This window comes from Lagenorhynchus albirostris, chromosome 13 (genome assembly GCF_949774975.1).
Source record: "Lagenorhynchus albirostris chromosome 13, mLagAlb1.1, whole genome shotgun sequence".
Taxonomy (NCBI): domain Eukaryota; kingdom Metazoa; phylum Chordata; class Mammalia; order Artiodactyla; family Delphinidae; genus Lagenorhynchus; species Lagenorhynchus albirostris.
In genome coordinates, this window is record NC_083107.1 from 24576172 (window position 1) to 24695738 (window position 119567).

General features: G+C 40.4%; 1 protein-coding gene across 5 annotated transcripts; it reads left to right on the forward strand.

Moving 5' to 3' along the window:
* Positions 1–26122: 26122 nt before the first annotated feature.
* On the forward strand, positions 26123–96564 carry EVA1A (eva-1 homolog A, regulator of programmed cell death). Of its 5 annotated transcripts, XM_060168756.1 has the most exons (6): positions 26123–26364; positions 28632–28693; positions 66835–66957; positions 74989–75107; positions 76298–76469; positions 95287–96564. In XM_060168756.1, exons 5-6 carry the CDS (start codon positions 76424–76426, stop codon positions 95658–95660), a joined length of 420 nt encoding a protein of 139 aa, XP_060024739.1. In that variant the 5' UTR covers positions 26123–26364; positions 28632–28693; positions 66835–66957; positions 74989–75107; positions 76298–76423; the 3' UTR covers positions 95661–96564. The 5 variants fall into 5 exon arrangements, with proteins under 5 accessions (XP_060024739.1, XP_060024740.1, XP_060024741.1 ...); XM_060168757.1 differs by lacking the exon at positions 74989–75107; XM_060168758.1 differs by lacking the exon at positions 28632–28693.
* The last annotated feature ends 23003 nt before the right edge of the window (positions 96565–119567 follow it).

Consider the following 119567-nt stretch of genomic DNA (forward strand, 5'->3'; position numbering starts at 1 on the left):
AAGCCCTAAAGGCAATTTTAAAGTGAAAAAAAAGGACAAAGTGCTTAAAATATTTCTATGACTCATTGGGCCCTCAGGTTAAAGTCCACTCTCTTTAATGGACTCACAAGGACCCTGGAATCTGATGTCTGCCTACAGCACCAGCCTTTTTCCCCTTTATTCTGCTCTTTCTCCTCTGTTCTCCAGCTGTGCAGGACCAGGAGCATTCTTGGCAGCATATTCCCTCCTACACACCTGGATCTCACTTCCCATGGGAATCCCTGAGACTGGGCAAAGTACCCACCTTACAGGTCCTATAGCTCCTTGCACCTATGTCCCTGATGGTATTGCTGTATTGCCTGTTTACTTAGTTTTATCCCCACTAGATGGTAAGTACCAAGAATGGAGGAATAGCTTTTATCATGGTGTCCCCAGTGCCTTGTCTAGCTCATTGTAGGTACTAAACACAATAAATATTTGTTGAATAAATATAGGAAAGAAGAACAAAATGAATGAATGTCAGGCACTAGAGATACAAAGAAGAAAACATAGTCTGTGCTCTTAAAATTGCATGATGGAGAGACAGGCATGTAAACAGCCCATTTATAAAAGAAAGAGATGATTATTGTTATAGGACAGAGGGGACATAAGCTACCTAAAGTTACCTGGAGAAAGTCTGGAAGATTTCATAAGTGAAGAAACATTTAACCAGAGATTTGAAGGATAAATAGACATTTACCAGGAAAATAAGAGGATGGAGTGATGTTTCTGGCCCAAGAACCAGCCCCTTCAAGAGCACAGAGGCATGAAAGAGCAAAACATATTCTGAAAAACTTCAATAGATTTGGTGTTGCTTGAGTGTAAAGTTCAGGTTGGGAAAAGGAGTATAAGAAAGATCATAAATGGAAGCAGCTATATTGATGAAGGTCTCTGCTTGGCCATGCACATGAGTTTAAAGTTTACATGGGGAACTACTGAGGAAGATTTTAAGCAGGAGTGTGATATGAGAGGTTTTAGATCATACTGACAGATACGAAGTTTGGGGCAGGAGATAATCATCAGATAAGGGGAGATTGGCCAGGAGTGCAACAGAAAGGAGGTTACTACAACCTTCTATTGGAGAAGTAATCTGGGCTGAACCACAGCAGAGACTAGCCTTCAAAGGGGATGGATTGGTGAAGTACTAAGGAGGTCAAGTTGACATGACTCAGTGTTTGATGGGCTGGAGTGGTCAAAAGTCAAAGTGACCCCTCAAATTTCTGATTTGGCAACTTCAGAAATATCTCAACAAGAAATATCAGAGGAGAAGCAAGTCTGAGAAAGGTAGAAAACAAACTCAGTTTGGATCATGCTGAGAGTATTCATTTCCTAGGGCTTAAGTTCAAAAACTGCATGGCTCAAATCAACAGAAATTTACTCTCTCACAGTTCTGGAGGCTGGAAGACCAAAATCAAGATGGTCAGCAGGGCCATGCTCCCTCCAAAGGCTGTAGAGGAGGATCCTTCTTTTCTTGCCTCTTCTTAGTTTCCGGGTGGTTGCTCTCAATCTTCAGTGTTCCTGGGCTTGCAGCTCCAATCTCTGCCTCTGCCATCAAATGAACTTCTCCCTGTGTGTCTCTATCTCCATATGGATTTTTCCTCTTCTTATAAGGACTAGTCATATTTGATTAGGACCCCCCCCCCCCACCAACCTCATCTTAACCTGATTATATGTGCAAAGACCCTATTTCCAAATAAGGTCACATACACAGGTACTGGGCATTAGGACTTCAAAACATATTTTTGGGAGACTCAATTCAACCCATTACACTGAATTTAAAGTGTGGTGGGACCTTTGGTGGAGGTGTCCAGGAGGCACCTCAATAGAGGGTTCAGGGGAGAGTTTTGGTCTACATATCTTTAATTAGAATATAACAGCAAAGAGACAGCATGAAGTAATCACAGCAAATACGTAAGTGGCCTGAGAAGAGAAACCTTGGGAAAGTCAAGGTTATGGAGCTGCAAGGGCCAGAGGATCCCATGCAAGAGATGACTAAGAAGGAAGGGTCAGAGTGTAAGTGTCTGCAAGGGACTCTTGTGCTGACCATCTTGACTCATGTTAGGGGTGTTTGAACCCAGGCTGTCTGGAACTAGAGTCTACTCATTGAAGCCCTTCATCGTTCTCGTGAGCTTTGCCAATTTCTTGTTGAAATTTCTTGTCTACTCAGCAAGTTTAGACCAAGAGAGGGGACAAGAATGATGTGGACAGTTAGAAAGCCCTCAGGGGGCCTGCTGTCATGTTCCAGGAATTAGGATACAACTTTGGCTTTGGGGAGAAAAATAACTGTGAATTTAACGAGGAATGCAGCAGAGCCTGGGTACCCAGTGTCATCACTACCCTGTGAGCTCTACATGTCTTCTGGGCTGAGTTCAGCTGTCACCACGTGCAGGTCTACAAAGGACATGGACTCACAGACTGAGCCCCTTTTTTCAATTAGTGAATTATGCATCAGAACATAACTCATAACCTATGGGGATTGACAGGGCCCCCAAAGATAATCCAGTTTGACTCTGATTTCACAGGTGAGAAGCCAGAGGCCGAAAAGGCAGAGCAAGGAATATGGCAGATTAAAGATAACTACAAATTCTTTGACACTTCTCCCATTGTGAGTGAGAACTATATCCTTCCCCATGAATCTGGACAGGCTCTATGACTGCTTAGCTAATAGAAAGCTGCCTAAGTGACACTGTGCCATTTTCTGGATTCAGGTCTTAAGAGGCTAGCAGCTTCCACTTCCTGCTCTGTGAACATGGACACTTTGAACACAGATGCCATGCTTTGAGGAAGCCCAAATAACCCCGTAGAGACACATAGGAGAGGAATTGAGGTCCCTGGTCAACCGTGCCTGGTGACAGTCAGCATTTTGTGCCAACTTGGAAGTGGATCCTCTAGCTCCAGTCAAGTGTCTTCTGCTGAAAACTCATGGAACAAGAACAGCCATCTCTGCATAGCCTTGCCCCAAATGCAGATTTATGAGCAAATTAAATGCTTGTTGCTATTTTAAGGCACTAAGTTTGCGATGGTTTGTTATGTAGCAATAGATAATCAGAAGAAGGTGCTCTGACCCTCAGCCAATGTTTCTTTCACAGTAGTGCTCACTGTCTCCCTTTGGGTCATGCAGGCCACTCACCAGTCTCAGTGGTCTGTGAAGCTGGAAAAACTGGTGCATTACCCTGCATGAGGAATGCTCGATGATTGCAGGTCTTCAGCAAAAGTCACCAAACCTAATGATCATGAGAATCCCTGGGATCTGGGGCTTAAGTATATAGATTCTTGAGGCCCATCCCAGTTGTATACTGAATTACAATCCTTAAGTGTGTGACATTTCTATTTTTTAAAGCTTCCCAGGTGATTCTGATGATCAGCCAGCTTTGGAAACCATCAATCATGATTTATGCATGAGCAATTTGGAGAAATGTCCCAGCATCACTGACATGCACAGATTATCCTAAACTAGACATTTCTGGAATTTTTCTATTTGTATTAAGATTCCTGGGCAGAATGAGTTATTCCTACTTCCTGGTTAAGCCAATCTGAGGCCAAGTTCTTAGCATAGTTACCCTTCATTTAACTTGGTGTTGGCCTAGGATCCTCAGTGTAGATGTTTCTGATGACCCTGGACCAGGCTAATGTGTGTAAATAAAAGGAAGGGACTAATTAGTCATTAGTGTTGTTTGCCAAATATTTATTTGAAGAGGCTCTCTCCTTTTCTTGGCATATAATAGGATTGCATTTCCTGGCCCCTGCAACTGAATAGAACCAAATAAATAACTCTGGCAAATGAACAGAAGGTGTGTGTCACTCTTGGGCCAGCACATTTTATTACAAGTCCAAGACCCTCCAGAATTCTCTTTTCATCTGCATTATGAGTTGCAATGTTCCGGACGGTGGTTGTTCTATCAACACGGGCTCCTGAGTGACAATGATGTACAGAGCCTCCTTGTTTATCCTACAAGGTTTGTTGATGTTTTTTATTGTAGCATAACCCAGACTAGTCTGATTGGTGTAGCCAGAAATGGTAGGCTTATCACTCTGAAGCCTCCTCTCTCTTATGTTTACTGGTTAGAAGCATACTCTATAACCAATTTGAATTTTTATGTTTTTCCACTTTAAAGACATTAATTACAAAGTTCTATTCCCGTTCTTGCATGAACGAACACTTTTCCTCCCAGAAAACTTGTCAGGGACCTGTCTATTCTCAGAACAGACAGTAGGTACTGAGAACATGATGTTACCTGTTGAAAGGTTATGGCTTTTGTTTGCCTATTCCATGGGTCTCTGATAATTATGAATGCTGGGGCATAAACTAAATCATAGAAGATTCAACTTAAATGTTTCAAATACTATGTGAAATATTGTCTTTTTAAAAGGCTGTCTTACAAGGCATGTTTCCTGATTTTTCTGAAAAGCTGCTGGTGTGAGATAATGTCTCTGTCAGTGAATGAGTGTAGGTTTTCTACACCCAGCAATAGTGTGCTCTATATTAAGACTATTTTCAGACATCATTTTTCTCTCACATTGTGGTAGAGAAGTTGAGAGCCCTGATATTCAAAGGGAGGAAGTGTTACTTTGTCTCCTGAGCCAGCATGTGGGGCTGCATCTATGCAGCTGTGACTTGTTATTGATTATTATTCTTTTCCTTAGAAAAAGAACATAAAATGAGGGGATGCTTTCTTTCATCTTGTTTGCAAAAATAGTCACCAATGCTTTCTGTATCCTGGGTAGTAGGTTTTCTTTATTATTTAACAAGTAATTAAGTCTCTCCCTACTTGATCTATACTTGAATTTGGCTTCTGAATTTAGAAGTTTTAACAATTTATTCAAGAAACGTGTATCTATTCTGTTAATAATTCAAATATTGCAAATAATGTTGAAATCCCTCTTTGCCACATCCCATTTCCCATTCTCCTTCCCAGGGTGGATTGCTGTTACTAATTTTATGTGCATGTCTTTAAATTTTTATACACATATTTATACATAATAAATGTACCTTCAAAATTATATAGCATTTTTGTGTGTTTTAATTTACTTTACATACATGGAATTTGTTGTACATACTGTCTGCAAATTGCTTTCTTCACTTAACATATCTTAGAGAGTTATTCAAGTCAGTATAAATAGAGAAATCTCATTGCTTTCAATAATGTGGATGTGACATAGTACATTTAATAATTTCCCTATTTAAAACACTAAGGTTATTTCTCAGATTTTGTATTATATATAGTGTGACCACAAACATCTTCATATATGTGACTTTGTGCACATATGTGAATGTTGACTTAGAGTCGACACAGGAAAATGTAATAGTTTTGTCAAAGCTTTCATTTTATTTTATTAAAAAATATTATTTTAAAAATGTGGTAAAATATACACACATTACAATTTTAACCATTTTCAGTAGCATTAAGTTCATTCACATACTGTGTAACCATCACCACAATCTATCCACGGAAATTTTTTCATCTTGGAAAATTGAAACTCTGTATCTATTACACATTAAACCCATTTCCCCCTACCCTAATCCCCAGACCATGACCATTCTACTTTCTGATTCTGAATTTGACTACTCTAAGTACCTCGTTTGGGTGGAATCATACATTATTTGTCCTTTTGTTATTGGCTTATCTCACTTGTCATATGTCTTCAGTGTTCATCTATGTTGAAGTGTTTGTCAGAATTTCCTTCCTTTTCAAGGCTGAATAATATTTTATTGTATGTATGTACCTCATTTTGTTTTGGAACTTTCATTTTAATGGATTCTCCTCAATCTCCCTCCAAGTGGCTGCATCATTACATAAGAGCAGCCATTTCCCCCTATTTTTGCCAAAATTCTACATTAAGAAACTTCTTGAAGACAAAAGTGATCTTTCATTTTAATTTCCATTTCTCCAATTAATAGTGAGATTAAACTGTTTTTATATTTTTATTTCTGTAAATTACTTCTTTACAATCTTTTCTCACTTTCCTATTGGATTATCTTTTTCTCATTGATTTATTGCAGTTCTTTATATACTCTGCATACTCTCCTTTGTCGGTCATATTCATTGCAATTATTTTCTCTGAGTATGTCTCTTTTAACTTTGTGGCTGTTTTCCTGCTTGCCCCATTACCTCTGTTTTCCATTAGTCAAGTTCTTCTATTCCTTGAGTTTGGCACCTCTTTTTAATGGTGTTAGCTTTCCTCAAATGTTTAATGATTTGTGATTGTGAACGATTCTTTGTATTTTTTTCCCCTTTTAACGTCTATGCATGCATTCTTGTTTGCAAGCCTGCATAGGATAGGTGAGAGGAAGGAGAGAGGGGCATTGCATGCTGCTGTGCTTGTAGTCTAGTGTGCATAAAGTGAGCCTAGGCAGAAGCAAATTGCTGCCAGGTATGTTACTCTGATAGACTCTTAGGCAGGAGAGCTCCTCATATTTGCAAGGGGCTGTGAGTTGCCCAAGGCAAGTCTGTTTTTCTGTCCAAGCACACATGCTCATTGCTCATCTCTGAGTGCAGACAGCTCTGTCATCCGCTGCTTGATCCAAGTAGATCAGTCCAAGTAAGACGAATGGGTGGGAAGATGCGAAGGTGGAAGGAGAGGAAGGATTCCACAAACCTGATGGCTCTTAGTGTGGAACCTTAGATACTAACCCAGTTAGTGATTCCTGGATCGCTCCTTCTCTACCTACTCCTCCTGGTAGGCTGTGCCTTGTCTTTGCTTCACCATTCGTAGCTGCCTGTATGCATTTTGGTTGTGGTTTTCTTCTTCAATCCAATCCTATCTGTATCCCAGGTTTTAATAATTTTTTTCCTGATTTCTGGTCTGCTGAGCAGGATTGTGGGCCTTGGCAAACAGCTCTTAATTTTTCCTTTCTGTCTCCCTCACTTTCAGGAACCCAGGCTCTCTATGAGAGCCAAGGGACCTATAAGAATGGGAAAGGATCAGAAAGATTAATCATCTCAGTGAGTTTCAGTCAGTGTGTTATTTGATCCTGGTGTGACACCTACTGCATTTTGCTCTTTACCAATATACACAATACCTTGGAAAAATTTAGTTCTCATGGGCCATTACAATGAAAAGTAGAACTGGCATCTACATTTATGTTAACAGAGAATGTGGTTGTCCCCAGCTTTCATTAATCTTCTATCAGGAAATTTTCTCCTATGAGTGTTTGTATCAGTTTTCTTACATGATAAGAAAAAGTGAGCAAGGCTGAATTTTCTTTAAGACTAAACATTGAGAGATACTTAAATAAGTTGAAACAGAGAATAGAAGTTTATGTTATTTAATATAATCAGAGGAGTTTTACTGGACTTTGTTCTTGGATCCAGAATTTTGAAAAAAGAATATTACCCCTAAGAGACCCTATTTATCCATCTTTCAATGGCTGGGAGAATTTTTCATCCTTGGTGAAATGACATGACATTCAAACACATTAACCTTTAAACTGCAAGGGGAAAAAGTCAAGAGTAGCTCTCATTTGTTGAAGGAAGTGAAGGTATTTAGATTCAAACTAGACATATTTTCTTTTATCAAACTGCCCTGAGTTCAGTAAGAATACAGATGCATGGAAATTAAAAATATTTGATGGAAATGAATTCACTGTGTTAGTCCCAGATTTTTTTTATGGATTCTCTCATTTCATCCTCACAGGAGTTTATTTATTTTTAAATATGCTGTATTCTTTTTTAAAAAATTCTTTATTTTCTTTCTTTCTTTCTTTCTTTCTTTTGGCTGCATCTGGTCTTAGTTGGCATCTTTGTTGAGGCATGCAGGGTCTTTGTTGAGGCATGCAGGATCTTTCATTGTGGACGTGGGCTTCTCTCTAGTTGTGGTGTGTGGGTTTTCTCTCTCTAGCTGTGGTGTGCAGGCTCCAGGGCACGTGGGCTCTGTAGTTTGTGGCATGCGGGCTCTCTCATTGAGGTGAGCAAGCTCAGAATTTGTGGCACATGGGCTTGGTTGCCCTGTGGCATGTGGGATATTAGGTCCCCAACCAGGGTTCGAACCTGCATACCCTGCATTGGAAGGCGGATTCTTTACCACTGGACGACCAGGGAAGTCCCAGTCCCAGACTTTTTTAGTGCATACAAGTCATTCTTTAAGTTTCTGTAGCAGTTCTTAGAATGGAAGTATCAGGATCTTCAGAAATGATGAAGATTAGCTCTAACAGTTTGACTGTTAAAAGTACGTTGTATCCACTGGGAAGAAGTCATAATCCTGGAGTTTTGGAGAAAAGGATATGCATACTAGACTAAACTATGAATATATTCCAAAGGCTTGATAACAACTTAGGCTCTTGGTACCAGTTCTATAATTAACAGGGACAAAATTGAAATGAGACCAGTAACAGGCCTATAAATGTTTTATAGAAACAACATTTATCAAAATGTGTTTTGATTTGCTTTGGTATTAAAACTAAAAAGCCCAAATTTGGGGCTAGCAACAGACAGCAAACAGACTATGAAATTTATAAACAGTTCACACATATAAGTGGCCCATCATTGGAAAAATGAAATGCCCAGCTGGACGGGGTGCCTTTGGAGGGTTACTGACTTATGGCTAGTGTCTGCAACAGTTTCTGGATTCCTAAATACCCAAGGATAGTTGTGCTAGATGGGCACAGGCACTGGTATCACCTGGCCAGACTACTTTTTTTCCCATGTAAAAGGGATGATACTCTCTTTCATCCTTCTGCATGAATTTGTTTTCATCAGCGTTCTGTGAGGGACCCTCATAGAGAGTGGTTGACTGGCTCATCCAAGCAAAAGCTCTCCACAACACAATGCAATCCCTGTATACTTTGTGTTCAGAGTTTTGTCTGTGGCATTTCAGCTCCCTGACTTGGATTTTCTGTGCTGTGTATTTGACGGTTGCATGAAGCATTTTTGATAATGAGACCTAAATCTTTGTTCCGGATAAATGTCATCTGTAAGTATATGCTTTTTAGCTTGGATTATTGCCTTATTTATTTTACGAACATTGTGTACACTAAGATATAATTTTGGGGTTTTTTTTTGTCCAGGGTCTGTGACAGATTCTAACTCCTCTCTCTCTAGCTTTGTTTTCTTTCTTTATATGTGGAACACTCATCTCCAGTTGAGATATCTTTGGCACACATTTCTATCTTGCTGGCCCTCCTGCCTCTAAGCCATTTGTGACTGCTTAGAAGCATGTAGACAATTTTTTTCCAGCTCTAATGGATTAAGCCATCGTTCATGTTCTTAAAAAAATCCTTATAACTTATTTTATGCTGGGCAATTTTAAGACTTTCATTCTCAGTCCTTTAACATTCTATAGTCAGGCAAAGCCTGGAGGAGTGAGAAGAGAAGTTGACTTCTAAACTGTTATATATAATGGAACTAGTTCAAATCTTTTTATGAATTTTTTATTACAAGAGTATTATACATCTATTAGACAAAGCTAGAAAATAGAGAAAAAACCCACAATATCCAGAGAAGATGTGCATTAGTTTTGAGAGGGTTTTTTTTCCTAATTTTTTCTATTCACTTAAATTGTGTAGTAGTTAGGGCTACAACTCAGATTTGTATCCACATTTCAAATTTCATATTACAATATAAACATTTCCTCATGTTAATACAAACTTCATAAACATTTGTAATGGCTTCAAGACATTTAATAATAGAGATGTACCATAATTTAACAACTCCTATATTGTTGAACATTTTGTTTCCAAATGCTCATGAGTGCACATAATGATGTAATGAACATCTTTGTGCATATGGATTTTTAAAATTATTTTCTTAGGTTGGTAGTTTGCTGCCTAGAACTAGACTCAAAATTCCAGAAGTCTCTCCAACATAAATTTCAAATGTTTAAAGGAGAAAAACAGGGAAATCTGAATAAACCTCTTACATAACCATGGTACATTTAACAAAACTAAGAAATTGACATAGGTGCCATACATTAACTAAAATATAGACTTTTTCAGTATTTCCCCATTTTTCACTCATGTCTTTTTTCTGTTCTAGGACACAATCCAGGATACCATATTGTTTTTAGGGTTCAGATTTTAGAAAATGGTGACAGTAGCTTATTCAGAAAGGGAGCTGAGTTATGTGTTTTCTGGATCCTTGCTTAGCTCACAATGTCTTCCTCTTACTGAGTCATAAATGACAACCTTGTTGTGGGTGGGATTCTTGAGTCTTAGTTTTCCTCCTTTAAATATTTGAATATATTATCATGTTCCTTACACATTTTTTTTTCTTCAGTCTAGTCATTAAAAGCCCCTTGAGTTTTCCTTCTATGATCTGGTTCCTCATATGATCTGGTCCCTTATATGATATTTGGCAAGGTTTCATAGCTCTGACGGCTTGTAGCTTGTCAGAACTTCACTGGTCATTTGCTGTCTCGAACTGGATCAACACTCAAGAAGTCTCACCAAGGGCTTCCCTGGTGGCACAGTGGTTAAGAATCCACCTGCCAGTGCAGGGGACATGGGTTCAAGGCCTGGTCTGAGAAGATCCCAAATGCGGTGGAGCAACTAAGCCTGTGCGCCACAACTACTGAGCCTGCGCTCTAGACCACAGGAGCCACAACTACTGAAGCTCGCGTGCCTAAAGCCCGTGCTCCGCAACAAGAGAAGCCACTGCAATGAGAAGCCCGCGCAACCGCAGTGTAAAAGTAGCCTCCCAGCACCCCCCTCCCTCCAAGGGGCAAAGAAACAAAGACCCAATGCAGCCAAAAATAAATAATAAATTAATAAATTTTTAAAAATGTCTCACCAACAGAAAGTACCTTCCATCTTCAACACTTGGCTTTTGACACAGCCCATGATTCTCATACATCCTTAGGCAGGTGTATCTTTCTTGACTGAATGTCTATTCAAATAAATTGTTAATACCAAATAAAAATTTGGTTTTAATATGAGGAAATGCTTATGACATAAATAATAGAATTTGAATATTCCCTATTCAAATGAAATAAAATGCATGGATTATTTACCCTAGTCTTAACCCATGCATTCTCAATGGGAGTAAACAGTGAGAAAAAATCTGTATGTTACAATGGCTGTGGTTCTCCAAAGCTCAGCCTTACCTAATAAAATCTTATTCTTTGGTATTTAATTTCTCTCAGGGAGAGATTAAGTCAAAGTAAAATGTTCTCCTAACCGGGGGGGGGGGGGGTGATAATGAAAGTCATACAGTTATTATCTTCAACAAAATACGGATTTCCCAATCTGTCAAGATGATCTCAATTCTTTGGAGGGTTAAAAGTATAAATGTCTTTATTATGAATTGATACAAACCATCAATAAACAAAGCAGCACTTTGATCATAAACACTCTGGCTACCCTCAAGACTGACCCAAATTTAGGGGCTTGGTATGATTGCTCACAGACAAAAGATTCCTCCTCATAGATAACATGATATTATTTTGAATACAAACATTATGATATAATGAAAGACTCTGCCAAACATTATGATATAATCAAAGACTCTGCTTAAGAAACTGAAGACAGATTAGGGTTAATGGTATTTCCTTGGTTTATCAGCTTAATAACCCAAATTAAATAGTACATGAAATTAGTCTGGAACAACTATTAATAAATATTTCACAGTCCCTAATGATCATTGCATTCTCCCTCAATGCTTAAAAATCACCACCATCACCATCATCATCATAATCATTATCATTATCATCATCACTACTTTTCACTGAGCAAGTGGTATGTGCAGGTTTGATGCTAAATGCCCTACTTTCATTACCACTTTAGATACTGTTATTTTTTCAATCAATCTGGAATTTATTTTTTTAATGCTGTTAGGTAGATATTCAATGGCATTTTCCAGATTTGGAAAGTTCCATATGGAAATCAAGTTGTCTCAGTTCCACTTATTAAATAGCCCATCTTTCCCCCAATGATTTATAATGCCCCCTCTACTTTATACCAAGGACTCATTTATACTTGGGTCTATTTCTGGGCTCTTTATTCTATCCAATTGGTCTATTTGTCCATTTATAGGCTGTTATTGTCTTAGTAATTTGTTTTTGCTGTCTTACTTTTCAGTAAACCTATATAGCTTGTGGAGTAGGTTCTTCATTTCAGAATTATCTTGGCTACATCTTGACCTCTTTGTGTGCTCTTGGTGAGTGAATTCTGTTCTTTCTGTCTCTTCTTGTAAGGACACTAGTCTCATCATGAGGACTCCACCCTCATGGTCTTATCTAAACCTAATTACCTCCCAAAGGTTCTACCTCCTAATGCCATCACATTGGTGATTAGGGCTTCAACATATGAGTTTTGGGGGACATAAACATGCAGTCCATAACATGTCTAAAGGAGTAGAATTCTAACCCTCTTTGCCAATTTTTGGATCCATAGATTCATGGCTTCCGCTCCTGTTCATTACTATCTTGTTCACAGAAATGTTTATCTTGTTTGTGAGCATACTTTATGTTACTTAAAAAATTTTTTTAACTGTTTTTTACTATCTTTGGGAAAGATGGGAGAAATTCAAGCCAAAATGCTTGAAACAGAACTATGCGTGTTTCGTTGACTGAAAACTTCCCAAAGTCTCAGCTGGATTTTCTGTGGTCAGCTCAGCAATACTACCACCTGCTTTCCTGCATTAAGAAGGAGAAGCTAGAAATGACATTCCCCAGAATTCCCTTTTCTCTATGATTCCAGGGTAGCATCAGTCAATGCGAGGCATTTGCATAAGATTGGAAGGCAGAGGAGTAGGAAGGGCCACACTCTCTGGAAGCAGATGTGAGGCTCTCAGCAACTTCAGGGTATTCTTCTGAATGAACTTCTTGGGTACTATACTGTAGGCAGTTGAGACAGCCAGCAGTAGCCTCTAGAGAATCTCTCACTGCATAGTTTCTGGCTAAGATGCATGGTAGGAATTTCTCAAGGTTTTCTGATATTTGAAGCAGTGTCCAAGTAAGCTCTTTAGAACCTCTTATGATGGTGATGCAGGCTGAGATTGTCACAAATAGCCTGCTTGACCTTTGCTCCCTAGTCCTGCAAACAGATACGAAACCCTCAAATATCCCATTTTAAAACTTTAGTACTTGGAGTAGATCAAGGAGTGTGGTAGTCAGCCTCCAAGATGGCCCCCAAAGATTGCTTGTGAACCTCCCTTCCAGACTGAATCAGGGATGGCTCTGTGTAACCCATAGAATCAGGTGGAAGGGCTGGTGTGTGACTTCTGAAGCTAGGTCAGAAAAGGTGTTGTGGCTTGCATCTTGACCTTTGGAAAGTTTGCTCTAGGAGAAGCCAGTTTTCAATTCATAAGGAGACTCAAACAGCCCTGTGGAGAGACCCACTTGATGAGGAACTGAGGTCTTCTACTAAAAACCAGCACAAACCTGTCAGCCATGCGAGTGAGTTGCTTTGAATGGACCCTCTAGTTCCAAGCAAGTCTTCAGATGACTTAAACCCCAGTCAACCTCATGAGAGACAGCAAGCTAGTACTTCCCAGTTGAGCCACGTGCAAATACCTGGCCCATGGATACAGATAATAATTGATTATTGTTATTATAAGCAACTAAGTTTTTTGGGGAAAGGTGATTATGCAGAAATAGATAACTAATACAAGTGGCTTCCATTTTCCTGAACAAAAGCTTATGAAAAAAACTTTTCATTTTAATTCTTCTCAATTTGTCTTATGTACCTATACAGTCCCTGTGCAGTGAGTCAGGTCCATTGTCATTTTCTTGCCTGGAATTATTTAAGTCAAGCCATCTTGTGTTTTTCAAACTGGTTGCCAATTCCCAGCTGGAAGAGTTGTTTGCATCTCCCAAGATTATCAGCATGTCCACTGCTTATTCTTCCTGCAGAAAGAAGATGGCAGGTTCGAGAGCTGTCAGAATGTAACTGGTTGAATCCCACCTCTACTATTTTCTGGCTGTATAATCTTGAGCAAATTTCTAAAGATTTCTAAATTTTAGTTTTCTGACTATTAAGTAAGAATAATAGTACCTACCACACAAGTTTATAAACAGGTTAAATTTTAAAAGTATATTAAAAATTTACAATGTAGTGTCTGGCACATAGTGATCATTTACTAATGGTTTCTATGATGATGATGGTGATAATCATGAGGTAATGATAAAGTGTGAGCTTTGGTGTTTGTCATTCAATGCCTCCCTCAAATCCCTTCCTGTTTTGAATATCTATTATTGTATAACATACCACTTCTAAAATGTGTATCTAACAACAAGACCATTTTATTATCTCTTGCAATTCTGTGAGTTGACTGGGATCAATTGAGTAGACCTGTTCCATGTGGTATTGACTGCAGTCATCTGGGGGCTTTTTTGGGTTGGAATATGCAAGATGGCTCATTCACTTGGCTGTTCTTAATATTGTCTGTTGGCTGGGAGCTCAGTTGGGGCTTTGATCAAAAAGCCTACAAATGGCTTTTCAATATGACTTGAACTTCTCACAGCATGGTGGCTGGATTCAAAGAGTCAGCGTCTCAAAAGCAAAAGTTCCAAGAAGGAGGAAGTGAAAACTACTTATTCTCTTAAAGACTAGGCCCAGAACTGGCAAGGCATTATTTCTGCTACATTCTGTTTGTTAATCAGTCACAGAACCAGCCCAGACTCAAAATTAGGAGCAGCAAAGTCTCCCTTAGATAGGGATAGAGACAAAGAATTTGCCCTCATATTTAAGCTACCACATTTCCCAATTTCCATTCCAAATACCTCCCAAAATCACTCAAGAAGATCCTATGAAGCAAGGTAAGTCTACGAGCTTTCCAAAATATGTCTGATTCTTTCTTACCTCTCTGTCTAGAGCAAGCCTATCCCTCTTCATAAAGTTTTCCCTCAGATACCTCTACCCTCTGGGGGATCCTAGGACTGACTGTCAGGATTGGCCATTGATCAGTGTCTGCTGTGAAGTTTTATGACCACACAACCATACATTGGTGTCCGCAGGGGACTGGTTCCCCTCACAGATACCAAAATCTTTGGAGGCTCAAGTGCCTTATATAAAATGGCATAGTATTTGCATATGACCATTACATAGTCTTCTGTGTAATTTCTAGATTAATTATAATACCTAATACAATGTAAATGCTATGTAAATAGTTGCTGGAGTGTGCAGCAAATTCAGATTTTGCTTTTTGGAACATTGTGGAATTTTTTTTTTTTTTAGTATTTTCAATCTGCAGTTGGTTGAATCCACAGATACGGAACTTGTGGATGTGGAAGGCTGAGTGTACCTGTTACTTGACACTTTCCAGATCTGAATACTCATTTTGTATGTAATTTCCCACTGAGTGGGATTTATATGTCTTGGCTTTGAGCGTTGATCAGTGCTTAGTAAGTATTTTCTGATTTGAATGTTATGTTGTGGGGAGGAGTGATGGAAGGGAATTGGTATTTATTGAACACTTAGAGCCAACCACAATGCTAAGTTTACATATATCATTTCATATATTTTTGATGACCATTCTATAAGTATTATTATTCCCATCTGACAAGGAAACCAAGTACTTAATTTGCTTTATTTTACAACCAGTAAGTAGAAAAACCAGAACTGAATGCAGATCTATTTGAGGCCAAGGCCCTTATCTTTCACTGGTAACATCCTGCCTACAACCCCCTTGAAATGAAGCTGTCTGGGAAAAAAGGGGAAAACTATGTAACTAGGGACTGTGGTTTCTAGAGTATTTGAATCATAAACTCCCACGGTGAGGGTATACTCTAGTCAGCTTATCTGCGTGTAGACATTTACTGCTGCCTAGGACTAAAGCTAAACATTAACCCACTTGAGATCTGCTTTTTCTTTTTGTTTTTCAAACTCCCATGACTTTCAGTGGCCTTGGTCATAGACCCTTTCCATTATTATTCCCTTTTAAACAGCTTCTCGGTATCATGACAGCATGTTTGGAAACACAGTGGCATATTTGTGGTGATTAAACTTCACTAAAATGTCTGGATCCTAGGCTTCCATAGGCCTCTTGGCTCCAGCATTGCCTGGGAGCCCCTATTTATGTCTCCATTTGAGGAATCTCAAGAGAGGGTTTGTGGCTCCTTCTCTCCAGCCTCAGAGGGGAGAAAAATTTCTGGGTCAGCAGTTCCAGAGGGCTTCAAGGGGATCAAAGAGAGAAAAGCAAACACTGAGGAAAAAATGTGCTATTTATTCTTAGAACAAAGTTACATTGGCAGCTTTCTCCTCTCCAGTAATACTTGTTTTCCTGAAAGGATTATACACGTGTTTGCTTTCTTCCATAGGATTTAACCACCACTCAGCTTATGACCTGCAACTTCTATCTCCCATCCCCTCTCAACTATGCTTTCAGTTTTCTCACTGGCTGGGCAAAATTTAAAAAGATTAAAATCAACCATGAGAGAAAGTAGGTTAATACAGCTGTTACAAATGCCCATGTCAGCAATCCAAGTCAGCAGCTTAAATTAACTCAGCCATGTGAGCGGTGTCCCTGTGCCATAGATGCGGGGATCCAGAGATTTTAGGCCTCCATCCCCAGGGAAGCAATGAAGAGGCTTAGGCTAAGTGAGGAGGCCTGTTAAGTGGAGGTGTCTTTCTTTGGGAGAGCAATTTCATTCATGTTTTCTTCATGGACATTTCTGCTTTTAATTAATTGAACAAATTCATTGAGTGTTATGTGGCATGATAATTTATTGAGAAATTTTTTCGTGTCTTCTTCTCTTTGTTGTCAGTGCTCTTCTCTCCTCTGCCTCAAGAAGGTAGGAAGACCCTTGTCTTTGGGGGCTTTTTTGTTGCTGGTTGCAAACAGACTTTCTAGTAGAAGAAGAAGCCCATGTTTTTTGGTTTTGCTTTGGTCACCTATGCTGATTGAGGGGAATTGCGCTGGGGCTGGAGTGGGAGCTTTGGGTTTCTGAGGGTACACATCCTGACTGGAGGCTAAGGAAGTCCCTGTAAAGGAAAGAAAGAACAAGATTACAGAGGGTGTTCATCAAGTATGAATGCCTGGACCCTGCTTTCCCACAGCACTCACAACAAGGGCTGCTGAAGGGCAGGAGGGGAGAGGGGTAGTGTAGAAACAACCAAACATTAGAGGCTGTGGCCTTGAGAACCCCTGTGAAAAAAATCTCAAGTCCCAGGCCTCAGAAGTACCTGTCTCCTTGTTCCATGCAGGCTTGGAAAATAAGCCTGGATGTGGTAATCAGTATAGACAGAAGAGGCCCCTCTTTGCATGTTCTGCATGGTACAAGTCACCAGGGACCTACCCCTGACCCTGGGAAGTACCTAATAATGACTGAGATTAAATTTCCCTATGGAGGGAGTAAAGCGCTCAGGGAAAATTAAATTCAATTTAGAGAAATAAGAGAAGTGTGATAGTTCTTGCATCCTAATCATGTAGTAGCACCTACTAGGTGCTAGGCACTGTGAAAACTCTGGAGACAAAGAGATGAACAAGCACCTGTTGCCCTCACGGGTGAGGAAACACATTGCAGAGTTCACAATGAAGACATGTCACAGATGCCAGGGAATCAGGAGGAAGCACTGCCTCTATTTGGAGGCAAGGAAGTGTTTCCAGAATTGCTCATCTTTATTCTGAGTCTTAAAAGATGAGCTGGAATTCCTCGGTGGAGGATGGGGGTGGAGTTGAGAACACTCTGTACAAAGGTACAGAAGTGTGAAATAGCATGACATGTTTGGGAGACGGTAAAGAGGTTGATACAGCTGAAGCATGATAGACTGTTATAGAATGGGTGGAGGCTGACCCTGAAGGGCTTGGAATCCCATGCTAAGAAGTCTAGACTCTATCCTGTAAGAGGTGGGCAACCCCCAAACGATGCTAGTAATGTGAATATGTGCATTTATTATGAATCAAAGCCAGTTAAGGAAGGTCACAAAGGAGGAATGACCACAAAGGTAGGAAGGACTCTAGGAGATGGGAACGTGCAGAAGTGAAGGGAGAAGAGTTTGTGAAGAAGAAAGTAGCCAACGGTGGACAATACTGCAGAGAGGTACCAACACAAGCTCAGGGACAGCCACTGGATTTTGAAATTTGGAGGCTATTTTTGTCTCGAATGAGGGCAATTTCAGTGGTGTGTTGGGGGTCAGAAACCAGACTACAGTGAGTTGACAACTGAATGGAGGTTGAGAAAGTGATAATAAATACACCTATGTGTTTGAGAAATTTTGAAAAGAAATAAAGATATGGAAAAATATCTATAAATGGGTGATTTATTTATGTATTTCAAATGATGAGGAGGGCTTAAGCATCTTCAAGATTTAGGGGAAGGAGGGAATGGGAAGATCAGAGATGAGGGAAGAGAAATGAGAGCAAGGAAAGAAGTCTGGCAAGCAGAGGCTTGAAGCACAGAGAAGACCCCCCTGACTGACCAAACCTCCCATGTGCCCAAGGGGTTGAGGTCATACATCTGTGTGGAAGCTGTTACTCTGCACATCTCAGTACAACTAAACTCTATGCTTCTGAGAAGTATAGTAAACCATTTAAACATAAATCAAATGGATCATATTTTAAATGCATTAATCAAACTTGCTAATTTAAAGGATTCCTAGTATGGACCTTCTGTTGAAACAAATGAATCAGCTTTTCATTTATTATCTCTTCTTCTGTTAGGACCATAATCTTAGACTCTTTGTTCACATCCAAAGTAGTTGTTCACATCAACTCCATTAGCTGTGTCCAGACACAGGAGGCTGAGTGGTTGCTGGATACTGGCATCAGTTTAAGAATGGAAATCACTCCAATTTGGGCACTGGGGTAATGAACAGAGTGTCATCCATTTGATTTGATTAGATCTAGCACACCCGTGCATAAGGACACCATGTTCCAGAACTTGCTACTATGAAATTTATGAATCAGAGAGCTGATTAAATGAATGTACTGTAGGGTTTTAAGAAGTTCAGGGTTACCTCAACCATCTGCTCTGGTTAGTGCACAGTCTTCAAAGAAATGTATAGTTTGGTATGTTTTGTCATCTGTCCTGTGTTTGCCTATTTATCTTTCAGACCAAATCACTCTACTAATTTCTCAAGCTCACACCTTTCACAGAGTTACAGGAGACAAGTCTTTGAGAAATTTGGAAGAGTTGTAGGCAGTCTCGTAAAGGAGTACTGAATAAGGCTCAGAGTTTAGTTCAGTTATGCTGTTAGATTGAGCTACTGTAACACAAACTTTATACTTTATTTTGAGCTCTACTGTTTTTTATTCCTCTAAAAATGACTTTTAGTAGTTTGCTACATATGAAGTGTACTTTTTAATAGGTTGTGGGACTAAAATTACTTATAGCAGAATGTCTTAATTTTATAATGAGTCAATGGTATTTTCAATATAAAAAAGACATTTATATTATAGACAATTGTTTAGGGTCATATAAGTTGTGGATAGAGACATAACTTGCTTTTTCTTAAAGCACAACTATTAGCAACTTTACTAGCCATGTTTCATGATTCCATTGTCTCATTTTTTATAATTAAAACCTCTCAGTTTTACAGCGACTTCCTGTAGGTTAGAAAGAGAGTGTTTTGTATGAATGATTTAGTAAAGTTATACTCAGACTTATTTAACCTTGTTAACCAAGATGAAAAAAGTAAAGGAGGTTTCAGCAAAAGGATGAGAATCTCCCTATGGAAAACAGAGGGAATAAAAGAAGCAAAATTTGCACTCAGCTATGTTTATGGTTTAACTGGTGAATATGTTTTGATTCAAAACCTATCATTATTTCTGCCTGGCAAACTGGTTCATCTGTACCATTTTTCTAGATTCCACATATATGTATTAATATATGATATTTGTTTTTCTCTGTCTGACTTACTTCACTCTAGGATTAACATATATACACTAATATATATAAAATAGATAACTAATGAGAACCTGCTGGATAGCACAGGGGACTCTACTTCACTTTGCTGTACAGTAGAAACCAACACAACATCACAAAACAACTTTACCTCAATTAAAAAAAAAAACCTATCACTAATCACACGTAATGTTGTATTGGGCAGGAAACTGGCGAGAGAAATATTTTGATTTCTACTCTGTTGCCTCAAGCAAGGTAAAGTGGTTGAGCCAAAAGGATTTAGATTTCTACTCTTCTGACTGGGCCCATGAGGAATTAATTCAATGAGAGATAAGCTTCCACTTCGCAATAGAATAAAGACATGCTTAGTTGATGCTTTTTCCTCATTATTTCATCCCTTTTGGACACATAACATTTTAAGAAAGGTGGGGGAGGTGATTAGAACACTGGGGGGCCAGTTGGGGGGGTGCTCAGCTGTGTGGCTCAAGTTCCCTGTGCTTTCTGGTTTTATTAAAAATTATTTTGACTAGTGTGTCCAGCACCCCCTTATATTCCTCTGTACAGGAAAAACTTCGCTTTTTGAAAAGGAAGAGAAGGCCTGGGAACGTTAATTTTATTATCTACCTCTGGAAACTAAGGAGAGCATAACCGTCAATCCTGATTTATTTGGTGATTAAAGGCATCCATTAGACCTTGTAAAAAGTTGGTGAAAGGTCTGGCTGTAAATGTATGGTGCTGCATTCTTCAACCTTTGGTGTCTAGGAGGTGTTAGTAGCTAATACTATCTTACGACTAGTGTCATTTCAACAGGTAGTTGTGAAGTGAATGAATTTAAATGCCACGTGGTTAATGAAAGGAAGGAAGAAACAAAGAAGCAAAGAGAGAGAGAAATTGTCCTGCTTCCCCTAATATTTTAAACAATATTTTCAGGCTCACTTTTGTTAAGATGAATAAATATGAAATGACTGTAAGATAGAACATTTTAAAAAAAACTCAGCCTCCTGATTTTCCTAAAGTGACATCATTAATGGTGACACGTTGATGTCTCTGTCTGCGCATCCGTTAGCCTCTCATCAGGCCATGAGGCAATTTCCTTTGTCTTTCATTATTTGGTTTACATGAGTGCCTTGCTCTGAGCTCCTAGAGATCATTTACTACTTCTGGAATCCATAAGTGATTGATGTTTGAATTGCTTCTTGTAAATAGCAGTGCTATAAGAGAAGGGACAAGAATTCTGGTTTCAATCATTTGTACTTTCTTGGGACAGAACCAGATTTCCTACTCTTGACCATGTGATGATGACATTATCCGCTCAAGGCTGAGATAAATCCAGGGATTTTTGTTAGTTTGGTATTATCTTAACATGCTTTGGTCAAGAGAGAGATTTTGATATTTTCCTTTTCCTGATGACTTTTGGCGATCATCCATTACTAAACTGAGCGCCTTACTTACTTTGCAAACTCCTCATCTGTTAGGACCTAGGCTTTGTCTCTGCATTTCCTACGGAAGTGGTTCTTAATCCTGACTGTACATTTTAATTATCTGCAGAGGTTAAAAAAAATGGGCTCCACACCTAGAGATTATGATTCAATTGATCTGGTCTAGAGCCCAGCTTGTAATTTCAAAATATTCCCCAGGTTAGGATTGAGTGTAACATGCAGCAAGGTCACCTACAACGTCTAGGACAATTCCTTGTGAAGGGCAGGTGGTCTCCAGGAAATGGCAGTTAAACTGAACTGCATTGATAAACAGGCTACACAGGGCCATAAGATTTTGGGTGAGGACATATCTGGACATATTCCGCTGCAGGAATTGTGTAGTACCTTAAGTGGCTCATAATTTTGGGGTAAAACCACAGGGGCCTGAAGGTCTTACCTTGGTTGAGTTGTAGATCAGTTTTGTTTTGTTGTCCCCCTTTTGGGTGCTGTGCCTTAGTTTCGTCATCTGTAAAATGGAAATAACCAAAGTTTGGGGTCATATTTTTGTTTGAGGCCAAAACCAGTACCAGTAAAAATTCGCCACAATGAGCTTTGTGTAAAATCATCAAATTGCTGTCATGCAAACACAAATGGGAGTTTAGGAAGTGGAAGCAGCAGAAATGTGTCTGGGGTACTTGTCAAAGTTGATCGATAGGGTTCAGCAATGATGTGGACTTAGGGATTCTCCTACCAAATCCCAGCATCATGACATTAGTGCTGCTGAAGAAATGCCACTGAGGGTTAAAACTACCACTTCTCTTTTGTGTTAAATGAAGGGGCTCTGGGGACTAGACCTCTTCCATTAGTCAGAGGTCCTGCTGCTGGCCAGGACACCAGTGTGCAGGACGGTGGAGCCCTGCTCTTACCACCAGCGCCGTGGGAGCCCTGCACACTCTGCAGGGAGGCCCAAGCCTGCTGACACATCAGCAAGAATGCTTACACTGAGAGCTTAGTTCACAGCCCTGGGCCTGGACCCAGGCATGAAGTAGTTACTTCAGATCCTGGTTTCCTGGGATGAGCACTCTTCCACTTCTAATTCCCCACCCCTGCCTATAACTGGAGCTGAGGCTGTTCCTGTGCACACAGACTCCCTCCTGCCTCTGTTCCTGCCTGGCTTATCCTGTGGATCTCAATCCCAGATTGTGTTCCTATCCACTTCAGCCGTAAGGCCAGCCAGCTCTCCCATAGCCAGGGGAAACTTCACAAGATAGCCCCTGAGCATCTGCCACGGTCTAGCAGAGGGACTTAATGCTCCTCCTTACATCTGATCTAAAGTCTGAAATGCTATGTAATGCTATGCTTTAGTTATATCCCCCTAGAGATGGAAAATAGAGGATTCCCTCTTTTATGATAGTTGTGCTATTAGTGAAGTACTGGCCCCTCTCATTTTGGGATAAATCTCCCCCCTACATTTGGTTTCTCGTAATAGTCTATGGTTTACCTCTTGTCATCTCATCTCAGGCTATGGAGGATCAAAGCACACATAGTGTCTTATTAAAAGGGCAATCAAGGACAACTTATTTTACAGGTGGGAAAATGGGTCACAGAGAGTTTTGATGATGTGTAACTGTAATAAGTGAATGGGACCTGAAATGAGGACTCTCCTTTCTATCAAAGTAGCAGGGTGGCGGCAAAACGGTGGTGGTAAATGCAGACAGTGGTGGTAGCAAAGTGTACCACTTGAGAAACTTGGATTGCAGGGACAAACAGATTTTCACTTCATGACATCTCAGTTTTCTCATTTATAAAAAATGAAAACAAGAGTACTTAACATGTCAGGATGCTGTGAGGGTTAAGAGAAATATACATGAAAAGGACTGGTGCCGGGTTTGGCTCTTATAAGTAAGTAAGGCAGTAAATGCACACACATGCAACCATGAAGTGGGTAGCTTTGAAGAGTTCCTGTCCAAGGCTTAAATAGTCCACAGGTCCCCTTAGATAGCTTCTGGGAGCACTGGTTTCTATAGGACCCTGGAGCAGTCACTCCAAAGCCCTTCCCTCAGGTTGATGTCTCTGGAGAATGACCCCAAAGACCCCCAAGAGGGCTCTCTGGCCACTTATGCCCAGTTGCAGAACCAGAGGCAGAGGCTGTCCTAGATGGCAGCTCTCATCCTGTTATATCTGTGATTCCTGAAACCAGTTGGACAGCAGAGGTTCAACAGTATCTTCTTCATTATAATGAAATGAGGTTATCCTAAGCAGAGCATTTAGCCCAATGCCTGGTGTGTACTAGGCATTCAACAAATGTTAGTAGTTATTAATAGTAGTAGTTTTAAACCCAAAGCTAGGTTCATGGGTCAGAGTGCTTCCAAATTTCAGACTCCTTCCTCTAGATTAGGAAGCAAGTGAATATGTTCTGGGTTAGGGCCAATCCATGGAAAGTCTATGCCACCGACTGTTATTTATTCATTCATGTATTTATTTATATACTTAGTACACATTTACCGAGCATCACTTATGTGTGTTGCCCTTGCTCAGCACACAATTCTCTGATCTCTGGTGTTTATGCATGACAGTTGCACCAGGCTGGTACGAATAGTGTTACACCAGGAAAACCCACTTCTCAATATCACTTTTCCATCTGCCTTCTGATAAAGCTAGAGAGTTAGGAGGAGCTCTGATCATGGCACCTTGTGGGTGAAATCTGGAGTTGGTCATGAGTGCATTTTACATATAAGAAAACTGAGGCCTGAGAGGGGAGTACTTGCCCCAAGTTCAGACAGTACTTTAGTGGGCATCTGAGGCTAGAATCTGGTTCTAATTAGTTTAGGAAAAAAGGGCCCTTTCCAGCAGACCACTTGCCTCTGTATGAGAGGGAGATAACTAGTCTTTACATTTTCACTTACACATAGGTGTTCTTTTTCTTTCTGAAGAGGTGCATTTTAAGGTTAAATGAAATAGCATTTGAATAAGCCTAGAACAGTGGTTCTTAACTGTAATTGCATTAGATCATCTGAACATCATTTTGAGAATACTGATTTTGGAGCCCTACCCCAGACCAATTAAATATGCATTTGTGGGACCAGGGGGCTCATATTGGTTTTTTTTTTTTTTTTCCTTTTTTGCGGTACGCGGGCCTCTCACTGTTGTGGCCTCTCCCATTGCGGAGCCCAGGCTCCGGACGCGCAGGCTCAGCGGCCATGGTTCACGGGCCCAGCCGCTCCGCAGCACGTGGGATCTTCCCAGACCAAGGCACGAACCCGTGTCCACTGCATCGGCAGGCGGACTCTCAACCACTGTGCCACCAGGGAAGCCCACTCATATTGGTTTTTAAAGCTCTCCACGTGTTTCTAAAGTATGGTCAGGGCTCCACAGTCTAATATCCAGTCATTCTAATACACAGTCAGTGGTCCAGAGATCAGTGCTTCCAAAACTCTAATGCACATTTGAATTATCTGGGGATCTTGTTAAAATTCAGATTCTGATTCAGTAGGTTAAGTGGGGCTGGAAAGTTCCCACTTCTATCAAGCTCCAAGTTCATGTTAATACTGCCAGTCCTGGGCTTCCCTGGTGGCACAGTGGTTGGGAGTCTGCCTGCTGATGCAGGGGAAACAGGTCCGGGAACATCCCACATGCCGCGGAGCGGCTGGGCCCGTGAGCCATGGCCGCTGAGCCTGCGCGTCCGGAGCCTGTGCTCCGCAACGGGAGAGGCCACAACAGTGAGAGGCCCGCATACTGCAAAAAAAAAAAAAAAAAAATACTGCCAGTCCCCAGACCACACTTGGAATAGTATCTCCAGAAGATGCTCTGGATTCTGGTTATCCACTGGTCACTCACTAGGTACTCCAGCCAGAGGCCTGGAAATTACCTCTTTCCTTCATCCACTCATCTGCACCCTACCAGCTCTTGGTCACTATTTCTTGTCAACTCCACCCCACTGTTCTCTGCAGCTCCTATCCTTTCTTGGTAGACTGGTCAACATTCTCTTCCATGTTCACCCACCATCACTCCCCATCCTGGCTGTGTTCCCTGCTAGACCACCTCCTGATGGGGCTTTCCCATTCCTCCTTGGCTCTGTGCATGCCGTTTTTACTCTGTGGAAACCTCTTCCAGTCCTTGACCTATCCCTTAAGAGACCACAGAATCCCTGGACCTCTTCTCTGCCTGCACTAGTTACATATGACGATTGTCTAGGAGCAACATGCCCTATTGGTTCTTTTCTAAGTTCCCAGAGCCCAGCTCAGCACCTATCAGGCTCTTAAATAAAGTAGGTGTTCAATTTAAGAAAGAAAACCCCAATTCTGAATGAGTAAGGCCAAAGACCTCAGCTGCTCTCCTTCGGATCAAAATGAACATTCCTTCGAAATTATGTTTTAGGTTTTAAATTCTCCAGTTGGAGAAAAAAAAAGTCGATCAAATTCAACAAAGTAAGTATTATTTCCTGTAGCTTAATAAAGGCAGGCTCAGGGACTTCCCGGCGGTCCAGTGGTTAAGACTCCAAGCTTCCACTGCAGGGGGCACTGGTTTCCATCCCTCCTGGGAGGAACTAAGATACCGCATGCTCTGCAGCACGGCCAAAACAAAACAAAAACCAAAAAAACAAACAACAAAAAAAGGGCTCGGAGCAGGTGATGGGACAGGAAGGAGAGGATGGATGCTGGAAGCAGCTTGGAGGTCTGCTTTCAAATGTGGGCTCGTCCCCGCAGCGGAAAAGGCAAGAGCCCGCGGACAGCCGATGGAGAAACTTCCATAGAAGTGCGCGGGTCAGGCTGGAGTTCCGGAGCTAGAACTAACTTGACGCGGAGGGAGGCGCCGCTTGCGGCAGCCATTGAAGTTTCGTGTCTTTCCAGAGCCCACATGGGCCACTGGCTGGGGGAGGGGGGAGGGGGGAGGGGGGAGGGGGGAGGGAGGGCAGGTCCGGAGCGGAGTGGGTGGAGTGGAGGGGGAAGACCGAAGGAAATGAGACAAGCTTTTCCTCCCACTGACTCGTGCTTCTCCAGCGTCTGCGGGGCTCACTACCGCTGCCCGTGAGCGCCCAGGCCGAGACCCAGCGCCCCGCGCCCGCCTCAGCGTGTCTCCCGTGGGATTTCTTTCCGAGGCGCCAGTGCCGGTCCAAAGCCTGGCCACAGCTTTGTTGCGTGCTCGCCTTAGTGATCGGCTCCTGGTCCCAGAGCAAGGACCCCGGAAGTGCGCGTCGGTGGCTCTGGCGAAGGTAAGCGGCGCCGGTGAGAGCGCTAAGGGCGTAGGCGCTCCTGGCATCCCCAGCGCGCCCTGGTCTGCCCGGAACACCCCTTCTTCGGAAACACCCAGAGCACTTCTGACCTGAAGCCTCTGCTTTGTTCCTGACCCCCTGCCAGGTGTTGTAGCCTGGGTCCCCCAGGGAACTTTGCTTCCCAGCGCTTGTTTTTACTCTCTCTTCCTCTTACTTTCCTGTTGCTTCCCCCGCCCCCTCGCCCCCCCCCCCACCCCCGCCCCGGCTCCTTTTTCTGGACCCAACAACTCTGCTCCTTGCTAATGCAGCCTGGCTTCCGAGAGCGAGTCCTTCCCTAATCTCAGCGCCTCTCTCCTCCTCCGCCCCTGGGACCAGGGGCTGAGCGTGCGGGCCCGCGACAGTGACTGGCTTTGACCCCGGGCCTGCCGGAGGCGGATCTGTCCGAAATTACCATGGCTCTCTTCAATCTCATTCACCTTTCGAGGCACTCAGCTGGCCGCGTGCTTTTGGCGACCCCCGGGACCCCGAAATCAAAGCGGATTGGGGAGTGACAAAGTCGTTGGCGCCCCTTAAATCCTCAGGGGGACGCGCTGCTCGTGGAGAGGGACGCGGTCAGCTTCTTGCAGCTCTGACTGGGCTTCCCAAGGATTGGGGTGTGGGGGTGGGTAGGAGCGCTGGATAGGGGACTCGCGTGACGGTAATGAGGCTGGCTTGGAAGGATAGGCGAGGAAACTTCGTGCTAGCTTGCCATTTTGCTCTTATTAACTGCCTGAGTGCTCACATTAAGGCTCTGAATAGGGACTCCTATCCCTACTTTACTCTGTGCCCCTCTGAGTAGGGGCAAAATGAGGCGCACAGAGGTTAAATAACGCTACCGGGGTCACATACCTGGGAAGGGGCCCAGCCAGGATTTGTGAATCAGCTGGTTTGTACCGTACAACCCACACCCAGCCCTACAGAGAGTTCCTCTATGCAGTCTGAGCAGAATCCCAACACCTACCGCTGGGTCATACCATGAGGAACCAGGCTTTTTCCATTTTGAGCAAATACATCTTGGTTCTATTCAAATCCGAATATTTATTTAGTACCTACTATCCTCACAATTCAGTGACAAGCACTGAAGTTTCACCTTGGAGCCTTACTCTTTCATCCTCTACCCATCATCCAGTCTGTCAGCAAATATGTAATTCTTCCCCAGAAGCCTGGCTTGAGTCTTTCTCCCCAAAAGGCTATTAGGCTTGTTGGCTAACCCGGACCCTGGAGTGGGACCTCCAGCATTTGAATCCTGGATGAGGACTTTCTGTAGTTTTCTGTGGCTGGATTTCCTCATCTGTAAAGTAGGGATGGGAGAAGTGGCTCTTAACTGGGGTTTTGATTTTGCCTCCCAAATGACATCTGGCAATGTCTGGAAACATTTTTGACTGTTAACATGTAAGTGTTGCCCCTACCCCCCAACAGAAGGGATGGGAATCTGCACATGTGAACATGTTTTACAAGCACCAGAGGTAGATCCTGTGCATATTAAAGTTTGAGAATCACTGTCTTACAGAATAAAATCTAACCACAGACATTGGCCTACATGCCTGTTCACACTGGCCTCAACTTACCTTCCCAGCCTCACCTTATGACACTTCCTGTATGCACTTTCCATTCCACCCAACTCACTATTCTTCTGGTATTCTAGGTGTTGACTTTTTGAAATGCCCTTCTTCCTCCATGGCTGACAAATTGCTTATTATTCTTTGAGACTAGAGCTCAAGTCCCCTGCTGGATGAAGCATTATTCAGTTCCTGCAGATGGTTCGGTTCTGTCCCTCCCTGCTACCCTAGCACCAGCCATCCTCCCCCATTTTTTCTTTCAGTGTATCTTTCTTACAGTGTTTACTGTTCTGTATAGGGATCTCTTGTTCATCCCCTGACTTGTTTCTTTGTACCTGGACCTAGCACAGTGCTGTCCTCATGCTGGTGGTTAAGCTTGCTGACTTTGGAGTCAGTCTGCCTGCATTCAAATCCTAGTTCTGCCACTTAACTCTGTGACCTTGAGCACATTGACTCAGTCTCTCAAAGCCTTATTAACAAAATAGGAAGAAATAGTCTGCCTTCTCTGCAGAGAAGTGTGATTAACTAATAGGATAATGATTGTTCATCTTAGTACTGAGTGGCTACTCTGTGCCAAGACATGGCTCAATTTTAGCATTTTATATTTTTAGTCATTTAACTTTTATGAGGACCTTATTAAGTTAGTACTGGTATTACCCTATTTTCCAGGCAAAGAAATGGAGGCACAGAGAGACTAAGCAGTTTGCCCAAAGTCACACAGCTAATGAGTGGTAAGCCAGTATTCACACAGACATCTGAACTGCAAAACACACACTCTTCACACTATGCAGGTAAAGGGCTTAAACCAGTGCCCCACATAAAGTAAGTGCTCCATAAATATGAGCTGGAGTTTGTTGTGTACATTGATAAAAGCCAAAGTCCCTTGGGTTTTTCAACTGCGTCACACTTGTGATCTAAGACTGTGCCATTATTTTTACAATCCTGTTCCTTCCCTCTCCTTCTTGCCCCTAACCCAGTCTCAGAGGGACAGGACATTGGGGTCAGTCTCCTGTCACAGTTCTAGGTCTGCACCAATGAACTTGATGCTAAATGGAGCTTTATGTGTGCCAGGTCAGTCAGAATGGCATTAACTCTTTGGGGGTGGGCCTATGGAATCAACACACCTGCTTGAGGTTAGAGGTGCAGACGAGGGGTCAGGAGCTACCTGACTCCAGCTTTGTCCTTTCTAAGCATGTGCCCTTTGCAGTGTGCACCTAGCACAGAAATACTGAGTTAAATCAATCAACGAATGTGGGATGGATGGATGAATGGCACCAGGTGGGTCTCTTGCCTTATACTTGATGATGCAGAGTATGTTTTCTCTCCAAGTGTTATATGGCAGGGGTCCCCAACCCCTGGGCCACAGAATGGTACTGGTCCATGGCCTGTTAGGAACAGGGCCACATAGCAAGAGGTGAACAGCAGGCGAGCGAGCTAAGCTTCATCTGTATTTACAGCCTCTCCCCATCACTTGCATTACCGCCTGAGCTCCGCCTCATGTCAGATCAACAGTGGCATTAGAGTCTCATATGAGTGCAAACCCTACCGTGAACTGCACACGTGAGGGATCTAGGTTGTGCACTTCTTATGAGAATCTAATGCCTGATGATCTGAGGTGGAGCTGAGGTGGTGATGCTAGCACTGGGGAGTGGCTGCAAATACAGATTATCATTAGCAGAGAGGTTTGACTGCACAGAGACCATAATAAATCAGTTGCTTGCAGACTCATATCAAAGCCCTATCACTGAGTGGCAAGTGACAATTAAGCTGCATCTGGTGGCAGGCTTTATAGGGGCAAGTGAGTTGATGTACTTCAATAGTACAACTGCATCTGGTGGCAGGCTTTAAGTCAGAATCCGACACTTATTTTAGTCTGCGTGTTGCCCATTATTTTATTTACCACTAACATCCACAGCTCTTTCCCACACTGCACACTTGTCTCAGTCACAGTTTTGGTAAGTCCACAAGCTAACCCTAGCCAAACGTGGAGACCAAGCACCATGCATTAAAAGACAAGCCTTTGGAGTTTTTCAAAAGAAACAAACGTGAACACAAAGAACAGAAGCGATTATTGAAAGCCACCACTTCATCAAATGTGTCGGCACTGAGAGCATCATTCTTAGTGACTAACTGCATTGCTAAAGCTAAGAAGCCCTTTACTATTGGTGAAAAGTTGATCCTGCCTGCTGCTAAGGACATTTGTTGTGAACTTTTAGGAGAGGCTGCAGTTCAAAAGGTGGCATGTGTTCCTCTTTCGGCCAACACCATAAGTAGACAAATTGATGAAATAGCAGAGGATATTGAGGCACAACTGTTAGAGAGAATTAATGAGTCACCATGGTATGCAATCCAGGTTGACGAGTCTACCGACGTTGACAACAAGGCAACAATTGTTTGGTTTTGTGCGATATATTTTCCAGGAGGATGTGCATGAGAATATGTTATGTGCACTTTTGTTGCCAACCAATACCACAGCTGCAGAACTATTCAAGTCTTTGAATTATTACATATAAGGAAAACTGAATTGGTCCTTTTGTGTTGGTATATGCACAGACAGAGTGGCTGCCACGACTGGAGATCTTTCTTGTTTCACTACTCAGGTCAAAGAAGTTGCCTCTGAATGTGAATCTATGCACTGTGTCATCCATAGAGAAATGCTGGCTAGCCAAAAAATGTCACCTGAACTTAACAACGTTTTGCAGGATGTGATTAAAATTATCAACCACATTAAAGTACATGTCCCTTATGGTCATCTCAATAGATGCAGAAAAAGCTTTTGACAAAATTCAACACCACTTATGATAAAAGCTCTCCAGAAAGTTGGCATAGAGGGAACATACCTCAACATAATAAAGGCCATATATGACAAACCCACAGCAAACATCATTCTCAGTGGTGAAAAACTGAAAGCATTTCCTCTAAGATCAGGAAGAAGACAAGGATGTCCACTCTCGCCACTGTTATTCAACATAGTTTTGGAAGTCCTAGCCACGGCAATCAGAGAAGAAAAAGAAATAAAAGGAATATAAATTGGAAAAGAAGAAGTTAAACTCTCACTGTTTGCAGATGACATGATACTGTACATAGAGAATCCTAAAGTTGTCATCAGAAAACTACTAGAGCTTATCAATGAATTTGGTAAAGTTGCAGGATACAAGATTAATGCACAGAATTCTCTTGCATTCCTATACAATAACTACAAAAGATCAGAAAGAGAAATTAAGGAAACAATCCCATTTACCATTGCAACAAAAAGAATAAAATACCTAGGAATAAACCCAGCTAAGGAGGTAAAAGACCAGTACTCAAAAAACTATAAGACACTGATGAAAGAAATCAAAGATGTCACAAACAGATGGAGAGATGTACCATGTTCTTGGATTGGAAGAATCAATATTGTGAAAAGGACTATACTACCCAAAGCAATCTACAGATTCAATGCAATCCCTATCAAACTACCACTGACATTTTTAACAGAACTAGAACCAAAAATCTGAAAATTTGTATGGAGACACAAAAGACCCCGAATAGCCAAAGCAATCTTGAGGGAAAAAAACGGAGCTGGAGGAATCAGACTCCCTGACTTCAGATTATACTACAAAGCTACAGTAATCAAGACAATATGGTACTGGCACAAAAACAGAAATATAGATCAATGGAACAGGATAGAAAGCCCAGAGATAAACCCACGCACCTATGGCCAACTAATCTATGACAAAGGAGGCAAGGGTATACAATGGAGAAAAGACATTCTCTCCAATAAGTGGTGCTGGGAAAACTGGACAGCTACATGTAAAAGAATGAAATTAGAACACTCCTTAACACCATACACAAAAATAAACTCAAAATGGATTAAAGACCTAAATGTAAGACCAGACACTATAAAGCTCTTAAGAGGAAAACATAGGAAGAACACTCTTTGACATAAATCACAGCAAGATCTTATTTTACCCACCTCCCAGAGTAATGGAAATAAAAACAAAAATAAACAAATGGCACCTAATGAAACTTAAAATCTTTTGCACAGCAAAGGAAACTATATGCAAGATGAAAAGATAACCCTCAGAAAATATTTGCAGATGAATCAACGGACAAAGGATTAATCTCCAGAATATATAAACAGATCATGCAGCTCAATATTAAAAAAACAAGCAACCCAATCCAAAAATGTGCAGAAGACCTGAATAGACATTTCTCCAAAGAAGACATACAGATGGCCAAGAGGCACATGAAAAGCTGCTCAACATCACTAATTATTAGAGAAATGCAAATCAAAACTACAATGAGGTATCACCTCATGCCAGTTAGAATAGGCATCATCAGAAAATCTACAAACAACAAATGCTGGAGAGGGTATGATGAAAAGGGAACCCTCTTGCACTGTTGGTGGGAATGTAAATTGATCCAGCCACTATGGAGAACAGTATGGAGGTTCCTTAAAAAACTACAAATAGAACTACCATATGACCCAGCAATCCCACTACTGGGCATACACCCAGAGAAAACCATAATTCAAAAAGACACATGCACCCCAATGTTCATTGCAGCACTATTTACAATAGCCAGGTCATGGAAGCAACCTAAATGCCCATTGAGAGATGAATGGATAAAGAAAATGTGGTATATACATATGATGGAATATCACTCAGCCGTAAAAAGGAACAAAACTGGGTCATTTGTAGAGATGTGGATGGACCTAGAGACTGTCCTACAGAGCGAGGTAAGTCAGAAAGAGAAAAACAAATGTCGTATATTAATGCATATATGTGGAATCCAGAAAAATGGTACAGATGAATCGGTTTGCAAGGCAGAAACAGTGACACAGATATAGAGAACAAACGCATGGACATAAAGGGGGGAAGTGGGTTGGTGGGGGGTGGGATGAATTGGGATACTGGGATTGACATATATACACTAATATGTATAAAATATATAACTAATAAGAACCTGCTGTATACAAAAATAAAATAAAAATTAAAAAAAAATTAGACCTCATTCTCAAAATAAATAAATAAGTAAAGTACATGCTCTTAACTCATGTCTGTTCATGCAGCTTTGTGAGGAGATGGACGCAGAGCGCACACGTCTTCTCTTATACACAGAAGTCAGATGGCTTTCTAAAGGTAGATCACTGGCCAGAGTTTTTGAGTTATAAGAGCTGCTCCAGAGATTTCTTTTAGAAAAAGAGTCACCACTGACAGCACATTTCAGTGACACAGAATGGGTTGCAAAACTTGCTTACCTGTGTGACATATTCAACCTCCTCAATGAACTCAATCTGTCACTTCAAGGGAGGACGACAGCTGTGTTCAAGTCGGCAGATAAAGTGGCTGCATTCAAAGCCAAACTGGAATTATGGGGGCGATGAGTGAACACTGGGATGTTTAACATGTTTCAAACATTAGCAGAGATTTTGAAAGAGGCTGAGCCAGGGCCTTCTTTCTCCCAGCTGGTGCATGATCACCAATCTCATCTTTCAAAAGAGTTTGAGCATTACTTCCCAATCACAAAAGACCCCTGACCTAGGAAGGAATGGATCCGTGACCCATTTGTGAATAAACCAGGTGAATCAGCTTTGTCCGTGCTAGAAGAGGAGCAACTTCTTGAGATCGCAAATGATGGTGACCTTAAAAGTATGTTTGAGGCAACTTCAAATCTCCATACGTTCTGGGTTAAAGTCAAGGCAGAATATCCTGAGTTTGCCACAAAAGCACTGAAAAACCTGCTTTCATTTCCAACATCCTATCCTTGTGAAGCAGGCTTTTATGTAGTGATAGAAACCAAGACAAGATTACAGAGTAGACTGGACATAAGCAACACACTTTGGGTGTCACTGTCTCGCATCACCCCCAGATGGAACCATCTAGTTGCAGGAAAACAACTTCAGGGCTCCACTGATTCTGCATTATGGTGAGTTGTATAATTATTTCATTATATATTAAAATGTAATAATAATAGAAAAAAAGTGCACAATAAATGTAATGCACTTGAATCATCCAGAAACTGGTCATCCCCCTTCCCCAGTCTGTGGAAGAATTGTCTTCCACGAAACCAGTCCCTGGTGCCAAAAATTTGGGGACTGCTGTTATATATTAAAGGTAAAACTTGTTAAGAGAATTTAATGACTCATATGGAGTTTTCGAGAACCAGGTTTGGAACCTGTCACTGACCCCCTATCTGAGTTATGCATGACACTGGATACTAGGTTACAGGTGATCACTTCACTAACTTGAAATCTTTTTCCCTGAATGCAGCCCTGCCTTTGAAAGCCGAACCCCTTCCTTGCTGGTCCATTGGCCACTTGCTGTATAGGCCAGACTACCTTGCACAAACACCTGCACATTTGTGTACTCTGGCTTCTTCCACAGCTGACTCACACAGTTGTAATCCCCCTGAGTTTGCTTGTTTTGGCAAGTTGTCTCCCAAATTTTAGTGGAATGAGGTTAGCTGGGTGTGCAAGACCTTGAGGTTTTGTTGGGGGGGGTCACAGAAATACTCTAGTAAGTCTGCTTTTGAGGATGGAGCAGAGTGAGAACTTCCCTGTCCATCAACACATCAGAGACCACTCAGATCCCCTGTCGCACTGCCTTCCCCCTTCAGATACCAGACTCTTACTGCCTCTGGCATTATCCTCTCTCCTGGGTCACCAGATGGCTGATCTGAGAAACAGATTCTCCTAGGGTATTAATGACTGGAGTAAAAGTCTGACTCAAGATTTTGGGGGCATCACTTGCATTTTCACTGAGGTATTTAAAGCCTGATCCAGAAGATAAACTAGCCCAGGAGAGGAATGTCAGACCCAGCACTAGGTTTTCAGGCCTCTGATGTCATGGTTTGGCTGCCTCTTAACTGACCAGCAGGCAGATTCCTAATGAAGCTGGTTCTGCTTGTGTGTCTGGTTCTAAGGAGAGACATCTCACCCTATTCAGGTCTTGAGCTGTGTTCTGTGAAATGTACCTCGATTATTTGACTCTATGTGAAATCCTGTTTGGTTCTGAAAGGGTCATTTAATCTAGATTAGACTAGACTAGACTGGTGATGGTATCTTGAGGAATTAGGGTGAGTTTGGAATACACGTGGTGTAAGTAGCTCTGTGCTGGGCGCCAGAGAGACAAACACGAGGAAGATAATACCCTGGCTGATGAACTGTACGGATGGCTCCTCCCGATTCTGGGCTTTTGAACATTATCTTTAGAGCAGCCAAAAGTCTGTATGAATTGGTAAGTAATTGCTAAGTTTCTCTGGACTTAGAGAGGGAGGAAGAAAGCAGGGGCAGAGAGACAGAGACAGAGACAGAGACAGACAGTGAGAGTGTACTTGATCATTTGGGTCTGTTTTACATAAAATCCAGCATGTGACCTAGCAGATCAACTGTCATGACTGATACATTTCCTGGGAATCACGTTCACAGTTGCAGTCCTTTTCTTTGATCCCAAAGTCTTTTGCCAAAGCTCACCACAGGTGATAGGTACATATGCTTGTTGACTGGACAATTTATATAGGTGATTCTATAGGTCATTCCCAGACTTCAGTAATTTATTTACCACTTAGTGACCCCCATGTCATGTAGGAAACACTTAGTAAGTGATAAACAAGTGAATGAATGCCCTAGCATGAAAGTCACATCTTGACCCTCAAGATGCTCATGGCCTGAATGGGGAGATAGACAAGAAAACCAGCACAAAACAGAGGAGTAGTTCTGTGACAGAGAAGATACAGATGCAGAGGAAGACTCAGTCCAGTCAGGGGTCAGGGAATAGAGGCAGTGAGAAGGGAGGTCTCTTTTGAGGAACATCCTTCCTCCACAGAAAGTGGTCCCATAGGTGGTTTCCAGTGGCCAGTTACAATAGGAGCACCTGGGGTGGGTGCCAGAACCCATGGTAAGGGTTTTGTATGCCTTTATTGCATTGATCCTCACAACCATCCTCTGAGGTCAGTATCAGAGGAGGAATCAGGATCCCACCCTCAGCTAAAAGACAGACCTGGGATCAGATCCAGGCCACCAGACTCTAAGCCCTTCACCATTGCTTCAGACAGTGTCGGGATGGTCATATTATCATCAGAGACACTTTTAGAAAATCTAGCTTTCACAAAGGAAAGTACAGGTGTGTGGGTTGCTGTGGTCCAGGTGGGAGTGGCCTTTTCCTCCATGTTTTTCCTCTTTCCCTCTCCTCTGCCTGATGTCTGAGGTCTTGCCTTGTCAGAACTTAGAAGCAGTTAGAAGCTGTCTGCTCTGGGGGTCAGCAACTCTCTCTTCCTCCTCTTGCTCCCTCTTTGATCTCCGAGACAGCTTGTACCTTGTCCTCCAAGGTGAGAGGAGGCAGAAATGCTGCTCAGCAGAGAAGTAACCATAAGCTTTTGAAGGAAAGAAGTCTTTTTTACAAAAAAACCTGCCGTAGTCTAAGCCTTTTCCCTTTGCCCTGTGCCCTCCTGCCTGTGTCACTCAGATGGTCAGTAGCCGGAGGGAACTGACTTCAGGGGGTCTTGTTTCTACACAGGGACCCCCCACTTCAGAAGAGCTGCCCAAACCTGTCTTACCCTAAGGACCTACACAAATATGGCTGACTTGTCCTTTTACTCACTTATCTTGGCAAGATAGGCCATAGCAGCCCACGAGAAGGGGCTGGAAGGGCCTCTTATTGGGAGACACATACAATACTTTACTGAAGCGCCTATCCTGTGTTCCACTTGGCTGAACAACCTCTGACATTAGTTTCCTTCCTCGCTGGAGTGAACTTTGAGGACCTCGTGAAAATCAGAAAACAATGACTTGGACATATTAGAGTCTGGAAAAGATACACATGAAAGTGAAGATGGTGCCTGTAGATGGCATTGTGTGTTCACAGAGATAGCTTGGTGGCCTTGGTTTGTCTCTTTAGCTCAAGCTGTTAGTGTTTACCGACTCCCTTGTGTGCCAGGCATAGTTCTAGGCCCTGGAAACACAGAGATGAACAAGTTACTCTTCCTGCCCAAGAATCTCTGAAATCCAGTGTGCAGACAGGGGAATCAAAGATAGTAATGAGACATTTTGCTATCCATCTCTCTCATTAAAGTGAGTTCTCTGAAAGCAAGACATGTCTTATTGATTCCTAAATCACTAGAGTCCACCATGAATTCTTACATATTGTAGACATTCAATCAATGACTGTTGCATCACTCTAAAATTCAGCACTAGAGGCAAGACAGAGTGCTTTGTGTGTCCAGAGGAGGCACAGCTAAACTCAGCTTAGACAGCAGGTGGGTCCAAGAGCATCTAGGAGGCTGAGATGGAGGCATCTAGGCTGATGAGAAGAGAATCACAGGCAGAGGGGCCAGCGAGAAATACAGCATGGCCAGGTGAGCAGGCAAGGTGTGCTCCAGGAAGGGAAGAGAGGTAGGCGTGGTTGGAGAGGAGGGAGGCGGATCTCTAAATGGGCAAAGTGGCACACCAGGAAAAGCCTTGCTAAAGGGTTTGAATTTTACTCTGAAGGCACGGGGGAGCTACTACAGGATTTCACACAGAGGAGAGACTAGGTCAGAGTTTCATTGTAGAAATAGACCCCTCTGGCAGTAGATGTTGGAGAAGAATGAGACAGGTGGCAGGAAGACCATGTCAGGACACCACTGTAGTTTAGAGAGTAGAAAAGACCTGGGGTTTGGAGTCAGACTGACCTCAGTCCACATAGCAGCTCCATAACATCTTTGTGGAACTTAGGCTATTTATTAAGTGCCTCTGAGCTTCTGTCTCTCTCAGTCTGAAAACAGGGATGGATGATCCCCTCCCTCATGGAGAGATGACTGTCGAGACTATGGACGATGAAGTATGTGAAGTGTCTACTGCAGTAATTGATCCATAATGGGCGTGAGAAAATAGTGGTGAATATTATTGTTACTTATCATCTAGGTGAAAAAAAAATGAGGCTCTATCTAAGACACTGGTAATAGGAGTGGAGAATTGGGCACAGACTCAAGAAATATTTTGGCAATAAAGTTGACACAAGTTGGTGACTGTGCGGTGGAGTTTGGGGGCAGGGGCGGGAGTCTAGGACTGTCTGGGATTTTGGCCTGGGCAACCAAGAGTAAGTATAGTGGAGCTATTCATTAGGAGAGGTTATGGAGGAGGAGAAGCATTTGCAGGAAAAGATGATGAGCTCAGTTGCAGGCAAACTGAATTTGAAGAATTTTAGGGACAGCCAGAGGGACATGTCTAGTGGGCAAATGGTTTAGCAGATTTGGCATCCAGGAGAGAAGTCTTAAAGAAGATACAAGGGCAAACTTTTAACAAGAGGTAATGAAGTCATGGTGTTCCAGGAGAGTATAAAGCATGGGAAGAGGAATTATGATGGCCAGTGCTTATTGAGTGTGTACTATGTGTTTGTTCTAAATATTTTAAGTGTATTAATGCCCTGAATAACCATTGCCAGAGAAGACTATTATACCTACCTTACAAATGAATAAACTGACGCACAGGGATAGTAAGTAACTTGCCCAAGGTCATACAACTATAGTAATGGACCTAGGATTTTAGGCAAGGCAGTCAGGATTCGGAGCCTGTGCTATTTATGGCTTTGCCAGACTGCCTCTGAGAGTGGGGGGACTAGGGCGCAACATTGACCTCTGAGGGAGGGCAAGGAGAGGCTCTAGTGAAGGCAACAGGAGTAGGACCTGGGCAGAAAAGTAGGAGGAAATGGGAGACTGGAATACAGGAGAGTTTCCAGGAAGGAGGGATCAGTAGCATCAAATTATCTGGAAATCCATTAAGAAAAGAAAAGAAATATCCATGGATTTGGGAATAAGGAAGTTATTGATGACTTGGTGAGGGGAATTTGAAAGATGAGGTGGGTTGAGGAACAAATGTGAGGTGAGTAGGTAGAGATACCAAACATAGGCAGTTCTTTCCAGATGCTTGGCTGTGGAAGCAACAAGAAAGGGAAGATGATAAGTAAAGGTATTAGGTAGAGGGAACATTTTAGAGATGGAAAAGACCTGTCAATATCTATGGGGAGGGACAGAACCAGAGGAGGCCTCACAGAGTGGCCACAAATGCACTATGCACACTGGGGAAAGCATCTCTATGTTCACTTTTCTTTTTTATACAGATTTTTAATATCTCTCCCCATGTTCTGGACAGTTTCCATGTAGATGGTTAGGACTCAATAAATAAGCCCCTGAAATGTGTTTCAGATCTTCAGCTTTTATTAGGTGGAGTAGAGAAAATTTCTTTCATAGTACCCAATGGTGAATCATTATCACATGTTGTTAAATCCAGACCACATCAAATTTATGTACAGTACATCATCTACTGAATTTATCTTTGAAATATTCCAAGAGAGCACAGTGTGCTAGAGCTCCCTGTCAATCATGTGGAATTGGGGTGTCTGCTCTATAGATACGAGGGTAGTAAGAATGATGGGTGGCAGAAAGCCTTGAGAGGAAGGAAAGTGACTCACAGCACAGTGGGTGGAAGGGAGGGGACACTGATCTTTGTGTATGTGTGTGTGAGTTAAGTTTTATTTGGGTCAAAATGAGGACTGCAGCCCGGGAGAGGGGGACACTGATTTTGAACTGGACATGAGACATGTGATCCTGTGAGCAGAGGGAAAAGTGATTGGAGATTAAGATAAATCTATAGAAGGAAACAGAGATTTGCTTGGATTTTATAGGAAATGGAAGGCATATTTTGTAAGGAGGCTTGCTAGGGCAACAACCCTATGCTTAAAATGAATCTAGATAATTTGGCTGCTGCAATTTCAGTTCTTAATAATGGGAAAGACTGACATTTCCTTATGAATGGTTTGTTACCAGGCTTAAAGGACAAGTCCAGCAAGCTCTGAGAAGAAGTGTTTATCTAGATCCAAAGACAATCTCTGTGTTTTAATACATAGGATTCTTTTGTCATTCAGACCAGAGGTAGATGCCACAGAGGGTTAAAAGTTTGACTTAAACATGAAATTCAGCTTTTTCTTCGTTCATGGAACTGACATCCCTGAGGCTGCAGGCAGGAAATAGGGTTTGGCTGCCAACTTCATAAAGTTGCCTTGGTTGGAATGGTTGGAATCTTCTTGGAAACATCTCAGTGAAATGCACACACACCTCCACAGAAGGCCTTTATGGATAGGGCTGTCTCTCAGAGAGACACTGTCAAAAATCAGAAAGGCCACACAGGAAATGGCCTTGGGATTTTTTTTTCCACATGAAGCAGCAACTCAGCTGAATTATTTGCTTGATCTTGAGCTTCAGGTATTAGGAAAAATGAACAGTAAAACTTTCAAGAGTCACATTTTGAGCTTGAAGATTCCCTCTGTATGAGTCAAGGAAGAATCATTCCAGCCTAACTCCCTCCTCAAACTTTCCCACGCCGGTCTTTCATCTGGATGTAGGCATAGTGTGGAGTGCCTTTGGCTGGGTATGGGTGTGATGCACAGACAGGACACTGTCCTTAGGGACAGAGGGAAGAAGTTGTAGTAGTCTTGCCCACCTTTTCCTAGTAGAAAGGAGTAGAGGATGTCCTTCTCCAGGAGGGCATAGTCAGGACACTGTATGCTTCAGTGAAAATGTGGACTCAATGATATAAATGTACATGTGGCTTTATTCTAGTTTCATGGGGTCTGAATTTGATCTCATGGAAAGGGCTATGTAAATGTTCCACACATATCCCAAGAATGAGTGAATAGGGCTGTATACATGCTCCAAACATCCATATCAAAGCTATTAGTGGCGCTTATGCCCAACCTTGTGGACCATGGGAGTACCAGAAGGGTCTGAGGGGCAGTATCTGGTGTGCTCAGAAAGCAACAGCACTTTCTGATTCCTTAGGTTATTTCATTGATATTTGATTCATTAGTAAAATCTCTCTCTCTGTCTTTTTTTTTCATTCATCCAATCATTCGTTCATTCAACAGACTGAACAACTACTATGTGGCTGGCTCCAGGATATGTGATGGTAATGTGGTGGTGAATCCAACAGTCTTAGTTCCTGTCTTCTTGGAGCTCACTTTATTAGGGGACAGACATTAAAGAAATAATTACACAAAGAAATACATGATTACAAACTATGGTAAGCGCTATGTTGGAAAAGAACAGGGTGCTCCAGGAGGGAAAGAGAGGAGACAGTTTAGCTTGGGGGTGTCTAGTGAGGAGGACAGATATGTAGACCCATATCTACTGTATATGACATGCCATTTATTGGTAGGATACTGTTTCCAAGGAAGGAGTGCCTGACCCTTGTATAGGTCTGAGGGGGCAGTTCTAGAAAGCTTCATAAAGGAAGGGATATTTAAGAAGAATCTTGAAGAATAGATGGAAGATTTTTTTTTTTCTTTTTATGTGGAAAGGGAGTAGTGTTGTTCTACGTGAAGAGAACCTGGTGTGTTTATAGGACCCTCATTCAGCAAGGAGTTTGGGCTTCAAGTAGGGGAATAGTGAGCGATGCATCAGGAAAGATTGGTAAGGGCCAACTAACACAGATTAGACTTTATCTTGGAGGTAAGTCACTGGAGGGAGTGATGAGTTACCAAGGGGAGTGTTCTAGAACAATTACCAAGGGTGCAGCAAACTTTTTCGGTGAAGGATCAGATAGTAAATATTTTAAGCTTTGCAGGCCATACAGTTTCTGTTGCAACTACTCACCTCTGCCCCTATAGTGTGAAAGCAGTTATAGATGATACATGAACAAATGAGCATGGCTCTGTTCCAATAAAATTTTATTGACACAAACAGGCAGTGGGCTTGATTTACCTGTGAGCTTACCAATCCCTGTTCTAGAATGATAATTCTAGGGGCTCACTGGAGATTGGACTGGAGCATGGGGAGAGAATGGAGGCAGGGAGGCCACTTAGGAGCCATTGTTTTAATTCGGGGGAACTAAGAAGGAGGGAACATGAAGAGAAATGGTTTGTGACATGCTCCAAGGTAAAAATGACAGGACTACATAACCAATTTGATGGGAACATGTCTAGTTGTTTCTTTGTTGCTCAGTGGAGTGATTCTTCCAGTGAAGAAAAAAAATTGTAGACATTCTGTATTTGGGACTCAGAATCATGTGCACATCCTGGGAGGTCACCTGTTGGTCACAAGACACTATGCTGGGTGCATAGATATAGATTATTAAGCATAATTCTTAAGAATTCTTAAGAATATTAAGTTTCATTTCCTATTTTTCAAACTGAGGTTTGGAAATGCTAAGTTGTTTGTCCAAAGTCATCTAGCTGGTAAATGGTGGAGCTGAGATTGAACCTGGATATGGCATCAAAGCCTGTGCCATTCCTAAAATGTAGAGTCTTCTCCCCACCTCTCAGGGTATGTCATGAAGCCCCACTCCATAAGCCTATGCGACTCCCTCCTCTCTCTTCTCTCAGTCCCTGCTAAGACCCTCCCAGCCCTTTAAGTTTCTCAATCAGCTTCTGGCATAACAAGGACTACAGCTGTGTTTTAGCTGAAAAAAACTGTTAGGTATGAGATTATTCTTCTGTGTTTGACAAAGGACATGAATCAAAACTCAGACCCCATCTTGAGGTTCTAACCTGATGATTTTTGCATGTTACAATTTGGAGAAGATAGTGTGGTATTAGGTTGTGGATTAGGGAATCCCTGAATTTAAGTGTCTAGATTAGAACGTTGTCCTATTCCCTACCTAATCACCCAGGAGATAACTGTCAAATTCAGGTAATAATATCTGATAAGGGAGAACTTGTTGATTTAAACCCTGGAGGTCAAGATTAGCTTCTGAAACGGCAAACTTGACAATTGTGGTCAAGGAAGTCAATTCAGTTACCATTCTCCCTCAGGTTGTCTAGTAACACCACTGATCATTACTTTAGTGCCTTGGCCAGGTTCAGTAAGAGACAGTCTCTACATCAAATATTTCAAACAGGACAGAGAAATACCCTAGAACAACTGAATTATATGATGGATACAGCAGTCCTTTTAGTGATACCTATTGGACAGCATTGGGTCACGTGGTACACGGAATGGCAAAGAGACCTCTGTGATTGAAGTGAATCCGTTGCATGACCCATACCTTGGGCCAGGGAGGATGGACACACAAACAAAGTGGGGCTCTTCCAGCAAGGGGTAAGGAGGAATGCATGCTGGAGTTAAACACCAGTGCCTGCCACAGTTGCTGATGTGTTTTGACCACCAGCCTGTATTAGTTTCATAGGGCTGCCATAGCAAAGTATTACAAACTGGATGTCTTATAACAACAGAAATGTATTGTCTCACAGTTGGGGTGGCTAGAAAAGATATCAGCAGGGTCATGCTCCCTCTGAAGGTACTAGGGAAGTATCTGTGCCAGGTTTCTCCCCTGGCATCTGGTAGCCTTAGACATTTTTGTTTTCTCCCTGTGTCTCTCCACATTGCCCTCCCACTGTGTATGTCTGCATTTAAATTTCCCCTTTTTATAAGGACACTAGTCATCTGGAAGGGCCCACCGTGATGACCTCATTTTAACCTGGTTACATCTGTAAAGATCCTACTTCCAAATAAGGTCACATTCTGAGACTTCACCATATCTTTTCTGAGGGACACAATTCAACCTATAACATAGCCCTTTCTCAGGGAGAGTTTAGGACTCCTTCCACTTACCAAGGTGATTGAGTGCATCTACTCTAAGTTATCTTCATCTGTGGTCATTTTGCTGTTCACTTTCTCTATATGCTGCTTAGGACATAGGGATTCTGTTTCTGTTTATTCCTAGTTTATTATATTTCAGATGGCTTCTCAGCCTTTGCGCTTGTCAGTGTTCTTTAGGCCACACTCACTGCATTTGTCCTTCCAGCCTCTCCTTTCCTTACTTTGAACTTTGTTCATTTAACAGTAAGTGTTCATATAACACTAAGTGTTGGGTTCCTGTTGCATTCCAGGAACTATGCTAAGCTCCAAGGATGTAAGGATGAAAAACGTGAAAAAGACAGTTTCTGCTCTCGGAGTTCTCATGGGAGGCTACACAAGCAAATAGTGTGAAACTGTTGAAGAGGGAAGTGTGTGTGTGGATTCTGAATACTGTGCTATCCCCAGCATAGCGTCTGCCTTGTCTCCTTAGTGCTGACAAGAGCACCCCAGGTCACTTCAACAGCTTCATCTGCTTGCTGTTCCTTTCCGTTCACTTTGTCCTTCACCCATTTTGATCCACATGCTTTTCTCCAACTATATAGTTTTCCATCTCAAATCTTGTCTTTCTGCGTGAATGCTGTCTCTGTTTAATGTGTTTCCCTCCCCCATCCTCAGCCATTATCCAGTTGATTAACTCATGTTTCTTCTTTCAGACTCATCTCTGGGGCTTCCTCTTCCAGGGAGCCGACTATGCCCCCCTACCATCCTCTCTTCGCTCCCTGTGCTTACCTTTGGAAACAGTACTCCTTTCCCCCAAAGAGACACTGACCAAGGCTTGTTTGTCTTCATATCCCCAGTACTAGTACCATGCCTCTGTTAATAGGTGCTTTATTGATAAACAAGTGAATGAATGAATGATTCCTAGACTGGACTTTTCTTCTGCTTTCCAGGCTGTACTTTTCCTTTGGCATCCTTCCCTCAAAATCATGTCTAGTCACCACTTTTTTTCTACCACATGTCCAGAGCAGTAGCTCATGGCATTCTTTCCAATATGCTGACACCTCAGCTATGCTGGCCTTTATGGTTAGTAGATACATTTGGCTACCCATTGACCACCATCTCTTTGGTCTGTCCTGCTTCACACAAAGCAAGTCCTACTTACTTGCATGCAGGAAGATGGTTCTCATAGGAAAAGCAGAACTTCTTCCATGGTCTTCTCTGTTTCTTCATTTCCAAAGTTTCCCCCTCTCTCAATTCTAGAAGCAAGGGACATAGCATTTCTGCTACAGTGATTATTTCAACAAGTATTTCTTTGAGCCCCAAGTTTATACCTGAGTTATGCTTGAAGCACATTAACTCTTACCTAGTTTCTGCCGTTCTGATAAAAAAGACCTGCTTCTTTTACTCCTTCCTGCTTAGTATATTGGGTTTCTCCTATGTATTGAGTAACACGGTGATTTTCAGTTTTTTTTAGCATTAATACTCTTCAAATGGAATCTTATATGGAATATCAATGAGTAAAAGAAGCCAAAATTTTATTGTATATATGTAATTCTTTTATATGATAATTTTAGTTTATAACATATAGTTATACATATTTTGTATTGGCTGTACAGCCTTGAGAAAATTATGGCAGCCAGACATTCAAAGTGATAACGTTTTTAAACAGGATACCTTGCAGATGTGGGTTATTCTGATTAAAATGATCCAGAAACTGGAAAGAAGAATATAGGAAAATTTGGTTTTAATGTTGACTCATTAATACTATGTAACAGCTGTTGGCATTCTTTAATGATAAGGAATCTAATTGAAAGGAATAGATGAACAAGTTCTTCAACGAATTTTTGTCTTCCTTTGATAGAAAATTCTTCCGTGAAATATATAGTGCCATTATGAGATGTTAATTATGTTATTAAAACTATTGTGAGAAACTCCAGTGCCTGTTTCTCTTTAGTAATCACTTAAAGCCTTTAACACAGCAAAAAATATTTAATTTGGCATGTTGAGTCCAAACTTCAGTTGTCATTTTCATCACTGGCACTCTGGCCCTGCATTGCTGAGTTGGTCTTATTTGGATTTATAAAAACCTTCCAAGCACTCTAAGAATAAAACAAACAGTAATAATACCAATAATGCCACAATGCAACAGGTAATGTGGTCACTTATTATTGTATAGTTTACTATTATATCTTTATGTGAGCATGCACTCAGTGGATATCCCTGAGTCTTGCCTGACGTTTAATTGAACATGGCATGCTTGAGCCAGAGTTTTATAGCATAAGACTTGCATTGATCTGAATCATTTAATGACATCTTCAGAACTACAGCTTTCCTAATTAATGACATATCTAATGTGTTCAAACATATTCATGGTTTTGGCAAGAGAACCTTTATTCTATGATTGTTCACATTTGGCATATCACACACTGAATATATCTGTTTATGGTTTAAAAAATACTTAAAAAATGTAATCTGAATCAAACATTTGTAGAACCCTTGAAACAAATAGATTGAACTCCAGTATATTGGAGTATGGTGTAAGACAATGGTGGTTTCAAGGAAGCTGCAGAACTGACTTGAGAGGCCCTCCCTGTTAGCATCAGATAAATGTCTGCCCAACTCATGGCTTTTCAGCTCCCAGGTGCTCAGCAGTTTATCTGCTTTGCATTGAATTGAATTGGCACAAAGCAGGTCCTGTGTGGCTACGGACTAGCTCCCCCTGGTGAGGAACCATCAGGAAGGTCTCAGGTGGAAGCTATCCATCTTCTCAAGGATCTACACAGCTCCTGCCAAGGAAGGCTGGCACACCCCTACCTAGAATTTCCATTTTCTCTGGCTCCCTGAGGGACATCCCTGGGTTTCCAGACTCCACCTTGTTTTTGAGCTACTCTTTCTGATTTCCTCAGTGTCCCTGTGCTTATGCTCTGGTTTTAATAATTATAATGGATTTAGAAGTCGGCTTGGGACTGGGAGGCCAAAATGGGAAAGAGTCAGATGACCAGGAATGCTTCTTGTTCCCATTTGCGTGTTCCTCGGTAGGGCATTATGTTTGTGAGTTCTTCACATTTGCAGATGCCTCAGATATACTGGTCTTGGGAGGCCCCACTAGTGACAGACTGAAGCAGTTGCTTGAGGAATACTGGTTAAGAATAAAATGGCAAGTGGGTCACCTTTTTTAATGTCCTGGATTAAGAATCCACAAGTTTGCCGTCATGTCCTGCCCTACTTGCAATTCTAGAGAGAAAATCACACCGGATTTGTTCAGAATTATTCAAGCACATGTTGGTTGTTGACCGTTAGGGCTGAAATTCTTTTCATGCCCAGTGTGGTATGAATGCTGTGATTTGTTTGACTACTTCCTGCCAGTCTCCATGACAGTTTCTTCTTTCTCCATCTGACACTGGCAGGCTAGGGTTCAGCCATGAACTTTTTCCTCTACCTTTGGTATACTTTGTCAGGGTTACCTCATCTATTTTTATACTTCAGCTGATGACTCTCAGATGCCTCTAATTATCACTCCAGGATCACAATATGACTCCAGACTTCCTTTAGAATGTTATTCCCCCAAACCTCTTTACATTTCTTACAAGCTGGCCAAATTCAATGTTCTTGAGTCTCCCTACACTTCCTTCATGAAGGAGAATCTGATGTGAGGCCCCTAATTTTGAAGAAATCATAGTGTAATGCAAAAATGTAGAAAACACATACTCTTACCATATGCAAAAGATTGGCACACAGGGTTACAGGGCTGCAGAAGAGGGAGTAATTATGTATGGAGGGGAGAATCAGAGAACGTTCTTACAGGAGGTGATGTGACATGGATCTTGAAGGGTGGGTAGGACTCAGAAATGCATTAATATGAAGAAGTACATTCAGCAGAGCAAAACACAGAGGTAGAACTGGGTGGGAAGTATATGAAGAAGAACATGATTCCATTTGCTTGGACTTTGGCTGTGTTGGAAAGGTAGGTTGGGAAGAACATATGAAGAGCCTTTTTTTTTTTTTTTTTTTTTTTTTGCTGTACACGGGCCTCTCACTGTTGTGGCCTCTCCGATTGCGGAGCACAGGCTCCGGACGCGCAGGCTCAACGGCCATGGCTCACGGGCCCAGCCGCTCTGCGGCATGTGGGATCTTCCCGGACCAGGGCACGAACCCGTGTCCCCTGCATCGGCAGGCAGACTCTCAACCACTGCACCACCAGGGAAGCCCTGAAGGGCCTTTATTTACAGGCTCACACTTGAATTTTAGTCTGTAGGTGATGATTTTAGAACAGAGGAGTGGCATTATTAGAACATTGTTTCTGAATGCTCAGTCTGGCACCAATATATGATCTTGGGGTAGGGGAAGAAGAAAAGGGAAGCACTCTTAAGTTAGGTGAGTGACAATGGGCACAAAATAGTTCGAAGGGATATGAGGTAGAATCTTCAGGGCAAGGGAGAGGAAGAGCCTAAGATGACTCCCAAGTTTAAGTGTGAGTGATTGGGAGGCTCAGGATATTGTGAACACTGTAGAGAAAATTGGAAGTAGTTAGGTGGGGTAATGAACTTAGGACACATTGGGCTGGAGAGATCTCTGGGAAATCCAAGTGGAGACTCCCATCCCACCTCATCCATCCTCAGTACTCTAGACTCCCTTTCAGGTTAAAATGGTCTGGCTTCCTGCCCCGCTCCTCCCAGCTAGGATCAGCCCCACCTTGGTATGCCCAGGCCTATCTGACTTGAGGCAGTAAATACTTAAGAGGGTCCTCTGATCCCCTGGGCATATATATTGGGGCATCAATCCTAATAGGTCAACCTAGAGCTGATCATGAGAACTTTGCAGCCCATCTTCAACCCGTGTGCTCTGCTTCACAGGACCAGTTTTTGTTTGTCTCCTTTTCAAATTCTTGTCCCCTTTCTTATGTTCTCACTCATGTAGGCCCTCCTGGGACAGAAACCCCTGCTCCCAGGCTATTGCCAGAGTTCTGATATCCAGGGACAGAACCGAGAGACTGAAAGCTAGTTTTTAAAGGTAACTTCCTGGATTTTGACCATTTTTAAGGCCCATAGGGCTGACTCAGTTCTTCTCTCTGCAAGGTCAAATCTTCAGTGCCTGTATCATCCTTAGGGATGGGCCCTGGTTCTCTCCCCACTCTCAGGTGCTACTTCGAATCCAGCACCACATCTCACCAGTGACTTCTAGGAAATGTGAGGTGTCCAACATGTGCATGGCACACTCTGCATCTTGTACCTATCTGGGACCTTTTATGAAAGCATCTTGCATCCCGCCTCCCAAGTTTTGAACATTCCTTTAGATTATCACTCCTCTCTCCTACCCTGGTTGTCCTTCCACACAACTGGACACCTGACCTTCATGGTACACTGGGTCTTTAGATTGCTGGTCCTGATATTTCCTATATTGATTGTTTTTGCTGCTGGTTGCACCTTGGTTCTGACAGTGTCATCATCCAATTCCATGGGCACTTCCTTTGTGTTTATGGTTTGGGGACTTCAGAAATGAACTGAAACTGGGGAGGGATCTGGGAGTATCCAGAGCCTCTGTGACTGACTTCGTCAAACATCTTCAGTTACTTTCTTCTCATTCTGAAGACTTCACATAAGTAAAACCATTCCCAGCCAACACCAAATAAATGTTGCACATGCTGCTTGAATTACTATGCATTTACCCCAGTGTGACTTTCTCACAAATTAATATTTCACTGAAACTATTCCTCTGGATAGGCTGACGCCAGCAGCTGTGGAAATTCAACATTTGCTTTGTACAATGAAACTTTAGGACAGGAGTTTCTTTTTTTTACATTTCTCAGCTATGTAGCTCATTTGGAAAAAAATAAGCATTCTTGGCAGAATCAATGTGGCATGAGCCAAATATCCCAGCTTGTGTTTCTGTATACTCAGATATAAAGCGATGAGAAAATGCAGTTTCTAAATGCCCATTGTATAGCATTGGCATATAAAAGTTAGGATTACCATTTACTGAGTACCTGCTATGTGCCAGACATTTTACCATGCTCTGCATCCTCAAAAACACCCTGTGAGTGTGCCAAACCCGGGCCTGTTGGCCTTCTGATCCATACTCTGCCCTGGGTAGGAGGGACTAAATGGAGGCTGTCTTTCTCAGGCTTAAGGATGCTCTGGATTCCTGCTAGGTTTGGCCAAATAGAGTCACCTGTGAGGTTGGAGGGTGAGGAAAGGAGGAAGGCGGATTATTTCCTTCCTCTCTCTTATCCTCAAGCATCTCCTCCAGTAGTGGCTGCATCTCCATGGTTCCAGCTTCCACTATTTGAGTCCTCCATGGTTCCAGATTCTTTCTGGTGACCCTGGCTCCTCCCTTTGCCCCTTCAGTTGCCTTCTGCTTGTTGTTGCTAATCTCTGGTTTACCTCATGGTCCCATCTCATACAATCTTACTCCAACTAATTTCCTCTTTTTAAAGTTCATACCAATTTGAAAAGATCTTTAAATTCTTGACTTCGTCATCTATTGTAGCAGTCTTCAAATCTCAGCTTCTCTGTCACTTTCAACCTGTATTTCTATATTTATCACATGCAACCAGTTCCCTGCATTAAATTTCTTTAGTTGTAAATACTTGAAGGAGTTTCTGTTTCTCTGGTTAGAAGCTGGTTGATGGATTGAGGCTGGAATCATTAGCCTCATTTTAAGGATGAGGAAACAGAGGATCAGAGAGGTAAACTAACTTGCTCAGTCTTAAAGACAGGAAAGAGTAGAGCTTTGGTTTAAACTCAGGCCTGATCAGTCCTGAAGCTTGTGTCCTTTCCCCTACATACTCATGTGTTCTGTTTCCTGCTGCCACATGAATGGAGTCTAATTTCTCCTGTATAATCCCTTCATATTCTGGAAAAAGAAAACTCTCATAACCACCTTCTCCAAGATTTCCCCAGATGAAATGTTCTATGTCTCTTCAACTGTTCCTCATGAAAAAGAATTTTGAATTTCCCTAACATTTTGGTTGAGTCCTCTGGATTAGTGCTTCTTAAACTTTAATGTGAAGATTATTATTCAGGACAACTCTGGAGATCATGCATTAAAATTTTTTTAAATTAGACTTTTTTTGTATATAATTTTATATTTAGATGCAGTTGCAAGAAATAATGCAGAGATCGCATGTTCCATTTACCCAGTTTCCCCAATGATAAATTCTTGCAAAACTATAGTACAATATCACAACCAGGATGTTGACATGATACACTCAAAACACAGAACATTTCCATCATCAGAAGAATCCCACTGTTGCCCTTTTATTGCTATACTCACTTCCTTTCTGACTCTAATCCCTCCTTAATCCCTGAAACCGTTTATTTAATTTATTCACCATTTCTATAATTTTGGCATTTTAAGAATGTTATATAAATAAAGCCATAAAATATGCAACATTTTTGGATTGAGTTTTTCACTCAGTATAATTTTCTGGAGACTTATACCAGTTGTTGTGTACATTAAAAGTCTGTTCCTTTTTTCTTGCTGAGTAGTGTTCTATGGCATGAAAATACCACAGTTGTTTGAACCTTCTCCCTTTGAAGGAAATTTGGGTTGTTAACAGTTTTTAGATATTACAAATAAAACTGCTTTAAATACTTGTATGGGTTTTTGTGTGAATATAAGTCTTCATTTATTTGGAAATAAGTGCCCAGGATTAGTGCAATTGCTGGGTTTTGTGATAGTTGCAACATCCAGTTTTTTGAGAAACTATCAAAGTGTTTTCCAGAGTAGTTGCTTCATTTTACATTCCCATTAGCAGTGTATGAGTGATCCAGTTTCTCCATATCTTTGTCAACAATTGGTGTTGTCTCTATTTTTCAGTTTAGCCATTCTGGTAGATGAGTAGTGGTATCTCATTGTTTTAAATTTGCATTTTCCTAGTGACTAATGATGTTGAATATCTTTTCATGTGCTTATTTGCTACTTCAGTATCTTCCTTGGTGAAATGTCTCTTCATGACTTTATCCCTGTTCTAAATGGATTCTTTGCTTTTTTTTACTGTTGAGTTTTGAGGATTCTTTATCTATTCTAGATACTAGTCCCTTTGGCAGATATATGATTTGCACATTTTTTCCCACTCTCTAGCTTGTCTTTTCATCCTCTTAACCCAGAAAAAATGTTTTTAATTTTGATGAAGTCCAGGTTATCAATTTGCCCTGTTATGCATTGTGATTTTGGTGTCAAGTCTAAGAATTCTTTGCCTAGTGCTAGATCCCAAAGATTTTCTTTTTTTTTTCTAAAAGTTTTGTAGTTTTATGTTTTACATTTGGTTTCTGATCTACTCTGAGTAAATTTTTATATAAGATGTAAGGCTTAGGTCAAGGTTCACTTTCTTTCCTATGGCTGTCCAGTTTCTCCAGCACCATTTGTTGAAAAGCCATTTTCCTCCAATGAATTGCAAAGCACCTTTGTCAAAATCAGTTGGGCATATTTGCATGGGTCTATTTCTGGGTTATCTGTTCTGCTCCATAGATCTATGTTTCTGTCTTTCAGAAGTAACACACAGTCTTGACTGATGTAGCTGTATACTAGTAAGTTTTGAAATTAGGAGGACTTATTCCTCCCACTTTATTCTTTTTAAACTTATTTTAACCATTCTAGTTCCATTGCATTTTTATATCAATTTTAGCATAATCTTATTTATATCTACCAGAAATCTTGCTGGTTTTTTCCTTTTGTTTTGTTGGTTTTGGGTTTTTTTTTGGCTGGGGTTTCAATGAGAATTGCATTATACTTGTATATCACTTTGGGGAAAATTAGTATCTACACTATGTTGAGTCTTTCAATCCACAGCCATGGTCCCCTTTCATTTATTTAGATCTTTGATTTCTCTCCATAGGATTATGTAGTTTTCAGCATTCAAGTTCTGATTATGTTATGTTACATTTATATCTGAGTGTTTCATTTTTTGAGCAATTGTAAATGGTATTGTATTTTTAATTTCAGTGTCCACATGTTCATTACTAGCATATAGAAATAAACTTGATTTTTGTATATTTTCTCTGTTTATCTTGCCTGTGACCTTGCTGAACTCACTTATTAGTTTTAGGGGTTTGTTGCTGTTGTTTGATTTTTTGTTTTTGTTTTGGGTTTTTAGATTCCTTGGTATGGTCTATGTAGACCATCATGTCATCTGCAAACAGGGACAGTTCTCTTTCTTCTTTCTGACCTGTATCTGATCTATACCTAAGGATCTATAGCTATAGCTCAGTCTGCTTTCAAGATTTCTTTCTTTGTTTTTAATTTTCAGAAGTTTAATTAAAATGTGTTTTGGGATGACTTTCTCTTTTTTTTGATAATAGCTATATTTATTGATTGATGTTTAAAATTTTTTTAGAGTATAGTTGATTTACAATGTTGTGTTAGTTTCAGTGGTACTGCAATGTGAATCAGTTATATATATACATATGTCCACTCTTTTTTAGATTCCTTTCCCATATAGACCATTACACAGTATTGAGTAGAGTTCCCTATAATATACAGTAGGTCCTTATTAGTTATCTGTTTTATATATAGTCGTGTGCATATGTCAATCCCAATCTCTCAATTTTTCCCTTCCACCCCTTTCCCCCTGGTAAGTTTGTTTTCTACATCTGTGAGTCTATTTCTGTTTTGTAAATAAGGTCATTTGTACCATTTTTTTTTTTAGATTCCACATATATGTGATATCAAGTGATATCTGTCTTTCTCTGTCTGACTAACTTCACTCAGTATGACAATATCTAAGCCCATCCGTGTTGCTGCAAGTGGCATTAGTTTGTTCTTTTTATGGCTGAGTAATATTCCATGCTATATATGTACACATCTTCTTTATCCATTCCTCTGTTGATGGATATTTAGGTTGCTTCCATGTCCTGGCTACTGTAAATAGTGCCGCAGTGAACGTTGGGATGCATGTATCTTTTTGAATTATGGTTTTCTCTGGATATATGCTCAGGAGTGGGATCACTGGATCATATGGTAGCTCTGCTTTTCATTTTTTAAGGAACCTCCATACTGTTCTCCATAGTGACTGTACCAATTTACATTACCACCAACAGTGTAGGAGGGTTCTCTTTTCTCCACACCCTCTCCAGCATTTATTGGTTGTAGATTTTTTGATGATAGGCATTCCGACCAGTGTTAGGTATAGTTCTGATTTGCATTTCTCTAATCATTAGTGATGTTGAGCATCTTTTCCTGTGCTTTTTGGACATCTGTATGTCTTCTTCTGAGAAATGTCTATTTAGATCTTCTCCCCAATTTTTAATTGGGTTGTTTGTATTTGATATGGAGCTGTATTACCTGTTTGTATATTTTGAGATTAATCCCATGTTGGTTGCTTCATTTGAAAATATTTTCTCCTATTCTGAGGGTTGTCTTCATTTTGCTTATGGATCCCTTTGCAGTGCAAAAGCTTTTAAGTTTAATTAGGTCCATTGGTTTATTTTTGTTTTTATTTTCATTACTCTGGGAGGTGGATCAAAAAAGATCTTGCTGCAACTTATGTCATAGAGTGTTCTACCTATGTTTTCCTCCAAGAGTTTTATAATATCTGGCCTTGCATTTAGGTCTTTAATCCATTTTGAGCTTATTTTTGTGTATGGTATTAGGGAGTATTCTAATTTCATTCTTTTCCATGTAGCTGTCCTGTTTTCTCAGCACCACTTATTGAAGAGACTGTCTTTTCTCCATTGTATATTCTGGCCTCCTTTGTCATAGATTAGGTAACCATAGGTGCGTGGGTTTATCTCTGGGCTTTCTATCCTGTTCCATTGATCTGTATTTCTGTTTTTGTGCCAGACCTTACAGTTTTGATGACTGTAGCTTTGTAGTACAGTCTGAAGTCAGGGAGCCTGATTCCTCAGCTCCGTTTTTCTTTCTCAAGATTGCTTTGGCTACTTGGCATCTTTTGTGTTTCCATACAAATTGTAAAAATTTTTGTTCTAATTCTGTGAAAAATACCATTGGCCATTTGATAGGGATTGCATTGAGTCTGTAGATTGCATTGGGTAGAATAGTCATTTTGACAATATTGATTCTTCCAATCTAAGAACATGGTATATCTCTCCATCTGTTTGCATCATCTTTGATTTCTTTCATCAGTATCTTATAGTTTTCTAAGTATAGGTATTTTGCCTTCTCAGGTAGATTTATTCCTAGGTATTTTATCCTTTTTGATGCAATGGTAAATGGGATTGTTTCCTTAATTTCTCTTTCTGATCTTTTGTTGTGGTGTATAGGAATGCTAGAGATTTCTGTGTATTAATTTTTTATCCTGCGACTTTACCAAATTCACTGACAAGCTCTAGTAGTTTTCTAGTAGCATCTTTAGGATTTTCTATATATAGTATCATGTCATCTGCAAACAGTGACAGTTTTACTTCTTCTTTTCCAGTTTGTATTCCTTTTATTTCTTTTTCTTCTCTGATTGCCATGGAAAGGACTTCCAAAACTATGTTGAATAAAAGTGGCGAGAGTGGACATCCTTGTCTTATTCCTGATCTTAGAGGAAATGCTTTCAGTTTTTCACCATTGAGAATGATGTTTGCTGTGGGTTTACCATATATGGCCTTTATTATTTTGAGGTAAGTTCCCTCTGTGCCCACTTTCTGGAGAGTTTTTTTTTTTAACATAAATGGATGTTGAATTTTGTGTAAAGCTTTTTCTGCATCTATTGAGATGATCATATGGTTTTTATTCTTCAGTTTGTTCATGTGAGGTATCACATTGATTGATTTGCATATACTGAAGAATCCTTGCATCCCTGGGATAAATTCCACTTGATCATCCTGTATTATCCTTTTAATGTGTGGTTAGATTTGGTTTGCTAGTATTTTGTTGAGCATTTTTACATCTATGTTCATCAGTGATATTGGCGTGTAATTTTCTTCTTTTGTGATATCTCTGTCTGGTTTTAGTAACAGCGTAATGGTGGCCTCATATATTAGCTTGGGAGTGTTCCTTCCTCTGCAATTTCTTTGGAAGAGTTTCAGAAGGATAGGTGTTAGCTCTTCTCTAAATGTTTGATAGAATTCACCTGCGAAGCCATCTGGTCCTGGATTTTTGTTTGTTGGAAGTTGTTTTAATAACAGTTTCAGTTTCAGTACTTGTGGTTGATCTGTTCATATCTTCTATTTCTTCTTGGTTCAGTGTTGGAAGGTTGTACTTTTCTAAGAATTTGTCCATTTCTTCTAGGTTGTCCATTTTATTGGCATATAGTTGCTTGTATATAGTAGTCTCTTATGGTCCTTTGTATTTCTGTGGTGTTAGTTGTAACTTTTCCTTTTTATTTCTAATTTTATTTATTTGAGTCCTCTTTTTTTCTTGATAAGTCTGGCTAAAGGTTAACAATTTTGTTTATCTTCTGAAAGAACCACCTTTTATTTTCATTGATCTTTTGTCTTGTTTTCTTTGTCTCTGTTTCATTTATTTCTGCACTGATTTTTATGATTTAATTCCTTCTACCAACTTTGGGTTTTGTTCTTTTTCTTTGCTTTAGGTGTAGGGTTAGGTTATTTGAGATTTTTCTTGTTTCTTGAGGTAAAATTGTATTGCTATAAACTTCCCTCTTAGAACTGCTTTTGCCGTGGTGTCCCATAGGTTCTGTTTATTTTTTAAAAGGAATTGGTTAATTCATTTTTGGCTGTGTTGGGTCTTTGTTGCTGACTTTCTCTGGTTGTGGCGAGCAGGGGCTATTCTTCATTGCAGTGTGTGAGCTTCTCATTGTGGTGGCTTCTCTTGTTGTGGAGCATGGGCTCTAGGCACGCAGGCTTCAGTAGTTGCAGCACGTGGGCTCAGTAGTTGTGGCTTGCAGACTCTAGTGTGCAGGCTCAGTAGTTGTGGCGCATGGGCTTAGTTGCTCCATGGTACATGGGATCTTCCCAGACCAGGGATCGAGCCCATATCCCCTGCATTGGCAAGCAGATTCTTAACCACTGTACTACCAGGGAAGTCCCATGTCCCATAGGTTTTTAATTATTGTGTTTTCATTGTCATTTTTCTCTAGGTAATTTTGGATTTTCTCTTTGATTTCTTCAGCAATTCATTGGTTGTTTAGTAACATATTGTTTAGCCTCCATGTGTTTCTGTTTTTTACAGTTTTTTCCTGTAATTGATTTCTAATCTCATAGCATTGTGGTCAGAAAAGATGCTTGATCTGATTTCAATTTTCTTAAATTTACCAAGGCTTGATTTGTGACCCAAGATGTGATCTGTCCTGGAGAATGTTTCGTGTGCACTTGAGAAAAAAGTGTATTCTGCTGCTTTTGGATGGAATGTCTTATAAATATCAATTAAGTCCATCTGGTCTAATGTGTCAATTAAGGGTTGTGTTTCCTTCTTCATTTTCTGTCTGGATGATCTGTCCTTTGGTGTAAGTGAGGGGTGAAAGTCCCCCACTGTTACTGTGTTACTGTTGACTTCCCCTTTTATGGCTGTTAGCAATTGCCTTGTATATTCAGGTGATCCTATGTTTGGTGCATATATATTAGAATTGCTATGTCTTTTTCTTGCATTGAATTGCTATGCCTTTTTCTTGCATTGAACGCTTTTTCTTGCATTGAACCCATTCAACCCTTGCATTGATCATTATGTCATGTCCTTCCTTGTCTCCTGTAACAGTCTTTATTTTAAAGTCTATTTTGTCTGAAATGAGTATTGCTACTCCAGCTTTCTTTTGATTTCCATTTGCATGGAATATCTTTTTCCATCCCCTCACTTTCAGTCTGCATGTGTCCTTAGGTCTGAAGTGGGTCTCTTGTAGACAGCATATATATGGTTCTTATTGTTGTATCCATTCAGTGAGTCTGTGTCTTTTGGTTTGAGAATTTAATCCATTTACACTTAAGGTAATTATTGATATGCATATTACTATTGCCATTTTCTTAATTGTTTTAGGTTTGTTTTTGCAGGTCTTTTTTCTTCCCTTCCTCTTTTGTTCTTTGCTCTCTTCTCTTTTGGTTTGATGACCATCTTTAATGCTGTGTTTGGGTTGCTTTTTCTTTTGTGTGTGTGTATCTGTTGTAGTTTTTTGGTTTGCATTTCCCATGATTTTTTAAAAAATTAATTAATTAATTTATTTTTGGCTGTGTTGGGTCTTTGTTGCTGTGCATGGGCTTTCTCTAGTTGCAGTGAGCAGGGGCTACTCTTCATTGCAGTGCATGGGTTTCTCATTGTGGTGGCTTCTCTTATTGCAGAGCACGGGCTTTAGGCACACGGGCTTCAGTAGTTGTGGCATGCAAGCTAAGTAGTTGTGGCTCATGGGCTGTAGAGCACAGGCTCAGTAGTTGTGGCACATAGGCTTAGTTGCTCTGTGGCATGTGGTATCTTCCCAGACCAGGACTCAAACCCATGTCCCCTCCATTGGCAGGCAGATTCTTAACCACTGTGCCACAAGGGAAGTCCCTCCCATGAGGTTTTGATATAGCAGTCTTTATTTATACAAGGTTGTTTTAAGTTGCTGGTCTCTTAGTTTCAAATGCAGTTCCCATTTCCTGCATTTGTACTCTTGTCTTCTTACTGTTGCTGGTTTTCATGTCATATTTGTGTATGGATGATTTCCTGTTGTTAATGTGTGTTTGCTTTTACCAGTGAGCTTTCCCATTTGTGATTTTATTGTTTCTAGTTGTGGCCTCTTTTTTTTTTCTTTGCCTAGAGAAGTTACTGTATCATCGTCATAAAGCTGGTTTGGTGGTCCTGAAGTCTCTTAGCTTTTACTTGTCTGTAAAGCTTTTGATTTCTCTGTTGAATCTGAATGAGAGCCTTGCTGGGTAGAGTATTCTTGGTTGTATTTTTTCCCTTTCATCACTTTAAATAAATTATGGCACTCCCTTCTGGCCTGCAGAGTTTCTGCTGAAAAGTCAGCTGATAACCTTATGGGGATTCCCTTATATGTTATTTGTTGATTTTCCCTTGTTGCTTTTAATGTTTTGTCTTTAATTTTTGTTAGTTTGATTACTATGTGTCTCACCATGTTTATCCTTGGGTTTATCCTGTATGGGACTGCCTACGCTTCCTGGACTTGGGTGATTATTTCCTTTCCTATGTTAAAGTTTTCGGCTATAATCTCTTCAAATATTTTCTCAGGCCCTTCTTTTTCTCTTCTTCCTTGGGACCCCTATAATTCGAATGTTGATGTATTTAATGTTGTCCCAGAGGTCTCTGAGACAGTCCTCATTTCTTTTCATTCTTTTTTCTTCATTCTGCTCTGTGGCAGTGATTTCCACCATTGTATCTTCCTGCTCACTTATCCATTCTTCTGCCTCATTCTGCTATTGATTCCTTTAGTGTATTCTTCATTTTAGTTATTGTATTGTTCCTCTCTGTTTGTTCTTTAGTTCTTCTAGGTCTTTCTTAAACATTTCTTGTATCTTCTTGATCCATGCCTCCATTCTTTTTCTGAGATATTGGATATCTTTACTATCATTACTCTGAATTCTTTTTCAGGTAGATTGCCTATCTTCTCTTCATTTAGTTGTTCTTGTAGGTTTTTACCTAGCTCCTTCGTCTGCAACATATTCCTCTGTCATCTCATTTTCTCTAACTTATGGTGTTGTGGTCTCCTTTCCACAGGTGGTAGGATCGTATTTCCTCTTGCTTCTGGTGTCTGCCTCCTGGTGGGTGAGTTTGGTCCAGGGGCTTGTGCAGGCTTTCTGGTGGGAGGGCCAGGTTCCTGCCTCTGTTGGGTGGAGCTGGGTCTTGTCCCTCTGGTGGGCTGGGCCATGTCAAGCAGTGTGTTTTGGTGTGTCTGTGAGCTTATTATGACTTTAGGCAGCCTGTCTGCTGATGGGTGGTGCTATGTTCCTGTCCTGCTGGTTGTTTGGCCTGAGCTGTTCCAGCACTGGAGCCTGCAGGCTGTTGGGTGGAGCCGGGTGTTGGTGTCGAAATGGGGACCTCCAGGAGAGCACATGCCAATTCATATTCCCTGGGGCCTCTGCTACCAGCCCCCTTGCCACACATTGAGCTACTGCCAATGCCTGGTTCCCCAGGAGGCCCTCCAAGACCCCTAGGTAGGTGTATCCCAGGTTCCTATGGAGGTACTGCTTTGTGCTGACACCTTGTGTGTGCCCTCCAAGAGTGGAGTCTCTGTTTCCCCCAGCCCTGTGGAGCTCCTGCACTCAAGCCCTGCTGGCCTTCAAGGCTAAATGCTCTGGGGGTTCTCCCTCCTGATGCCAGACTGTCAGACTGTCTTGGAGAGCTATTTTTATCTGGGAAGGTCCTTATGTAGACTTCGTTGGTTAAATATATATATTTTTTTTTTTTCTTTTTTTGGTCCAAGGTCTGGTTTTAGTATGGATGACTGCCACCTCTTTCCTCAGTGTATGCTGGCTGTTATCCCCCTGAATAAGGGGTTTGACTGGTATTTTCATGGCCAGAGCCTGCCCTGGATATGGAGTGCAGCCTCCCTTTTGCTCTGTGATGGTCACTGCCCTGTCAGGGGTGTGTTCTGCTCCCTACTTGTTGGAGTAGAGGACCCCAGATCTGTTTCTTAGCTGCGATTCTGATCTGTGGTGTGAGTTAGGTGGGATTGGAGCACTCCCACTGGGAGAGAATCCACTGAATATTCCTCCTCTGTAGCTGTTTACCTGTGAGTGTGCTCTGTTGTGTCCCCTTTCATTCATTGTGTGGGCACACAAGGTACACTGTTGTTGGCACTGCTCTCTGTCCTACCTTAACTGTGGGTATGCTGTCAATTGGCCCTGGTGACTCTCACGTGTTGTTTTCACCAGGCCACCATCGCAGATCCACTGAGGTCATGTCTCAGGACTGCAGTAACTGTGTACCTGGACCTGCTATGGAGGCAGCTCAGACTCTGGCCTTGCCCATCCCCTGTATGTGCCCATAAAGCCCACAGGTCCTAAAGCCAGACCCGTCTCAGCTGCAGGAGCACTTGTCCATTTGGATGTTCTGCAGACACTGAATTTAGGAAGCTGTCTGTGGAGGTCTAATTCCGCAATTTGCACAGCCACAAGGAGAGATTTCAGCTCTTCTTTCTTAGTCACAGAACCCCTGGGGCTCAGCTGTTGTTTCAGCCCCACCTCTGAGTGTGGGCCACCCACCAGCCTCTGCTCCTGAGGCTGCCAGAGCACACTGAGCCTGTCAGGTGGGAGGGAGCCGAGGCAGCAATCCGGGTGAGTGGGCCGCCCAGGTGATTGGGGCGAGCAAGTTACCCAGGCGGGGTGGGTGCAGAGGAGGCAATGACCGGAGATGTGTGAGCCTGCTCTGGCGGGAGCCCCCCCTAGTGCCTGTGGAGGCAGGGCCGGCATGTGAGGAGAGAGACTGCAATGGCGGCCCTGCCCTCTGCACGTCACTCAACGATGGTGCTTTTCTTCTATCATGGTCCGGGCTTCCTCCAGGAGCATTCCAGGTTGCAGAGCTCCTCACTCCCGTCCCCGCAGGCTGTCTCCTCACGGCCAACAGCAGTCCCCTTCCCGGGTCTGCTCCCCAAACCCCACGGTTTAGCACCCAGCCCTCATCCACCCTGATGAACACATGTCTCAGGCTGGGGCATGCAGGGCTGTGGCATGGACCATTTGGGTAGGTTTCAGTCTGTCCTTCCTGCCACAGACCGGTTGCTATGCTCTCCTCCAAGACTCCGAAGCTCCCCTTCTGTCCCAGGTGATCTCCCCACTGGTGAGGGGGCTTCCCCAGATGCATGAAGCTCTCCTCATCTTCAGCTCCCTTCTAGGGGTGCAGGTCCCATCCTGCTTCCTCTCCTCTTCCTTTTCCCTTCTTCTTTCTTTCATCCTACCTGGTTACATGGGGATTCTTCTTGCCCTTTTAGGTGTCTGAGGTGCTCTGCTAGTGTTCAGCAGGTGCTCTGTGAGAACTATTTCATTAGTAGATGTTTTCTTGATGCATTTGTGGGAGAGATGAACTCCACGTCCTTCTATTCCTCCGCCATCTTGATCCTTCGGATTGGCATGGATTTCTTTGAGTCTGTCCTTTTGAGATTTGGTCAGCTTCTCATATCTGTAGATTTTTATCTCTTCCTAAATAGGGGGATTTTACAGCCATTATTTCTTTATTTTTTGAAACACTTTTTCATTTCTGCCTGTTTTTTCCTCTCCTTTGATTCTAATGACCCGAATGTTAGATCTTTTGTTATAGTCTCACAGGTCTCTAAGGCTCTGTTCAATTTTTTTTAATCTATTTTCTCCCTATTGCCCAACTGTGTAGGTTCTATTGTACTACCTTCCAGTTCACTGATTCTTTCCTTTGTCCTTTCCACTCTACTGTTGATCTCATTTACTTAGTTTTTAATTTTGGTTATATTTTTCAATCCTAAAATTTTCATTTTTTTCTTTATATCTTCCATTTCTTTGCTAAGGCTTTCTATTTCTTTGCTGAGGCATTCCATTTTTTTTTTTTTTTTTTTTTTTTTTTTTTGCGGTACGCGGACCTCTCACTGTTGTGGCCTCTCCCGTTGTGGAGCACAGGCTCCGGACGCACAGGCTCAGTGGCCATGGCTCACGGGCCTAGCCACTCCGCGGCATGTGGGATCTTCCCAGACCGGGGCACGAACCCGTGTCCCCTACATCGGCAGGCGGACTCTCAACCACTGCACCACCAGGGAAGCCCGAGGCATTCCATTTTTTAAAATTCATTTCAAGCATATTCATCATTGCTATTAGAAGTGTTTTTTTTATCATGGCTGCTTTAGAATCCTTGTCAGATAATTATAACATCTCTGTCATCTTGGTGTTGGCATCTATTGACTGGCTTCTTATTACTGCTGGGTGAGAATGAGAGTTCCAGATCCCATGTGGCCTCCACTGACATGATGTTGGTCATGGTGGGGCTTCTAACCACAGTGGTTGGTGAAAGTCCTGACCCTTCACTAGGCCTCCTATTACATTAGTCCAGCAAGGAGGGAGAGGAGCTGGGTGGGGGTGAAGTCCAGGCTTCCTGTGTGTTCTCCACTGATACTGCCAGGAAGAGTGGCTCATTACCAGCTCTCTGGGATGAAAGTCCCCTTTCCCCACTTGGTCTTCTCTAATGCCACTCTGATGCGGACGTTGGGGTGTCTTCTTTTAGTCTCTCGAGGGTGGAAGTCTATGCTCCCCACTCAGCCTTTGCTGTTATGGGTGTAAGCTGGGGCCACAGTTTTTCCTATGGTGTTTGGCTGGGGTAGAGTAGTTATTGTCTAAGAGTTTTCTGTCTTGTAGACTGTCCCTTAACTGGTCTTTTGACTAGAGAACATGCATTTGGTGGTTTTTTCTTTGTTTTTGTTTGTTTTGGTCTACACCTGTTAGTTTTGGTTTCTGGGTTGCCGACTTCTTCAGCAGCTTCATCCCCATTTTATTTCAGCCATCTTGGTTTCAGGTACTTTCATCCTTTACCTGGACTATTGAGTTAACCCCTAGTGAGTCTTTCAGACTGTAACCTATAATCTCTGACTTCTCCAACATAGCCTCCGCTTCTGCCAGTGTTTTCTTCCTAGGAAGCAGAACTGACCATGTCACCCTTCTGTTAATACCATTGTTCATAAAATAAAATTCCATCTCCTTTGTAAGGCACTGCAGATCCTCCAAGGTCCAATTCCAACTTTGCCTTTCCATCTTTAATTTCTAGTAAATCCTTCTGCCTACCTTCTTGCTCTAGACATGCCATATACCTTCCCTCACATTATTCCTTTGTCTCTAGTACATTTCTTTACTCTGGGAAGTATGGTTTAGAAGTTAAAAGCACTAGAGATAGGCTGCCTGAGTTTAAATTCCATCTCCAATATTTTCTAGCTGAGTGATCTTGTATAGCACTACCTCTCTGTGCCTCAATTTTCCCATCTGAAAAATGGGAATAATAATAGCACAGGATTGTTATAAATTAATATTCTTAAATTAAATATTCTTAAATATTCTACATAAAGCATTGCCTGGTTACAGAGGAAGGTCCCCATAAATATGAGTTATTAGTATAATTTGTATTAAATTAATACTCAGTGCTTCAATTTAAATCTTACCTCTCTATGAAGTTTTTATGAGTTCTGCCCACTGCTCTCCCATTATTGGAATTAATTACTCTTTCCCATCTGCACCCACGCCACTTAACTTACATTGCTTTTATACTTCATTCTGTTTGCTTAGCTAGGTTGCAGATCTCTCTCACTAACCATGTTTGTTCATTTTTAGATTCATTCAGTCAATGGAAGCATTCACTATGAGTCAAACACTAGATCACAGAGGTGTCTAAGACATTGACTCATATCCATGACAGAATTTATTTTAAAGAACTTATGTGCTCAGGCACTGTGCTAGGCAGCATAAATGGAGAAGGATGGGACATTAGATCCCTAAGGATTGAATGATGGTAAAAAAAAAAAAATGGAGAGAGGAAGTATAAGTTTAGCAGGGAGGCTGAATAAAGGGAAGGTCATTTAAGGGTGAGGGCAGGACTTCCCTGTTGGTACAGTGGTTAAGAATCCACCTGCCACTGCAGGGGACACGGGTTTGATCCCTGATCTAGGAAGATCCCACATGTGGCAGAGCAACTAAGCCCATGTGCCACAACTACTGAGCCTGTGCTCTAGAGCCTGCAAGCCACAACTACTGAGCCTGCATGCTGCAACTACTGAAGCCTGTGCACCTAGAGCCCATGCTCCACAACAAGAGAAGCCACTGCAATGAGAAGCCTGTGCACCACAATGAAGAGTAGCCCCCACTCACCAGAACCAGAGAAAGCTTGCACACAGCAACGAAGACACAACTCAGCCAAAAAAAAAAAAATTTTTTTTTTGGAAAGGGTGAGGGCAATTAAGCAAGTTTATTGTGGATAAGACCAGCAAATTGAAAGAGAGAGATTTTGACAGTGATTAGGAAAGAATGAGAAAATGTTTGAAGGAGAAAGACATGTGTGTGTGTATACATACATGTATGTGCACATATATGCATGTTTTTTGCATAAACACATCTTGTGTGTATATATGTAAATATATGACATATATACATACCTCTCTCTCTCTCACATACACACACACACACACACACACACACACACACACGGAGGAGGTGGGGGAGAGAAGGGAAGGAGAAAGGGAGAAACTGCAAGCTTGAGAGAGAATTATACACATATATAATCTCTCTTTCTCTCCTTCTCTCTCTGTCTTTCTGTGTGAATAATATATAGTAAAGTATATCTTTCTATCTGCCTACCTCTGTATAGATAGAGATGGAGATCAGTCAAACAAGAAAGGTAAAAGAAGGATGAATCACTGATGGAATGAAATCTTATAGGAAGAAGGAGGAAAAGATTTGATCAAAAGCACAGGTAAAACTCCCTTAGAGAAATGAGGGAGGAAGGTCAGGATCAGATGGAAGAGAAGGGAGTTACAGTTCATGTAAGTTGGCTGCTGTTTCCTCTGGGAAGATGGGAAGCACAAGAAGGGTGAGGATGGAGAAGGGGGCTGAAAGAAAGGGGTAGTGGTTTGGTACATTTTCTCTTGGAAATGAGAAAGGACAATGCAAGGGACTTAGAAGTTTTCCTAGCAATATAAGGGCCTCACTGAGGGTGTAAACCAAACATTTACAATGGTGCTAATATGAATGGTTTTTTTTTTTCAGAAACACTTAGCCTTTGGGCAAGAAAGCTGGCAGGTGAGGGTTACAGTGGTCTTGGGGTTAGGCCTGGGGATGGTGGGAGGGCAGCAGAAAGGTCCTGGTAAGAGCCAAGTGTAGTGTAGTTATAGTAGCCAGGCTGTGTAGAGAAAAGTGAATGGAGGATGAGACTTAACTGGGTGAGCTGGAGAGTATAAGAAGCTTGAGGAACCAGAGAGGTTGGAGAGCACATTTACTTTGATTCTAGGGATGAGGGTAGTAGGAAGACAGAAAGATCTGGTTGAAGAGTGGGATTTCTGAGTGTGAGTCATTCATCCAACAGTCACTGAACATCGGCTTTGTCCATTTACTGTGGGAGGCTCTAGGAACAAAGAGAAGAATGGAGACCAGGTGGTTCCTGCCCTTAAGGAGCTCACAGCCCAGACTTCAGAGGTGGTGCCTTTCTAAGTGAAAACTAAAGTCCAGGATATGCTCTTGGAAGTGGTTTACTGCAGTAGGTTGGAGGGGAGGGTTGGTGGAGCAAAGGAAGCCACGCAGCTGGTAGGCTAGCGTGTTGGATGTGTCATCCACAGGAGTTTATCAGTCCTGTAGAGAAAGTCGGGGTTTCTCTCTGCTCAGTCATTTCTCCAGGGCCATGTGTATCCTCTTACCATCCTCTGAGGTGGGAGCTATTTTTCTTTTTTTTTCTTTTTTGGCCATGCTTCGTGGCTTGTGGTATCTTAGTTCCCCGACCAGGGATCAAACCCGTGCCCCCACAGTGGAAGCACGAAGTCCTAACCGCTGGGGAAGGGAAGTCCCCAGGGAAGTCCCTGGGAGTTATTTTTCCTTTCAAGCTTTTGCATCTCAGACTCCATGTGACCACAATGAGGTCAGTCCTTGCATGGTTTTCTTTAGTGTAGAGTGGAGAGCGAGTGGGACTCAAAGAACTGATTCCATGCTTTGGTGCATGAGTCTCTAAAGAACTACTGATCTTGTGCTTTTTTGCCCTTACCAGTAAAATGGAGATAGGAAGATGCCACAAATCCTTTGTGAGGCAGAGGCAGCTGGGATAAGTAAAGATGTAAATAAATAAGCAAAAGTCGGATGCTGCAGGAGCTGGTAGGAAGCAGTGATAATGAATGAGTGTGTATGCATGGAGCAAGGGGACTGCTTAGGGCTCCGGGACCTCTGTGACTGATTTCATTTTTTTCCTACACAATTCTAAATGAAACTGGCAACCTAAAGGAGCTGTGTATAATCTAGGTCTTTCAGAGACCCCTGGTGGGTTCTCTAGCTGGGTTGAACAGAGGCCTTGAGATTTCTCCATGGAAGATACAGGCTGTGGGAATCCACTTGGCAGCATGTCCAGGTTTTTTGTGCCCACAGAGCTGCATGAGACTTCATTTCATGGCCCATCTGGGCATTACTCTCTGGAAACTAAATTTCCTCCCTTCCTCTTCCAGAGAGGCTGGCTTGCAAACTTCACTGATGAGGAGCCACACAGGAGCCACTGTAGCTATTTTGTGGGTTTTGGCTGACAGAAGGGAAGAGGAAGCATACATCTTTTGATTTTTTACCCTTAGCTTCCCTTTTTGCTCTGACCTTGGGAGATTGGTTTCTCTGGCTGTCTGGTTCAAATTCCAGATTAAGCTCTGGCAGTGGGCTTTATCCTTTCAGGGAATGCTATTTCATATCTTCAGGGGTCCAGACAAAGACCACCAAGGCTTCTCTGCTAAGCAGTTCATAACAACACCAGGTCTAAGGCATGATGTGATCTCTCAGCCATGTGATGGCTCTCTGATATTTTTTATGCCATTTTTCTTTTCTTTCAGAGCCTGAGAAGCCAACTGAGGCCAACCAAGTTTCAGAACCTCTACTGTCTGATACTAGCATCTCCAAGGATGAACCATTCTAACCAGATACTCCTCTACTCTTAAGAGTACACTTCTCCACAGGTAGCTAAGGGGATAATAAGATTTTTTTGTTTTGTTTTTTGTTTTGTGTTTTAAGCTGTGCTGCGTGGCATGTGGGATCTTAGTTCCCCGACCATTGATTGAACTGGCTCCCCCTGCATTGGAAGTGCAGAATATTAACCCATGGACTACCAGGGAAGTCCTGATAATAAGACTTTTTTATGACCCTTTGCACACCGTGTGATGAGATAGTCATCTGCATGGTGGCTTATATACCAGGGATGTGCACTGCTGCTACTGAAATATAAGATGAAATGTACTATCACCAGGCATACTTCATTTTGTATATCCAGTGGTTACACTCAGTATAGGTGGGTAGACTCAAGGTTCCAGAGAATATGAATTTGCAGCACTGGGAAATAGGTTATCTCTAATATGGAAACCAGTGAAAATGGCATGCAATGCATGCAATTAGTCATTCAGTTTAAGAGATGGTGCTTATAAGCCAGCTTGTCATCTTCATCAGGAGGCCAGCATGTGTACAGGAAGACAAAATTCTGAGAGGTAGGTGATGGAAAGAAGCTGTCTCCTCAATTGTGCCACAGATTTTCAGTAATTAGGTGAAGGAGCTTTGGGTCATAGATGAAAAAAAGCTGTCAAAGAGTAAGAAGTATAAGAATTAGTAGGTGCTGTCCAAAGAAAGTATGCTGCAATTCTTGTTTACTGGCCCTAGAGTGTTCTTTAGACATCATTTTCCCCTAGAACGGTGTGGGGTTAATCCAATGGATAATCACAGGGAGAAAACCCTAGCGTTGAAAATATATGGCTGCTTAGTTGTAATTCTACCCTAGCCAAGATAATCCCCAGGGTCAACTTGTCTAGAAGAGAATCTGATCTAGATCTTATGCCAGGTGGCTCTCCAGTTATGAATTAATAAACTGGTATTGGTTGATGTTGTATTTTCTTTTTTCTTTCTTTTTTGAAAATAAATTTATTTATTTTATTTTTGCATTGGGTCTTCATTGCTGCACGTGGGGTTTCTCTAGTTGCAGCAAGAGGGGGCTACTCTTCATTGCGGTGCATGGGCTTCTCATTGCAGTGGCTTCTCTTGTTATGGTGGCTTCTCTGTTGCGGTGCCTTCTCTGTTGCAGAGCACGGGCTCTAGGCATATGGGCTTCAGTAGTTGTGGCGCACGGGCTTAGTTGCTCCACGGCATGTGAGATCTTCCCGGACCAGGGCTTGAACCCGTGTCCCCTGCATTGGCAGGCGGATTCTTAACCACTGCACCACCAGGGAAGTCCCCTGATGTTGTATTTTCTTGAGGGCTTGGTTGATGTGATTTGTTCTCCCAGAGTCTATTTACTTCTGGTCATGGAACATTGAATTGGTGGCCCAGGGCTTGGACCTGTGGTGTTCTGAGCAAGGCCGCTAGGAGCTGCCAAGCAGACCTCTCTCTGACACCTTTCTTGCTGTAATGGTGATGTGCATGAGGTTCACAAACACCGAGAGTTTCTTAGGTTGATCAATGAGGTAATGATATTTGTTCTAGAGCAGGGTTTCTCAACCTCAATGCATTAACATTTGGGGCCAGATAGTTCTTTGTTGTGGGGGTGCTGTTCTATACATTGTAGGATTATAGCAGTATCCTTGCCTCCTACTAGATGCCAATATCAACCTCCACTGGAGTTGTGACAACCAACTGTACCCTGGGGAGCACACTGCCCAAGGTTGAGGATCACTATTTTAGGAACTAACCAGTGATAAGGGATTTCCTTGAGGACTAGAGCATAAAATTTCACTTGTAGGTGGATGAGTTCTTCATGCCTCTTACCTTCATATTGGTTAAGTGTATTAGGGTTCTCCAGAGAAACAGAAACAGAAACATATATATTTTTTACATAAATATATAATAATAGATTATTATTATTATGAAGAATCAGCTCACATAATCATAGAGGTTGAGAAGTCCCATGATTTGCCATACACAACCTTGCAATATGGAGACACAGGAAAGCCAGTGGTGTAGTTCAGTCCAAGTCCAAAAGCCTGAAAACCAGGAGAGCGAATGGTGTAAATCTCAGTCTGAGGCCAGAGAAGACAAGATGAGATGTGATGCTCCAACTCAGCAGTGAGGCAGGAAAAAAGAGGCAAGTTCGTCCTTCCTCTGCCTTTTGTTCTATTCAAGCTCTCAATGGATTGGGTAATGCCCATTTGTATTGGGGAGGGCAATCTACTTTAGTTAGTCTACCTATTGCTAATCTAATCTGGAAACACCTTCATAGACACACCCAGACATAATGTTTAATCTGGACATCCCATGGCCAGTCAAGTTGACTCATAAAATTAAGCATCATAGTAGGAGATGCAGAAATGTTTTAATTACAGGGCAAATCACCAGTGGAGAGTGTCTAGAACTACCTGGAGTAGTTTCATCACTATTAATGGAGGGCTCAGGGAGTTTGGCTCTGGGAGTCATCACGTATCTAACTTCTGCAGACCTTGTCTCATTGGCAGCTGCCCTGAACAGAATCTCCTATGCTGAGTCCTGCCCTCTGTATCAGTGTCCTCATGAAGGACTTGCCCTCCTACCCTAGATCAGATTTATAAAGGATGCATTAAGTGAAACTCCTCCTAAGCCTATGCTGTTATAATATCTGAGTGCTCAGGCTGAAGGGGATCACAGAAGTCAGGCAGAGCATTTTGCAAACTCTATTGGGCATCTTACAAAATGAGAGTCTGATTCCAAAGGTCTGGGTGCCCAGGATTATGCAGATCTAACAAGCTCCTAAGTGATGTCAATCCTGCTGGTCCTTGTACCATAATTTGAATAGTAAGAATCTAGGCCAGAGGGCTGCAGACTATGTATGGTCCGTGGGCCAATCTGGGTCCACCACCTACTTTTGAAAATAAGGTTTTATTGTAACACAGCCACACTCATTCTTTTGTGGTTGTTTGTGGTGGTTTTGACACCATGATGGCAAAAGCTGAGTAGTTGAGACAGAGAGCATATAGCTCTCAGAGCCCTTTCATAGTAAAGTTATAAATGTGTACTGACCCCCGCTTTACGTTGACTTGTGCTACATGGACCATAGGGGGTTTTCCTGTTCACTCTATAGGATGGCCCAGCAGCAGTGGTTTTTCCTGACCATCAGCCTGCCTTCTTTGTCCCCCTTTCTTTTACCTCTGGCTCCTGCAACCCTCTCCATTAGTGCCTGGGGCATGGAGAGACTTGCAGGAAGAATTTCTGTGCCATGGTTAAGCTTCCATCTTGCATGTGGTCCTTTCATAGTCCTGAAGAAGTACCCTGCTTGGCACCCCACTCAGAGCCAGTCAGCCCTGGTGTCCTTTTAGTCTTCAAAGTGGCTCACTCTAAGACCTGTTCAGAAATACTCTCTGGGACTTCCTCATGCATACAAAGCTCATGCCTAATTGCTCTTTCTGTTTTTCAGCCAGCCAGAATTGACTGAGAACCTCCTTTCATCAGGCACCATGCTAGGTACCAGGGTAATAAGGACTTGTAAGAAGTCTCTTCAGTAAACCAATAATTCCAATTGCAATATCATAGGTGCAATATCAGAAAAATATTCTAATACTTTGATAGACAAAAAAAGAATCTGGAGGATTTGGAGCTTTACTGCATTAGACCTTTCTTTTTAAATAAAACATGAATTTTTATTAATTTTTACACAAACCCATTTTTGCATCCATTGACATGATATGTTTTTCCTCTTAATCTATAAATGTGATAGATTACAATTATTTACATTCAATGTTTTTATAAGTGAGATAATAACATCTTTTACTTAAAATTAAGCAATATCCGTAATTTGATATAAATTAGAATTTTGTTGACTTCAATTTTTTAAATCAAAGTGTAGTTGATGTACAATATTCTGTAAATTACAGTTGTATAATATAGTGATTCACAGTTTGTTTTTTTTTTAATGGAGAGCCAAGAGGTGTTAGTCTTTTCTTTTTTTTCTTTATTTTTTTAGACTTGATTTCTCTAGGCGTGCGGGCTTCAGTAGTTGTGGCTCACGGGCTCTCGAGAGCAGGCTCAGTAGTTGTGGCTCATGGGCTTAGTTGCTCCATGGCACGTGGGATCTTCCTGGACCAGGGATTGAACCTGTGTCCTCTGAATTGGCAGGCGGATTCTTAACCACACTGCCACCAGGGAAGTCCCCACAGTTTTTAAAGGTTATACTCCATTTTTAATTATTATAAAATATCGGCTATATTCCCTGCATTGTACAAGATATCCGTGTAGCTTATTTTATACATAATAGTTTATGTATACTTCTGAATCCCCTACTCTATATTGCCCCTCCCCGCTTCCTCTCTCCACTGATGCACTAGTTTGTTCTCTATATCTGCAAGTCTTCTTTTTTGTTATATTCACTAGTTTGTTGTATTTTTTAGATTCCACATATAAGTGATATCATATAGTATTTTGACTTTAATTTTAATATCTGTATAATTCTGCTACCATTCCTATTAACTGAAAATCAATATTTGATTGCTGGATTCTCTAAAGAATCTTTAAAAGTTAACCTTTAAAATTCATTGTTGTACCTCATCAACATCTTATATTTATTATTATTAATTTTAAAAATTGTGGTAAAATACATATAACATAAAATTTGCTATTTTAACCATTTTTAAGTGTACAGCTCAGTGGCATCAAGTACATTTACTTTGTTGTGCAACCATTATCATTATCCATGTCCAGAACACTTTTCATCTTGCAAAACTGAAACTTCGTACTCTGTACCAATTAAACAATAATTTCTTATTTCTCCCTTCTCCCAACCCCTGACAACCACCATTCTGCATTCTGTCTATGAATTTGACTACTCTAGGTACTTCATATAAGTGGAATCATACCATATTTCTTCTTTTGTGACTGGCTTGCTTCACTTAGCATAATGTCCTCAAGGTTCATCCATGTTGTGCATGTGTCAGAATTTCACAGGTACATGTAAAAGTATGAGATTAGAACACTCCCTAACACCATACACAGAAATAAGCTTAAAATGGATTAAAGACCTAAATGTAAGGTCAGACACTATCAAACTCTTAGAGGAAAACATAGGCAGAACACTCTATGACATAAATCACAGCAAGATCCTTTTTGACCCACCTCCTAGAGAAATGGAAATAAAAACAAAAATAAACAAATGAGACCTAATGAAACTTAAAAGCTTTTGCACAGCAAAGGAAACCATAAACAAGACCAAAAGACAACCCTCAGAATGCGAGAAAATATTTGCAAATGAAACAACTGACAAAGGATTAATCTCCAAAATTTACAAGCAGCTTATGCAGCTCAATAACAAAAAAACAAACAACCCAATCCAAAAATGGGCAGAAGACCTAAATAGACATTTCTCCAAAGAAGATATACAGACTGCCAACAAACACATGAAAGAATGCTCAACATCATTAATCATTAGAGAAATCAAATCAAAACTACAATGAGATATCATCTCACACCAGTCAGAATGGCCATCATCAAAAAATCTAGAAACAATAAATGCTGGAGAGGGTGTGGAGAAAAGGGAACACTCTTGCACTGCTGGTGGGAATGTGAATTGGTACAGCCACTATGGAGAACAGTATGGAGGTTCCTTAAAAAACTGCAATAGAACGACCATACGACCCAGCAATCCCACTACTGGGCATATTCCCTGAGAAACCCATAATTCAAAAAGAGTCATGTACCAAAATGTTCATTGCAGCTCTATTTACAATAGCCAGGAGATGGAAACAACCCAAGTGTCCATCATCGGATGAATGGATAAAGAAGATGTGGCACATATATACAATGGAATATTACTCAGCCATAAAAAGAAATGAAACTGAGTTATTTGTAGTGAGGTGGATGGACCTAGAGTCTGTCATACAGAATGAAGTAAGTCAGAAAGAGAAAGACAAATACTGTATGCGAACACATATATATGGAATCTAAGAAAAAAAAATGTCATGAAGAACCTAGGGGTAAGATGGGAATAAAGACACAGACCTACTAGAGAATGGACTTGAGGATATGGGGAGGGGGAAGGGTAAGCTGTGACAAAGTGAGAGAGTGTCATGGACATATATACACTACCAAACATAAAATAGATAGCTAGTGGGAAGCAGCCGCATAGCACAGGGAGATCAGCTTGGTGCTTTGTGACCACCTGGAGGGGTGGTATAGGGAGGGTGGGAGGGAGGGAGACGCAAGAGGGAAGAGATGTGGGAACATATGTATATGTATAACTGATTCACTTTGTTATAAAGCAGAAACTAATACACCATTGTAAAGCAATTATACTCCAATAAAGATGTTAAAAAAAAGGCTGTAATACTCCATTGTATGCATATACCACATTTTGTTTATCTATTTGTCTGTGGATGGACACTTTGATTGATTTATCTTTAGGCTGCCATAATAATGCTTCATCATAATTTGTGTACAAATATCTGTTCAAGTCCCTGCTTTCAATTCTTTTGGGTATAGACCCAGAGGTGAATTGCTGAATCATATGGTAATTCTATTTTTAATTTTTTGAGAAACTGCCACACTGTTTTTCATAGTGCCTCCACAATTTTACCTTCCCATCAACAGTACAAGGGTTCCTCTCCAATCCTCTCCAACACTTGCTATTTTCTGTTTTGTTTTGTGTTTTTTTGATAGTAGCCATCCTAATGGATGTGGGGTAGTATCTCATTGTGTTTTTGATTCGTGTTTCCCTAAAGATTAGTGACGTTGAGCATCTTTTCATATGCTTATTGGCCATTCATGAATCTTCCTCGAAGAAAGGTCTATTCAAATCCTTTGCCCATTTTTTAATCAGGTTGTTTGTTTTTTGCTGTTGTGTTGTAGGAGTTCTCTATACTCTAGATATTAATCCCTTATCAGATATATGATTTGCAAATATTTTCTCCCATTCCATTGGTTGCTTTTCACTCTGTTGATTGTATCCTTTGATGCACAGAAGTTTTAAGTTTTGATGTAGTCCAACTTATCTATTTTTATTTTGTTGCCTGTGCTTTTGTCAAGTCCAAGAAATCATTTCCAAATCCAGTGTCATTAAGCTCTTCCTCCATGTTTTCTTCTAAGAGCTTTATAGTTTTAGCTCTTCCACTTAGGTCTTTTATCCATTTTTAATTTTTTTTTTTAATATGGTGTAAGATAAGGGTTGAACTTCATTCTCTTGCATGTGGATATCCAGTTTTCTCAACAAGACTATTCTCTCCAAATTGAATGGTCTCTTGTTGAAAATAATTTAACCATATATGTAAGGTTTTATTTCTGGGCTCTCTATTTTATTCCATTTATCCATATGCCTGTCTTTATGCAAGTACAACACTGTTTTGATTACTGTAGCTTTGTAATACGTTTTGAAATGAGGAAGTGTGAGACTTCCAGCTTTGTTGTTTTTTATTAGGATTGTTTTAGTAATTTGGATTGCTTGATATTCCATATGAATTTTAGTATGGATTTTTCTATTTCTGAAAAAAAGGAAGTCTTTGGAATTTTGAGACTACAGTAGAACCTTTGAATTCTCTCTTACAGGAAACGTTAGCCAGGGAGGAGGGACATTTAGGCAAAAGGAAGGGCACAACCAAAAGCATGAAAAGGTAAAAGAGTTTAGTGTATTTGGGGAACTGAAAGTAATCTGGTATTGTTGAAGCATTAGGCATACTTGTATCTCTGTGTATATGTGTAAGAGTGTAGACTTGGGTAGGAGATGAATTAAGAGCCAAAATAGAGGTCAGATATTGTGAAAGTGGATGTGTTTTGTGTTAAGAAGTTTAACATTAATGAAGGGTTGGACTATGGAATGAAGTGATCAGATTTGTACTTTATAAAAGATAACCCTGATGGTAAAAGTGGGTGCTAGATTGAATAGGAAGAGGTATTTGCAGAAGCATCAGATGGGATACTGTTGGAAAACTCACAGAAATAAAATGATGAGACTTGCACTATAGTAGGATTAGTGGAGATAGAAAGGAGGGAATGGACCTGAAACAGCTTTGTCCTACTATATACTCAGAAATATTCCAGTGGCTTCACTCTCTTCCTAGGTCCTGAAGTCCTCAGACCTGCAGAGCAGTTTCTGAACTCAGGGTGGTGGTTCCAAGTCTTCACCTGTATCATCAGTTGTCACCTTTTAGGAACTCAAATGGCTGTTGAAGACTCAGAGGTACAGGGGTCCCTCAGCAATAGCTAGCCCACTCCTCATCTGCCACTATCTGGGCCTCTGGCTGCTCCAAGGACCTTGTGTTCGTTTCTGTCCTACCTATGGGTTGGTCTGTCTTTTCTTGCTTTGGTCTTCCCTGAGCCCACTGGAATTCACCAAAGTGAGAGTTGTCTTATCTGTTGTGACCGATTCCATCCACCTATGGAATTGCAGCTCTCCAGGCCCTCTGAATGTGATCCATGTTACCAATGTCTGTGACCCACCTGAGAACCTGTTTCTTCTGAAAGGACTGGAACCTTCTGCTTCCCTAGCTTTCCCTAACCTGACATCCTTCCATACCCTGTGACTCAGTTCCCTGTCTTCAGATAGAGTGGCACTGAATAGGAGTCATTAAGATCTCTGCCACTTGAAATCCTCAGCTCTCTGCTAGGGCTTCACTGAATGGGTAATGATAATGCTGGTTCTAAACAGCAGCAGCAGCTGGGGAAAGAATGTGCTCCCCCAGCCAGAGGCTGAGCCACTGAATACTGAGATCCCAAGTTCCTGTTCTGAACCCTGATGATCAGTTCCTTTGATGGGCCGTTTGTGGCAGTGCATGTGTGTTTGGTTGGCCCATCACAGTCACAGGTGGAGTCATGGAGCTAGGGGCAGGTAGCAGCCTCGAGCTCCCAAGTTCTTGGGGGCATTTTAGAACAGGAACCACTTTGGGAGTTCTGAAATAGTCAGCTCTGACCCATTGCCAAGAATGCACATTTGGTGATACGTGGGATGAAGCAAGCTGATCAAAGTACACAAGTGCCATCAGTACAGGGGAAAGCAGAGCCAGGTGAAAAGCAGGCTGTGGCTTGGGGTAAAAATGCAGTGATTAAAGTGATGATGGACTGAACCTCATAGGCAAACCAGGAAGAATGCAATAAAAAGGATCAAGGAAAGGTGAGGGAGAAATGTTTAAATGGGAAATTGGGAGGAGATGGGGAAGAGAAAGGAGAAAGGCCAGGAAAAACAGATTTAAGGAGTTGCTGCTTCTTTGAAAGCCAAGAAGCTGTTAGAGCAAAGAGTACAAGATCTCAGATCTTTGCAGCCCCCTGGCTGGGAAGGTTGGACTGGATTTTGTTCTTGAGCCCAGGCTACCTGGAGCACAGCCTCAGGAAATTAGAATGTGTTCTCATCACTCACTTTGTGTTCCCAAACAGAAGAGAAGAGAGGGAGGGTGGCCACCTTGATCCAGCTGAAGCATCTCCAGGAGGCCTTTTCTGGATGTCACATCGAGGCTGCCCTTCTACCACAACACGGAGCTGGTGATCCCCGAGTTCGTGGACATGGCTTTGCTCAGCAATATCCTAGAGGCCTATTCCTTTGTCTCAGGTAGTTGTTCAGTCTCAGCTGGGTCAGGTCTGAGGCCTGGGGCTGGGTAGAGCCATCTCCTGGGTGGCCATCTCTGGTCTTATACTCAGGAGAGAAATGCCTCTCATAACAGAGGGGCTCTGTGGTACTGAGTTTTGAGATGAAACGTTTTCTGGTTTGAAAGTTAAGCTTTCTCTAATTTGGCAAATGGGGGGTTCTAAGAGCTTTATCTTGCTGAAAAATATTTGGTTTCCTTTTGGGCTCGGGTGAATGAAATAGCCTGGGGCTACCGTTGGCTTCTGTCATTAAGCATTTAACTCTGATATGTAAGGCCAGAATGGAGTATCCTCAGCCTGATTATTTCTATGCAGTGGTTCTCAACTCCTCCCAGGGTGTGTGTGTGTGTGTGTGTGTGTGTGTGTGTGTGTGTGTGTGTGTGTGTGTGTGTGTGTGTGTGTGTGTGTGTGTGTGTGTGTGTGTGTGTGTGTGTGTGTTTATGTGTAGTCTGTGTTTGGGGGGTTGTGTGAGAAGTTTGATAACCTTCTGGGAGACATGGAGACAGAAAGTATGTGAGTCTGGGAGAGTCTGATATTTGCTCCCTCCTTGGTTCACAGTTGTTTCTTTTAGAAAGATGGCTGACTTTCTCCTCAAGATCATTTCTTGAGAACAGGTGCTGTTCACATAAAAGGAGTCATTTAAAAATACATGAAAATATACCCAATAAAGCTGAAATTTTAAAAAATACATGAAAATGCTGAATAGTTTGAATGACCAAATTGATTTTCTTCTGCTTGAGTGAGTTTTTAAGGTTTTGTTAGTTTGCTTTTCTTTATTTTATTTGGCCTTACGTCTATGTTTGTTGTATAAAAGGAGGGGACTGAGGTTCTGATTAGGTTTCCCCTGGGGGACTGGTTTTACTTTCTAGTTCTCTGGTCAGGCTTGATATGTGGTGACCTCAGAGTTCAGGTGCAAAACCTGACACTTCTATTTACAATGGCAAATCTGAGCTAGGGTTGAGGATAAAGGCAGTTCATGCCTTTTTGTTGAGAGAGCATCTTGGATGACGTGCAACCTGATTTTAGAAAGGAGGACTTCTCAGGAGCCTGGCTGGCTCCTTTGTGGTTGGCAAGATGCAGCATGTAGTCTTCACATGCCTCAAGTCCAGGGTTCTCTCTTTTCAGATCAGCAAAGGCTCAGGTCATCAATCAGCTCCTCACCTCCCAAAGGAAGTTCAGTGCCTGGGGCCTCCTTACCTGGGCACCCACACATCAGAGAAATCTCAGTTCTGCCCATTCTTCTAGGCTATTCTGGAGAGAAAGGACACTGGAGCTAGAAAAGAGATGTTTGAAACTCTGGTATCATGTTTTCAGAAGCAATTAAATTGATGATCTCCTCAGTTCTATAATGAGGACACCCCAAAATGAAGTGGGGTGTGGCAGGGAGGGTCTGGAGTTTCCAGGCCTCAGATGACACTTGCAAATAAGCTGTTGTAAGAAAATATCTTGCGTGAGAGCAAACAGGCTTCTGGACTTTGGAACTCTACTCAGCACAAGAAGTACCTGGCAGCTTTCCATTTTGACCAGGATGACCCTGAGTTGTGATCATTGAATGCCCTGGTGTTTACCATGTGTTTTATGATCTTGTTAAGGTGAAAGGGTACATGGCCCTGTTTTTCTCTCCCCTTCAACCTTTTTCCTTCCCACTCCATATTCTGGAATTAAATATTGCTTAGGATGCAGGAAGATAATGCTTCTTTTAAGTAAATATGGGCTGAGATAAAAAGAGAAGGAAAGGAAATGGACAGTGGAGTGGCTAAAATAAAATGCATTAGATCAAGTAAATAGACTTGGTGGCTAAAAATTCATTCTGAGTGTGATTCAGAACACTGCCTGACTATAAAGGAAATGAATTAAAAAATTTAAAATATGGGGGGCTTCCCTGGTGGCGCAGTGGTTGAGAGTCTGCCTGCCAATGCAGGGGACACGGGTTCGTGCCCCGGTCGGGAAGATCCCACATGCCGCACAGCGGCTGGGCCCGTGAGCCATGGCCACTGAGCCTGCACGTCTGGAGCCTGTGCTCCGCAACGTGAGAGGCCACATCAGTGGCCTGCGTACCGCAGAAAAAAATTAAAAAAAATTAAAATATGAAGGTGAAGATAACAGCTCCTAACTGCTCCTATTTTCTTCCACTTTATCAGTTGCTTCATCCATGTGGTCCATCATTTCAGGAACACACTTGCTAATACACATAACTCCTTTATTCCTTTGTCTAGTTTCTGGTTAAACCAACAGGCAAAATCCCAACTCTTAAGTAAACCCTTCTTTCTCCCCTTTCTCCCTCTGCACTCAAGTAACCAAACACTGTTACAACTTTGCAGGTTGAAACCATTAAGAAATTCATGGAATTTGGCCTTAGCTGAGGCTTTGTAATGCTGCATCATTCTTTCTATTTGCTTTTGGATACATCTTGCTCCCATTCTTCACAATACCCATTTTAAACCTTGACCAAGGTATGATTTAAAATATCTGTTTATCAAAATGTACCCGTATTTGGCAAATGCAAACTAAGAAAAAAAGGCAGCATTAATGAAGAAGGGTTAAAGTTAATATATAAAGAGCTCTTACAAATCAACAAAGGATAAGTGTCCCAAAAGAAAAGTGGACAAAGGATAAGAATCAGCAGTTTGCCAAAGAAAAACTACAGATTACTGGTAAAACATAAGCAGCTCAATGTCTAGCAATTAAACAAATGCAAAATGAAACAAATGCAAAATGAAAGTGAGGTTAACTTTTTTCTTTTTTTGCGGTACGCGGGCCTCTCACTGTTGTGGCCTCTCCCGTTGAGGAGCACAGGCTCCGGATGCACAGGCTCGGCCTCAGCGGCCATGGCTCACGGGCCTAGCTGCTCCGTGGCATGTGGGATCTTCCCGGACCGGAGCACGAACCCGTGTCCCCTGCATCGGCAGGCAGACTCTCAACCACTGCGCCACCAGAGAAGCCCCCAAGGTTAACATTTTAATTTTATAAAATTCTCAAATATTTGAGCGATTACATTTATAATTTCAATTTTGGAGAAAGTGTAGGGAGATGAGTACTTGCACATATTGTTGATGGGATTATAAATTGCTATAGCCTCTCTAGAAAATGATTTGGGAACAAATGTCAAAAGCCTTAAAACTACATATAGAATTTAGCCAGCAATTCCACAACTAGGAATTTATCCTAATGAAATAATTAGGGATATGGGTCAAAATTTTACTGTGAAGACAGTTTATCTCAGAACTGTTTATAATAGTAAAAAAAATGTAGGTGAATATTAATTTAAGTAGAAAGATGTTTATGATGTGCTGTTAAGTAAACAAAACCTGTTACCACACAGCATATACAGTATAATCCCATTATGTGTGTATATTCATATGTATATATAACCACATTTTACTACAAACTATATCTGGATGCTGGGATTGTATGAGTATGTGTCTGTGTATTTTTAATTCTCTTTTGCTTAGATGTATTTATAAGTGTTCTATACTTCATTGATATTAGTTTTGTAATAAGTAATGTTATTTTATTGAAATTTTAAAATTTGAAATATATATATGTGTGTATATATAAATAAATAAATATATACATATATATATATGTGTATATATATATATATATATATATATGTAAAATTACCACTGCCTTACTCTTTTCTGACTTCTCTAGCTGAGTATCTAAATGACCTGAACGTTACCACTTAGATGTGCCATAAGTGTTTCAAATTGAACCTGACCTGGAATGGAATATTGTCCCCTTTAAATATGCTTCTTTTTTAAAAATTGAACTATAGTTAATTTACAATTTTGTGTTAGTTTCAAGTATACCGTAAAGTGATTCAGATATATATATTATATGTATAATATATGTAATGTATAAAAAATATATATTTAAATATATACTTTTACATGTAAAAGAATGTATATATTTTATATATATAAAAAGAATATATATATATGTTCTTTTTCAGATTCTTTTCCATTATAGGTTATCACAAGATATTGAGTATAGTTCCCTGTGCTATACAGTAGGACCTTGTTGTTTACCTATTTTATATATAGTAGTGTGTATATGTTAATCCCAGACTTCTCATTTATCCCTCCCCACCTTTCCCCTTTGGTAATATAAGTTTGTTTTCTATGTCTGTGAGTCTATTTCTGTTTTGTAAATAAGTTCATTTGTATCATTTTTTTAGATTCCACATATAAGTGATATCATATATTTGTCTTTCTCTTTCTGATTTGCTTCACTAGTATGATGATTTCTAGGTCCATCCATGTTGCTGCAAATAGCATCATTTCATTCTTTTTTTATGGCTGAGTAATATCCCATTGTGTATATATATACATATGTATATATATGTATATATATATGCCACATCTTTATCCATTCATCTGTCAGTGGACATTTAGGTTGCTTCCATGTCTTGGCTATTGTAAATAGTGCTGCTATGAACACTGAGGTGCATATATCTTTTTGATTAGAGTTTTCTCCGGATATGTGCCCAAGAGTGGGATTGCAGGATCACATGGTAACTATTTTTAGTTTTTTAAGGAACCTCCATAATGTTCTCCATAGTGGCTGTACCAACTAACATTCTCATCAACAGGGTAGGAGGGTTCTTTTTTCTCCACACTCTCTCTAGCATTTATTATTTATAGACTTTTTAATGATGGCCATTCTGACTGGTGTGAGGTAATACCTCATTAGAGTTTTGATTTGCACTTCTCTAATAATTAGTGATGTGGAGTATCTTTTCATGTGTCTGTTGGCCATCTGTATGTCTTCTTTGGAGAAATGTCTATTTAGGTCTTCTGCCCGTTTTTTGATTGGGTTTTTGTTTTTTTGATATTAAGCTGTATGAGCTGTTTGTATATTTTGGAAATTAATCCCTTATCAGTAGCATTGTTTGCAAATTAAACATAATCCTTATTTTGTGTACCATCTAGGGCATCACCTATACTAGAAATATGATTTTTAGCCTTTGATGCATCTTCTTCACTGCCCATATCCAATCACTTACAGTTGGTCCATTTCACCTTTCAATGTCCCTGAAATGCCTCCCTTCTACTTTATTCCCACTGTAACTGAGTTGGTTTAAGCTCATTCATGTTTTTGCCTGCTTTGCCATAATGGCATTTTCTATGGTCTACCAACCTCCAATCCGTGTTTTGTAGTGAAACGATGTTTCTAAAATGTAGCTGTGATGATGCAATTCTTTTTACTTTTTAGAATCTCTTTGTGGATCCTCGTTGTATCAAGGATAAAATCCAAACACTTTTTTATGGTTTAACAGTTAGAGTTGTTTTCAGCTGCAAATAGTAGAAACCTTCAATTTGGTGGCCTAAACACATAGGAGTTATCTTACCCACATAACAAGGAGTCTCGAGGTAGGTGGTTGCTAGCATTAGCTCAAAAATGTAGGGGCCAGATTCTCTGTGATTCTCATGACCTTTTTTTTATGCTTTTCATCTCGTGGCTGCAAAATGGCTACTGTTGCTCTTGCCTTTTGATTCAAGATTGAAAGACATATGAAAAAGGAAGGAGGTTCCAGCCGACCTCATCTCATGTTTCATAGGCTAGACCTGTGTCATATGGCCATTTCTAGCTGTAAGAGAGGCTGGAAAAATGAGAATTCTAGGCTTTTCAACTTCCAGACCAGTGGTTCATAATCAGGGGTGATTTTGCACAGTAGGGGGATTTCTGTCTATGTCTGGACACATTTTTGGCTATAACAACAGGTGAGGGTTGCTGCTAGTATCATCTAGTGGGTGGAGAAACATACTACAATGCATAGGACAACCCCTATGACAAAGAATTAACTTTTCAAGATGTAGGTCGTGCCAAGGTTTAGGAAACATGCTAGAATAGAGACAAGCAAGAGGCAACGGACTTAGGGATGGTTTGAGGTACTCCAATATGCAGTTTTTTATGTGGCTTACCAGGGCTTTTATTGTCTAACCTTGACTTCTCCATGCTCTTATTTAATTATAGTCCTCCCTGACTAAGGCCTCACTTCAGCTATTCTAAACCACCTGCCTAGCCTTTTCTCATCTCTTTTGCACAGTTATTTCCTTATCCAGGAACTCTTCCATTCAGTCTTGGACTGGCTAACTCCTTCCCAGTCTTTAAAGTTCTCTCAGCCATCTTCTCCCCTTATTCCCTACTCTGGCTTAGGTGCCCATCCACCTAAGAATCCTCCATGTGTTCTCCCTACACGTGTTTGGTTTCCTCTATCTCAGCACTTGGATTGGAGCAGTAAACACTTCTTGTTCTAACTACTTGAAAGCAACCCCTTGGTATCATAATATAACAATTTAAAATGAGGATAATCTCATTAATAATAATAACCTCATTAATAACTTCTAGGAAGGTTGTTAGAAAGATTAAGCTGAATGATTGCTCTTTTTAATTTAATGTTTTGAATTGATAATACATTCTCCAGCCTCACTCTTCCATTCTTTTTAGATTTTTCTTTAAAAATCACCTTCTCAGTGAGATTCCTTTTGGTCACTTTGTCTACCTCCTTCCCTCCAGCACACATTTAACATATCATATCTTCCTTCCTATTTTTTCTGTTTTCTCCTTATCACCACCTAACATACCACCTATTTTATTTATTTATCTTGTTTATCATCCATCTCCTTACTAGCTTACTAGAATGTAAACTCCCAAGAGCACAGAGATTTGTGTTTCGTTTATTTACTGCCATATCCTCAGCATCTAGAATAGTGCCTGGTACCTATTAGATGCTCAACAAGTTAGTGAATAAATATTGCTTAGTGATCAAACAATACAAAATGACATGTAGTAAGAGGTCTTACTCCAGAGCTGTCTCCTACTTCTAGTCCCCAAATTTGATCCATACCAGGCTTCTCTGCATCTTTCCAGAGTTCTTTGTGCAGATATAAGAAAATATGAGCATACAGTCTCACCTTCCCCACTGTTATACACAGGTAGCATATCCTATATACTGTTTTGTACTTCACTTTTTTCACTGAAAAATGTATTTTGAAAATATTGTATTTAATATCAGTGTATAGAGAGCTTCCTCATTCTTTTAGACAACTACACACTGTTCCATTGTACAGATGAATCATAGTTTAACCAGTCATGGCCAGTGGGAATGGTTCAAATCTTTTCAAACAGGACAACAAGCCTGCAATAAATAACCGTGGCATACATACGTGTTCAAGTGCATTTGCAGAATAAATTCTCAAAAGTAGAATTGCTGGATCAAGTGTACAATAATTATTATTTATGATAAGTATTACCAAATTGGCATTTAAAGAGTTTCACAAATTTACTGCTTATAAGATATATGAGAAAACCCTGTTATAGTATTTTCAAACTGTTGGATTTTTGACAGTCTGGTAGATAAAAAATAATATCTAAATGTTATTTAATTTTTGTTTCTCTAGGTCATAGGTCAGGAAACTTTTTCTTTAAAGAGCTAGATAGTAAATATTTTCAGCTTTGTAGGCCATACAGTTTCTATTCTAACTCTCAACTCTGTGTTGTAGCATGCAAGCAGACATAGACAAAACATAAATGAATGGGCATGGCTATGTGCCAATAACAAAACAGACAGCTGGCCAGATTTGGCTTGTGAGCCATGGTGTGCCAACCCTGCTTTCGGCGAGCATCTTTTCATATGTTTAAGAGCCATTACTTTTCTGTGAACTATTAATATTGGGTTGGCAAAAAAGTTCGTACAGGTTTTTCTGTAAAATGCAATGGAAAAACACAAACGAACTTTTTGGCCAGCCCGATTTTTTTTTTTTCTTTTTTTGGCCCATTTACTTTATTGGTGTCTTTTTTGCTCTTTCTAGGTGCTCTTTATATATTAGGTCTCTGTTACATATTTCAAATATTTTTCCCAATTTGTCATTTAACTTTGCTTACGGTAATTTTTTTCATTGAATAAGCTTTGGGGGATTATTTTTTTACTTAACCAATATTCTTTGGATGTTTAACTGCCACTATAGCTGTGCAGACCATGTAGTATTTAACCAGAATTTGAATCACTTTTCCTATGAGATTGCATGAGGGAGGTGGTCTCAGCAATGAGGGAGAGTAGACCAACATTACTCAATTAATAGTCACAAATTTGGAGATTTAAGAAAGTATTGTAATTTCTGTTTTCTATTATTATTATTTTATTATTTATATGGGAATCTGGTGAAGGCTGAGAACCTTTATGTCTCTAGGCCAAAGGCACTGTTGACTCACAGTAAATTTTTGTGGAATAAAGTAATCATTTGTTGACTTATAAAATTAAAAAAAATCCAACAGTTGGAATATCCCCTTTCGGAGAGTTTGGTGAAAGTGGTACTTTCATACACAGCTGTTGGCAAGATAAAGTAATGTACCATTTTTGAACATTCATTTAGCAATTTGTATCAAGAGGTATAAAAATATATACCCTTTTGACATGAAGATTTCTATTCTGAGAATCCATTATAAAAGCAGTAAGTGAAACAAACAAGCAAAAAAGAAAGTAGTGTTAAGCACAAAAATGTTCCTTCCATCATTTTTACTAAAAAAGAAATTTGCAACAACCTAAGTATCCAAAGGTAGGAAACTGTTTTTGTAGCCTATGGTGCATTCACTGGGTAGAATACTATGTAGCCATTGTTAAGTAGGATTGACTGGAAGACTGTGGAGCAATACAGAAAGACATTTACATTATATGAAATGTGTATCCTTGGGGCAAAGAATGAATAGGTGGAGCACAGAGGTTTTTTAGGGCAGTGAAAATACTGTGTATGATGGATACATGTTATTATACATTTTTTGAAACTGATAGAAGGTACACACCAAGAGTGAACCCGAATATAAACTCTGGGCTTTGGGTTATTATATGTCTATTAGGTTCATGTGTCAAATATAATAATTGTACCAAATTATACCAAGTGTAACAAATGTACCGCTCTGATGGGAGATGTTGATAATGGCGGAAGCTATTGCATGTGTGGGGTTGGGAGGTATATGGGAAATCTCTGTACCTTCCACTTAATTTTGCTGTAAACCTAAAACTTCTCTAAAAAAATCATCTTAAAAATAAACAAAAAGTATATCCAGAGAAAAAAATATAAGTTGTATATAAACTGATTATAACCAAGTAAATATAAATTTATATAAGAGAAAGAAAGAACAGAAGAAAATTCACTTCACTGCACTTCATAGTGTGTAGTTATATTCAGGTTGTAAGATTATGGTGATTTGATAGATTTTTTTCTATTCCCTACTCTTTTAATATTGTATTATTATACATAAATCATTTGTCACATATATATGCATATATCCTTACTGGCATATATCTATTTATCCACATATAATAATTGAACTTTTAGAAATTGTGTATTCATGATTTAATTCAATAAATACTTAAGAGATAGTCACCGTGAGCAAAGCACTGGCTGGATGCTGTGGCAATCCAAAGTGAATCATACGGATTCTCTTCTCAAATTTCTTACTGTTGTATGGGGAATATAGTGGTTACATAACTGATTATAATACAACTATATAAAGTGTGCCTAGATTGGAGGAGCTAATTACACTCCTCCCTTCCATACTCAAGGAGCCAGAAAAGCATCAGAATACAGTATCAACTTGCCCAGTAAATAAGCCAGATCAGATAATGTGTCAGGGCCTTCTACCTAGCTGCCCTTGAGTCCTGGGCTATAGAACTGCAGGTCTTTCCCACTGCAGGTAAAGAAAAGTGAGTAGGGTGGATTAGGATGAGGTGGAATAATGAAAGGCCTCTTCTGGGGTGTTTTCTGCCTGGGGGCAAGAGAGGGGGAGTAGGAGAAGAGAGGGGAAGCTGAAAGAAGTGAAAGCAAAGGAGAACCAGCACCAGAAGGAAGGAGCACCAGAGCCAGCCTAGTGGGCACAGTGATTCTCCAATACTCCTTCCTGGGGAAGAAAAAATCAGAGCTGGAAAGAGAAGGAAGGAAGCTTTCTCCAGCATTTCAGAGAAGGCAGAATTGTTAATGGAAGTCTTTGTTTTTCTATGGGGAGGGGCAGAATCCCATAAAGAGACATCTTCACAGTGCCTTAAGAATTCAGAGAAGAGTTTGTGCTGAATACTCCCTGATTCTACACAAGTCACACTGTTCTCTTTAAAACCTATTTTTTAAAATCTTTTTTTTTCCACTCAAGGGATTGCAAGCTATAGGACCAAGAAGAAAGTCCATGCAGGGAAAAGATTACGTTTGCACAGACCTCAGCTGAGCTGGCCTGGACTGGTGTTACTGTTCTCTCCTACTGAGTCTGTTGGGCATGATCTGACTTCCAAGGGTGCAAATGAAATTAGCCCCAGGACCTCCCCATAGGCCCTCTTCCTGCCAATGAAAACAATGACCCTGCAGGAAGCAAGATATAGCAATACATTTATTTTTATTTATTGAGGGAAAACTACCATCAATAGCCCTCTCTATTCTGCTTCTTGGTCAATTAACAGCTATCTGGATCTCCTCAAGACAGGGTAGATCATTGCCTAAGAGGAAGTGACCTGGAGCAGAGAGAGATAAAGCAACCACAATAGAACTACAGTTTGATTTTTGTAAAAGAATAATGAAGAGAAACAACACAAATTATATCAGCTGTGAAAATCAGTCCTGAGTCACCTGCTCAGGATCCAGTGAGACTCAATAAAAACTCCTTGCCCTCTCTGGTTGCTTTTACTGGGTTTCTCTGGGAATCTGTGTCTGAGACAATTGTAGGCAAAAAAAGATGTTTTCTGATCTGGGAAGTTAAGACAGGACAGGATGGACTAGTTACGCTAGAGGGAGAATAGTGGTTTCCAACATTCAGTTCAGTAACCATCTTCAAGTTAACCTATGTTATAGGTGGGGTGAGGGCAGGTTGTGAAAGAGAGACATTAATTCACAGGGAAGGGAGGATGGGATGAGAAAAGAAAGGAAGGGAATAAGGGAGAGAAGGAAAGTGGGAGGAAAACAGATAGATGGATAGAGGAATGAGAGAGAGGGAGGGAGGGAAGGGAAGGGGGAGAGAGAGGGAGAGAAAGGAGGGAAGGAAGGAAGGAAGGAAGGGAGAGAGGGGAACAAAATAAATAGAGTGAGAGTAAGTTATCAGTTATTGCCAGGATCTGGGATAATCTCTTTATGCTTGTCATCTGTAATATCTTTACCATAATTCAGCAGAGTTGGTAGTGTTATCGTTGTTTAAAAGAAGAGTCTGAGATGAGGCTTCAAATACAGGTCTGCCTGATGGTTTTCCACCCTGGTAAAAGCATGGATTTGTACATCTTTTCTAGAAAGCCTTTTCAGATTCCCATATTTGAACTTAGCTTTTCCACTCACCTTTGCATTTACAGAAATCCTTCTTCATGTTTCTGTAGCTGCACTTCCCTTTGGTACTGCAACGGATAAGGCCATCTTCCCTGCTGGGCTGTTAAGCTCCTCAAGGCAAAGAGCTCACTCAGTCCTCTCAGTGTTTGCTGAATATCTGTTTGCTCGATGTTGGCTGGACAGAGTTCAGTTTCAGCTTCCTTCTCTCTCCCTTTCTTTCTTTTCTTCCCTCCCTCTCTCCTTTCTTTCTTTCTTTCTTTCTTTCCTTCTTCCTTCCTTCCTTCCTTTTTCTTTCTTTCTTCCTTCCTTCTTTCTTTCTTTTTTCTTTCCTTCCTTCCTTCCTTCCTTCTTTCTTACTTTTTCTTTCTTCCTTCCTCCCTTTCTTTCTTTCTTCCTTCCTCTTTCTTTCATTCTTTCTTTCCTTCTTTCCTTCTTTCCTTCTTTCTTCCTTCCTTCCCTCCTTCCTTCCTTCCTTTCTTTTTCTTTCTCTTTCTTCTTTCTTTCTTTTTCATTCTTTCTCCCTTCCCGTCTCTTCCTCCCTCCCTTCTTTCTCCCTCCCTCCCTTCCTTTCTTTCTTTAAATGAGCTATAATTTGACATAGAACATTGTATAGATTTAAGGTGAGAACATGTTGCTTTGATACATTTCTGTATTGCAGTATGATCACCATTGTAGCATTAGCTAACGCCTCTTTCACGTCATATAATTACTATCTTCTTTTTTTGTGGTGAGAACAATTAAGATATAGTGTCTTAGCAACCTTGAAGTCTATAATACAATATTGTTGTCTATAATGACTATGCTGTGCATTAGGTCTCCAGGACTTATTTATCTACTAGTTGATAACATGTACCTTTAAACAACATATTCCCAGTTCTTCCACCCCACAGCCCCTGGTAACCAGGGTTCTACTCTGTTTTTATGAGTTCAACTTTTTTAGATTCCACGTGTTACTGATATATATTATTTGCCTTTGTCTGACTTATTTCATTTTAGCATAATGCCCTTGAGGTCCATCCATGTTATAAATGGCAGGATCTCCTTCTCTTTTATGGCTGAATAATGCTGTAATATATATCACATTTTCTTTATCCATTCATCTGTTGATAGATACTTAGGTTGTTTCCATAATTTGGTTATTGTGAATAATGCTGCCATAAACATGGAAATGCAGCTATCTCTTTAAGATGGTGATGTCATCTCCTGTTTCCTTGATAACCCAATAGATGCAGAAAAAGCATTTGACAAAATACAACTTTCTTTAATGATAAACCCTCAAACTGGGTATAAAAAGGAATATATCGCAGTATAATAAAGGCAATATATGACAAGCCCACAGCTAACAGCATACTAATTGGTGAAAGATGAAAGCTTTTTGATCACAAAGCCTCCACCATTTTACTAACCCCTTTACATTTTTGATGTCACAATTGGCCTGTTTTTATATTGTGTATTTTTTAACAGACTATAGTGGTTTTACTTATTTTTAGTACCCTTTTCCTTTAACCTTTATACTGTAGTTAAGTGGTTAACACAGCTTCACAGTACAGCATTAGAGTTTTCTAAATCTGAAACTGTATATTTATTGTATATTTACCTTTACCAGTGTGTTGTATACTTTAATGTGTTTTCATGTCACTAATTAGCATATTTTCTCCTTCATATCTGAAGGATAATTTTGCCAGGTAAAGTATTCTTGGCTGGCAATTTTTCTTTCAACAATTTGAATAGGTCATTCCACTCTCTCCTGGCCTGTAGCGTTTCTGCTGATAAATCCTCTGATAGCCTAATGAGGGTTCCTTTGTAAGTTTATTATCTTTCTTCCTCTGGCTTTTTAAGGATTCTCTCTTCTTCCTTGATTTTTGACAATTTCATTATAATGTTCTTGGCAGTCTTTTGCATTGAGATAGTAGGATGATCTATTACTTTCATAAACTTGGATGTCTAAGACTCTCCCTAGGTTTGTGAAGTTCTCAGCTAGCATTTCTTTAAATAAACTTTCTGCCCCTCTCTTCTCCTCTGGAACTCCAGTTATGCTATATATTTGTGTGTTTGATTGAATCCCATAGATCATGTACACTTTCTTCCCTCTTTTTCATTCTTTTTTCTATGTTCACCGCTGATTGGGTTATTTCAAAATTACTGTCTTCCTGGTTGCTTATTTTGTCTTCCATTTTATCTACCCTGCTGCAGATTCTCTCTGTTTCATTTTTCATTTTAATCATCAAATTCTTCAGCTCCAGAATTTCTGTTTGGTTCCTTTTTATGGTTTTTAACTTTTTGCTAAATTTCTCACTTTGTACATGTATTTTTTCCCTGATTTTATTGAATTGTCTTCTGTGTTTCTTGTAGCTCACTGTTTCCTCAAAACAGCTATTTTGAATTCTTTATCAGCTAGATTATAAGATTTTTTGCTTTTGAGTTCAGTTATTGAAGGATTATTATCTTTTGGTGATGATGTGTTTTCTTGATTCTTCCTCTTTCTTGTAGTTCAGACACCTCCTCACATCTTTACTAGTTGCTCTCAGATAGGGTATACTGTTTGTTGATCCTGTTCTATCTGGGGTTCTCTCTGACCTTGTATTTATACACCTGCTCTGTACTTCTTGCTCCCTCTTGTGGCAGAATTCTTAAGCTTTTATGTCTTCTGTGGTTCTTACAACTCACCTGGCTGGCTGCTGGAAATCTCTCTTGTTTTCCAGAAGGTAGCACTACAGCTCAAGTTTGTGTTTTCTCTCTTGCCCACAGATACTGGTCTGTTTTTCTAATAGCACTGCATTCACCCTGCTCACTCCTGCTGCCAATCTCTGAGTGCAAACAAGGAGCCACCACAGAGTGAGGGGGTGGGTGGGTTTAGTACTTGGGGCATTGGGGGTAACCACCAGCTGGTGGGGATATCCTTGGCTGAGGTTCTCCCAGGGGCTCTTGAGTGGACTTCCTGCTGAAGCCCTGAGCACAGACAGCAGGAACCATGCCCCTTTAACGCCTTTTGATGTTCTTATTAGCCTTTTCTGATCTTCTCCCTTACCCCAGTCATAGAGGTGCTGTTTCCAGTACTCCTAGTGTTGCTGGAGAAAAATGGGTTTCTCTTGCAGCATCCAGCGTAGCTGGGGTAGCCGGGCACTCACACTGTACTCTCCTTTTCACCTGTGGGCAGGTCACCACGGGATAGTTCAGTCTGTTACTGTGTCAACTTGTGGAGGGGGCAAAGCTGAAAAAGTTCCTCTTTCCCTCTCTGCTGCATTCAAACTCATGTGTGTGTGTGTGTATGTGTGTGTGTGTGTGTGTGTGTGTGTGTGTTTTCCCTCCAGTGGTGTGCTCTAATCACCTCCAGGGGGCTGGAATTTTACAAATTCTCTCTCATCTGTGGGTATTGCCCAAGTCAGCACTCTCCAGGTTTTCCCCAATCACGGCTGGGAGTTGTTGAGGCAGGTTTGCTCGCTCTGCTGATTCTGCAGCCCAAACCAGTGTTTGTCTGTCTATTACCAGATGAACAGGTAAGCAGGACTTCTCCCTGGTCCCTTGGCATATGATATGAGATCACACAGTTCCCACGGAGGCACTGTGGTTTATGGATCGATACCTCATTAGTTGTACAAAAAGTAAGGATGTCTTACACTACCATGATGTTAATGTCAGTCCCTTTTTACTATGTTGCATTGTTTGTTGACTACTCTTTTTTTTTTTTTTTTTTTTTTTTTTTTTTTTTTTTTTAAGAGACGGGGTCTCGCTATGTTGCCCAGGCTGGAGTGCAGTGGCTATTCACAGGCGCGATCCCACTACTGATCAGCACGGGAGTTTTGACCTGCTCCGTTTCCGACCTGGGCCGGTTCACCCCTCCTTAGGCAACCTGGTGGTCCCCCGCTCCCGGGAGGTCACCATATTGATGCCGAACTTAGTGCGGACACCCGATCGGCATAGCGCACTACAGCCCAGAACTCCTGGGCTCAAGCGATCCTCCTGCCTCAGCCTCCCGAGTAGCTGGGACTACAGGCACGCGCCACCGCGCCCGGCTGTTGACTACTCTTATGTTGACTCTTCGTGTTTTCTTTTTTCTTCTTTAAACAGTTTTTATTTCACATCATCCCTTTTTGTATTCAATCATATGCGTACATTTCTTCCCTTGCACTAAACATTGGACTATTCATGTTTTCTATTTTCTTCTCTATTCTTTTCTTTGTACCTATACTTTGTATCTATTTTACTCACATCACTGTCATTTCAGTGGAGGTTTCAGAGAGAAGGAGGGATCATAAACACATGTGTTCAGTATGCTGTGTTCAGACTGATAGAACGTTTTTTGGGTACAATTTGAAACGTATAAAACCTGAAAATGCCTAAGCCCTTTGATACAGCTGTTCTGTTTCTAGATTAACTAAACTGTAGAAATAATTCTGCAATGCATAAAGAGATATATACAAGGACAAAAAGATACTGACTTTAGCATTGATTGTAATAGTGAAAAATAGGAAACAATTTATATGCTATCAACAAGGAAAAGGTTAAACTTTGATGTCTATACTACAGAAGAATATGCAGCAGTCAGAAAGAATACTATTGACATATGTTGAAACCTCTCTAAGAAATATTCTTAAATTTAAAAAGCAAATATAAATCATATATGATTCCATTTATATTCTTTAAAAACCCACAAAACAATATATACATTTTGATTCATACTTACAGGTGAATATAGATTATGGATCTGATTTACTGATGTCAATCTTGGGTCTGGTCAGATTGACCACGCCCTTTGACTCAAGGCCAGGCATGTCCCAGTGCTCTCACATGTGGAAGGTGAGAGCTCTTCATTCAGAGGCTCTCATTCTGTTGAACACATCATACAGGGATCATCACTGGGCCCACTAAGTATATTACTCATCAGCAGAATGATTATTTTCTTCTCTCACCACGAAAGGGCTTAAATTACTCCCCCACAAATTAACCTGATGAGTGTTTGCAAAAATGCCCACACTGGCTTTCAGTCTGTGATTGTATAAGTTATCTATTGCTGCACAGCAAAGCACAGATCTTCCTCAACTTACCCATTGTAAATTTAAAATATCATGTCAAAAATGCATTTAAAAAATTTTTTATTTTGTATTGGACTATAGTTGATTTACAATGTTGTATCAGATTCAGGTGTACAGCAAAGTGATTCAGTTATATGTATATATGTATCTATCCTTTTTCAAATTCTTTTCCCATTTAGGTTATTGCGGAATATTAACCAGAATTCCCTGTGCTATACCGGAGGTCCTTGTTGGTTATCTATTTTAAATATAGTAATTTGTATATGTCATTCCCACACTTCCAATTTATCCCTCCCCTCTACCTTTCCCCTTTAGTAACCATTAGTTTTTTTCTAAGTCTGTGAGTCTGTTTCTGTTTTGTAAATAAGCTCATTTGTATCGTATTTTTTTGCTTCTACATATAAGCGATATCATATGATATTTGTCTTTTCTCTGTCTGACTTAACTTTACTTAGTATGATAATCTCCAAGTCCATCCATATTGCTGCAAATGGCATTATTTCATTCTTTGTAATGATTAATATTCCATTGTGTGTGTGTGTGTGTGTATGTGTGTGTGTGTGTGTGTGTGTGTGTGTGTGTGTATGTATATATATATATATATATATATATATATATATCCATTCATCTGTCAATGGACATTTAGGTTGCTTCCAAGTCTTGGCTATTATAAGCAGCACTGCAATGAACATTGGGGTGCATGTATCATTTCAAACCATGGTTTTCTCCAGATATATGCCCAGGAGTGGGATTGCTGATTCATTGGTAGCTCTATTTTTAGTTTTTTAAGGAACTTCCATACTGTTCTCCATAGTAGCTGTACCAATTTACATTCCCACCAACAGTGTAGGAGGGTTCCCTTTTCTCCACACCCTTTCCAGCATTTATTGTTTGTAGACATTTTGATGATGGCCATTCTGACTGGTGTGAGGTGATATCTCAATGTAATTATATCTCTGATAATTAGTGATGTTGAGCATCTTTTCATGTGCCTCTTGGCCATCTGAAGGTCTTCTTTGGAGAAGTGGCTCATTTAGGTCTTCTACCCATTGTTTGATTGGGATTTTTCTTTTGATATTGACAAAAATGCATTTAATACACCTAACCTGTGGAACATCATAGCTTGGCCTAACCTACCTCAAATGTGTTCAGAACACTTACATTAATCTGCAGTGGGGCAAAATCATCTAACACAAACCCTATTTTTTAATAAAGTCTTTAATATCTCATGTAATTTATTGACTACTGTACTGAAAGTGAAAAACTGAATGGTTGTCTACGTTCAGAATGGCTTAAGTGATCATGTGGCTGACTGGGAGTACAGCTCACTGCTGCTGCCCAGCATCAGAAGAGAGTATTGTACTGCATATTGATAGCACAGGGAAAGATCAAAATTTAAAATTAGAAGTATAATTTCTACTTGAGTGCATATTGCTTTCACTAAATTGTAAAGTTAAAAAATCATAAGTCTAGCCATTGCAACTCAGGGACCATCTGTACCTCAAAACAACACATATTAATTATCTCTCTGTTTCTGTAAGTCAGGAATCTGGGATTGGCATAGCTGGGTTCTCTGGTTCAAGGTGTCCCACAAGGCTGCTGCATGACCAGGGTTATGGCCACCTCAATGCTCTACCAGGAGAGGATTCACTTCAAAATTTTAAATTCCAGTAAAATAATGTTATTTATTACAAAAGTAATGTCAATGAGAATAGAATACTTAAAAATACAGCTAAGCAAAATAAAATTTAAAATACACAAAACATATTCATACACTTCCAAGCTTTGAAGGCTGTTAGAGGCCACCCTTAGTTCCTCCCTATGCAGTCCTCTCTGTAGTACAGATCATAGCATGGGAACTGACTGCATCAGAGCAAGCAAGTGAGTAAGTTAGAGAGAGCATGAGTAAGTTAGAAGTCAGTCTTCGGTTACCTGATCTCGAGTCATCCATCACTTTTGTTAGAAGTAAGTCACTAGGTCCAGCCCACTATGTCCAGCCCTTGGAGGGAAGGACTTGCATAAGAGTATGAATACCAAGAGGTGGGGGGTCATCTCAGAAGTTACCTACAACTATGATTAAAAGGTAATTCAAGGGGTTGCAGGAGCAAATTCAGAAGCAAAGATTTTTCTGGTATAAGCAGATGGCACAGTTACTTGCTTCTAGTAAATGCTAAATAATATTTTCTTTTTAACTTTTCATTTTGAAATAATGTTGAAGTTAAGTTACAGGAATAGTAAGAGAATTCCATACACTCTTTACCCACATTCACCATTTGTTGAAAATTATATTTTAAAAACATTATGCAGTTTGTCACATGGAAAGGCAATATTTGTAACCATCAAAGCTTTGAGGTCTGGTGAGAGGCGTGCATCCTGTGCTGGAGTCATATTTGCTCTCTGCATATATAGTGGTCATCTCTCAAATGTTCTCTTCTTCCTCCTCCTCCAGAAAATCCTGAGCGAGCAGCCCTGTACTTTGTCTCTGGTGTGTGCATCGGGCTGGTCCTCACCGTAGCTGCCCTGGTGATGAGGATCTCTTGCCACACAGACTGCCAGCAGCATCCCCAGAAGAAGTTCCTGCAGGACCAAGAAAGCAGCAGCAACAGCAGCGACAGCGAGGATGGCAGCTCCTACGCGGCATCCGACATCTCAGTCAGGAGACATCGTCGCTTCGAGAGGACTTTGAACAAGAACGTCTTCACCTCAGCGGAGGAGCTGGAGCGTGCCCAGCGGCTAGAGGAGCGGGAACGCATCATCAGGGAGATTTGGATGAATGGCCAGCCCGAGGTTCCTGGCACCAGGAGCCTGAACCGCTACTACTAGGGACAGGAGCAGGAATCCACACCCCGCTGTTAGCCGCCTGGTAGAGAAAGGGTTCCACAAGGAGGGCGGGCACAAAGGGTTGAACGCAGCTCTGCTAATGTTATGGTGGCAGAAATAAGCAGGACATTCCCATTTTCTAGCCAGGAGGACTGATTTCTCCCTTTTTACTAAATTTATGGAGAAGTAGAAAAAACAAGTTGGTTCATCAACTTTTCCAGGTCTTGGAATGGTGCTGAAAACCCTTCTCCAGCAATGTAGATGGAGATTAGAGAAATGGAACTTGTGGTTTCTCTTGATTTCTGAGGATCTCAGAAGTTTCTGCAGACTTCATTGCTATGTGTTATTTCTTTACAAAAGGAAATATTATACAGCATGAGGGCTAGGAAGAGCAGGGTTAACTTAACCCAGTAAATGCAACTTTCTAAATGACTCCATGCTATGGAGGTGATTTTGATCCAGATAGCATGATCAATGCTTATTGTTTAAGGTCTATTCTTTCAATCTTGTGTTGCAATGGCAACCTCAGGGATTAAAATCCTATTTTTTATTAAAGTTCCCACTTCACTCATGAAAATGAATAATGTATTATAGGAGATGTGTCAGTGAACTAGAAAAATGTCAATAACCTCAAAGGATGAAGGTTTTATTTTAAATAGCTTATAAAGAATATATTAACATGCAATTAATGCTACATGCATTTGAAAATGCAGCACAAGAATAAAAGCTGTGTTTTTCCCCCTTTTGGAGAGAAGAAAATTTTGTTATGACTCTAGGTAATCATGATTTTAAACAATTTGTTTTAAAAAAAATCCCGTTTGGATTTCTAATGAAAGAATGGGAATGGGAGGTGAGGAATAAAGCCAAAATTAAATTGGGATAAAAAATAAATGTTACATAAGATCTTTTTTTGTTTTATGTTTATCTCTGTGGTTACACTTACCCTAAACAGCAGCCCTTTTATATAGTTGGGTATGGTCTTTTGCCAGGCCCTTCAAATAGCTGGAGAATTGTGAGAAACTGGAGAATGGAGAAATGGCCCCTAGGGGCTTTTCATTTTCTGTATGTTTCTGTTATGATTACAGTATAGTTGAGTGATTGTTAAGCTGATAGAGGAATAGAAGACTTACCTAAGGCTAGAAATAATATGGTGGCCTCATACTGAGAGGGGAAGTTGGTAAGGAAGGAAGAGGGGCAAGGCTGAACCACATTTAGAAATGGGTTACAGAGGAGGAAGCAGCATCCTACAGCCTGATAGATGGCAATAATGCATTCTATCAGTCTGTCAGATCGCTTCTCTGGCCATGCAGTGGGTTGCTTAGTCAGCCTGTCTGGATGCTCCAGAGCCTTCCTAGTGGATTTCCCCGGTTCATTGGCTTTGTCATCATACCTGAGAAGACGGTTGGGAGACTTCCTCAGCTGGACACTCTATTACTTTGGGAACTCACTATCTGTGATAGGGGCTTGGAAGTCTGTCTTAAGAACTGAACGGTTACAGATATCTGTTTCCCAAGGGGGCAATAGTTTGCTTGAAACCTTCAATGGCTGGCTTGATTATACCTTTTTGAGTGATCTCATTGGCTAGTAACAACTGCCAAAAATCTTGTTAAATCTGCCTCTCTGAATCTGGGTTCTTACCCTTGTGGTTTCAGTCCCTTGGTAACAAGTGCAGGAATCATCCCATTCCCCTGGACTTTAGATTAACACCATCTATATTGGCTTGTGCCACTTTTTAAAGTTTTAATTTTTAAAATTAATTTTTATTGGAGTATAGTTTCTTTACACTGTTGTGTTAGTTTCTTGCTGTACAGCAAAGAGAATCAGTTATACGTATAAATATATCCACTCTTTTTTCGATTTCCTTCCCATTTAGGTCACCACAGAGCACCGAGTAGAGTTCCCTGTGCTATATACTAGGTTCTCATTTGTTATCTAATTTATACATAGTAGTGTATATATGTCAGCCCTAATCTCCCAATTCATCCACCCCCCTCCCCTGCTTGGTAACCATAAGTTTGTTCTCTACATCTGTGACTCTATTTCTGCTTTGCAAATAAGTTCATCTCTACCATTTGTCTAGGTTCCACATATAAGTGATATTATACAATATTTGTTTTTCTTTTTTGACTTACTTCACTCTGTATGACAGTCTATCATCTGGTCCATCCAGTTCTCTGCAAATGGCACTATTTTGTTCCTTTCTATGGCTGAGTAATATTCCATTGTATATATGTACTACATATTTATCCATTCCTCTCTCGATGAACATTTAGGTTGCTTCCATGTCCTGGCTATAGTAAATAGCGCTGCAATGAAGAACAGGATGCATGTATCCTTTAGAATTATGGCTTTCTGCAGATATATGCCTGGGAGAGGGATTGCTGGATCATATAGTAGCTCTATTTTTAGTTTTTTAAGGAATCTCCATACTGTTCTTCATAGTGGCTGTATCAGTTTACATTCCCACCAACAGTGAGGAGGGTTCCCTTTTCTCCACACCCTCTCCAGCATTTATTTTTTCTAGATTTTTTGATGATGGCCGTTCTGACCAGTGTGAGGTGATACCTCATTGCAGTTTTGATTTGCATTTCTCTGATAATTAGTGATGTTGAGCATCTTTTCATGTGTCTGTTGGCCACTGTATGTCTTCTTTGGAGAAATACCTATTTAGGTCTTCCTCCCATTTTGTGATTGGGTTGTTTGTTTTCTTGATATTGAGATGCATGTGCTATTTATATATTTTGGAGATTAATCCCTTGTCAGTTGCTTCATTTGCAAATATATTCTCCCATTCTGAAGGTTGTCTTTTTGTTTTGTTTATGGTTTCCTTTGCTGTGCAAAAGCCTTTACGTTTAATTAAGTCCCATTTATTTATTTTTGTTTTTATTTCCATTACTCTAGGTGGTGTATTGAAAAAGAACTTGCTGTGATTTATGTCAGAGAGTGTTCTGCCTACATTTCCTCTACGAGTTTTATAGTATGTGGCCATACATTTAGGTCTTTAATCCATTTTGAGTTTATTTTTGTGTGTGGTGCTAGGGAGTGTTCTAATTTCGTTTTTTTATGTGTAGTTGTCCTGTTTTCCCAGCACAACTTACTGAAGAGCCTGCCTTTTCTCCTTTGTATATTCTTGCCTCCTTTGTCATAGATTAGGTGACCATAGGTGTATGGGTTTATCTCTGGAGTTTCTATCCTGTTCCATTGATCTATAATTCTGTGTTTGTTCCAGTACCATACTGTTTTGATGGCTGTAGTTTTGTAGTATAATCTGAAGTCAGGGAGCCTGATTTCTCCAGCTGCATTCTTCTTTCTCAAGATAGCTTTTGCTATTTGGAGTCTTTGTCTTTCCATACAAAGTGTAAAATTTTTTTGTTCTAATTCTGTGAAAAATGCCATTGGTAATTTGATAGGGATTGCACTGGATCTGTAGAATGCTTTGAGTAGTATAGTCATTTTCACAATATTGATTCTTCCAATCCAAGAACATGGTACATCTCTCCATCTGTTCGTGACATCTTTGATTACTTTCATCAGAGTTTTCTGAGTACAGGTCTTTTGCCTCTTTAGGTAGGTTTATTCCTAGGTATTTTATTCTTTTTGATGCAATGGTAAATGGGATTGTTTCCTTAATCTCTCTTTCTGATCTTTCACTGTTAGTGTATAGGAATTCAAGAGACTTCTGTGTACTAATTTTGTATCCTGCAACTTTACCAAATTCATTGCTGAACTCCAGTAGATTTCTGGTAGCATCTTTAGGATATTCTATGTATAGTATCATGTTATTTGCAAACAGTGACAGTTTTACTTCTTCTTTTCCAACTTAGATTCCTTTTATTTCCTTTTCTTTTCTGATTGCCGTGGCTAGGACTTCCAAAACTACGTTGAATAAAAGCAGTGAGTGGACATCCTTGTCTTGTTCCTGATCTTAGAGGAAAGACTTTCAGTTTTTCACCATTGAGAATGATGTTTGCTGTGGGTTTGTCATATGTGGCCTTTTTATGTTGAGATAGGTTCTCCTATGCCCACTTTCTGGAGAGTTTTTTTTAATCAAAAATGGTGTTGAATTTTGTCAGAAGCTTTTTCTGCATCTATTGATGGTTTTTATTCTTCAATTTGTTGATGTGGTGTATCATATTGATTTTTATTCTTCAATTTGTTGATGTGGTGTATCATATTGATTGATTTGCATATATTGAAGAATCCTTGCATCCCTGGGATGCACCCCACTTGATCATGGTGTATGATCCTTTTAATGTGTTGTTGGATTGTGTTTATTAGTATTTTGTTGAGGATTTTTGTGTCCATGTTCATCAATGATATTGGCCTATAATTTTCTTTTTTGTGATAGCTTTTTCTGGTTTTGGTATCAGGGTGATGGTGGCCTCGTAGAATGAGCTTGGGAGTCTTCCTTCCTCTGTAATTTTTTGGAAGAGTTTGAAAAGGATGGGTATTAGCTCTTCTATAAGTGTTTGATAGAACTCTCCTGTGAAGCCATCTGGCCCTGGGCTTTTGTTTGTTGTAAGGTTTTTTTTAAAATTTTGTCTGTGCTGGGTCTTTGTTGTTGCACACAGGCTTCTCTCTAGTTCTGGCACATGGGCTTCTTTAGTTGTGATACACAGGCTCTAGAGTGCATGAGGTCAGTAGCTGCAGCGTGTGGGCTTTTCTAGTTGTGGCAGAAAAGCATGCGGGCTCAGTAGTTGTGGCATGTGTGCTTATTTGCTCCACGGCATGTGGGATCTTAGTTCCCCGACTAGGGATTGAACCCACGTCTCCTGCATTGGAAGGAAGATTCTTAACCACTGGACCACCAAGGTAGTCCCTTTTGGAAGATTTTTAATCACAGTTTCAATTTCAGTACTTGTGATTAGTCTGTTCATATTTTCTATTTCTTCCTGGTTCGGCCTTGGAAGGTTGTATCTTTCTAAGAATTTGTCCATTTCTTCTAGGTTGTCCATTTTATTGGCATATTATTGCTTGTAGTAATATCTTATGATCCTTTGTATTTCTGTGGTGTCCATTGTAACTTCTTTTTCATTTCCAATTTCATTGATTTGCATCCTCTCCTTTTTATTCTTGATGAGTCTGGCTAAAGGTTTATCAATTTTGTTTACCTTCTCAAAGAATCAGCTTTTAGTTTCATTGATCTTTGCTATTGTTTTCTTTGTCTCCATTTCATTTATTTCTGCTCTGATCTTTATGACTTATTTCCTTCTACTAACTTTGGATTTTTTTTGTTCTTTCTCTAGTTGCTTTAGGTGTAAGGATAGTTGTTTATTTGAAAATTTTCTTGTTTGTTTGGGTTTCTTTTGGCTGCGTTGGGTCTTCATTGCTGCATGCGGGCTTTCTCTAGTTGTGGCAAGTGGGAGTTACTCTTCGTTGCGGTGTGTGGGCTTCTCATTGCAGTTGCTTCTTTTGTTGCAGAGCAGAGGCTCTAGGTGCACAGGCTTCAGTAGTTGCAGCACCTGGGCTCAGTAGTTGCAGCATGCAGGCCCTAGTGTACAGGGATTTCAGTAGTTTCAGCACGTGGGCTCAGTAGTTGTGGTGCATGGGCTCTAGGGCACACAGACTTCAGTAACTGTGGTGCACAGGCTCAGTAGTTGTGGCTTGTGGGCTCTAGAGTGCAGGCTCAGTAGTTGTGGTGCCCAGGCTTAGTTGCTCCACAGCATGTGGGATCTTCCTGGACCAGGGATCAAACCCATGTCCCCTGTATTGTCAGGCAGATTCTTAACTAGTGTGCCACCATGAAAGTCCTTTTCCTTGTTTCTTGAGGTAGGATTGTATTGCTATAACTTCCCTCTTAGAACTGCTTTTGCTGCATGCCATAGGTTTTCGATTGTTGTGTTTTCATTTTCATTTGTCTCTAGGTATTTTTTGGATTTTCTCTTTGATTTCTTCAGTGATCCATTGACTATTTAGTAACATGTTTAGAATTGTTATGTCTTCTTCTTGGATTGATCCCTTGATCATTATGTAGTGTCCTCCTTGTCTCTTCTAACAGTCTTTATTTTAAAGTCTATTTTGTCTGATATTGCTATTCTGGCTTTCTTTTGATTTCAGTTTGCATGGAGTAACGTTTTCCCATCCCCTAACTTTCAGTCTGCATGTGTCCCTAGGTCTGAAGTGGGTTTCTTGTAGACAGCATATATACAGGTCTTGTTCTTGTATCCATTCAGCCAGTCTGTGTCTTTTGGTTGGAGCATTTAATCCATTTACATATGACGTAATTATTGATATGAATGCTCCTATTGACATTTTCTTAATTGTTTGGGGTTTGTTTTTATAGGTCTTCTTCTTTTGTCTTTTCCACCTAGAGAAGTTCCTTTAGCATTTGTTGTAAAGCTGGTTTAGTGGTGCTGTATTCTCTTAACTTTTCCTTGTCTGTAAAGCTTTTGATTTCTCCTTTGAATGAGGTCTTTGCTGGGTAGAGTAGTCTTGGTTGTAAGTTTTTCCCTTTCATCACTTTAAATATATCTTGCCATTCCCTTCTGGCCTGCAAAGTTTCTGCTGAAAAATCAGCTGATAACCTTATGGAGATTCCCTTCTATGTTGTTTGTTTTCCCTTGCTGCTTTTAATATTTTTTCTTTGTATTTAACTTTCTTTAGTTTGATTAATATGAGTCTCTGCATGTTTCTTCTTGGGTTTATCATGTATTGGATTCTCTCCACTTCCTGGATGTGGGTGGTTGTTTCCTTTCCCATGTTAGGAGAGTTTTCAACTATAATCACTTCAAATATTTTCTCAGACCCTTTCTGTTTCTGTTCTTCTGGGATCCCTATAATTCAAATGTTGGTGCATTTAATGTTATCCCAGAGGTCTCTGAGACTGTCCTCATTTCTTTTTAAAAAAATATTTATTTATTCATTTATTTACTTGGCTGCATTAGGTCTTAGTTGTGACACGTGGGATATTTCATTGTGGCACACGGGCTCTTCACTGTGGTGTGCGCACTTCTCTAGTTGTGGCCCATGGGCTCCAGCATGCGTACACTGAGTAGTTGTGCTGCACGGGCTCTCTAGTTGTGGTGCATGGGCTCCAGAGCACATGGGCTCAGTAGTTGCGGCACACTGGCTCTCGAGTTGTGTGCAGGCCCAGTAGTTGTGGCACATGGGCTTAGTTGCCCCGTGGCATATGGGATCTAGTCCCCGACCAGGGGTCAAACCTGCATCCCCTGCGTTGGAAGGTGGATTCTTAACCACTGGATGGGGAAATCCCTGTCTTCATTTCTTTTCATTGTTTTTTCTTTATTCTGCTCCTCAGCAATTATTTCCACCATCCTGTCTTCCAGGTCACTTATCCATTCTTCTGCCTCAGTTATTCTGCTATTGATTCCTTCTAGTGCATTTTTCATTTAGTTATTGTATTGTTCATCACTGTTTGTTTGTTTTTTAGTTCTTCTATGTCCATATTAAACATTTCTTGTATCATCTCAGTCCATGCCTCCACTGTATTTCCGAGATCTTGGATCATCTTTATTATCATTACTCTGAATTCTTTTTCAGGTAGATTATCTACTTCCTCTTCATTTATTTGTTTTTTTGGGTTTTCAACTTGCTCCTTCGTTTGCAATATATTTCACTGTCATCTCATTTTGTCTAACTTACTGTGTTTGTGGTCTCCTTTCCACAGGCTGCAGGGTCATAGTTCCTCTTGCTTCTGGTGTCTGCTCCCTGGTGGTTGAGGTTGGTCCAGGGACTTGTGTAATCCCCCCTGATGGGGGGTACTGGTTCCTGTGCTCTGGTGGGTGGAGCTGAGTTGTGTCCCTCTGATGGGCAGGGCCATGACAGGGGGTATGTTTTGGGGTGTCTGTGAGCTTAGTATGAATTTAGGCAGCCTGTCTGCTGATGGGTGGGGCTGTATCCTGTCTTACTGGTTGTTTGGCCTGAGGTGTCCATCACTGGAGCCTGCAGGCAGTTCAGTGGATCCAGATCTTGGTGCTGAGATGGGGACCTCTGGGAGAGACCACACTGACTAATATTCCCTGGGGCTGGGATTTGGCGCTCCCACCCTGGGGGCTCAGGCACAACCCCTGGCCTGGGAACCAGGATGCTGTAAGTCAAGTGGCATGGACAAAAAAAAAAAAGAAAAGAAAACAAAGAGACAAACTAAACCCAAGACAAATAACAAAAACAAACAAGAAAAACCAAAACAAAACAAAAAAGAAACCAAACAAAACCCAAGACAAATAATAAAAACAAAACCAAACAAAAATACAAACAGAAAAACAACAAAATCAAATGAAAAAAATCAAAAAAACAAGAAAACAACCAAACAAAAGAACTCAAAAACCAAAACAGTAAAAATAAAAAAAAAAACAGAAAGCAAACTAAAAAGAAAAGCAAAGAAAACAAAAAACACAAAAATGACAAAAAATGATAAAAACCAAAAAGAAACAAACAAAACCAGAAGAAAAATAATCAAAAAAAATAGCAAAAAGAAGAAAGCAAGCAAAAAACCCAAACAAGACAACAAAAAGTAAAATAAAATAAAATAAAACATAGAAAAAGAAAAATTAAGAAAAAAATTTTTAATAAAATAAAAAATAAATAAAATGTACCTGGGGCCTCTGCTATAAGTGTCCTTGCCCCTACAGTGAGCCACAGCCAACCCTTGCCTCCCCAGGAGACCTTACAAGACCTTTAGGTAGTTCTCTGGACCCACTTTGGGGGCATCTCAGACTCTGTCCTGGCCCAACTCCCACATGTACTTGCCCCCAAAGTCCACAGCTGCTAAAGCTAAACAGGTCGCAGTTGTGGGAGCACTCTTTGTCCATTCAGATGCTCCACAGATGCTGGGTTTCTCAAGTCAATTGTGAGGGTTTAGTCTGTAGCTTGTGCAGCTGCACGGAGAAATTTCAGTTCCTCTTCCTTAGTCGCACAGCCCCTGGGGCTCAGCTCTACTTTTGACCCCACCTCTGCATATGAGTCACCCTCATGCATCTGTTCCCCTCCCAGGTGATGGGGGTGAAAGCAGGACTGACTGGGGCACGCTTACTCACTTAGGTGGGAGGGGTAAGAAGCAGTGACAGACGGGGGGGCACGTGCTCACTCAGGCAGGGGAGGGTCAAGGCAGCCACGACTGGGGCGCATGCACTCACTCTGCTGGGATCCCCCTCTATTGCCCATGGCAGCAGAGGCCAGCAGACTGGGGTGTGCTCGCTCTGATGGGAGTCCTTCCATGTGCCCACGGAGGCAGGGGCTGGCGTGTGGGGAGAGAGTCTGTGATGGCAGCCCTGCCCCTTGCACGCCACTCAACAAATGGTGCCTCACTTCCAAGGCAGACCACGCTTCCTCCAGGAGCATTCCCAGCCCTGGAGGTCCTCACTTCCGTCTCCTCAGGCTGTCCCCATGCAGCCAATCTCATCACTCCCATCCCTTCAGGCTGTCTCCATGCAGCCAACAGCTGTCCTCTTCCCAGGTCCACTTTCTTAACTCCACCCTTTAGCACCCAGCCCCCGCCAGCACTGGCAGACACCCATCTCAAGCTGGGGTGCCTAGGGCTGACTTCCCAGGAGGCCTTGGCAGGGATGGCATGCAGGCATGCTGGGGTCTGCACAGCAAAAGGAGGCCTTGGCTTATGGGGTGGGGGGCGAGCTTGCTCAGATGTGCACCCCTCTCAGTTTCTGCAGAGGCAGGGGCCAACAGGTGGGGAAGAGGGTTGCAATTCTGCCTCTTTTTTAAAATTGAAGTATACTTGGTTTACATTATTACATTAGTTTCAGGTGTACAGCATAGTGATACAGTATTTTTACTGATTATACTCCATTAAAAGTTATTGCAAGATAATGTCTGCAATTCCCTTTACTGTACAATATATCATTGTTGCTTACCTATTTTACAAATAGTAGTTTGTATCTCTTAGTTCCATACCTCTAATTTGCCACTCCCCCCTTTTCTCTCCCCTCTAGTAACCACTGGTTTGTTTTCTATATCTGTGAGTCTGTTTTTGTTTTGCATATGTAATTCCAACATATACATATGTATATATATACACATTTATGTATTATTTTTAGATTCCACATATAAGTTCTATCTTATATGTATTTGTCTTTTCTGTCTGACTTATTTCACTAAACATAATATTCTCTAGGTCCATCTGCATTGCTGCAAGTGGCAGAATTTTATTGTCCTTTATGGCTGAATAATACTCCGTTTTATATATATATATATATAAAACGGAGTATTATTCTTTTCTTTATCCATTCATCTGTTGAGGGGCACTGGGGTTGCTTACATATCTTGGCTATTTTAATAGTGTTGCTGTGAACATTGGGCTGCATGTATCTTTTCGAATTAGTGTTTTCATTTTTTTCTGGATATATACCCAGGAATGGAATTGCTGGATCATATGGTAGTCCTATTTTTAGTTTATTTAGGAACCACCATCCTGTTTCCTATAGTGGCTGCACCAATTTACAGTCCACCAACAGTGTACAAGTGTTCCCTTTTCTCCCCATTCTCTCCAACATTTATTTGTAGACTTTTTGATGATAGCCATTCTGACAGGTGTTAGGTGATATCTCATTTTTGTTTTGCATTTCTCAAATAATTAGTGATGTCAAGCATCTTTTCACGTGCCTTTTCGCTATCTGTGTGTCTTCTTTAGAAAAATGTCTATTCAGATTTTCTGCCCATTTTTTGAATGGGTTGTTTGGGTTTTTTTGATATTGAGTTGTATGAACTGTTTGTATATTTTGGATGTTAACTGCTTGTCAGTCATATCATTTGCAAATATTTTCTCCCATTGCATAGGTTGTCTTTTCATTTTTTTTGATGGTTTCCTTTGCTGTGCCATAGCTTTTAAATTTAATTAGGCCCTATTTGTTTATTTTTGCTTTTATTTATTTTGCCTTAGGAGACAGGTCCAAAAAATATTACTATCATTTATGTCAAAGAGTGTTCTGCCTATGTTCTCTTCTGGGAGTTTTATGGTGTATGGTCTTTCATTTAGGTATTTAATCTATTTTGAGTTTATTTTTGTATGTGGTGTGTGGAAGTGTTCTAATTTTATTCTTTTATATGTAGCTGTCCAGTTTTCCCTGCACAATTTATTGAAGACCACTGTCTTTTTTCCATTGTATATTCTTGCTTCCTTTGTCATAGATTAATTGACCGTAGGTGTGTTGGTTTATTCTTGAGCCTTCTATTCTGTTCCATTTATCTATATGTGTTTTTGTGCCAGTGCCATGCAGTATAGTCTGAAGTCTGTGAGCATGATACCTCCAACTCTGTTCTTTTTCTCAAGATTGCTTTGGTAATTTGGGGCCTTTATGGTTCCACATGAATTTTAGGATTATTTGTTCTAATACTGTGAAAAATGTCATGGGTATTTTTTTTTTTTTTTTGTCATGGGTATTTTGATAGGAATCACATTGTAGCTGTAGATTGCTTTGGGCAGTATGGCACTTTTGACATTATTAATTCTTCCAATCTAAGAGCATGGGATATCTTTCATTTCTTTGTAACATATTCAATTTCCTTCATCAGTGTTTTATAGTTTTCAGAGTATAGGCCTTTTAACTCCTTGTTTAAGTTTATTCCTAGGTATTTTATTCTCTTTGATGCAATTTTAAACAGGATTTTTTTTTACTTTCTCTTTCTGATAGTTCATTATTAGTGCATAGAAAAGCAACAGATTTTTGTATATTAATTTTGTATCCTGTGACATTGCTGAATTTATTTATTAGTTCTAATAGTTTTGGGGTGGAGACTTTAGGGTTCTCTATATGAAGTGTTATGTCATCTGCAAATAGTGACAGTTTTACTTCTTCCCTTCCAATTTGGATGCCTTTTATTTCTTTTTCTTGTCTGATTATTGTGGCTAGGACTTCCAATACTATGTTAAACAGGAGTGGCAAGACTGGGCATCTTGATCATGAATTTAGAAGAAAGACTTTCAGCATTTTACCAGAGTATGATATTAGCTGTGAATTTGTCATAAATGGACTTTATTATGTTGAGGTGTGTTCCTGCTATACCAACTTTGATGAGAGTTTTTATCATGAATTGGTGTTGAATTTTGTCAAATGCTTTCTCTGCATCTATTGAGATGATCATGTGATTTTATCCTTCCTTTTGTTACTGTGGTGTATTACATTGATTGATTTGTGAATATTCCATCCCTGGAATAAATCCCACTTGATTATCATATATGATCCTTTTTATATATTATTGAATTTGCTTTGCTAATATTTTATTGAGGGTTTTTGCATCTATATTCATCAAAGATATTGGCATGTAATTTTTTTGTTTGTTTGTTTGTAGTGTCTTTGGTTTGGTGTCAGGGTAATGGTGGCCTCTTCAATTTTTCAGACTAGCTTGAGAAGGTTAGGTACTAGTTCTTCCTTATATGTTTGGTAGAATTCCTCTATGAAACCATATGGTTCTGAACTTTTGTTTGCTGGGAGGTTTTTTTTTTTAATTACTACAAATTCAATTTCACTAGTAGCAATTGGTCTGTTCCAATTGTCTGTTTCTTCTTGATTCAGTCTTGGCTGGTTGTATATTTCTAGAAATTTGTCCAGTTCTTCTAGGTTGTCCAATTTGTTGGCCTATAACTGTTCTTAGTATTCTCTTATAATATTTTTATATCTCTGTGGTATTAGTCATTATTTTTCTTTCATTTCTTATTTTGTTTGAGTCCTCTCTTTTCTTTTTGGTGAACCTGGCTAGAGGTTTATCAACTTTATCTTTTAAAAAAACCAGTTCTTGGTTTCATTGGTCTTTTCTTTTTTGATCTCTATTTCCTTTCTGATCTTTATTATTTCCTTCCTTCTGCTGACTTTGGCCTTTGGCTTTTTTTTTCCTTTTTCTGATTCCTTTAAGTGATAGGTTAGGTTGTTTACTTGAGATGTTTCTTGTTTCTAGAGGAAAGCCTGAATTGCTATACACGTCCTTCTTAGAACTGATTTTGTGGCATCCCATAGATTTTGAAGTGTTCTGTTTCCATTTTCATTTGTCTCAAGGTATTTTCTGATTTCCTCTTTGATTTCTTCATTTACCCATTGGTTTTTTAGTAGCATGCTTAGTCTCCACATGTTTGTTTTTTCTTTCTGTAATTGATTTCCAGTTTTATACCATTTTTGTTTGAAAAAATGTTTGATATAATTTCTATCCTTTGAAATTTGATGAAACTTTTTTGTGGCCTAGCATGTGATCTACCCTGGAGAAGGTGTGCACTTGAAAAGAATATGTATTATGCTGTTTTTGGATTGAATATCCTGTACATATCTATTAAATCCAGTTGGTCTACTGTGTCATTTAAGATCACTGTTTCCTTATTAATTTTCTGTCCAGATTTCTGGATAGTCTGTCCACTGATGTCAGTGAGGTGTTAAAGTCCCCTACTATTATTGTATTATTGCCAATTTCTCCCTTTATGTCTGTTAGCATTTGCTTTATGTAATTAGGTGCTCCTATATTAGGTGCATATATGTTAAAGACTGTTATATTCTCTTCTTGTATTTATCCTTTTATCATTATATAATGCCCTTCTTTGCCTTTTATTATAGATTTTGTTTTAAAGTCTATTTTATCTGATGTGAGTACTGCTTCTCTTGCTTTCTTGTTGTTTCTGTTTGCATGAAATATCTTTTTCCGTCCCCTCACTTTCAGTCTGTCTCTGTCTTTTGTCCTAAGATGTCTGTTATAGGCCGCATATATGGAAGGGTCTTTTTTTTTTAATCCAGTCATCCAGCATATGTCTTTTGATCAGAGCATTTAGTTCATTGACCTTTAAAGTAATTATTGATAGGTAGGTACATATTGTCATTTTATTACTTGCTCTCTGGTTATTTTGTAGTTCATTTTTTTTTCTTCTTTGAGGTTTGATAATTTTCTTTGGTAGTATGCTTGTGCTCCTTTCTTTTTAGTTTCTGTTTATCTATTATAGGTTTTTGATTTGTGGTTACCATGTGGTTCATATATGTTTACCTATAATTATATCTGCTTGTTTTAAACTGGTAGTCACTTAAGTTCTAAAAAAGGTACATTTTTAACCCCTTTCCCCACATTTTGTGTTTTTGTGCCATGTTTTATATCTTCATGCTTAATCTTTAACTGTTTATTATAGTTATAATTGCTTATACAATTTTTTTGTCTTTTAATCTACAAACTGGCTTATTTCAGTGGTTGATCCTCAGTCCTTACTATATATTTCCCTTTTCTAGTGAGATTTTCCCTTTCCTATAGATTCTTACTTCTTTTCCACTTAGAGAAGACTCTTCAACACTTCTTTTAGGGGACGTTTAGTATTGTTGAGCTCTTTTAGTTTCTGCTTGTGTGGAAAGTTCTTTATCTCTCCTTCTATTCTAAATGACAATCTTGCTGGGTAGAGTATCCTAAGTTGCAAGGTTTTCCCTTTCAGACTTTGAATATATCATTTCACTTCCTTCTGACTTGTACAGAAACCAGCTGATAGCCTTATGAGGATTCTCTTGTATATGATTCTTTGTTTTTCTCTTGCTGCCTTTAGAATCTTTATCTTTAACTCTTGCCAGTTAATTATGATGTGTCTTGGTATGGATCTGTTTGTGTTCATCTTGTTTGGGACCGTCTGTGCTTCCTGTGCCTGAAATCGTTTCTTCTTTAGGTTTGGGATGTTTTCAGCCTTAATTTCCTTAAATACTTTTTTGATCCCCTTACTCTCTCTTCTTCTGAGACTCCTATAATGCGAATATTAGTATGCTTAATATTATCCGAGAGATCTCTTAAATTGCTTTCTATTTTTAAAAATTTTGTTTTTCTTTCTGCTGTTCTGATTGAGTGATTTCCATTATTCTATCTTCCAGATCACTTCTTTGTTTTTCTGTATCACTTAGTCTGCCATTCATTTCTTCTAGAGTGCTTTTTATTTCAGCTACTGAGGTGTTCATTTCTGATTGGATCTTTATCATATTTTCTAGTTCCTTGTTAAAATGTTCACTGTTTACATCAATTCTTTTCCTTAATTCAGTTAACATTTTTATTACCAATGTTTTTTTGGTTTTTGTTTTTTGTTTCTTTGCGGTATGTGAGCCTCTCACTGCTCCCATTGCGGAGCACAGGCTCCAGACATGCAGACTCAGTGGCCATGGCTCATGGGCCTAGCTGCTCCGAGGCATGTGGGATCTTCCCAGACCGGGGCACGAACCCGTGTCCACTTCATTGTCAGGTGGACTCTCAACCACTGTGCCACCAGGGAAGCCCAATGTTTTGAATTCTTTATTTGGTAAATTGTTTATTTCTGTTTCATTGTTTATTTTTTCAGGGCTTTTCTCTTGCTCTTTCTATTGAGAGTAGTTCCTCTGCCTTTTCATTTTTCTTAACTTTCTTGCCTCTAAGAGTTTAGGTAAAACAGTTACCTATGCAGTCTTGAAGGGGTGTCTTATGTGGGAGTGTCCCTATACAGACTGTGTGCTTATAATGCTATTGGTGGGAGAGCTGGATTTGATGTGAAATAAGTCACCTTTTTCTCAGGGTGTGCTGGGAGCTATCACCTTGGTAGGGGGTAGGGCTTGGAGATAGAGGATCTAAAGCCAGTGCTGGGTATGAGGTGGGACTTTTTCTGCTAAGTGACCATCACTGCCCTGTCATGGATGGAGTCTGATCCCAAGTTGCTGGATCAGAAACCCTGAGGGTCGGGCCTGAGGTAGTCCTGTTCCCTTTAAGTGTCTGTTTTTCCCCTCCCCATACTGAGAACTCTGTCCCAGAATAGGGAAGTGCTGAAGCAAGTGGGTCCCATGTACAGACAGAGGTCAGATGTGTTGTTTATGTAGGCACCTGTGGCTCTGTTCAGATGCAGCCTCGGGTGCCAGTCCCCTCTGTCCCTCACAGCCAATCACTTCCCTCTATTTCCAATGTCCCTGGCCTATTGTGAAACCACTCCACAGGGCTGGCAGGGGCCCACGTGGACTCATGGCATGTATCAGGAGGTGAGCTGTGTTGGAGTGGCCACCATCAGAGATCTGGCCTTCTTTTGAGGTGCTGCTTGAGTAAACACCAACAACGGCTGCCACTGTCCCATCCAGGTTCTATCCTGGGACCAACTCACCTCTGTGTCCTGTAGTTGAGTCTTTTTCCTCATAGTGGGTGCCCCAGATCCAGTGTTGCACTGTGGCATGGAGTGAGCAAGGCTGAAGTGTTCCTTTGGCTTGGGCTGAGGTGCATGGCAAGATAGTCATAGGAAACTGGCACCCACTAGAGCAGATCTCTCTCTTCTGTGCCTCAGGGGCTAGCTGGTGCATGCATGCTCCTCACTAGCAAAATCCAGCCTTCCCCCAGCCCTTTTATTTGTCCCAGTGGTCCTTCAAGCAGGGAAGGGGGCTTATCTCTTTTGCCTAGGCCTCCAGGATTGGGATGCCTAATACGTGGCTTGAAACGCTCACTCCCCAGGGCAGATGTCCACCTGTGTAATCTCCCTTTTCCTCTGAGTCCCCTCCTAGGGGCAGGGGTTCCAACTCAAGTGTTTTTCTTTCTTTCTTACTGATTATGTGTGTATCTTTCTTACAGCCTAGGTTGTACAGGAGTACTTTTGTGAGCTTCCAGTTAGTTTTCAGTGAGAATTATTCCACATGTAGATGTATTTTTGATGTATTTGTGGGGGGAGGTGAGCTCCATGTCCTCTTACTCCACCATCTTGATCCTTCCTCCAACTACATCTCTTAGAAAAAGTATAACAATGTGGAGCTTCCTTTACCCCCAAGATGTGTCCAAAGCTGGTAATGAGGAGGGATAGGAACCGACATGTTAGGCAGAGGCTACAGGGGTTGCAGTGGTGTAAGTGTGTGGAAAGGCTTTGGGGCATCAGGCTTTCCCGGTTCACACTCCAATATTCTGACACCTTTCTACCAAGTTCGTGAAGTTCCTATTTTTAGTCAAACATAGGGAAAACTTTCCTATCTTGACTTAAGCAGTTCTACACATTAGGTCTGTCACTCACAGTTTGGTTCCAGTTTCTGTGTTAAGACACCTTCATTTGCAACAGAAATATATCTAACTTAAGAACATTTGTTGATTCATATAACTGAGAAGGGCAGACTTGGATCTTGCTTCAGAGATAACTGGCTCCAGAGGCTCAAATGCTATCAGAAGGTTTGTCTCTCTCAGCTCTCATCTCTGCTTCACTCTGTTGCTGTTCTAATTTTCTTCTACCAGATGAAACTGTAGCACACATGTACCATTATAGTGCACTGAATTGCTCACCACTGATCAAAGTCCCATACAGCTCACAGGCTGTGTGTGTGTGTGTGTGTGTGTGTGTGTGTGTGTGTTACAGTTTCATAGCTTACGGAGCTCAGAAGACAGCAAGGAAAGGATATTTTTGGTGCAGTTTCCCTGGTCTTCCATGGTTCCACAGACAAGCAGTAGCTAACAGTTAAACATCTGAGAAGACATTAGGAAGTGTAGGTGCCTTTGGAAGCTCCCAACAACTTCCCTTAAGAGGCTCTTCCTTGCACCCACATAGGGGCACATCAAAATAAAGCAAATATTAACAGACATAAAGGGACATATTTACAGTAATACAATGATGGTAGGGGGTTTTAACATCCCACTTACATCAAAGGATATATCATCCAGAGAGAAAATCAGTAAGGAAACACTAGCCTTAAATGACACATTTGGCCAGATGAACTAAATAGATATCTACAGAACATTCTACCCCAAAATGGCAGAATACGAATTTTCCTTCAAGTGCACATGGTATATTCTCTAGAATAGATCACATGTTAGACCACAAAACAAGTCTCAGTAAATTTAAGAAGACTGAAATCTTATTGAACATCTTTTCCAACCTCAACACTATGAGACTAGAAATCAATTACAAGAAAAAAAATACTGCAAAAAACAAACGCATGGAGGCTAAACTACATGCTACTAAACAACAAATGGGCCACTGAAGAGATAAAAAAGGAAATTAAAAAATCCCTGGAGACAAATAAAAAAATGGAAATACCATGTTCCAAACTCTATGGGACACAGCAAAAGCAGTTCTATGAGGGAATTTTATATAGGCCTATAATAATATAGGCCTACCTCAGGAAACAAGAAAAATGTCAAATAAATAATTTAACTTTACACCTAAAGGAACTAGAAGAAAATAACAGACAAATCCCAAAGTTAATAGAAGGAAGGAAGTAATAACATCAGAGTAGAGGGCTTCCCTGGTGGTGCAGTGGTTGAGAGCCCGCCTGCTGATGCAGGGGACACGGGTTCATGCCCCAGTCCGGGAGGATCCCACATGCCGCCGAGTGGCTGGGCCCATGAGCCATGGCTGCTGAGCCTGTGTGTCCAGAGCCTGTGCTCTGCAATGGGAGAGAGGCCACAACAGTGAGAGGCCTGCATACCGCAAAAAAAAAAAAAAAAAAAAAATCAGAGTAGAAATAAATGAAATAGAGACTAAAATAAACAATAAATGAAACTAAGAACTGGTTCTTAGAAAATGTAATCAAAATTGATAAACTTTTATCCAGACTCATCAAGAAAAAAGAGAGAGGGTCCAAATAAATAAAATCAGATATAGGATAAGTTACTACTGACACCACTGAAATACAAAGGATCACAAGAGATTACTACAAACAAATCTACACCAATATTGGACAACTTAGAAGAAATAGATAAATTCCTAGAAATGTACAATCTTCCAAGATTGAATCACTAAGAAATAGAAAAAAATCTGTACAGACTTATCACTACTAATAAAATTGAATCATTAATCAAAAAACTCTCAACAAACCAAAGTCCAGGACCAGAGATGACTTCACAGGTAAATTTTATAAAATTTTAAATCATTTAATACTTATCTTTCCAAACTATTACTAAATATTGAACAGGAAGGAAAACTTACAAACTTATTCTATGAGGCCAACATTACCATGATAACCAAAATCAGATAAAGACACTACAAAAAAAAATTAAAGGCCAATATCCCTAAAGAACACAGATGCAAAAATCCTCAATAAAACATTACCAAACGGAGTTCAACAATACATTAAAAGGATCATACACCATGATCAAGTGGGATCTATCCCGAGGATGCAGGCTGGCTCAGAATCTGCAAATCAGTCAACATGACTCCACATTAACAAAACAAAAGATAAAAACACGACCATTTCAATAGATGCAGAAAAAGCATTTGACAAAATACAACATTCATTTATGATAAAACTATCAAGAAAGTGGGTGTAAGAGGGAACATACCTTAACATAATAAAGGTCATATATGAGAAACCCACAACTAACATGATACTCAATGGTGGAAAGCTGAAAGTATTTCTTCTAAGACCATGAATAAGACAAGGATGCCCACTCATGCCACTTTTATTCAACATATTAGTCAAAGTCCTAGCCACAGCAATTAGAGAAGGAAGAGATGAATTGGAAAGGAAAATTAAAACAGTCACTACTTGCAGATGACAAGATACTTTATATAGAAAACCCTAAGGACGCCACACACACACACACACACACACACACACACACACACAAAACTATTAAAACTAATAATGAATTCAGTATAAATTTGCAGGATAATAAAGCAATATATATATATATATATAAAATCTGTTGTGTTGATATACACTAATAATGAACTATCAAAAAGAGAAATTAAGAAAATCCCATTTATGAATTGCATCAAAAAGAATTCTATACCTAGTAATAAATTAAACCAAGTACTTGAATCACCTGTACGCTGAAAACTATAAGACATTTATGAAAGAATTTGAAGATGACATAAATAGAAAGATATATTGTGCTCATGGAGTGGAAGAATACTACCGTTAAAATGTTCATACTACCCAAAGCAATCTACTGATTCAATGCAAACTGTATTAAAATATCAATGGCACTTGTCACAGAACCAGAGCAAAAATAACCTAAAATATGTATCAAACGGCAAAAGGCCCCAAATAGCCAACATGATCCTAAGAAAAAAAAGATTCAACATTACTTCATTCTTATTAGTGGTTGAGTAATATTCCATTGTATATATGTATATCCATTCATCTGTCAATAGACATTTAGGTTGTTTCCAAATCTTGGCTACTGTAAACAGCACTGCAATGAACATCAGGGTGCATGAATCCTTTTGAACCTTGGTTTTCTCCAGATATTTGCCCAGGAGTGGGAGCTGGTTCATATGGTAGCTCTATTTTTAGTTTTTCAGGGAACCTCCATACTGTTCTCCACAGTGGCTGTACCAATTTACATTCCCACCAGCAGTGTAGGAGGGTTCCCTTTTCTTCATACCCTTTCCAGCATTTATTGTTTTGTAGACTTTTTTATGATGGCCATTCTGACTGATGTGAGGTGATATTGTAGTTCTGATTTGCATTTCTCTAATAATGAGTGATGTTGAACATATTTTCATGTGCCTCTTGGCCATCTGCATGTCTTCTTTGGAGAAATATCTTTTTAGGTCTTCTGCCTATTTTTTTGCTTGGGTTGTTTGTTTTTATGGTATTGAGTCACAGGAGCTGCTTGTAAAATTTGGAGACTAATCCTTTCTTGGTCGCATCACTTGCAAATATTTTCTCCCATTTAGTTGGTTGCCTTTTCATTTTGATTATGGCTTCTTTTGCTGTGCAAAAGCTTTTGAGTTTAATTAGGTCCCACTCCTTGCTTTTTGCTTTTACTTCTATTACTCTGGGAGATGGGTCAAAAAATATATTGCTGCGATTTATGTCAGAGAGTGTTCTGCCTATGTTTTTCCCTATGAGTTTTATAGTATTCAGTCTTACATTTAGGTCTTTAATCGATTTTGAGTTCATTTTTGTGTGTAGTGATAAAAGTGTTCCAATTTTTTTTTTTTTTTTTTTTTTTTTTTTTTTTTTTTGCCGTACGCAGGCCTCTCACTGTTGTGTCTTCTCCCTTTGCGGAGCACAGGCTCTGGATGCACAGGCTCAGCGGCCATGGCTCACGGGCCTAGCCGCTCCGTGGCATGTGGGATCTTCCCGGACCGGGTCACAAGCCCGTGTCCCCTGCATCGACAGGCGGACTCTCAATCACTGTGCCACCAGGCAAGACCCCCCCCCCACAATTTCATTTGTTTTACAAGTGGCTGTCCAGTTTTCCAAGCACCATTTATTGAAGACTGTCTTTCCTCTATTTTATAGTCTTGCCTCCGTTATCATATATTAGTTGACCATAGGTGCATGGGTTCATTTCTGGGCTGTCTATGTTGTTCCATTGATCTATATTTCTGTTTTTGTGCCAGTACCATAATGTTTTGATGACTGTAGCTTTGTAGTATAGTCTGAAGTCATCGAGCCTGATACCTCCAGCTCTGTTTTTCTCTCTCAAGATCACTTTGGCTATTCGGTGTCTGTTGTGTTTCCAAACAAACCGTAAAATTTTTTGTTCTAATTCTGTGAAAAATGCCTTTGGTAATTTGATAGAGATTGCATTAAATCTGTAGATTACTTTGGGTAGTATAGTCATTTTAACAATATTGATTCTTGCAATCCAAGTACATGGTATGTCTCTCCACCTCTTTGTGTCATCTTTTATATTGTTCATCAGTATCTTATAGTTTTCTGAGCACAGGTTTTTGCCTCCTTAGGTAGGTTTATTCCTAGCTGTTTTATTCTTTTTGTTGCAATGGTAAATGAGTTTGTTTCCTTGATTTCTCTTTCTGAACTTTTGTTGTTAGCATATAGGAATGCAAGAGCTTTCTGTGTATTAATTTTGTATCCTGAAACTTTACCAGATTCTTTGCTGAACTCCGGTAGTTTTCTGGAGTTCAGAAAATCCTAAGAAAATCTTCAGGATTTTCTATGTATGGTATCATGTCATCTGGAAATGGTGACAGTTTTACTTCTTGTTTTCCAATTTGGATTCCTTTTATTTCTTTTTCTTCTCTATTTACCATGGTTAGGACTTCCAAAATTATGTTGAATAAAAGTGGTGAGAGTGGACATCCTTGTCTTATTCCTGATCTTAGGGGAAATGCCTTCAGTTTTTCACCATCGATAATGATTTTGCTGTGGGTTTGTCATATGTGGCCTTTTTATGTTGAGATAGGCTCCCTCTATGCCCATTTTCTGGAGAGTTTTTATTATTAATGGGTGTTGAATTTTGTCAAAAGATTTTTCTGCATCTATTGAGCTTATCCTATGACTTTTATTCTTCAATTTGTTGATGTGCCATATCATGTTGATTGATTTATGTATATTAAAGAATCCTTGCCTCCCTGGGATAAATCCCACTTGATCATGGTGTATGATCCTTTTAGTGTGTTGTTGGATTCAGTGTGCTAATATTTTGTTGAGGATTTTTACATCTATGTTCATCAGTGATATTGGCCTGTAATTTTCTTTTTTGTGATATCTTTGTCTGGTTTTGGTATCAGGGTGATGGTGACCTCGTAGAATGAGCTTGGGAGTCTTCCTTCCTGTGCAATTTTTTGGAAGAGTTTGAGAAGGACAGGTGTTAGCTCTTCTCTAAATTTTTGATAGAATTCACCTGCGAAGCCATCTGGTCCTGGATTTCTGTTTTTTGGAAATTTTTTAAATAACAGTTTCAATTTCAGTACTTGTGATTTTTCTGCTCATATCTTCTGTTTCTTCCTGGTTCAGTGTTGGAAGATTGTACTTTTCTAAGAATTTGTCCATTTCTTCAAGCTTGTCCATTTTATTGGCATATAATTGCTTGTAATAGTATCTTATGATCCTTTGTATTTCTGTGGTGTCAGTTGTAACTTTTCCTTTTTCATTTCTAATTTTATTGATTTGAGTCCTTTCCCTATTTTTCTTCACGGGTCTGGCTAACGGTTTATCAATTTTCTTTATCTTCTCAAAGAACAGCTTTTACTTTCATTGATCTCTGCTATTGTTTTCTTCATCTCTATTTCATTTATATCTGCTCTGATCTTTATGACTTCTTTCCTTCAACTAACTTTGGGTTTTGTTTGTTCTTCTTTCTCTGTTTAGGTGTAAGGTTAGGTTGTTTATATGAGATTTTTCTTGTTTCTTAGGTAAGATTGTATTGCCATAAACTTCTCTCTCATAACTGCTTTTGCTGCATCCCATAGGTTTTGGCTCATCATTTTTTTCTTTGTCATTTTTCTCTAGGTATTTTTTTTTCCTCATTGATTTCTTCAGTGATCCATTGGTTATTTAGTATCATATTGTTTAACCTCCATGTGTTTGTGTTTTTTACAGGTTTTTTTTTTCCCTGTAATTGATTTCTAATCTCATAGCATTATGGTCAGAAAAGATGCTTGATATGATTTCAATTTTCTTTAATTTACTGAGACTTGATTTGTGACCCATGATGTGATCTATCCTGGAGACTGTTTGTGCACTTGAGAAGAAAGTGTATTCTGCTGCTTTCAGATGGAATGTCCTATAAATATCAATTAAGACTACCTGGTCTATGTGTCATTTAAGGGTTGTGTTTTCCTTATTCATTTTCTGTCTGGATGATCTGTCCTTTGGTGTATGTGGGGTGTTAAAGTCCCCCACTATTATTGTGTTACTGTCAATTTCCCCTTTCATGGCTGTTAGCATTTGCCTTATATATTGAGGTGCTCCTATGTTGCGTGCATATATATTTACAATTGCTGTATCTTCTTCTTGCATTGAACACTTTATCATTATGTTGTGTTTTTCCTTGTCTTTTGTAACAGTCTTTATTTTAAAGCCTATTTTGTCTGATATGAGTATATCTCCTCCAGATTCCTTTTGATTTCCATTTGTGTGGAATATCTTTTTCCATCCTCTCACTTTCAGTCTGTATGTGTCCCTAGGTCTGAAGTGGGTCTCTTGCAGACAGCATATATATGGGTCATTTTTTTTTTTATCCATTTAGCCAGTTTGTGTCTTTTGGTTGGAGCATTTAATCCATTTACATTTAAGGTAATTATTGATATGTATGTTCCTATTTCCATTTTCTTAATTGTTTTGGGTTTCTTTTTGTATGTCTTTCTTCTTCCCT

Coding starts and splice junctions, on each gene's coding strand:
- EVA1A (XM_060168756.1), top strand. CDS start 76,424: ATGGCTTTGCTCAGCAATATCCTAGAGGCCTATTCCTTTGTCTCAG. Junction 76,470..95,286: donor GGCCTATTCCTTTGTCTCAG/GTAGTTGTTCAG, acceptor CTCCTCCTCCAG/AAAATCCTGAGCGAGCAGCC.